The 129755-nt window shown below is 35.8% G+C and overlaps 1 protein-coding gene across 2 annotated transcripts; it reads left to right on the top strand.

Annotated features, from left to right (window-relative positions):
- The first annotated feature begins 14647 nt into the window (after positions 1–14647).
- DNTT (DNA nucleotidylexotransferase) lies at positions 14648–91546 on the top strand. 2 transcript variants are annotated; one of them, XM_066323798.1, is made up of 11 exons: positions 14648–14897; positions 18178–18352; positions 24845–24967; positions 34043–34213; positions 35524–35595; positions 38348–38471; positions 39576–39708; positions 62235–62337; positions 69090–69353; positions 70788–70871; positions 90618–91546. In XM_066323798.1, the coding sequence occupies exons 1-11, from the start codon at positions 14695–14697 to the stop codon at positions 90702–90704; spliced, it is 1539 nt and encodes a 512-aa protein (XP_066179895.1). In that variant the 5' UTR covers positions 14648–14694; the 3' UTR covers positions 90705–91546. The 2 variants fall into 2 exon arrangements, with proteins under 2 accessions (XP_066179895.1, XP_066179894.1); XM_066323797.1 differs by having other exon boundaries at positions 24842–24967.
- Positions 91547–129755: the final 38209 nt, after the last annotated feature.

Below are 129755 nucleotides of genomic sequence, written 5' to 3'. Positions count from 1 at the left end.
GATAGAGGAACTTTGGTTTTTGGATTTAACATTATTTGGAAACTTGAAAAGCAAAATCAAGTAAGCTTCTAGAATGGAGGTGACACCACCCCATTTGTTCACAGAGGAGATGAAAATAACACTGGGAACTACTTGACAAATATTATATGGAGTTTCAGTATTGAAGCTTGATTTTTTGTGAGGGGATTTTAGTAGGTTTTACCAAGTTCCCTAGTTGATTTAATCCTTGTGCACTTTGAGTGTTCTACTAAATATTCTAAACTACTTTTTTTGCATTAACTCACACAGAATATGCTGCAAAAAAATGTTAATCTGATTATTTTGTTTAGATATCTAAATTGCAAATCCATTGCAGATAAATCCATTCATTTTTATAAATGGAATAAGCAAAGATAAAAGCACTTTCTGAAAGGCTGCCTTTTAGTGAACTGTTTTTATTAGAATGACCCCAGGACCACTCAGTTAAAGGTCAGGGAGAAGAACTTGAATCAAATGAAGTGCTGTTTATTTCCAGGGAGGATCTTAATCATTAATGTGCTTTGCTTAATGTTTCAGGATCTTCTGGGCTAAGTTAGTGCTTGCTGTTCTTTGAAGTTACCAGCTGAATTCTGAAGACTTTGTAAGGGAACAGAGAACTTTACTGGACTGACACAACACAAAGGAGGTGAAATTATATTACTGTTAATGTTTTTCAGCACATTTTGAGAAGATGAGCTGGTGGTAAAAAGAAGTGAAGAGGATCAATGATAACTGTGCACTTTACTCTTTGAATAACATTTCAGATTAAAATATCAACACATTTTCCCCTCTTCAAGCATGATGAGGACATGGTAGAACAAGGAAGATGTAGCAACACAAAGTGCACTGAGGAATAGGCTATTACAGTTAGTTATAGCAGGTGAGAGACCCTGTATGTTTTCTGTCACTAATAAGGTGAAAATAGAAACCAGGAAAGATTTTCTGAATGGTGAAAGGCATTTTAGGTTGGATAGATTTTTATCTAGGGCAGCAGATCTTATGTAAGGTCTAAGTAGTATAGCTTTCTTCTAAGAGATTAGCACAATGAAGTTGCAAATCCATTTTGAAATAGACTGCTTGATTTGAAAAATGAGTAGTGAATTGGAGGTGAAAGTTATTCTCCCCAAATATACACAGAGACTAGGTGCCAGTGCCACATGCACATACTGTACAATTTTTTCCTACTCCTTCAGGAAAATATAGTGAATGCTATTTTAATTAGATTTCATTTCAGTGTTCTACATTTGGTTCTTACAGGATTAACAAATATGATTTTAAATAAGTCACTGCAGTGGCAAATCTCCTAACAAGGTTTAGATGTATTTATTTTTCGGGGTAAATTCCAATGGGAACAAAACACTAGTCAGCAAATCCTGATTTAATAAATTATCTTCCTATATATTTATTATATATATTTATTCTGAAATTCAATAATGATGATCAAAACCACTTTTCACAGCAAAAGAATGAATGGCAATCCATTGTTGCAAAAATCTTCTATCACAGTCTTATAGAAACTGTTCTGTTTCACTGGATTGTAATACTCTAGACCTGTCTTAACTTTTTTGCTATATATACAGTGCATGTAGGAGGTGGTAGCATTTAGTTAAGAGAAATACAAAGCACTATAATGTCATGTTGTAGCAGCCCATAAGGGGGAGTATTCAACTGCATTGAGTCCTTAGAGTTCAGGAGCAGAGAAAGAAGGAGCGCTAATGCAAAGCGGTTGCTCTCCTGTTGACAGTGAAAAGTAATATCCTAAAAGAAGAGTCTGGCACTTCTTTAGACTCAAAATAATCTTCACTCCATGTATGCATAAAATCAAATAGCAAATGTCTTACTGACGCAGAACCAGTATAAATAGTTTTCAAAAATGTCAGGTTAAGGTTTTTTTGGTTGCTTGGAATAGTTTCTTCATTTGTTTGACTAGATGCTTAATTTATTTAGAGTTAAATTTGGAATATTTATACATACAAAATTACTGCTTCATTTTCTTTCCCATATTCATGCATGTTCTACCTGTAATTTTACCGTAGATAATTGATGTTGGTGTTGTTTACAAAAGGACCTTTTATTGTTACTGCTGTAACTGAGATAGGAATCTAGCCCACAGTGCACGTTCATGCAGGAGACATTTGCAGCTGTCAGGGTTGGCAGCTCATTGGCTTGTTTTGAGATCTGTGGATAAAACCCAGTGCAGATTAATGACAAGATACAGGATATTTTATTTTATTTTTTTTTTGATAACTGACACTTGGTATCAAGGGGGCTTAACATGACAGTTGACTATTAGTTTATCGTGGCAGTTTTTACGTGCAAGGCAGTAGAGTAAAGCCATGCTTTGGAAAGAAAATGCTATACTTTGCCTTTTATATGGGAATCTCCATGCTTTTATTAAATGCTATTTACATAATTTAAGCAAGCCATAATTATTAAAGCTGGACAGAATTCTTAATATTGCCCTATTTGTCAGCAGTGAAAATATGATTCAGAATTTTGTGCTGTACTAGTGTGCAACAGCCTCTCACTGAAAAAGCAAAATATTGCAAAATATTACACTAACTCTAGAAAATATTTTCAAATTTATTTTTATTGTGATCAGCATATGAAAGGGAGAAAAGTGTTAAAGTTTCACTTTCCTTTTTGTCTGCCAGGGCTGATATTCCCCATGAGCATACATCACTTTGTAAATAGAAGCTGTGTTATGACATCTCAAGTCCCATGACTTTGATACACTTTCTGGTGAATAGATGTTTGCTGATTATATAACTTCAGGACTTAATGTTTGCTCAGTTTGAAATGAGCTCTTTAGCGAAGACTATTTGAAGATGATCTACAGTCATTGATTGTAAGCCTAACAGATTTTCTCTCCACTTTTGGATTGATTAAACAGTGAGTTCTGAGCTAGACATTTGGGAATAAGTGATATTGAACACAGACATTTCATGTATGCTTTTATACTTTAGTACACTAAGTTCAAGAAGTGTGTCAACATAATTGGAAATAATACCTTTGTTGCTGTCAAACCATCTCTGAAAATGGCCAAAAATAATGAAGTTTGTCTTAATGGGCCAGAGATAATAGTTTCATTTTTAAATGAAACTATTCCTTAATAAAGGATTGCTTTTTTCTTGAAATAAGTTTCTGTTTAGAAGGAACAAGGAATGTGTTCTCAGTCCAGGACGGTAGTTACCACTCCTTTCTCAGAGGAACTATTTGAATATTTGACAATCCTTCCCTTCCCCTGCAAAAATAGTGATCACAAGAAGAGGAATTTTAGCTGAGCAGTTCTTAGCATAGAATTATCCTCATGTAACTATCATCCTTTTGTGTTAAAGTAATTAATCTAAATTGTTCACTGAACAATTCTTTCTCCATTTCAGTTTACTGTTCAAATATTTCTGGATAAAATATTGCTAGATATAACACTGGAATCTGGCTTTAAAAAATGAGTAATTTCTATTTTACGGACAGTATTCTCCACTTACAAGTTGCAATTAAATTTATGAGATTAAGTTAGAAGAATTTATATTTAGAATAAATCACATGAAGAAAGAAATTAAACCTTTATGGATAGAACCAAAGTTTATGAGAGGGGTCAAAATGGTCATATGTGCAGTGTGACTGGACTCATCATGCCTCTCAAAAAGGCATGTGTCACATTCAGCCATTATGCAAAATATTATGGTATAATGAGCTCTCCTGGATGGTATAGCAATGAGCAGTTGGATAGCAGGAAAATGTTCCCCTGGTGAATGTACTCCCTTACACCCTGAATCCCTCAGGAAAAGTCACTGTCCTGAATCTTTGATATATGATTACTGTCTCCAGTATAGCCATACCAACTGAATGATAAATGTTTTCAACTTTGAGCATTTGACCTACCCAACACAGACAAAATATTTTAACATTCATAGAAGTGAAAAGTGTGTATGTGTGAATGCACCAGCATGCAAGTTAAAAGCACATTTCTTCTGCACCAGTTGTAAAGGGCACCACTCTTCCCTACATCCTCCTGAACACTTGTTTACTTATTTAGGCTTCTGAAAACCTTAGATGAGTCTCTTATTGAAACACAAGTTTTTCCTTGCCATCTATTCAAGTTTCAGTCATACTAGCTGAAGCAGAAATAATCCAGAAGCTGGCCTTAAACGAGGAATAAAAATGAAATGATTTCTACTCAGTGTAGAAATCACAGCACTCATTTTCGTCTTCTTTTTCACAAAATCTTCAAATAGATTCATAAATTCATAGATGTTAAGGTTGCAAATTATTAACAGTTGTTACAGAGCGTGACCTTTTGCATAACAAAAATTGATTAATGTGAAACCCCTCCTGTTTTATACCCTGTGACTGTGATTGAACTAAAGAATATACTTCATAAAAATATTCAGTTTTGATAAAGAGTTCCTGGTGTTTGAAAATTTCCCACCAATGCATCTGCACAGAAATTGATGAAGGTGAATGGATCACATTTGCCATGTATTTCTGGTGAGAGCTTGAATATAACAAGATAGCTGAATGTTGCATCATATGTGTCTAAATATATCTGAGTATATTTCATTAAGGCTTGTCCTAATATGTCAAACTATGACTTTTAAAAGCCAAGATCATAGTTAAAGGAATTCCTGCAAGTTATTGGAACAAGAGCATCTGTTTTAAAAAACCCAAAACCCCAGTCAACTCCCACCCCAAACACTGTTACCAAAATCTAACAAAAGCCAGAGATTCAACACGTAAGATATTAAACTGATTGCTCTGAGATTTATTTTAATTATACTCATATAGGACTCAGTGTTTATAGAACTTAGATAAACCAGCAAATGTCACCAGCTGAATAAGACAATTTTTTTCTTTTTACTTCTCGTTCAAAAATGATATTTTAAGATAAAAATAGCCCTACATTTAAAAATAAAATAAGAAATCAGGACAATAAATATTTTTAACTTGCTTTATATTGTCTGGCTTCACATCAAGTTAAACACATTTTTCAGCCTAAGCTGAATATGGGTTATTTTTTGGATATTTGATACCAGGAGTTTAATTTCTGGTTGAATGAACACTTTTAATAATTGAGAAACATTTTGGTTTCATTTTGTGGTCAATGTCCTGCCTTTTCGAATCAGACACGTATTTCTTTCAGCAATTGTTCAGCAAACAAACCAAGCTTTCTTTACCTACTCACACTCCTACTCCATGTGTTTCTCTGCATTCGATATATAGCACTTGCCCACATGAATTCATTAAATTACCCAAGAACTATATTTAATTAGATTCCTTGTATGATCACTTTACAGGATAAAAAGAAGAATAAATAGAAAAGAGGTCCAAAAGCTTGGCTGGGAGCTCTGCAGAGGGAAATTATTTCTTGTATGACCACAAAACTAAGCCAGGTGGCTTCTTCTGAATCAGGTCTGACTCCGGTCTGTTGGACACTGTCAGCCCAAACACAGCTGTTGCCTCCCCAGACCTAACACCTTATAGGGGCAGGAAGGTTTCTCTACTTGACCAGGAATTGATTGATCATAAACCCACTGGGTAATCTGGATATATAATCCCAACAATCCTGACTCTGCTACCCTAACATTGTCCATGTGCCTGAAATTGCTGGCCCTGTAGTACTTTTAGGGCATGGGATGCTATTCAATTCAGTACTTAGCACTACTAAACTTGGAGCTCTAAAGATTTATCTTGTTCATTAGTGTTCAAAAGTGATTCCTTTTAGCCAAAATCCAAGCACATTTTTCAGATCCTTGCTCACATCTGTACTCAATCCATTTTCTCGTTTCTAGGCTTAGTCTAAAAGACAGACAAATGAGCTTTGTTTCCTTTGAACCTAATGATTATCCTAACCTAATTGTTAATATGGATATCCTTTGTCACACAGCTGAAAAAGAGTGAAAAGCAGTGATCTAAATGGAAGGTGGAGGAGTTTGGACCTTCTCGTCACTTATGCAAATAAAAAGCCTATGAAAACTATGAAAATAAAGAGCGCCAAGTGCTTAAGCTTAAGTTTACTGCAAAAGGTACCTATGTGCCTATTTTGAAATGTGAGGAGGGGAATGGTATTGACTACTTTTCAGGCATATTCAGCATGAATTAGGGTGCAAAGTGATATAACTGTTCAGGTGTGGCTGGTTTGTTTGTAGTACTGAAGCAATCTTAACAAGGCTGAGTATTTTTAATGTATCCATTTAAATAGATGTCAATTAAATGTGGTTTCCTGGGAAATACAGTAACAGGACAGACCTGCAGTAATTGCTGTAAGAAAAAGATAGTCTCAAACTTGACAAGAAAAGAACCTGAGAGATCATTGTTTTTATGAATTGTTAAAATCTTTCTTGCTTGCTCTGGAGATAATTGAGGAGGCTCTACAGCCTTTCTTAAAAGTAATTAATAAAGTGATTGGCTTTACTATATATGAAATGCCTTCTCATCTGGATCTTCTAACCTCAGTTTGGTCAGGCTTTGCAAGGGCAAGGTTTTTTAAATTTTCCTGGATGGTTTACAGAATCAGGTGCAGCTGTTGGCTTCTGGCTCAGACATTTTGGAGAAAGGCTGAGTTGTGAGTTTAGATGTTAAACATAGAGTACTCTGAGTGATGAGGTAGTAACAACTTGTAACTCCATCTGTTGTGTACTATGTATTTATTTTACAAGTTTACTTTTCCATTATTTTCCTAATGATTGTATTCAATGAATGTGCTATATTACTGCAAGTACATGAAGTGGAACTGGTCTGAAGAAGTGTTGCCAATTGTTACTTCTTTCCTGCTTAGCAGTTTAAAAGAATTTTCCTTAATTTCCACCCCTCATTTTTACCCTTTTGCATTGTACTGCTGCTCGTTTACCCTGGTTTTTGTGCTGTAACCTGCTTGTGGGTAGTGCAGCTGTGGTGGTGACATGAGGTGATCCTGTTGTGGTTTGCTGTGAAGCAGAGGGAGCATGTGTGATGGCTTCCTACCACACCACAAAGGCTGCCAGGTTTGCGTTTTGTCTTCTCATGATTTTGAACAGTGAGCATATGTATTGTTAAAAGTGAAGGATACTACTTCCCCTGATATCTTCTCCCTCAAATGTGAGTTTATTTTTATTCCCTCTCAGAAACATTCTCTCTTACATCCACTCTTATTTAGGTGGTTTCTTTAGCCTTCCTTTGCCATTATTCATCAAGAAATATTTATGTTGGGTTCCTTTCCCCATGCTGTTTACAACCAGAACAGAAACAGCTCTTGAAAAGTTGATCTGAACCTTTTTTATTTTCTAGCCATCTAAGCTGAGCATAATTGCCCACAATTGTGTGCCCTCTCTGTCCCCTGTCACGTGTGTCCCCATCCTACCCTCTCTCCTTGTTTTTATCACTTGTACAATGTGTAGGAAAGGATCAGGAAGACATTTAAACCTACATAACGTGTATACAAGGGAAATAAGGAGCCAGGAAGCCACTGAGTGTGTATGAAAGGAAGGATATACTGTACATGTAATTACTTGTGACAAAGAATCTTCCAGATTTACTGAAGTATGAAAATATACAGGGATTTTTTCCCTCTGCAGGTTGTGCAATATGGTACATTTTGTACTTTATTAGATGCCTATGCAAGATAATGGAATGATCAGATTTTCTGTAGATACAAACCCATATTGTTTGCAAAATATAATTCTGTCAGTGTTAACTACATGGTTTTGTGATACTTACATAAATATACGTCCCCCCCCTTAAATTCTTTAATTAAATTTGTGTTTACAGTTTCTATATCATGTCCCATTTTGTTTACATAAAATTTTCATTACTCAGAAGAGACATCTTGGATTACTTTCCCATACATTAAAAAGCATGACTACATCTTATATCATTATTTTAGTAGTTCAGTAGTATCGAGTTTCTTCCTCCACAGACTTCTTGACATGATTTTGATATATATTCACTCACAGCTGCCAAAGCTGTAGTCTGTGTGTTTTGTTATGGCTTCCTTGCTCTTTGAAGGTTATGTACAGTAGCTGTGCATGTTATGTAGAGATATTCAGGTGTTCACTGTGATGAATCTGTAGAGCACAGACTGTTTGGTAAGGCCATAAGAGAAAAAGCACTATTTTCCTCAGTGCCTCATGTAAATAACTTGGTGTTTTGGGTTAAATATATATAGGGCGTTATCTCTAAATTCTCCTATTTTACTCGCTTTGGAAAGTGAAAGCTTGAGTGATAGGTTGGTGTGATTCTCTGGTCTTCAACTCAAGCTTGCAGAAGAGCAGCCCAGAGTATCAGGAAATGAGCTGAAGAACAAAATAAGGGCTTTTTTGGAAACATGTCTGTACTTGTCAAAATATTATTTCTTGGCTATATAATAATTTTGGGATCTACTGGTACCTGCTGTCCAAAACCACAGCACAGTCTCAAGTTTTAAGCCTTTCTCTCCTCTAACTCGTCCTGATTTCATGTCTCTGTAAAACAACATTGTTGCACAAACAAACTTAGCCCCTATTTTGTTTTCCATGTTTGTATGCATGACATTTTGAATTCTGGTGCATTGTAAACTTCATAATGATCTGCCAACAGCAAAAGAAAACTACGATATTGAATTGTGTCCTTAATAACATCACAAAGTGCAAAGTGACTAAAAATAGCATGTATTTTTAGTAAATTTTTGAGTGAATTGTAACAGCAGCATTTTCAAATATGTTTAACTGCTTTATATCCTTCCTGCTTTATAATACACAAAAATAGTTAGTTTAGCACATGAACAGAAAAGCAGAAAGATATAGGAAATCTTATGGGAAAAAAGATATTGAGGTTTTCTGGTGAAATTCTTTATTATGGTGTATTCTTAAATATTGATTTACCAGCTTCATTGATAGTTATGTAATAGCATGTTGAGACTGACTTTTACATAGAAGAAAATTAGCTTCCATTTCTTAAAACTGAATCCTCTCTGCAGCAGAAAACATAGGAAGGAGGAGTAAAGCTCATAATGTAGCTACCTCAGGTGCAATTGTACTATGTGACTTTGAAGAGTATAAAAATGTGTCAAAGTTTGTGATGGAATTTTTTAATAAGCAGGTGTGCATCATAAAATAATGGCACGAGACTTGCACCTGTCATTCAAAGAGTTGGAAAGATGACTCTAAGGGCTGCCTTTTCAAAAATGTTCTACAGACAGTGCTTTATTTTAATAAAGATCAACCAACATAATAAGTTCACTGCTAAGTAAACATGCAGTGCTACACTGGGGCACGGTTTCTAGGGCTATTGCAACTTTGAATTTACTTAGTAGTGCTGAGTTTTCTGCAAGGTGAAACAATGGAAGCAAACCTTGAGATAGCCTGGAAAAACAATTGCTCATAGCTTGGAGAAATAATTTTTTATGCAGCTGGAAATAAATTAACCTTCATTATAGTTAAAGGCAGAGCCATCAAATCCACACTGCAAAATAAAAATGGCGTAAGTATTTTGTGATACTCCAGGCAGCTGCCAAATTATTAGGTGAAGTCAGTAAGAAATGGAAAGTGTGCTTTTTGTGGAAACTGTGTCAAGAGCTGTTTTGTGTTAAAAAAAATCCTGCTGTCTGATGCTAAATTTTTCTGCTATGAATTAATTACCCAGCTAGGTTACTTCTGCTGTAATTAGTTCTGCATTGTTGGAACACTGCACCTCAATAAATTAAAGAGGTGACAATTCTGCTCCATTCCACTCTGCTTTTCAGCCTCCTTCAGTTCAGATTTCTAGGATTAAAAAAAAAGGGTTCTAACTGATTTTTCCTTCACCTGCAAATTCACAACACGTCACTTGGATGAACATCTGTTTTGTTTTCTCTCTGTAGATTACAATAAGATTTGTCTAATCCTCATCAGCAATTCCTTCAGCTTCTCTGGTGCTGGCTCTGACTTTTTCCTACAGCTTATTTTCAGTGGTGAGTGCAGAAAGAGCTCTGTCAGGCCTCACTGTGCTGTTAGGTGTCACCTGTTGATTTTGCTCAAGAGCCAAAAACAGAGATAGAATTTATCTTGGTTTGGCTTGCATAAACTCTTAAGAAGGGGGAATTTTGTATAATATTATTCATAAGTTTTTCTTCCCTTTGCAACAACATTATCTACGGTGCTTATTTTTACTTTCTCTTTTATGTTACTTGGTCAGATTATGTGCTCAGCTTGATGGTGTGGGAACTTTCCTGCGCTGCTCAAATTTGAAAGCATAGTTGGAAGATTTCTGTGAATCGTGGCAATAGCATTTTCCCAGTTTTCATTATTTTGGCTTAGTTACATCTGTCTTTATTTAATGCATCATGCTTTACTACCTGTAGAAGGCATAAATCTCACACATACTGCTGTTTGTATGTGCTGTAATATAAGTAAGTCCGGAAATGCTGCACTGCCACTGCAAGGCGCATCAATTCTACCACCTAGTAACTATTATAACAACTAATTAAAAGAAGATAAATGAACAATTTAGATGTTTTATTTGCAGTGTCCTACTAGAGGAGCAGAACAGGACATAAATATTCTTTCGAGATAAAGAATGATAAGAATTGTTACTATAACAGTGTTATAATTTTGCTATAATTTTGCAATGTTTATTTCTACTATTATATGGCTGTATAAGAAATTTCTGAAATGTCCACAGAAATGTTAGTGAGTATTTTTTGAGATAATATTTACAGCTGCCTAAATTTAGACTGTGCAATCCTGTTTGTGCAGCTCCTCAACTCTGGAAGGTTGCTTGGTATTTCTTAGTTAATGGAAATGTCTTTAATACTAGCAGTGAGATAAATGGGGCCAGCTAAATAAATGCTGCTCAAAATTCAGGCAGGTTTACTTTTGTAAACTATGATTTACCGTGGTAAACTATGTGTAACCGTCAAAGGAGCTGCCTGGCCATGTATATTGATGGGATTATGCAGATATGTCTCTGCTTGTTGCTGAAGGTTCAAAAGGCTCTCATGAGACTCAAGTATAAAGAAAACCATTGATGTACCAGCACAAAAATCAAAGAATAACCCAATAATAATCACAACAAGAGAAGCAACTACCATACACAGAGTTACTAAAGAGAACAATTGTAAACCTTGTTACTGAAGAGAGAGACTGAAGGATGAGTGAAAATAATAGTTTCCAGGGAATATAGGCATATTGATGTGAGAAGGAAACAGCTCCTGCTAGGATTTGTCACCAATTACTTTTTCTCTAAGCTGTAAGGGAGAACCCTATTGCTCTATTTAATTATTCAGAACTATAATATTGCTCTTCCCTAGTTTCTTCAGAAAGGGCTCAGAAAAAGCCCCACGTTTCTAGAATACCTGTGTATACAGTAAATTAAACAAGCTGTTAGCTCTTGGTATGATTTGAGAGATGTTGCCAAATAAACTCTTTTTATTCAGAGATTCATTGCTAATTTGGTAGCAAAAAAACCCCCAACCACAACAATAAAACAAACAAACAAACAAAAAACCAAACCAAAAAACCCCCTAGCTCTTTCGACCATATATATCAGAAGTATTGAACATTTGATGACAACAGCTACAAAATTTTGTGTCCTTTCTAAGTCTGCTTTACTTTAAATGCCAAATAGCATCATACAGCCAAGTGAGCACATTCAAACCATACCACAATTTAATAAGTTTTTTGAAATTCTTGGTCATATGGCTTCTTATGGAGTTTATCATTTTGATAGGAATAATTCAAGCACCTATACCTCAGAACTACACCCTAAAAATATTCTAGTGGTACAAAGAATTAAAATATCACAGAGCAAATTAGCCTGGAAAATACTTCTGACGCTGAGTCCTACCTTTGACTGAACACCACCTTGTCAACAAGACACAACACCAAGTGCCACATCCAGTCTTTCCTTAAACACCTCCAGGGGTGGTGACTCCACCATCTCCCTGTGCACTCATTTCCATGCCTAATCACTCCTTCTATGAAGAAATTCTTCCTAATGACCTGAATCTCCCCAGCTGCAGCTTGAGAATATAAAAAGTGACATAGGAGAATTCATTTTTAAACCAGGAAAAACACCTTCCATATGATTTTTGGGCACTGAGGGATTGGTAGAACAGCTATAAATGACAAAGGAAATGCTTAGCAGCCGAGAAAGCCAGAATTCAAACAGAAGAATAGTAATGGGAATATCTAGACAAAAACAAATGTGAGAAGCATTAAAAAAATTCCATGGATTGCGTCATTAGAAAATACTGAATTACTGAAGAAAAATTACTAAATGAAAAAGCTAAGAAAAATTAATCATTGAGAAACAGTACTGCATGAGATGCTGTTAAGCCAATGTGAAATAAGAAAGCATCCAATAATTTAAATTGTTGGTCTTTGAGAGTTGCTTTCTCTGAAGGTTAGCAGATTGTAGCTGTGTATTAAAAGCAAATTTCACAATTCTCCTCATGAAAGCTACATGAATGGACAAGTACTATTTTATAAAATATTTACAATGCAGCTCGCATGACAGCAGGGCACTGAAAGACTGACAGTAATCAAGAACGTGCAGTGAAAGCATGCATGGATACTGAAATTCAGAGGAGTTGTACTTTGCAGCACTTTTCCTCTCAAAGAACCTCCCTTTGAAGCTGATCAGTAGTCAGTGCCTCAGAGGAGTTTGGGATGCTGCTGTTGGCACCCACATCACAAGTGATGAAAAATGTTTACTTAAATGGCCATCGGTATTTGTATTGAATCCTTAATCTTTGCCTTTGATAGTGTGTGAAAGTGATCCATAGCAAGAACATAGAAGTTTGTTCAGATTTCCCTCAAGAAATGTGAAATACTCTGAACTCCATGAGACTGTAATGAGATCAAAAATTTCTGCAATCTTCTGTGGTTTCAGGCCACGAATCATATGTAGTGTCATGACTCAGATAACAATATACTTTTCCTTTGTCATGAATAAGAGACATGCCTTTTCTCTGTTGTATTTGCTTTCTCTCCAATGCATGTTCTACTTTCTGTGGTACTGTCAAAAATATTATATAATACTGTAGGAGACTAAGTAATTCAGTCATCTGGGATAAGGAAATCCTGTTAATTTTAGAAGGTACATTTAATAAAATTGCATCATTGGCAGAGAATTTTTCATATTATACACTGTTTATTAGAGAAAATCTCTTTGCATTAGGTTCAAAGCCAGAAATTGATTTCCAAAGGAGCTGACTGCCTAGCTTGCTTAGATACTTTGAAAATCCCACTAGGTCTCTGTTTGCAGCTTTTTGGCACCTCAGTACCCTTGAAAATCTGGCTTAAGAGTTATAACAGTAACACAAAGGAATAAAAACTTGTTATTCATGCCAGAAGGATTTTACTGGCACTGAGCATATTGATGTTGCACTGGGGAAAATTATATTTACATGTTTTAGAGCACTGAATTAATTATAACGTAAAATAAAACTTTGTTTAACATATGTAAAGAATCTGTTCTCCAATACATTATTCCTTGTAGGGATTGAGATAAAGGGTTTTACCAAGCCTAGGAAAGCTATGAACAGGGAAGTGACCAGCGTTCAATGGTTGATTAGCAGTCTGGAAAAAAGACATGGAACAACCAAAATAGATTACTCAGCCTTAATGCCAGATCCATTCCTATTTTTTTTTTTTTTGCTTCCTTACTGCTATTCTGTTTCTTAAGCCTCCTAAAGCCAGCTTGTCCATTTTTAAGTTCCTCTGAAAATATCTCATATAATTTCAAAATAACCTTGAAATTATTTATTTTGACAATTTTAATGTTATAAATCCAAAAGAGGAATAGATATTTTGGCTTCTGGGTTGTCCCCAGGCAAGGAAAGAAATGAATCCAGCCTAATTCATATACTGCACTATATATATATATTTTTTCATGGCCTCAGGAAGACCCCAGAACTGAAAGCTCTATATTAATTTTTGATGGTTAGTATTTTTTTATATCTGCAATAATACAGTTGAAGCAGCAAGAGCTATAGGGCTCAGAAAATGTCAGCAATACTTTTACAGTTTAAAATTAAACTCAGAGCTTTAATTGCATGAAACAGATTTTGACTCATTTTCCTGAAACTCAGTTTGTATATCCATCTGTGATAAAAAACCTGAAAATATAATTGATAGATCTGACTTAGTTTTTCCATCTTGCTTCCCCTCCTGAACATGAGAGATGAGAATTGTAACATATAACATTTCTGATGTGTTGTGAAGGATTGGTAAAATCCAAATTCTCTGCTATGTTAAAAATTAAAATCCAGGTTGGCATGGAAATAGGGATATTTACCACTGAAGTAGATTTGTGCTGGAGTACATGCAGATGCTGTAAATCTGATTCTTTGTGCTAGGAAAATGAACCTTGCTCTAATGGAAATTCAGGGAGACATTGGGAACTTAAAAGCAAAAAGGTGGAACTGAGCCTTTCAATCAGCTGAAGACCTGGTTGAAATTTTGAGATTATTTGGCTGATCAATATTATCTGCATAGTCTTTGTAGGCAATGGCTGTTTTAAGGAATTAAAGCATTTTTGCACCAGTCTGGATAATTTCTGTTGAAGAAGGCCCAGCTGGTAGAGAGTGAGTGGTGTTTCTGCTTGTCTAGCACCTGTTTTGGTTTCAGAGGGGAAACAAGAAAATGACTTCAATGGGTGGTGACATTAAATACAGCTGTTGCCTGGCAGAAAGCATGTTACCTCTATTTTACCCAAAGGAAAGCACTTTTACCTTGCATCATGGATAGGTTCAAAGCTCCAGCTGTGGTCTCCCAGAGGAAGAGACAGAAAGGGTTATATTCCCCAAAACTTTCCTGCAGTTACGAAATAAAATTCAGTAACTTTGTAATATTTATTATGCAGAGGAAGATGGGGATGACCAGGAGGATGTTTTTGATGGAACTGGGAAGAAGAAAGGGTTTCAGAGTAGAAAGCGAGCTAAGGTAGGAAAATGTTTATGTGTTTTGAAATAACATGTAGTAATGCTGTTTGAAGCATTCTAATTCAATAAATACAGTCATGCAAGGGACTGTGATTGAAGCTTTTGCTTATGTTTTTGACGGATGTACTTGGCTCTTTGCATTATAAATATGTTTCAGGAGTTCAGTGGATGTTCCTAGTATGTGGTTTATTTCTATTGCCCTCTGGACAGGGAGAAGGGAAAGCACAGAACTTAGCAAAATTTCTAATTTTTCACTTTTAAAATATGCATTTCTAATTTATCTTACATCTGTCAATTATCATGTGTCTGCATATAAATTGTGTCTTTAGCTCATCTGAAACATTGTTTATTTCCCCTTTGAAATCAGGTTAAGATTAATCTGAATTTAATGGCCAATTTCAAAAATGAACAAAAGTTAAATACGCAGGATTGGAAATTGTGATGGGTTGAGGAGGGCATTTGTCTGCATCATCTCTGGTATTATAGTATTTAAATTTTTTATTCTGATGTGAATCTCAAAGTTATGCCTTATGCTTTGGTACAATCTGGAAGAGCAGTGGAGTAAAATACCACAGATGTAGCATTTGAATGTGAAAACATACTTCAGATTTGTCTGGTTTTAGTAAACCAACTCATTCTGAAGGCAGCATTCCTCCAAACGGTGCTTTACATAAGTGCTGGTTATATCACTATGCAGCTTTCAAAAGCTGCATCATTATATAGATTCTCTGAAAAGCTGGAGGAAAGCCAAGAATTGATCATTTTTTCTAGATCTGTACAAAGAGAGTATACAACTGGGTGCTCCCTGTAAAAGTTTATTTCCACAGACTTTTTTCAATCCCATAAACTTTAAAAGTCTGAGGAAGAAAGGAGGGGGAGATAATTTGTAAAGCAAGATTCAAGCGAGTATTGAACAGAAGTAGGCAATTAGCATCTGATGCAAAACTAGTAGAATTCCTGGGGAAAAAAGAAATGCTGAGTGCTGTTCTACATCTTACATTAATAATCTGTAGAGAACTGTGTCAATGCTTTATCTGGGCTGCTTTGACACACAGGTATTTATTACTAGTATTTCAGACTTTCTGTAAGTTGTATGAGGCAGGTGTAAGGTTTAATTTCATCTTAGCTGCTACTGGATAAAACAAAACTATTTAACTATTAATTTTTACTTTTGAAAATGCCAGAGGAAATGCTAAATTTGTTATGTTCTGTGCCAAGAAAACAGCACAGCTGTACAGGTATGGGAGGAAACAGGAGCACAGCAGCTAAACTGCTGCTGTGAGCATAGTTATGGCAAAGTTCCCAGCTCTGCAGCTTGGTACAAATACATAACATATGAATATTTTATATTCATGAAGTGAAATAAACCACAGGAAGCAGAAGTTCTATGTCTCTAACTGTTTTTTTTCAAGTCAAGTATAAAGATGTGACAGTTTAATTAAAGTGGGACCTAGCAGGGTTAAATAATAATAAACCCAACAGTATTTCATGGAGGTTCACTTAATCTGTGTTTGTAGTATTTTAGAAAAAAAAAAATAAATTGGAATTTATTCTTTTTCAATGCACTCTGCTCTACAAGTTCCACTATATGGAGAGAGAAAAATTGTGCTATAGCATGACAAATTTCTGTAGCACAGTCCTTTCAGCACCTTTCTTATAGCTCCAGAATACAGTCTGTTAATTGCATTGGAGAGTTAATTGATAACAGTTTTCTTTGGAGCGATTCCAGTATTTGTCATTGTGATTTCATGACTAAATGAAATTAATGACTACTCACTTAAATAAGGATCACAGAGAGAGGCCAAGGGATTTTCTTAGCTTTCTGGAAGGTAATTTGCTTAGAAAGGTTGTGCAGCCTGCCTTTAACAGCACACATCATATTTTGAAGTCCATGCTAACCAGCAATGTCCACCAGTCCAATCTCTCTGCTTCGACAGGCTGATGGCCCAAATTCTCCAGGTGTTACAGAGGTTGCAGAGCAATCTGTCAGGTCCATTGGGAATTTACTGTATATGCAGAAGGCTGTCACCATCATGGACTAGCAGAAAGTCATAGAAACTTTCAAATGCATGTGGCTGCTATCAAGACAATTTATGTTCCAACTCTAGCTCTCCTTCTGTAAAAATAGTGTCAAATAGTGACACTGTTCTGTCTGTCTTTCCTACAAGGAGTTTAGGAACCTGTTGCCTGATAGAAATTAATGTGGAATATATTTTCTAGATACTTAAGTCTTACAAGTTGATGGAAAGGAGGAATTTTCTCCTTTGTCTCATTTTTTTGGTGACAGAATCCTTGTGGGATGTAGGAGCAGGAACACTAGGAATCATTCAAAATTTCCTATTAAGTCTGTTTTTTTCTAGACTTGCTGAGAAATATCAGCAGGCCAGATAGAAACTTACAGATCATCCTAAGTATGCACCTAATCTCTTCTTGAAATGTAACTTTATCCCTATCAATTACTTTCCTGTGGCAAGTACAGAAGTGTCTTTTTAATCTTTCAAAGGATCACCTTTTAATCAGGTGATCCTTACCAATGTTGTTCAAGTACAACAATTGAAATTTACCGCAGTAACATTTGTGCTATTGTATTTTTAGGCAATGTACACCATATAATGCACTGAATAACAATTCAAACTGTAAATTTTGTATTCACTGAACCATCAGTTTTGTTATCCTGGCTTAGCAGCAAGGAAATGGTGTTTAGACGGAACACATAGTTTGTAAGATTTAATTCATGAACATTTGGCAATGCCATATGTAATGAACGGCTTCATAAAAGTACAGAAAACTTAAGCATCCAGAAAGATATTACTAGCTGTGAAGTTTTAAATAATTATTGTTAACTGACTTTTTAATGTTGTGAAGCTTTCACTCATTCATGAGGAATATTGGGAAGAGACTGTCAGGTGTTGTCACACAACCTTTTAATTATGATACTGCTTGCATAAGCTAAATATTTTCAGATTTGCAAAGGATGTGTATTGGATTAGTGTCTATGGAAGGTAAATGATCCTTCAAGAGAGAAAATACTGCACTTTACAGGAGCTGTCAGACTATAGTCTTCACTCAAGACAGAATCAGTGACCAGAATAAATATATGGTGATATGAAAACTTAAGTGCTTCCCACATCCTAACATACAATATACACTACAATTCTCAGGAAATGGATGTAAGTAAATACAGAAATAACAGTTCTGTATCTGTGTACAGTTGGATTCAGTGGGGAAAAAAAAAAAAACCCAAAACAACAACAAACAACTTTTTGTGTACATCTTGACAGTGATTCTGTCACACATATTGTGGCTGAGAACAACTCTTACCTGGAGGTGCTGGACTGGCTGAAAGGACAGGCTGTGGGTGACAGCTCTAGGTTTGAACTACTGGACATCTCCTGGTTTACAGCCTGCATGGAAGCTGGAAGACCAATTGATGCAGAAGTGAAGTACCGTCTCATGGTAAGACAGATCCTGCAGTGTGAATACAGTGATATTCCAAATGAATGGCTGTGGTTTTATTTATTTTTTAACCTAAAATGTATATAATTGTATTGTATTATTATTTTTGAATTTTATTTTTTTTCTGTGAAATTTATATGAGAAATTCATGGGGTTTTAATAGATTAAAAACACCTTCCATGCCTTCTTTATGAGTGTCTGGTAATGTTGAGTTACTGTATTATCACGGGTTACAAACTGGTAATACAGAGTCACAGAATGGTTTGGGCTGGAAGGAACTTTAGAGACATCCAGCTTCCAGTGCCCTGCCATGGGCAGGGATACCTTCCACTAGATCAGGTTGCTAAAGTTCCATTCTGTCTGGCCTTGAACACTTCCAGGGATGGGGCAGCCGCAGCTTCTCTGGATAACCTGCTTCTGTGCCTCAACAGCCTCGCAGAAATTTCTTCTGTAAATTTAATTCAAATTTCCCCTCTGCCGGTATAATGCCATTACACCCTGTCCTATCACTGTGCCCTTGCAACAAGTCTCTCTCCAGCTCTCTTGTAGCCCCTTTAATTACTGCAAGGCTGCTGTTAGGTCTTCCTGGAGCCTTAAGAACAGCCCCAGCTCCTCTGCAATATCCATCAATGAGGCACTTGTGGTTCTGGTACTTGTGGTATTTGCTCAAATACATCACTATCATGGTAAATATCCCAGTGAGAGCAGTATATTTCAATGGGCTGCTGATAGAATACTTGGCCTCCTCAAAACAATGCAAAAATATTACAACTTTTGCTGTTGCAGGGTGATCAGGTAACAGCTTGGCCCTCGAAGGAGCTGTGAAGGGAAGAGCAATGTAGTCTGTGGACATGTGTTTACAGACTTGGCACCATCAATTAAAATTGTGCTAAGAGGGAAAAAAAGTTTTATTATATTCTGTTATCTCTCAGTGGAAGCAGTAAATCAGAGGATATTGGAAATGGCAGGCTGATTATTTGATGCATGGTGTTTGACCTTGAAGCAGTGGATGGTGATGTTTTCCTCTGATCTACATCTGACAAGTTATCTGCTAATTTCTCAGATTGGAGCATAGTGAAAAGCAGGAGTACTTGGTAACTTGGCACAGACTGTGGGTGCTGGGGGTTTGGTGGGGATGCCAGGTGTGCTGTGCCCAGCTTGTGCCACTGAGCTGTGAAATGGGCCCAGCACTGCAGCTGGATGAAGGTGCTCCCTTGCTCTGCACTGCCTGAGCCTCGAGGTGATGGTTTCATGTGCACCGGCAAAGAAATTAATCCATATGTCAAGAGAGATACAACTCTGATCTAAAGCTCTCTGAAGTAAAGTGAGGGATTCCTGCTGACTCCTGAGGGTCTGGATTAGGCTCTGTGTGAGCTGTGACCACACTGAGACCACGGCAGGATGTGCAGCATGTGTCCTCCTCTGAGGCACAGAATGCCTGAATATTTAACGGGAGCACTGCGCTGTTTGCTGCTTCTTCATTTTTGGTATTGGGATTATGAAGGATGATTCATAAATACCATCCTTTCCCAAGGAAAACTGTAGCTCCTGTTTATTTTTTTCCAGTCATATTGCATTTTCATTGCCAGAAAATATTTTCCAGTTTTTTACATACAAGAATTACTGTTTAATAACAGTTTGGGTTGGGGGGAGGGGGGAGTGAATACACCAGATGGAGCTGTCGCTCTCAGACTCAGCATGATTCCATGACAGAATGTGTGTTTGTATTTTAAATCCTTCCAAGGATATATTTTTGCAATAAATTTATAACATTTTTCAGTGAATCTGCTAGAGGGAGAATAGACCAAAGAAATTAATATAAAAAGAAAAAAGAACCAAAAGGAAGCCTTGTAACTACTGCTTTATTTTATCTTACAGGCCATAAAAATATAAATACAGGGAGTGCAAAGAAGTTCTCTAAACATGTAATGCATCAAAACTATGAACAAAATCTTGTGAACACCCCTGAGAGTTTCACATCAGCATTTAAAGTAATCAAATTACCTTTTATGTACATTCTTAATTTCAGCAGTATGAGGAGACCTATAGATTCAGATAGCTCAGAAAATATGTTTTCATAATTTTTTTCTTTCCAAAGCAAGAAACACTTTTGCCTTTCTCCAAACTCCCTCCACATTTTTTTGAGTCAATGAGAAGGCAACTGCCTTAGTTTTATATAAAACTCCTTTTGGAATACTGGTGGAGCATAAACTTCTGAAAAAGGTATCAGCACCGTCAGGAGATCATTATTATACTTTGAGACTGGCTCTGCATGAAAAATCCTTCTGTTTTTATTGAAACTTAAAGATTTCTTACTAATAAATATAGAATACAATAAGGAAGCAAGTGATAGCTATACTGTTATTTTTAAGGCTTATAGTTAAGACCAATCTTAATTATATAGTTGCTCTAAAGTAATAAACATTTTGTAAAGAAAACAAGGAGAAAACGAGAATTCTAGGAGTGGAACAAATTTAAAGATAATTTTATTGTTGCAGTGTCACCATGCTAATTCTTTTTTCTGCCTTGAGAAATGAGGAAAGATTGAAGTAAAGGTTAATTTTCTTTTTAAGTACTAGACTGAACTCATACATAATGTAATTTAATTGGAATTTCACTGAAGACAAATTTGGTTCGTTATGTCAGACTTGTAAAATGTGAAATGAAAGTGAATTAACAAACCTTGAACTCAAGCTAGATCATGAAGGTTTTGAAGTAAAAGGAATGAATTGCTGTGAGGGAATGTTTTGGGTGAAATCTTGTCCCCATGTAGTTTTGTGGTCAAATTCCCATTAATATCAATAGTAGTAAGATTTCATCTTTCAAATCCTACAGTAGCCTATTTGGAAGGTTGTTCTTCATTCAGGACATTTGTTTAACTGCATTAGTAAAAAGAAATGCCCTTCTCCATGCAAAACAAGGGGAATGAAGTCAAAGTTACAGACCATTAGCTAACATCCTAATTACAATTGTCATTAAAGTACATCTTTCTGTAGTAGTGAATGATCCAAGAGATGCTCTGATGTTAGTGATTTATAGAGAAAAGGTTGGTTGACCAGATTTAAGATGGACAGAATTATTATTGATTCATTCAGTCACAGTTGACTTTTAGGGTTAGTAGCCATCATTTAGTTTAATAAGCTTTGGAAATATGGTAGCCAAATATCTGCTTTAAAAGGGAAGCAAAGTCTTTCTGTGGCAAAGGTCAGTCCTTGTCCAGAGACAACTTTCCTACCACAAGCAGATGGGTATCCCTGACAATAGCAGGACGTGGACAGTAATAGCTACACAAGGGTCTCCCCACGTGCTGGAAAGTCCTGATGTTTCCTGGGTTATGGAAGAGAAAGAGGCAGAGGGGAGGCTTTCAGGGGGATAAAAAGAGAGGAAGAGGAGTTCTGTAAGAGTTGCTGCACACTCAGCAGCTTTAAGGACTGTGCTGTGACTGCATGTCTTCTGCCTTTTCCTCAGTCAGAACCTAGAAGTTGTTAGCTAATTAGTTGCTTGTTTGTTTGTTTGTTTGTTTTTGGTAGGTTTTTTTCCCTAGAAAGGAAAAGAGATTTATTTATTTGAACAAAGGATTTTTCTCCACATTAGGCAGAGAAAGTGCAGTCTTTTGATCCTTTGTCTTCTCATGCGTCAGGAAAGCATCTCGCACTGTTTCATTGTGAAAGAGAGAGGCTGTAAGTAATGGAAGAAATCCTTCATACTGACAGTCAGAGTTTCTCAGGAAATAAAAATGAAACTTATCAGCTGTCTGCCTTCTCTTCAGAAAATGCTGGGTATCAGAGGACTTTATTATTTAGTCAGTTCTGCCTGGGCTTTACAGAGCTCCTGGCTGGTTGTCTCCGTGCACTTCATTCACTGCTGCTTCACTTTCTACCTGTTATTTCCCTATGTCATTACACTTCTTGATGTGTTAGAAAATAATTTGACAAAGAGCAAAGTATTATCCCCCAAGATTAATTCTGCAACCAAGTCTGTAAGTCTGTCTGCTTTACAAATTGGTGCTAGTGGTAAAGGCTGTTTCTCCTGCTTATGCCATGTGCAGAAAATGTCACTGTGAAAGAGTAGCGAGTGATCCACTGCAGCCTGGATGTGGGGCAGAAACTCTTACAACTCTAGTGATTAAGTAGCCTACACATTTGGATATTTTTCAGTGGTTGCCACTGTGCAGTGCATTTCAATTTCATTTTAAGGTAGAGTTATCTAGAAAAAAAAAGAATGCTTACACTTTTCCATTTTTCTCTTATCTGTAGTTGTTTCTTCTCAGTACTAGGAATTATTTTTGATGTAATGAGTTTCCAAGATTCCTTGTTCTACACTGTAATTGCTATTGATGGAAGTTTAGGTTTGTGCTGTAATCTGTACAAACGATTTTTTTCCTCTCTGGTTTTCCCAGCAAATAGCAGTATCAATTTGGCTCAGATAGATCATTTCTGTAGTTCACATGTAAGCAACATAATATTCCCTGCAAATCAGACTGTAGTAATTATTGTTTGCCAGATGTTTTTGCTGTTAATTTCTATCCAAAATTCCTTCTGTTTTTATCATAATCCAGTCCAGTTAACTAAATGCGTAACCCTTTATGATTAAGGTAAATGCTCAAATATCTCTGCTCAGGCAGGAATAGGATGCTTATGTCCAATCTATCACACTCTTAAATGCATAGATTTTCTGCTTTAGTTTGCCCTCTTCCACAGTACCAGCTAATTCCGCATGTAGGACTCTTGCTTTTCGTGTGTCTGTGTCTTAGTGAAAGTAACAGCTTATTAGATATTCTGTTCAGTAACATTCTGTTTGTTCACAGTCTTTGCAGCTGGCACTATCATTTCAAGCAGTATATTAGCACTAATCAATCACAGTTTATATGATTTAAAATCAATTTTAAAATATAATTCATGAGTGTGTGCAGAAGTGGATGAGTTGTGTTGTTGTCCTGACTGAAACCCATTTTGGTTATTCCCGAGACTGGTCTTACACATAAAATAGCTTTCTTCCTTTCAGGGTATGCTATGAAAACCACCCTATAATTCTCTGCTCCCTCAGTTGTGCAAGCAAATACCTTTTCTCTCTGTGTGAATACTGTTATTTAACTTCTTTGTATCAAATAAAAAGGCAATTTTCCATGAAATCATAATTGGAGGTGTGGTTATAAAGATGCGCATATGCTTATCATTTGCTAGCCTTTTGTCTGTGGTTGGATACTGGGGAAAAAGGGCTCATCATTCCATTACTGGTGTGAAAATTTCTTTTATGTATCTTCATGGTACTTTTTATTGGTATTATTGAACCCTTTTCCAGTGGCTTTTGGATAATGCAATGCAATAGGTTTTTCACACATCTGCCAAAAGTTTTCAAGCAAAAGACCAAGAGCAAAAAAATACAGAGAACTGCTATGGGTGCTTCATGTTTCTGAAGTATTTCACATTTGTCACATTGAAGAAAGCAAAGGAATTGAAGGACGGGATATATAAACCAGCAGAAAACAAATGTGAGATTGCCTTTTTCTAGGTGCCTCCTAGTCAGGACATTCCCATGTTGAGGACTTGTGCTCAGGACTCTCTTTTGCCAATGGGGATACGACTCTGAATCCTGCCTTTCAAGAGAATTCTCATCTTTCAGGGGTGTATGACCTTGGTCTATTCTGTATGGAACAAAATTAGGTGAAAAGCGAATGAGCACAGAGGGAGCCTGGAGATTAGGAAATGCCCATTCAAGTCTTGGCATCTGCCTCATTTTACCTGCTTTAGTGAATGTGGAAAAGTGGTGTCTGGATTGGATCAGCACCAGTGGGAATTGGCTAAGGGAGAGACCACATCACCAACTGGTGGTTGGGTGAAAAAAGAGATGGTGATTACTCTTCTGTAGCTGTTTATAAATGTTTCCTTCACTTTAAAATGACTCCACTATTGAACATTTATCTTAATTAATTAAATCCTTTAAAATTCTATCATTTTACCTGCAAGAGGGGAGAAAACTCTAATTCAAACAAAATTTTTTCCTCCACTACTGAATTTAGATAGAGACTATGAAAAAGTGAGTTGAACCTTTCTCTTTGGTCTAATATCCCTAATTTTGTATTGAATAATCTATTGTTTTCTGTGAAAACTCTGTGTTTTAGAGCTTATCTGCTCTTTAAGCTTTGTAGTTTTTCAAACTAGTAGCTTTTTACTGCAATAGTGAGAGTAGTAGAGATACATTTAGAAAGACTTCTTTCTTTTTTTTCTTCAATGGCAGTGCCATTGTAAACTCACTGTAAGAATTTACTGCAGAAAATAAAAAAATCCTAGTAATCACCAGATAAAATGTGCTGTCAGTCCAGCCAATATGAAATCAACTGTTTTTCATAGGAGAGTGACAGAAGCATTATTATTTGCTTGCCTGCTCTTCAAAGGTTTGTATTTTGGGCTCATGAAATGTACTTTTTTATGCCTTTTTAAGCTATTTGCCATGTGTGTCACTAATTCTTCTTTTTTTTACCCTTGTTAGGAGCAATGCCAATCTCCTCCTCTGAATACACCTGAATTAGAAATGCCAGAATTTACTGCAACAAAAGTATCTCAGTATTCATGCCAGAGGAAGACAACTTTGAATAACTACAACAAGAAGTTCACGGTAATATTTATTCTATCCATAAAATAAAAACTAGTATAATTAGAATAATTACTATAATACTTGCCTCAGTATTTTTGTGGCACCCTCAGCAAATTCATGAGTAAACAGGCAGCATAATAACAATTAAAAAAGTTATAAATCTGCCGTACCCAAATTAAAATTGAGTGCAAGCTTAATTGCATCCTCTAAGTATTGCTGAAAGCTTAACACAGTGAATCTTTAAATACATTAATAGCTTGTAAACACATTAATTTTTAAAACAAATGATAGAATAACATTCCAAAAATTCTTTTAGCCCTTCATCACAGTCTCATTCAACAAGCTGGAAGTATGATAAACAAAAGTTTGGTTTAGGTGAGTCCAAGGTTCTTCATGGTTGCTGTGCTGCCTTTTGGTTTCTTCAAAGTGTGGTTCTAAACTTCACATGTTCACAACTGAGTAGACTGCATGTTAATTGACATCACAAAACCCCCTTTGAATTTGGCTCTAAATACTCAGTGACCACTATTCAAAAGGAAACATTTCTCAGAGACTTTAATGTAGTGCAGTCTAAATATATCTGGCATAGTTACATGCATATTCTTCAACTATAACATCAAATGCCTCCTCATTTTTCTAAAGCTTTATTATTCATTTTGTTATGATTTACAATTTTTATGTTTCTACTTTGTGTGTTCCTGTAAACACATTAAAATATTTCAAGAAAATACTATTTGTAAGATCCATATAAAAAGAATAGCAACAGACACCATTTATTTGTGAATATAAACCCTTTACAAGGTAAATACTAAAACCCCTGGGAGTTCAGAACTAAAGATAAACCTACAAGCAACTCAAGAATGTCTTGATCTGGGAATGCACAGTTAAAAATTAAACAACCTAAAATTTGGCTTGTAGTTATGCTTTGAAGTAATCAGCAAATACATCAAATGTATGTTACTATTTATGGTAGTCAAGTGGGTTAAACTGTTTGTTTATTTACAGAAAAATCCCTTTCTGAGCAACGTGATGGGAAAAAACGAGTTTTGACCCTGTTTTGTGCCTGAGGTTGGGCTAGAGACCTCCTGAGGTCTCTTCTAACTTTCCCAAAACTGCTTCTTTTTAAATGTCTGTATTTCCCCACCTCCTGCTAGAAAAACAAGGCTGTGATTGCAACCATTTAACCTCTTGAAAGCAGCAGTTCTTTTTCACTGTTTATAAATATCAAATGCAAGCTGCTGTAGGGGAAAATGTCAGACCAGACATAGTATGACTGAAACATTATGTAAAATACCAAATTATTGGAGAAATAGGAAATAAGTATCTTAGTTCTACACTTCCTGACAACGGTAGAATGTGGCACCTGGCTCTTCAATGAATTTTCTGTATTATAACATTTTGTGTGAGACATTCTAAAGGCAAAAAATTAAAAGGAATGTGATGGATAATGGCAAAGTAAAATGGTTGCTCCCAGAAGGCACAGAGCTGTTGATTCAATTGTCATTAGCATTTAGACCACATACACTGAGCAGTTTCTGTAAAACTTGTGTTTCACAGAGGCAGTCCCTAAATTACTTCCAGGTTTATCAATGCAGCAGTCTTAATGTCAAAGTACAGCCTGTATTTGGTAAGTGAGTTTGTCTGAACACATTGGAAGTGGGGCAGTTTGATGATGGGAGGACCAAGATTCACCTCTGTTAGCCTATATATCAAACATTTCTGAGTCTGGGTAGACACTGGGCTTTGTGGTGACAAAGGTGTCAGTTTTTCTTCTTCAACATATTTTCAGAGTAACTTCTCTGTGTTTTGTTTCTGGAGGTGGAACTGGGTAAGTTTATATTACATGAGTTTGTCTAGCATCAGCATCTCAACAGTTGTAATGGAACTCCTTAGGGCTGTTGCTCTTATTCCTCACAGCCAACGCTGGCAACGACAGCTGAAGGGTTGGGTGTTTATGGGCTGCCAGAACTGGCTCATGCCTTGGACAACTGCCAGTTAGTCTGCCTAATGTCACAGGAGCCTGATTTTTAGATTTGCTGTTGTTTTGTTGGCCTTGTATTAATCCTGTAATTCACATTCTCAAATAAAAGTATTCCAACAGATTTTTCAGTGCAAGCACTTAGCAAATGCACTGAAGCATTGGTATAATCCACTTGTGCATGCTGTGGGCAGCCAACCATTAAATGATGGATTTTCCCTGGGTCAATACCATACATCCTGAAAATTGGGTCCAAACCATCTTGAGTTATATGTTGATGGTGGCATTTTATTATAACAACCTTATTCAGTGAGTCAGGCCTGTTCCCTTTTCTTACAGGTTTTCTTTGGTAAGCTTGTTTTTTTATCAAGGCCATAACAGGGGTACAAAGATTTTATTTGCCAATGCATTCTTCAACAAACTCTTGGATTCTTCCTTTTATGGACTTTGCCCTGATATGTTGTATTCAGTTCTTTCAAATAAGCAGTAGTTGTGTTTGAGAAAGTGTTGTGGTTACATTGGAACAGTCACTAATGGGCAGCAATGTGGGTACAGCACAATTTGTATGTCCTGGTTTCTTGGGAGAGGCACTTTTGAGGACTTGATTTCTGAAGAAATTGATAATTAGTGATCCTTTTTAATCCTTAGTGCTGTTCTCTTTATATTTCATCATGAAAGACTACTTAAAAAAAATAGAGATATTCGATGAGAGCTCATAAGGAAAAAGTGGTGGTTTAATATACGAGGTGCAATTTCTATATTCAAGTGTCTCATGTTTCCTGTCTGTTTTAATAGCCAGAAAATAACTATCAGAAAGTTACAACACACCAGTTTTACACAGGGGAGAAGCTACAGAAGGGTTGACAAAGATTGCAGATGCCAAACTTTCATTATTGTGTTCAGTATGGGGCAAATCCCAGTCAAATAATTTATGAGCTGTTATATAGTAAGGCTTGTTGTGTGAAGAGCACACTAAGAATGTCAGATGCCAAGGAATCTTGGAAGTGGAAGACAGTGGAGACAGTGGAAGCATGTCTCAGTTCATGGAGTAGAAATGCAATGCTCCAGACTCGGTGTCTGTGCAGGGTTTGGGTCCCAGTGTCCTGTGTCCCACGTCCTCGGGGTGTGCAGGCTGAGAGCCCTGACACAGCCTTTGCTGGCCTAGGAATGCACCTGAACCCATCAGCCTGCTTACAGCTGAGCTGTGGCTGCTCACATGGGTAAAGCTGCAAAACAAAAGAGCAGATCCTTTGAGGAGAGTCTGTACCTTAGCAAGTCTCCATTGTATTTGTCTTAAATATTAGTGTTATTATGGAATATAATATTACAATATTGGTCTCTGGCTTATTTGGTACCATCTTCCCTCTCCCACTGAAAATATACACTTGGAGGCTGCATTGTGTCTTCTTGTGTTAAAATAAAAGGAGTCATTCTGCTGTGCCCGGGAGGGGTTGTTGGATTTGAATACTAATATCAGACTGCAATAAAATGCAGAAAGACATTATTCTGTGAGGAAAATACAATTTAATTCTTACAGAAGAAACTAATTAAGTCAGAGGCAAATGGTTCTGTGATTCTGAGGCTTATTGCTAATGCTACTGAATGTTGCTTTGCTTTGTCTGTTACTCATGGTAATGAGAATGTGGATGTTTAGCCTGGGAAAGATGCCTAGTTTCCTTTCCACTATGTCAGAGAAAAATAAAAAAGAAATACTTCTTTCTTCTGTTGTATCTACAGGAAAATGTATCAGTTATGCCAGTGGCTTAAGCAGTTATTATTATTATTTCATTTTAAAACATACCTCAGAAGATGCTCAATTTTATTTTCATAATGAACTTGGGAGCTGTGTAGTAGAAAACCAACTAACTGAATGGATACTCTTAATAATATATATGACATAACTTGCTTCAGTAAAAATTCTGCAGTCTGTACCTCTGAATTATAATGTGAATGTGTGCAAAGTGTATACATATTCAAAATTAATTGATCACTTGGTCTAAGGAGTAAATTTGTATTCAGATTTTTAAGACAAATGGGAAAGTGCTTCCTAAAATACAGAGTATAAATACATCTTTACTTTTCAGCAGTTTAAATTTGCATGATACGTCAAGGATATGTTGCTTTCTTTGACCATATTAATATACATAATACACATTTTTATTTTATATTTCTTATCACACAGTGTATCTATTATGTAGGCCATTGCTATGGGATTAACATCTAACTGCATTTTCTGCTGTGTCAGCAGATATTTTTTTACATTTGTATTATTTTCTTTTATGTAGTGTGGAATAATACAAAAATTTCTCACGAATTCCACTCTGTTTCAAAAAATGAACTTCTTATTGTTCATTGATATGAGGAGCAACTGGAACTAACATTTATTTCTAGCAATAGTGTTTATGCAGGGACCCTGAGATCATGCACATTGTGAAAGGATTCAAGCCCTGGGGTGTTCACAGTCCTAATAGAGAGTGAGTGGAAGGTGCCAAGAGAAACAGTGGCAGGGAGGTGTGAAGCAGCTTTCCAAGGTCTCACAGCAAAGTTGTGAGTGTAGACATGGCAATAAGCTAAGTGCCTTTCATGAAGCTGTAATAAATTCTTTACAAAACAGATTACATCTTAATTATTCTTGGTGTAATATTTGATTTCTGTTCTAGCAGAGTCTTAAACTGAATTTATTGAAGACTTTTTGCCAGTAGCAACGGACCTGCTCTGACACTGTTGTTGAAATGAGCAAGATACTACGAAATAGCCCATGGGACCATTAATTTGTTTTGCTTTTCTGCATGACTTGTACTCTAATAATCATGCTGAATGTTATTGGGTCAGCTGTTCAGCAAACAGAAACTGGTGGGGTCTTACTGATTAATATTTTTTTCTGAGAAACATTCTCATATATTAGTTGAGAATCTTGCACTTTTTGTTGGTTTCACAGGAGTGATTTGTAGCATTTATAGTATTTTATTCTGTATTCTTTGCGTATGTAAGGTGGTTTCTGGTAACCACCAGAATTGTGTTGTTAATGATATTTTGTCTTATTAGTTCTTAAATACCAGATATTAAATGAGATTCAGAATTCCTACTCTATATCTGTCACTTTTCTTATTTTAACACAATTCAGCAAAATCTTAGTGTTCTTTTGGATCTGACCCACTGGAATCAGGAAGTGCATTTAAATTCCAAATTTTTCCATAGTCAAAGTTTCATCAACAAATATTCCACAATTTCAGAGAGGAAGTAAAATTTTCAGTGTCTGAAGAACTGAAACCTAGCCCAGCTCTGTTCCATATTTAGTTAGAGCAGACCCTGCAGAGTACTCTGAAGATAATGAAATTCCCATGTGCTGGCAATCTCCGGAAATTTAGTTTCTTTTAAAATAGGTAATCTGAATATTGATCTGATTGATAAGGTGAAGGTGAGGTGCTTCATGTAAGACATGTAATAGTTTAGATTAAATGGTCAATAACTTTCCTTTTTCTATCACCCTAAGTAGACTTCACCAGAGATCTATTAGACTGTAGATTTTTCTTAAATAATATTAGAGTTTTATATGCTTTTCCCCTCTAGAATATTACTCAATATGAACTATACTATTTAATAGACAGCAAGTCCAGTTGCTGTTCTTTTTTTTAGAAAAAGAAATTTTTTTATCAAAAAGAATGTTAAAAGTATTTTTTGTGTTAAAAGACAGATCTGTAATTAGTTGCAGCATTTGCAGGCAATGTGTTTTTTTTTTTTTTCACTGAGAATAATGAATATTCCATACTCTTTAATTGTTCATTTTAAACAGCTTAATGAGCTTCACAGAGGCAGGAGAACACTGAAAAATGTAAACTAGAGTCATAAAAATGCTTTAATTATATTTTCTCACTGAGTATCAACAACCTCTGAGTAAAATGGTTCATGTGATTGTATTTTTCAATAGTGATGGTGACACAGCTTTTCTGAGACCTGCCCTCCTGCCAGTGGGAAGGGACTGACACCTCTCCACAGCAGGGCTGGTGCTGGTACATGCAGACACAATTATCACAATGGCTGATTATTCAGTGTAGAACCCTTACCAGATGTGCATGTGGGAGGCTGCCTTTTGGGAGTGAGAAAAAACATCCCAGGACTTTTTGAGCACAGTAATCAAGAAGATGGTGTTGCCAGTCTCTGCCATTATTAACACATGCTGCTGAGCAGCTGCTTCTGGGAACCACTTTTCTGGCTATGTTTATCAGTATAAACTATTTTAAAAAGAATGTAGCAATAATATATTTTTAGCTCTGCCCCTAGTTAATGCTTTTAGTATTAACTGGAGAAAGAAATTTCTTGCCTAACACTGCTTGCTTATTTATGCGTACAAATTATATAAAAAAAAAAGAAATCAAAAGTAATCTTAATTTTGTGAGCTGAACTTTAAATCTCAATTGAACAATTAGCATATTCTGTTCCATAGTAAGATAGAATTTTTGGAGTTGATAACGAATAAGAAGTGTTAAAACTTGGGAGAGCATCCAGAAAACCCCACAGCAGAGAAAACTTTTGACTCCTGTTTTCCCACTTGTAAAATATATTTCCCCATTTGCTTTGCAGTACTGTCTGTGCTGTGTCTTTTCTTCCATATAAAAATTGGGATGAATCCATGTTGCTCGTGACCTCAAACTGGTAGTTTCACCTTTTTCTGCATTAGTTCTCTTTCTAAATAGAAGCTGTAATGTGCCTGTCATTTACCAAAATGTCTGTAATTACATGCAACATAATCTGTCAACTAAATAAAGATCTTAAATGTGAAAAAAAGAAAAAGAAAGCAGTCCAGTTGAATAAATCCAACAATTAGCTACTGCAAAAGATTTAGAGACAGATATTAGGAAGCTGAGGCTTGTGTGTTTTTTTCTAATAGATTGGTTTTCTTGTTTTTGTTTGCTTTTTTTTTTTCTTTCCCCAAAGGAGCATTCTCTCTCCTCATTTTGATTCCTTGTACCCAAGGGCTAGTTGAATGTAAATCGTAGTTGAAACTTCCAGATCAGGCGTGTTGCAAAACAGCTGTCCTTCTCCTGAGCTCTTTCACAAAATGTTATGAAAATGGAAATTCACAGCCCTTACTAATGAGGGTAGCTGGTAAATAAATACGCAGCTAAGGGAAGGATTCTTAGAGTGAGACAGACAACAGGTGATTGATTCTTAGGGGGGCTAAGGAGTGAAGTTATAGTGGTGATATAGAATAAAGCAAATTGTAGCAAGCCCCATTTTTATACTCTTTAACATTTTAGTACAGGGAAAAAAAGGGGAAATAAAGTGGTTTTGTTCAGCTACAGTAAAGGAAATACTCAGTTCAGCTACAGTAAAGGAAATACTCAGCTAAGGAAATACTGCCAAAACAATTAAGATCTCATAATGTTTTTTTGTTAGGAGGAATGTGTTGCAAATCTTAGGGTGAGCAAAGGCAATGTTTTCTTGAAGATTTAGAGTAAAATGTTGATTTTGTTTCAATGAGACTATAATGTTTATTATATCAACAACGCACCATATCAGATGGTCTATTTTTATAGAACTGACCCAACAATGACATTTAATATGCAAATAATCTACATTCATTGTGAAAGGTATGTTTAATTTTAAGGAACTGTTCTATTTTAGTCATCTAAATGATGGTAGCTCGAGTAAAATCTTGTTTAAATGAAGCTGTATTCGTTCAATGCAGGGTGATAGATGCTGTTTTCTATTCCATAGATGTAATAAAGAGCTGTCTTCACTGGATTTGCTGTCATGTCAATTAGTGGGCTTGGGACAAATTCACCTGGAGATATTACACATGAAGCATCAGGATGTACAAGGCCTGTTGATTTTTACTGGCCTTCATCTTCCAACATAAAGCACACAAAGGAAAATCTAAAAATTTTTTAACTATAAACTGTATATTCATTACAAATGAGATGAAATTTGAGACTAAACATGACCAGTGAGGACAGGAAAAAGACAATTAATCTTTTTCCTTTCTACTTTCTACTGCAGTCATTGCTCTGGTAAGCCATTTTTTGTCTCTTGATTTTACTCACATCTATTCCAAAAACACTTCTGAGCAGGTGTTCTCCTACAGCTCTGGGAAGTGGTAATTGCAGACATATGCACACTGACAGCCTCTCCTCTGGGTTCTAGGTAAATATTTTGAACAGTGAAAGTCTCTTCTAGTAATGGTCCACTCTTAAGCATTTCTGAAGAAATCACTTAATTTTGCATTCTTGAAGTTTTTTGAGTTCTGTGCAAGATTTCACTCAGAACTTGTTTTTCCAGCTGCTAATCTAGCTAAAAAGTTTCATAAGTCCTCAGGCTATTCACAAAATTATTTTGCAGCATTGGTTCTCTCTCAAAACTGATATTATGCAGTGGCAAACAGAAACAAAATTCTTCTACACTACTGCGTGGTCTGTTCCCTGCATTTAATTTCTAAAATTTGATGCTATTAATATATATATATATTCTGGGATGAAAACGGATCTCATATGGATCATTTAGAAAAACTCAACAATACAGACATTCTTCAGCTATTTTTAGTGCAATGTTAAATAAACCAAACCATGGATAGCTAAAGAACCATAAAGAAAATGTGTTTCTATTTGCAAGGTCATACATGTGAAAAATGAGGAAAATGAGAGCTTGTTCCCTGAATCACCAAGTAGAAGCATGGCTACATGTTCAGAAAGATGAGGCTGGTTTCCAATATTGCCAGAGATTCCTATTTAGTTGTGTCTGAAAATGCAGATGTTACATGCTGATCTGATGGATTGCTTATGGTTGGGTATAATTCTAAAAATTATGGCTCTACTTGATACTGATTTATAACAGAATACAGAAGGCAAATCTCACAAAAGGTCTTCAAGCTTGGCTCTGCTACAGATCAAAAAATTTTTTACGTTTGTTTCTAAAATACCATTTTTATGATACCTGGAAAACTTCAAGTTGCTGGAAAATTAGTCTGCTTTTTTTAATGACCTCTATCTCTTCACCCTAGTGTAAAGAAGTAATTATTGAATTAGCATATAAAGTAGCCTTTCTAGGGAGCATACTGAGTATTTTAAGCTTTTACTAAACTTCAACTGTTTTTTTTTTTTCTCTACCTCCTCCTGTCACAGGATGCCTTTGAGGTAATGGCTGAAAATTATGAGTTCAAAGAGAATGAAATACTCTGCCTGGAATTTTTAAGGGCAGCTTCTTTGCTGAAATCTCTTCCATTTTCAGTAACCAGAATGAAAGATATACAAGGGTTGCCCTGCATGGGAGACCAAGTCAAAGATATCATTGAGGTAATGCACTTCTGAATTATCTGCCAATTGATTCTTTTACAGATCAACATTTACAGGTCACAGGGAGGAGCACTGGTATCTGTGGTACACAACCTCCTGCATTTCCTGTCATAACAATGTGTTATCCATGTTTATAAGGATGGAGTGATTTTTGGAAACCTTTTGTCATAACACGACATGTTCTGTCATGGAACTTCCACTCCTAGGAATGAGGGTAACAAGTGAACAAATACAAGGGAATAAATAAAGAAATATCAGCTTCTTATGTAATTTCTAAGGGCTCACTCTGATTTGGATGCAGCAGGTTAACTGTTAATAGTTTTTTTCAGGTGACTTCTGCCCTTGGCAACATCACTTTACTCACCTGAATGCTTTATTAGAAATACTATTTTTTGTGGAAGTGGTAAATATTTTAGTACTTTAATGTTAAATCTTAACTTGCCACGTTATAGCAAGTTATATATAGTTATAGCAGAGCCTTTTAACCAGGTGATGGATGAACTCTACATTCTTACTGGAACTTGGAGAATTCCCTTCATTTTTATTTAGTTCTTAGCCTTTTCAGGACTCACATCTCTGAGTCCTGCTATTCCAGCAGGCAAGTGATCAGGGGTCTCAGCTGTTTGGAGGGGTCATTGCTGAGCGTTGTGCTTTGCTCTGGCTCCTCATTTGCCCCATTCCTCCAGTTAACAGTGCAGCCCCTGAAGTTCTTTTAGTACCTTCTATTTTGCGAGGCTGGGATTGCAGTCATGATCTCAAAGGAAATAGGATGGATTGTTTGGCTTATATTGGTAGCTTTCTTTGTTAGTTTGGTTTTTAATTTTTATCAGAAACACAAAAGAATCATACACTCCAGAAAAATGCATTTGTTCTTACAGCAGTCTTATTTTTGAGAGTAGGAAACTCAACCAAATAATTAAATCTAATTTTCAGAACAAGTCATTGATAGCTTATGATAAATAACTGCTTTCTGGATGTGTCTTTATGAGTAAATAAGTACTGTGAAATATATTCCATGGTCCTAGTATCTACTTCATCCTTGAGTAAATTTATGAGTAAGTAAGTACTGTGAAATTTATTCTGTGGTTCCAGTTCCTCCTTCATTCTTCAGTAATTTTCTCTTTTTAAAAGGGTTGCAGAATTTGATCCTAAGGGAATGAAAGAATATGCTTGCTGAGGGTTCTCTTTATTGATTTATAAAGATTGATAAAGCTTGATTTTGGATTATTTCACTAAATCTTATAATTGTGGTAAGATCTTACAATTGATTTTTAAATTTATTTTTATAAGTAATATTTTTCTTTGTTTAGGAGATTATTGAAGAAGGAGAGAGTTCTAAAGTTAAAGAGGTGTTAAATGATGAGCGATACAAGGCATTTAAGGTAAATAATTTGAGTTTTCTTGCGGTTGTTTAGAATTTCCCTTCGTTTTCTAGAACTTGGACAAAGCCATCAATTTCATTATAAAGGGACAACCAATGTCAACTACAAAGAAATACAAAGGTCTTGAATAAAAAGAAAGGGAAATTGAGAAACAGTGATAAGGAATAATGTGAAATAACTTTCTGTTTTAATTAATGTGATGTATACATGCTGCTCTTAAGTAATGTAATACAACTTAGTCTTTGCTGTAAGTTTAATGTGATGTTTGGTTTATTTCTGCCTCAGCTATTCATCATTTTAACACTACTTCATTTTATTCTGGAATTAAGAAAATACCACGTGAAGAAGATGATTCAGATCTATTGTAATTCTCTTTTGAGGCAGGAGGCCTGGAGCTTTTCTTTAGGCAGATTGTAGAGTCTTAGTCACACAGCTTCATTGTTGCAAGGAATCTAAACCACATAAATACTGCAGTTCCCATTACTGACATATTTATTGAATTTTCCATTGAAAACACGTAAGATGAACAAACTTTTTTTTCAATTGTATCTGCATTTTTGATTTTTATATACTTTGTCTTCAGAAAAATTAAAAAAGAGTAAGACAAATGGGACTGTTACATTCTCCCTGGCATCACCCACTTTTCAGCAATCCTGAGGTTTTTCAATTTTCTCTGACAATACAGCTGTGGAAGGATGTTCAGAGACAGTTGTTGATGCCATCTCTCGCAACTTTCAAAAGGAGGTGTAGATTCACACGTATAGCAGGATTCAAGAAGCAGACTTGATTATTAATGCATGATTGCATTACAGCATGATTAAGGAACAGCTATTAAATCTTACACTTCACGGTTTAAGAAAATCTCTTGGAGATTAGAATAAAACCCATCAGGAGACAAATTATCTCAAATATGCATTATACCTTGTTCCACATGCAAAAGTACAACAAACTTACTTTGGTGGTTCTCTTCTTAGCTGAGCATACATCTCAACATTTTGTCTAAATTAGTTGTAACTGGTTGTTCCCACCAATTTTTTTAATGAGAGTCTAAGAAGAATTTCATATTAGTGAATTCCTAGATTTTATTGTTCAGCATAGTCCTGGTGCCTGCTGCTTCACTTATCATGGCTTAAAAAATCACTGCTGGCCCCAGAAGCGTGGTTATCAAATGACTGAGTTCAATCATAGTCAGTGTTTTAGACCTAAGGACATGAATTGGCAGGGTCAGTTTGCCTCCTTACAGAAGTGGGTGTTGCAGAGAGTGAGTTTGTGTAATTTGTTTCACCAGCTGAAAAGAAGCAGTGGCCCCCACACACAACTGAAGAAATGGGCTCCCTTTTACTTGTGCTGCACTGCTGGCAGCATCTGTATCTTCTATAAAATGCTAAATAACAATGATCTTAGTACAGAAAGAAAAGAAAAAGCCACTTTTGGTTTCCCCCCTAAAACTTTGGGTGCATAGAATCCTTTTTCTTTAGTTCTCTGTCTCAGTGTTTATTAAGCCTCCTAGAATCATTTGAACCCAGTAATAGATACTTTAGAAAATACTTCAGCACTAGCTAAAACATTAGAAGACAGCAGTCTGAGTATTTAAGAAATCATATCCTTTTAGAAGCACCCATGATTCAGACAAGGAGTAGATAGTTTCACCCATTATATGCAAAATGTAGGGCAATTCCTATTTAATATTATCCATTATTTTAATTTTTTCTCTTTTTTTTATCTTAATTATTTCCAAGGAATTAATATCTTCACAAAAAGACAAAATAAAGGTAGCAAGCTTGGAATTCAGAGGTTATAGATTCAATGGAAAAGAGCAGTTACTCATGTCTTATGCAGCTACCCATGGAATTCCATAAAAGTACAAAGAAAGCGTGGAGAGCTACAGTATTGACAAACTGAACATAAAGAATGTGCTTTTAGGCAAGCATGAAAGTTTTCCCTCTTGGTTTCATATCGGTGCTCATCTGAGATATTGATCCATCGAATAATGCTTGCAACTGTGACACTTTTGCTTTACATCCTTTTATGGGTAATATGTTAGTGAACAATGTTTCTGTGTAGCAGATGGATATGACCACACAAAAATTTCTGCTGGACTGGTAGATTTTGGGGTGTTTTAGGTTGTTTTTTTGTGTGTCAGCTTTTTGGTTTGTTTGGTGTTTGTTTTTTGGTGTGTGGGGAGTTTTGGTTTTTATTTTGTTTGTTTGTTTGTTTGAGTTTTTTGGTTGTTTCATTTTCTGTTTTTTTTTTTTTTTTTTTTTTTTTTTTTTTTTTTTTTTTTTTTTTTTTTTGAAAGCTGGTAGTGCATATAGCACAAAGCTGTTATGTCAGTCAAACTATGAAAATAATCTTGTGACATCTCTGATTCTATCATGTCAGTGAATCAAGCTACCTAATGTTGCTGTTTGCATTTCGATTTAAAAATGGAGTAAAAATAAAGATTACAACCGTTATTTCTAACCTCAGTTAAAAGTGTACATTTTAGTAAATTACTTTAAGATGCTGGGACAACTACAGTATTTTTGTTTAGATTTCAAGTTAGTGAGAACTCTCCATGTATAAAACCAGTTCTCTGTTCAATGTAGTCATGCAGAGCAGGGAAGCTGAATTTGTATGTTTATATTACACTATTTATCTTCAATGTAGGATTCATCCTGCCCATTGCCTTCCTTGTGAAACCTTGTTTTTATCTATTATTAATTCACTGCTTCTTTAGAAAACAACTCAAATGTTTTTCTGCTGACCTTAGCAATTCACTTCAGTTTTCGGGGTGGGAGTGAAGACTTCTGAGAAATGGTACAGAATGGGTTTGCGAACTGTGGAAGAGGTAAAAGCTGACAAGACCCTGAAGCTGTCAAAAATGCAGAAAGCAGGTAAGGTGAAAGTGTTATAAAAACTTGTATCCCAGTGCTCTAAGAACTGGGTAACAGAATCACAGGGGAAGGCAAAGCTCATGTATAAATCTGTTCTCTTGCTGCAGTCTTGTGAATACTGAATTATTGGGTGAAAATATTTGGACCAGCTGAGCTCCTAATTAAAAATTGTGTCATTCAAAACATAGGAATATGCATATTTTTAAATTGCATGCACAGATACCAAGTGAAATCTCTTATTCACAAAACTATTAATGGTTCATTACTGCACAGGTTGTGAAAGAATTGCAAAACTGGGGAAGTCAGAACTACTTTTCAGAGGAGATCTGTCTCCCTCAAGGCAGCCCTATTTTACTGATAAATCTAGACTTGTAATAAAGTATTTATACATTTTTTTTGTATAATCCTAGGACATCTTAGTTTTAAAGTGTTAAACATGGTCACATGAATAATGTTTCTTCCCCACAGATTTTGTATGCATGCACCGTTTCCCTAAAAAAATTAATTAATTTAAACAAAGAAATTAGTTACATTAAGGAAAACATATTCCATAATACAACCTTAAAATGATGTAACTTTATTTTTCATTAAATACATGTGATTTACATCACCAGAGAATCCCTTGGATCAGCTTTCTTATATTCATGGTACTTTGTCCCTTTTTCTTTCACATGTCATATCCAAATGTGAAGCAAGCTACCATACTGGGTTCTTTCAAAGCAGAAATAAGATAGCTGGGATATTTCACATGCTTCTGAGCTCTGGACTTGTGTAGAACACTATTATTTTGGGAAAGACTGCCTTTTGAAACACTACATCCAAAAATGCCATTGATGGGAGCTGGTAGGGAAGTCAGAGTAATTTATAAGTATCCAGGTACTAAGAAAGTGGAGCAATTATTGTGACTGCTGTATTGGCAACTTGCATTGCAAATTACAACAAAAATATATATAAATTCTAAGGACAAAGATGAGGGAAGAAAGGTGCTGTCTCTGGCCTGTGATCCTTTGTACCCACACCACCTGTGATTTGGGCCTTGAATAATGCTGTGTACATTTTAATATTTCTGTGGAATGATCAGCACTATTTCCCTTTGATTTCCAGGGTTTCTCTACTATGAGGACCTCGTTAGCTTTGTGTCCAAGGCAGAAGCAGATGCAGTAACCTTGATTGTCAAGAATACTGTGTGTACCTTTTTACCAGATGCTTTAGTTACCATAACTGGTGGTTTTAGGAGGTGAGTGAAAAAAAATGAGGTCACTTGACTGTTTTATGCAGGTGCATAAAAAAACCACGTTTGTGTCTTGGAAAAATCAAAGAAGTTTCATGGGAAAATATCAGAGTTTGTTTTCAACATTTTTTGTGGGCTGATTTTGGTTTTTTTTTTCCAAACAGGGGAGAATTTTACAATGGTCCCAGGTTCCTATGTTTTGTTGCTGTAGATGGTTGGTTTTACTGGATCTGAATTCCCAAGGCTGAACTATTGCAAGGCCATGACTGAAGGAAAGATACAATAGGCTAAAGACAGTCTTGGTCTGGTTTTTTTGGGGGGATGGTTTAATGGGATCTCAGTCGCATGAGTTTGAAATATGCTGGGGCAGAGTTTGTTGTGTTAGAAGTGTACTTGGAGTAAACAGCTACTAAAATGACTATAAAGCACTGACTAAATCAAATATATACTAGCATCTATATAGGTGGGAGGAACTCAGAATTCGTTTCCTGGGTAATTTTCGTTATGAACACTTTTGGTCTCACTCTGCAAAACCAACCCAAAGCTGTTGTTCAGAACAATTCATTCTTTCAGCACTTGAGAGCTTTCTTACAGCCACATGACACAGTATATTGAGCCTGGGGACAGTCTTCAGGAGTTCTGCTTTCCTTGCTCTATTCTCAGTCCCCCATTATGTCCTTCTTGCTCTACATGTTAATGCTATTAAACAAAACAAAACAAAACAAAAAAACCAAACAAAAAACAACAAAACAAAAAAAAAGTGAGCTCTAGCTCTTGCTGGTGAACATGTTACATTATAAAACTTTGACTATATTTTAAATATAAAACAATCTTTCAAAGACGCTTATTCTCATAGACCTGAAAATACAGATTTCTGTGACTCTCATGCACCTAAAACTGATATGAGAGCAAAGGAAAGTTAAATAGACTAAGGAGAGGCTTCGTTTTAGGTAATTTTTCATATTGCAATTCTTAAGAGGTTGTTGAAGTGTCTTGGGCATTGCATCATGAAGAATAATTAGTGTATCTTGTCTTTTTTAATATTTGTGGGAGGTTAATTTTTCCATACTGTACCAATCTTCAGGAAAGTTTTTTCTCAGTCTCTCTTATTGTTAATTCTGTCCTAACATGAACCTGAGTGTAGATCACTATCTCCTTGCTTGAATTTTATATTATCTTTTAGAAATGAGGATTTGATACTCTGTAACATTTGTAGATAAGAATTATTAATAGAAAAGCAATGAAGAGAGCAAAGAACAGTGTGACTGTATCTGTCAGGCACCACTGCCATACTTTTGTATATTACAATGCAAAAAATTCTTTCCTGTGTGCAGTGACATTTCCTACAAGGCAAAGGAATGCATAAAGTAATGACACGGGACAGGATTCTGCTCTTTCTGTTCTGTACCGGGAAAATAATTTAAAGATATCTCTTCTTTCAATCTCGGAGATAAGATGAAATAGCTGAGACAAAGAAACACTTTGAGAGATTATTTTACAGGTTCATGCAGTGATAAATAACCAAGGTTATTGTGACACCTTTGTTTCAGAAATAAGATTTCTATATGGCATATGGAATCACATTTATCTAACTGTGTTGGCACATGCCACAAAGGAAAGTCTGTGAGATTGAATGTTTGAAGAATAACTTCCCAAGCTTTGGAATATATGCAAGATTTTATGGTTTATTTAATTGATCTTTTAGTGTGGTTTCTGGCTAAACTTCTTGATAAATCATAGAACATCTGATCACAAGTTCTGATCCTGATAAAATGCTTTATTTGACATTAGATATTCCTAATGAGAGTATTCTTTTGGAGGCTGTAGATACTCTGCAATGAGATTAGAATACCTGACATAATGCCAATTATTTTCACAATCATTGTATTTGAAGTCCTATTATACAAATTACTTTCTTTCTCCTCACATCTAGGATTAAAATAGGGCTAGGCTTACTTGCTAACTGATAGAATTAATTTTGTAAAAGATTCTTGCATTGCATCATGATTAAGGTTTTAGGCAAACTCCTAAACTCCTTTACTTACACTTTATTGTTACATTTGCATTTACACTGTTCTTAGTGTAATTTCTATGCTTTTTTTTCCATTCTGAAACCCAAACTCTGGTAAGAGAAGATATAAACTGTGTCCAGGTACTCAAGTCCAAATACTGTAATTTCTGTTCACTTTTTTCTACTGCTGTTAAAAGAAGTAATTTTTTAATATGTTGGCATTTAATATTTTCCGGGGAGAAATCTGCTTTAAAGGAGCTGTGAGGCAACCTGCTTGCTGAACATTCAAGCTGAAAAGGTAGTTTGCTCACACTCAAATTTAAGCAGATTCTGGAATAATCTAACAATTATTCCAGTAACAGACTGGAGAGACTGCTTGGCTATCATTCATGAGCACAGCCTTTCTTCTGATGAGCTGTAGCCTACTTTGGACGAGAGTTTTAACCTGAAGATGTTCTAATCTGATCTGGCTGCTTTTAAAGCTCAGTAAAACAGCTTTGCTTTCCCAAACTCCCTAAGACTGGAGATGTTTGAACTTGAAGTATTGGTATGCTGCATGTAAAAATATTCTCTGGCAGGAATTAGAAGCACTGCAACAGTGAAAAAACAGGGATCATCACAAGTTTCTGCTTTTAATTTTCTGTAATCCATTAAAAATTAAGTTGGGAAAGGAGAAAATCAAATTAATGGCTAGCCAAGTCAATTTAAAAGATAATCTGTTGGAGTAATTCAGATACTTCCTTTTGTCATTAGAGCTTTGATTATTTTTCCAGTCATTTAATCTATTATTAGCCACAATGAATCATGAAGTAGAAACTGATGAATAAGGTATTTGGGACTCACAGACAAAAAGAACTTTGTAAGAATCCACGAAACTTAATAAAATTGAGTACTCAGCAGAACATATACTTTGAAAGTCACTTGTTGATTCAAAGTTTTTTACATGCCCTACACTACTTCACCCTTTCCTACAGACTTTTTACCTCATTAGAAGGATCCTGTTTAGCTATGTGCCTGTCTTACCTCTAAAACTAGTTCAAGTGGTGGGTCCAGTGTGGAGCTGGAAATGGAGGTGGCTGATTTCTGCAAAGCCAGGAATTTTATGCTCTGTATGTAGAGCCAGAAAACTCTCTGACTTAGTCTTACAGTTTCCATGATCACCCTAAACCTTCTGGATATACACATTTCTAAGAGCCTTAAGTGCTTAGTGTTTTCTGTTTCCTATCAAGTCTGATGGTGACTAGTAGTAATCAGGCCAGAGCAATACAAATAATGTTGTAAACAAGATATGAAATCTCAGATTGTATTCTTTTGGGGCTGTTAAACCAAGTCTCTTGTATTGGTGGTTTCTTTTTTTAAAACTTGATTGAGAAAATGAGACTGAAAACCAAAACTAGGGGTTTCTTTGTCAGGCAGTCAGTCTGAAATTTTAGTTATGATACATGATCAGATTTGTTACCATTTTGCATCTAGACAAAATTTTCATTTAAAACTGATGAAAGTTTTTAAAGCTACTGCATTGCTGGATGCTTTGTGCTATTAACAATATTTGTCATTACAGTGTATAAGGAATATTGAAGTGGCATTTTCAAACTACCAAGGCAAACTTGTGGTGACAAAACAGCATATTGCAAGTACACTACTAGAAGTAGGACAGGGCATTGACTTAAAAATAGAATATTTCTTTCCACATCTTCATGTTATGTTCTTTTGATATCCAAATGAATTGAATGTTAAATGAAAAACAAAATGAGCAACTACTAGAATAGGAGACAGTTTATATCTGAAGGAAGAACAGAATGACAGCTAATAATGGTAGTTGAACAATTTTTCTCCTTTTGCTTTTTTTTCCTGATTTCCCTGTAAGGTCACTCTCAATCATTTTTGCTATGTAAGGGTCAGCCATTTGGCACTTCTAAGTTTTTAAATTATATGGAAATATTTTTAGAATGCTTGCCACTGCATAAAACCAAAATGTTAATGGCTTCACTAAGTCAAATTAAATTTTAATGGCCATGGTTTAATTTTTCTTTCAGCCCATTCACATCCTTTAAGCAGCATTAAATGTGATTCAGTTGTCTTCTAATATCACAGCTGACCTGAATAGCCTTTTCAATTAGACTTTTAGATGAAGCAGATCTGATACATTCTAAATAAATAAAGATCTCTTTTTATTGGTTAAATGCTGATATTCACAGCTCATTTAATCCGTCTATAGTGATGCAATGTCAAAAGAAGAACCTATTTTTTGTACAATGCTAGTGATATTTTGCAGAGATGAGACAAAAAATTCACATCTTTGTTTTGTCATTGAATGGAAGTTAAGGACGAGGAACTCAAAAAGATCTATTTAAGACTTTAAGAAAGATGAATGACTGAGAAGTGATGAAAATTATTTGACAAGAAGTCACACATGAAAATAATTTTAGGAAATGGTGGGGAGAATAGTCTGTTAAGAATGCACATTCTCCTCAGAAATTTATTCTGACATCCTAAAAATAATCTAATACCTAAACAGTAGATGTCCAGTGTTTTTTAAATTAGCTCATACTGTACTATGGCAAAATGTTTTAATTTAATCTTTTCACGGATTTAGTGTTTATAACGCAGTATGCCTTTTTCTTACACAAGAAGTTATAGAAAATGTTAGAAATCTACCATAGTTTGTTCAAAAGCATCTTTGATGTTTACATAATTCTGTTTGATGTTTGTTCTCATTTTTGGGTGACAATGTCTCAAAACCTTCACTATTGTAAGAGAGATGACTCACTGTGATAAAGCCTGCCCTGTGTAGGAGGGCAGGCATGGGGAAAGGGGCTTCTGGGTTTTTCTGCTCAGTGTGGGATCCAACAAAAGCCATCTGGGGCATCTGAGATGTAGAAAGCTGGGCTGAGTGATCTGGATGTGGATGTATCCTTTCCAGTGGCTTTGCTTAGCAAAATGCAAGAGAATGGTGGTGTCACTAGCTGCAGTAGATTGCAGCACTGAGCTCAGTTTGCCATTTTGGTAGCTTGTGCAAGTGTCAGGTTATAACTAACAGCTAACTTGCCTTCTCCTGATGTGAAGTCCCAGCTCTGAAACAAACACCAATCTCTCCTGACGGCTGGCTCATTAGACCCACCTAAGTGGAAAGGAGCAGTGACAGCTGTCAGTACAAATTACAGTACTCCAAGCTCCAAACTGCAGTGGCTTCTGCAATGCCACTCCTTAAGATAATATACCATTAGAATTTCAAAAAAGTAAAAATAGGTTTTGCATTATTTACACAATTTTTCTGGACAAGTTTTGCCACAGTGAATGTTTTGAAAACTTATAAAAGGGGTATGGTACAATTATTCATAGTCCTACTATATCAGTGAAATGTACTTAATAATGCATATTCTACTGACCATTCTAATTTTAAAAGGTTAGCAATAAAAACTATTGTGGGTTTTATTATGCTAGGTTAGCTGAAAAGTAATTATTAATCATTTTAGAACAATTAGCATATGCAGTGGTGGTTACTATTTGTGTTATGGAAATTAAACATGTAAATTACTGAGTTCTGATATGACTTATCTTAAAAACACTCCTCTGGTGTTTTGGAAGGAAAAATGCTTTGCCCTTCCTTGAACACAATTTTTCCAATATACAAGTACATGATTTTCAGTGAGCGTAAAACATGTATTAAATAAATTCAGAAAAGGACCTTTGCACAGGACACAGGTGCTGAGACAGTCTGGATAGGTCACCATGTCATTCAAAAACAGTCACATCAAGTCTGTGACAGCCCCAGGTATTATTATAACACATAATCTGGGGCTGAGGCAGGGAGGCAGGTTGCATGATACAGAGCATGTACTAAAATTGATTTATCAGTATAATTTAATAAGCTGGAAAACCTGCTTCCTGCATTAGGGTTGAACTGTTGCTCTTTGAATGTTCTGGCAGTTTGGCAATAGATTAGTATGATATGTCATGGGGGAATAAAAGCTCTTAGGACTAAAAATGAAGCTGTACAAATAATTGGTACTTAACATTAACATGTCCAGAGATATATTCATAGACTGGAAGAGGTTAATTTTCTAACTCTTTAGAAAGAGGTACAAGCAATTCTTTATGATAAAAACTCATGCAAGATCAATGATGGAAACCGTGGCAGAACCATTCTGTAGCAGAGTCATGTTGTATGTGCTGCAATGAATTTGCAGCATGAATTTGCACAGGATAAGGCTCAAGCCTTTTACCAGACTTGTTCTTTCTCATGATACTGATACTGGGCATATTGCATAGGGAATATGATAACGGGAGAATACAAATTCATTTCCACTAAGTTTTGAATTTTCTTATATGCTTCATTATGCATAAGGAAACATAAATTCTGTGAAGATTTGCTTAATTCTTTCTGGAATTTTATCTTAATGGCCTTTCAGTGACATTTGGTTTAGTTTTTTGTTGGTTTAGTTCTAGGGGATAGGAGAACTTGTATATTGCTGTTTGGGAAAAAGTGTTGCAGGCCAGAACACATCAATGGTGTTACAGAACAGCTCTCTGCCCAGAAACTAAATCAGTGAAAGAAGTGAATTACACATTTTTGTTTAAAGTTACTTGTAACATATCTACCAAAATATTTACAGGTATTTGTTTCCTGGGAAAATTTTCACTTCTCAATGAAGAACTGTGCAGAAATGTAATTCTTTTCCTGTTAGGGGCTGTAATTCAAATGTTTTTGGTTTTTTTTAGCAAAATGAATTTTTTAGTCAGAATTTCTCTTTCTTGATTAGCCTCAGCTATAGAAATTTCATACTGATGTGGTGTCATTTCATCCAAAAACAAGAGTATATGCATCTGGAAGAGGTACTCAGAGGCACAGAAACCTCTGTGAAGCACCTCAATGCCTATGCAAGATCACTGAAATATTTTGATTGAGGTTTTAGACAACAAATTGTATTGACAACTTGTATTAAAACATTTCTGTCTTATTTATTTTCAACTGTACACCTAAATCCTTTTGCTTTTTCTCATTTTCTTGACCAGCTCTTCTAATCCTCACTGTGAATAATAGATTGAATGATTAGAGAGAGAATAAACAATCAACTATAATTATCACTCAGAATTTGTGGCCAAAGCAAATGTTTCAAGTCATTAGTGAAGGGTTTTAAAAAATGTTTGCATTTTTTGCCTTTTACATGGATATTATGGGGAGGCATCATATTTTGGAGTACTCCTCTGAAGAGTCACAATAATTCAAGAGTCTCTTATAGATATTTGACATGAATTCAGCTGATACCATGCATTGATTTCTGAAATGCTCAGCCAGTGAATTTAAATGGATCAATTTTAATACTTAGGCCAAGAAGTATGTTCAAGTATAATATTTAAAATTTACTACTTGAAAAGTATTTTCCATATATGGATGAGCACTAAAATCTTACAAGTTGTCTCACAAATAAATAGCTGCAAATTAAAATGTACTCATGATACTACATAAAACTGGTAAGTAAAAATCTTGTGAAAGTTATAGAGCATTAGGTACAAGGAGGATTATTAAGACAGTGGAATATACTCACGGAAAGATGAAGTAGCAAGATTAAAAAAAGACAGAGGAGATTTCAGATAAAGTAGTAAGATAAAAGAGTAACATAAAGCACCAGAGGTCAAATCAAAGCTATACATGGCTTTGATGAGGTGGAGGTGCCTGGTGTGATAGATAGCTCTTTTCCTTACATGTTATCTATAAAATAGTTTCATTGGGGTTCACTCTCTAAAAGGGTGTCTTAGAAAATCGAGGCCACTCGAGGTGGGAATGGAATGCAGAGAGACAGAACAATTGTCTTTGTAACACTAAGAGACAAGCAGAAGAAAGTGACATTCTTTCTAAAGGAAAATCAAATCAGCACTCTGCATAAAGGGTAATTGAAACAAAACTCTGGCAGCAGTCTTAGACTAAGTTCCCAGCAGTAAAGTCAACTGTAAGGTAGCATTAATAGGCCAAGGTTAGGGCTTGGCTATGATTAAGAGGCTTAATTAATGTGCTAAGACAGACAGCATAATGCTAATAATGCTTAGCCAGCTTTCTGTCAGGCACATTTGGTGCACCAGGAAGCAAGTGTCTATTTCTTGGTTTGTTTCAGACAATAGTACTTAAATATTTCTTACCTATGAGCTGCTGTGCCTGTGCCCAAGTGATTCAGGACAAAAATAGAAATTATTTTATACATTTTGTCTTGTGTCTTTCTTGGCTGTGTGTTGTTTTCTCTGAGAAGTTTCTGATGCCTCAGTGTTTTTGAGTATATTTCTTACTATTAGTATTCTTTACTCATAAATATCTCAGGGCATCTGTGTTGGAAATGAAATTATTCTGAAAATTTTGCATTCTCTAAGTGAAAAGTTACAATAATGTTCTGTGGTTCACCACGTACAAAAGAGGTTTTGCAGGTTCAGATGCCAGGTGGGCACGTGACTGCAGGATCAAATGCCTGTTGTTTACAATCAAGAGATCAAAAATCAGTTTTAATTATACTATGTATTGTACTTTGTCATTTTTTCCATGGTTTTATTCCTAGGTACCCGGCTTGAAAATAGGACATTTATAGCAGAGTTTACTTATTGCTGATAGACTCTTTAGCAGGAGTCAAAGCTTATTGTAGACTGGTTAGTTGCTGTAAAGGTGGCTGACAGCACAAGTTAAGAATGATTTTTTTCCTGTCAGATAATAATGAGAAAAGCTGCAAACATCAGTGACCTTGCAACTAGGGGATACATTTTGTTGATCCCTGTGAGCAAAAATAGCCACAACATTTTAATTAAGTGTGACTTGATATTGCTAGTGGTGTGGTGACATGATAACAAGGAGGTAGCTGCTGGTTAATTTTTTTGTTGTTGTTGCAATATGAGTCAGACAGGATATTTTCTACATGTGAGATAACAAGGAAAAACTAAAAAGGTTTACAGTAAATCATGTACGAAAGGCATGAATTGAAAGACATAGAAATAGTCCTTTTAGCTGCTTTCAGTTGGAAGTGGTGGAATATATTATGGATGGTTGCTGTACTGGGGGAGAGCTGGGTATAAATGTTTCAGGCAACCATGTTGAAGAATGGAAAATCAGCATTAAATAGCAGCAAAACCTGATGTGATAGACTTAGCTATAATCATCTGTTATGATATCTGCTCCTTCACCTCTAGGGGTTATCTTGGAGAGCAAAAACCCAAATCCCATTAAAGCCTTGTGGATTGCTTCTTCTCATCTACAAACATACAAACTCATGCTAGTTCATAAAGTTATAACCTTACCTGCTTTATCTTGTGCTATTGATCAAGGATGGCAGAATATTTTCCTTTTATCTTAACATATCTTACACCCAGACACAGGTCTAGTGGATAAACACAAGAAACACACCTGATTATTTGGTCCTGTCGCAGTGGTTAATGTCCAGTTGTAATTTGTTTACCATAGTGATAATATTGTCAGTGGATATGATGTCCAATGGGGACATTATGTATTGGATATAATATCCTTATTTCATTGCTATTTATGAAATGTCTCAGTGTTGTTATAGTATGCATTTGTATCACTACAATAAATGGTACTACACCCACACTTGGGCAGTGTAGGTTCTACCTTCACCATTCTTATCTTAGAAATGAAATGTGAACAACCTGTCAGTCCATTCTCACTGAAATGTTGATGGGAGGTTGGACATTGATTTCAGTTGAATCATGGCAAAATAAGGGGTCACTTTCAGCTGATTTTTTGAGAAATTGAACTGGCAAGAAATAGTGACCCAGGGAAGGCATCTTCACATTTCACCTGAATATTAAAATATGTACCTGTATTGAAGAGACCCTTGAAAGGTCTCATTACTTGAGGTCACAAAACAGTGCAGGTTGAAAAAGTCAGGATTGTTTTCAGAAAGAAGTCAGAACAAGAATACAAGAAATATGACATGACTGACATGACTTTGAAAGACACTCTGAAAATATATGACTAGAGCTTTACAATATCTGGATCAAGAAGAAGGGCACACAGAGAACTCTAGGAAGCTACATTCTCCAACAGGATATTTTCTTGCCATGGTTTGGGAATTAAGGAAGTTGGTTAGTAACAATCAGAGAAGATTTCAATCTAGAATTAAACTGACTAAGTCAAATTCATGAACTCCTTAGCTGATGGAGAATCACATCTTGAAGCAGAGAAAGGGAATTTTGTAAAGGAGGGTAACAGGATTTCACAATGGGGGGGATTTGCTCAAGCTAGAAGTTAGATTTAATGAGAGGCTTGTCCACACTTTAAAAGGCTTTTCTGGTATGCCTGTACTTGTAGAATATATTGGCAGCCTTTCTCTGTGAAGATGCAGTGTTCCTTTGATAGTAGAGTTTAAATGATTTTCTCAAATGAAATACCTATTTTGGCCCAAAGAGTGAAACTATTTCAGCTTCAGGGAGCTGCTGGCAGTGTACATTCACACTACACAGCTATATTGGCAAACAACTGACATAAACCAAGTAGACAAGTTTTTAATTTCAGTTTCTTTCTCTGCAGAAGTCTAGTGTTCTAAGTGTATCCCACAAATTAGGGGTAAAGTTCTCTTCCCTTTGACAAAATTAGTAGATTACACAATCCAAATTAGTTATTAAAAGGGAACAATCTCATTTTCTCTGCATTATGCTTCTGTAAATTCCCTACCTACCTTTCTTCCAGTAGGAGTAACTACTACTGCAAGTGCAGTTATTGAAAATCTGTGTCAGCTCAATCCTGGAAAAATTTCACAGTTCACTCTAAAAATTTGAGTGAGTGAGAAATTTTCATAAATCTAGCCAGATTGTACATGTGCTTGAAGTTTAAACTGTGTTTCTTTTTTTCAGAAGTACTTGAGTAAAATTTGGTAGAAAGGCTAGACTCAAACTCACCATACTGCAGCTGTCTGGTGGCAACTACACAAATGTTTAAATTGTATTATATCCCCTTTGATGGAATAGATTGATAAAATACCTTAAAGTAATCACAACTAAAGTAGAATTACACATATTGCCCCAAAATGCCGGAATTCAAAATTTGGCTTCTCATGTCTTTGTCACTAACCCAAATGCTTGAACAATTACCTACACTCCTTGGCCATTACACCATCAGTTCAAACAGAAGTGTTAATCCTATTTCATGTTAGAATTTCTGAGACGTCTTATTTCTGGTTGTCTTCCCCCCCCCCCCCCCCCCCCCCCCCTCCCCCACTGTGGATGCAAGCAATCTATTTTTCAGTTCAAGGAATTTTAATAGAAAAACTGTCATGTTTATATAACTTCCAGTACAGCTGAGCAGGGAGCAAATAGAAACCTTTATTTTCATGGTAGGTTGATTCTGTGGATTGTCCCATCACTGCCAAGTAAGTGAAACCCAGGCTGAACATTTAATATCATTCAGGCATTCTGAAAACGCATGTTTTCTTCCTCACATGATCATTAATATTGTCTTTAAAATTGTTTAAAGAGAACACTTTGATTTCTGGAAATGCCGAAGTAACATACATGAAGAAGAACTTTTTGAGGAAAGTTTCTGTGACAAAGGGGTATATTAAAGGAATTAGCCTTTTGAAACACACAAGAGAAATAGCTAGAGAGAATTAAAATGGATGGAGTTTGAATTCTTGTTTTCGATCTACTGGAGAAAACTTCACGACAGCAAAAATTGTTTCTATAAAGCTGATTGTTCATTTTGTTAAAGTATCAGTATAGAAAATAACTTTTACCTTCTTTAAAATAAAATACTGTATTTCAAATATAAGCTTATATATACTTATGAGATTCTGAGTGAGTAACATAGAAATATAATCCTGAACCAAGCAATTTTGTCTTGGACAAAAAAAAAAATACCTAAACTAGTATGTGGAAACCACCTTAGTTGCAAAATAATTTTTTTACTGTTTGCAAAAATTAAGGTGTGACAAGTAGTTTAATGAAAGCATTTTTTAAATATACACCTTTAATAATTAATAATGCAGACTTTTGTTTACTTATTTCAGTAAATAATTTGATCATCATACTCTCTGATAATTCACCAAATATCTAGCATCAGATAGATCTAGATGACCCCAATCTCCTAGCTGTATTCTTCAAAACTGGAGGTAGTTGAATTTCCTTGTCTCACAGTTTGCGTGATTCTGAAGTTGTCTTTAAGGATTGTAAAGAGGCCAAAAGGAACTAGGTACTTTAAGATGTCTGAGCAGGTCTAGTCTGAGATGCCTGCTCTTATAAATAATAAAAATGTATCTTCTCTCTAGTCAAGTCTGATTTTTCAGTACTTACCACATATTGGAATATGTTCTCTTTTCCTGCAGGTTTCAGAATAATTTAAATCTGTAAAACAACTAGTAACTAAGGGTGCTGTACCACTGTCTTACAGGCTGTTACTTAAGAGTGAGAATGCTTTTTTCCACAGAATGTGCTGACAGAAGGCTTCACATATGCAAAAGTATATAGACGTTTTAAGACTAAATTCATCTGTATACCTCACATTTCAGCCGAATATATGAGATCCCAAATCTGCAACAATACTTACTGGACTGTATGTCTCTTTCAAACAGTGTTGAAGTGGTTTTGTTTTGTCATCGATTGGCACTGGGCAAAATCTGTTTATGCAGGAAATTTCTATGATGTCATTTGAAATGCTTGATTGAAATTAAGTGTAATTTAAAGGATTTGCCAAGACAGCAAAAGCAAAACTTCAGCAATGTATTTCATGACTTTAAATAAAACTGTGACAGTTTGGTATGGTACATTTCATAAGCTTTAAAGCTTGAAATTACATGGACAGCTTCCAGGTACAGTTGCGCTATTTATATGAAATTGAGACAGCACTTGCAGTGATTCAAAGCGCAAGCATAGTGTTGTTTTGCTTGGTGGAATAGAGAATTTATTCCAAATAGAGGATTCAGGGAGGCTAAAGCTGTTAGCAACAAAAAGCCATCTTGTGTGCAAGCCAAAAGTGATAAATATTCAGCATCAGGGTATAATTGGTGGCAGCCATGTTCAGGCGTCAACATCGTAGAAGGAAGACAAATGTGTTCTTCCCATAGAGGAAGAACTTTTTACTTGTGTGAATGGCTGTGCACTGGGACAGATTGCCCAGAGGCTGTGGAGTCTCCTTCACAGGAGATGCTCAAGAGCCATCTGGATGCAATTCTGCGCAAAGTGCTCTGGGGTGACCCTGCTCCAGCAGGGAGGTTGGAAAGATGGACCCACTGGAGTCCCATCCAACTGGCCCATTCCATGAAAGCCAGAGGACAATAACACCATCCAGGCTATGCAACTATTACAGCCCCCAGAGAAAGACATACTTTCTAAATAACAAGTAGGTGACTAAATTCTTATATTGGTCATTATCTTATTTTTTTGTCTTAGTAGAAACCAGGGTGGTGGAAAATAGCTTTATGAACTATTTTAATAGTGTACAGTAAATTTGGTTGAAATACAATTTTGCAGCTATTTTTCATAGAAATTACTTTTCTATTTTTAACAAATCTGAAGTTAGGGTTGGAGAGTAGTTTCAGCATGTGAGTAACAGGTGGTCCTTCTCAAAATAATCCTACAGAAATAGATGAGTCACTTTGTTTTTAATATTTTTGCTTGTGATCATTTTTTTATCAGTTTTTCAAATTTTGATTTCCATTCAGATTTTCATGCTGTTCCATGACTATGGTTTTTTGTATAAGAGAATCCTTATACATTCTTATTTTAAACTAAATATGCCTTGAAATAGCCATTTGGCTAAAGGTACATTGAAGGCAATGTATAAACACACCATTCACTGTTTTCACAGGGCAGGGAAATATTTTCAGGGGTTTGCACAGTATATGTTTAACACATTAAATAATTTAAGTAATTAAATAGTTTAAATGCAAATCATCTAAGAGAGATTTCTAAGATCAGTGAATAGCTCTAAATTTATCTGCACTGGTCATTTAAGTTCCTCACTTGAGTAACTGTTTTCTGATCTTTTCCTCTTATTGCATTAAATTAAATATCTGTTAAAGCAAAACTTACCAGCATGACATGAAGAGGAGTACCTGAGTGTTTTGTACTCTGAGACATGTCTAAGTTTCTTTTGGGCAATAAAAGATACAGTTGAGCATAGCATGACATACTTTGGTCTTTGAAAGAGCATTTAATGAGAGGAGGTGAGTGCCATGCATTACTACCTTTCTTTGGGGCAATGTAGTCACTGAGGGTGAAATTACGTTTCAAGTAAATTTAAGTGCTATTGCAGAGGTTTTTCACTGCTTCTCTTCACTTCAGTGATTTCTACCCTCAGAACAAAACTTGTAGAAATAACCAGTGACATGGCCCCTTCTGCTGCAGCAGGTAATCCTCCTTTCTCCTGACTTGATACAAATAAATCTTTTTATTAATTCATTCTCTTGATAGTTTGGTCTTTCCTTAAAAGATTTCTTGAACAGAAGCTACTGACATACAATAGCAGCGATATCCTGCTGAATAAATGAGAAACCAAAAATGCTTTTTTTTGTGTATCCTATATTAAAGCTGTATTCCCCTTTGCTGTCTAGTAAGGTTTCTGATCCTAAAGGGAAAGGATTTTTCCCGGTGCTGCTTCATTGCAGAGTTGGATTAGCTTCAAAAATAAAATAAATATGTTCCACAGCCATGGAAAATGGGTTCTGCCTCCAGTGAATTAAAATTACTGATACACTGGGCAAGAAAAATAGCATTTTAATGAAGTGTCCACCCTCAAGCACATTTTCCAGGGAAGATACCTGTGAATCTTTGCCAAATACTTAGAGTTCAGCTCGGTTCATGTTGAATTACTTGTCTGAGTGAAGAAGCTGCTGTCTGCTACCTTTGGCAATTTGAACCTTTGTAGAAACCTGATTTATAATTCTCCAGGTGAACAGTTCTCAGTTTTCACTACATTTTTGTTTCAGAGACAGTGTAACCTAAATAATTCTATTCTTAAATTAGTGGAAAAAGTAATTCTGCAGACAAAGCTATGACAGCAATTTTTTTACCCACAAATTCCCTCAAAATGAATCAGGGTGGTTTTCATAACTGTATGGTATCTTTTCAGTTAAATATACCATTATTTCAGTTTTAATTTTAATTGTCTTTGCTAGTGGCAGAATTTATTTCAGTTGATTTAATTAGATTATTGCTATTTTAGACATTGTTCAGCATCCTATTAAATCATCTTACGGAGATTAACTATACACCAGAAGAGCACTGTAATGTACAATTAGGGAGGAATTAGCCCTCAAGGGGAAGGAATTCCAGAATTTGCTTTGATATAGAATAAAGACTCTCAGTCAGTTTGGATTTAGAAATCTGGAAATATTCACCTCAAAGTTTTTATCAGCTGGTGCAAACCAAGTGCAGTAGGGTGACTGAAAGGCTGGGCCTTGAACTCAGAGTCCACATATAAAATGTTAGCACAAGTATCTTCCCACGCTGGCACTTTTCATCTCCACAAGTGGTTTTTGTACCTTACCATCTATGTAGCATTAGAACGAAATGAGAATTAATTTTGACACTGACAGGGAACCACCAGTGTCAAACTGCCTTCAAAAGCAATTAGGATCTAATTCAAATAACAACCAGGAGAGCAGAAATTATCTGAAGAAGCCCAACCCATGTCTATCTTCTACAGAACACTGATCAGATCTTGGTTTATTGTTTTCCTCATTACTTCACGCATGTTACTTTATTTCTGAAAAGCAGGTTGTGACTATGTTTGCATTCACTGAATCAGGGGGTATAACAAACCACTGCCATGGAGACTTGCAGTGTCGAGATGGAGAGGAATCTTCTTGGTTATTATTTTTAATAACCATGTTCAAATTTGTCGTCTAGTACTTATTATTAGTTTTTTAATAAAGTAACCTCATAATCTCTACAGCTTTGTCTTCATATTTCCTACCCTGCCCTGCACTGAAAGGCTTTCCCGAGTTTTAATTCCAGAGTTAGATTATTCTATGACTCTTAAAACTCCAAATATAGGGAAGCATAATATGGCTTCATGTGGTAAATAGTATAGATGAGCCTTCTGTCTAATTTGATGAACTATAACGTGGCATCGTGCTTTAGGCATCCTCATTGATGGTGTTTGTCATGTTTAGGGTGGAGATCAAGCACCGGGAAAACAAATGAAGCTCGTGCTAGAGTTTGGCAGGTTTGAGAGCCCCTGGTTTATTCTGACTGAATGTTCCCTCTTCCCCTCTCCCTCAGCTGACAAAATAGTCACTGCACAATGTGAGTCAGGCTTGCCAATGCTTACATTTTGTATTCTGCTGTCTCTGCTTTCTCTGTGTCAGTGTTTTTGGATTGTTAACTTTGGTTGAGCTGCTTTTGCACTTCAGTGAACATTTATTTTCTTGCTACCTACTCTATATGTATGTGAACCACCATGGCATTGACACAGTTGAATCTAAATGTTGTTTTGGAAATGAGGAGTTGACCTGAATATTAAGGAAAACTCCTGAGCTAAAGCTGGAAGTGATTTGAAGAACAGTTTATGTGTGGTGTTCAGGGCTTAGCTGGTCATTTATGTCAGCAATGGGCTGGTACAGTATTATGCTGCTGCTTAGGCTGTTAATACTCTCTACAGTCAGAATTCGTCAGAACCTCTATTTATCAGACTATGTAATTGAGAGTTTCTGAGGAAATAACTTCAAATAAATGTTACAGCCTTTTATTGTGATTTGGAAGACACTTTCTGTCACAAACAAAACAACTTTCTAACTTCTTTTAACTATTACCTAGTTCCTGCTGGAAGTGAAACAACCATGTTGCAAACACAAAAATTTCTTCCCTTTAACAAATTCCTTCGGCATGAAATCAGTGTTTCAGAAACCCTTGCACAGACCTGACTTTACTAATTTTGTGTCAGTGTACTAATTGCATAAGTAGCAAAGGTTAATGTCCTTCAGAGTCAATAAAGCCACTTATTCTGAGTCCAGATTTCAGATCTGAAAAAAGGTTGGGGAAAAATGTACTGGAATAATAAACTTGTGATTAAATTCTGAATTCAGTAAATTCTCTTTAGGCAATATATACACGGAATTGTACTTATTGGTCTACTTTGTAGATCACTGCTTTTTTATTTTATTAAATCACTAGTAATTTATATCTAGAGATGGGACAGTATGTAACAAGGTTTTGAAAATCTGTAGTATCAGAGCCAAGAATCATTCTGTAACTATTTTGCAATTGGTAGAATTCTTCTTCTGTCAAGCAGCCAGGATTTTACTTTCTGTGTAATAGTTGTAGCACTGTCACACTCCAGTACTTCAAGCTTAAAGAGTGTTTTTTTCTCTTTATAAAGGGTTTATACAAAGAAAATATGTAGTTCTTCATAGTTTGACTGACAGTAACTCAGAATTATTTTAATATCTGGCTGTAAAAAATTGTCTATCCCCTGTTCGACATCTCAGCAAAGACTGCTTAATAAGCAAATCCACAGGCATGCAGACTACCTGGGATTTGGAATATAAATGTAAGTTCCTTTTCCTGAAAGGCACATAGGTTGTAGCAACTTAATCAGGACTGCAGTTATTAGATAGAATTCCTGTGCCACTTCTATTTAGTCAAACTCAACTGATGTCAAACAATAATTCTACCCTGTGTTACAGTGGGAGTTACATGAGACCCAGCACAGAGGATGCCTCCCCAGAGTAAAAATGTGTCTTTGATATCAGAACAGACAGAAAGAAATGTTTCCACTGTGTTTACATATGTGTGCATGTTCCATTAGAGCTGCAATTACATGTTTTACTGGGCATGCACACTAAGGCGACTAGGGCTCCTGCTCAGGAACATGCATTTTATGGTACTTATGAATTATTTGTTTGCTGTTTCTGAAGTAAGTTATTCTGCTACTTATTCAATTGTTCTCTTCCCTGCTCAAACAAAGGATCATTTTGCTATATCACAGTATTTTAATTTCTTCAGCTGTGTGTAACCTTCTGCAACATTTAAGTCCTTTTCCATTGCCACACAATCATCACTTCAGCAATTGCATTTGTTCTTCTTAGATGTTTATGCATATTAGTCATCTATATTCAAGAAAATCTTCAAATGTCCTTACATATTTTCAAATCAGTTGGGGATGTCTGTCTAGAAGCTGTCCTCCCTCCATTTCCCAAAAGAAGAATTCAGAGAAGATGATGCTTAATTTAACATAAAATGAATTCCAATATTTCTTTCAACAAATAAAGGTCTTGTCAATATTTTATACCAACCTCCAGTATCATAACTAGGATCCAGCTTGCTTTACAAATGAATTTCAGCTGGATTGCTTTTAATCTGAGCTCTCTGGAAGGAAGGGAGAGTTAAATCCTCTGATATTCTGTGCAGACTCTCCACATGCTGTCTGAGGCCCACTCCACGTTGTACTGGTCTGAGATTACTTTTACTGATTTTCCTAGCTTTGTCTATCAGAACACATACAATATAATGCTCAGAAAAGAGATAAGTAAAAAAATCTTTCCAGTTTTATGGTGAATATTGGCTACATTCCTGATGTCAATTCTTGAGGATTGATTTTTTTTCACTGTATTTCCTGATAGCAATCGCTCTCCATAACATATTATGGGGCTATGGAGGTGGTTTTTTATTCAGTGTATAGGCTGCAAATGTCATGGCTAAAATATTGATTAACACCTGAATATTGTCATACTGTTTTATTAACAATCCAGTTTCATCAAACAGATTAGCTTGGAACATTAGCAAACACCCAGTATTTGAGAGTTTATGTCTTCCTCCACAATTATTATTTTCCACAATATTGACAGGAATAAAAAGTTCAGTCACATAGAAAGAAGCCTGAAATTCCTATGCCAAATCTGTTTATGTTCACTGTTATTTGCACCCCATTACCCCATTAATTGTGCTATATTTTTTTGCAAATAAATATATTTCACAAATAAATTAGTGTATTATTTAAAGATCTATAATGTAGTTAATTATATTTTGCTGAATTCCAGGAACCCCACAAAATTTATGCTTCTTTAGGATTTATTATAGTTGATCAGATATTGGAAATAAGCACCTGTTAATTGTCAGTCTACTAGGTTCTTAAATATATATGCTTGATTTCATGCAAATGATTTATGTTTCTGATTATCTGTGACAGTGATCTCATGTGTAAAGCTCAGAATGCTTGTGTAAACACTGAAGGATTTAACACACATGGGAATTCATTCAACACATTTAATTCTATCATGCCAACAAGAATTTTCTCTGTTTAAGGAATAGATAGCATTTGCTTAGTAAAGGTAGTCATGGCTATGCTGCGACTGTCACAACACAAAAAAACCCTGAAACCAAATCAAAAATCCCAAACCAACAACAAACTCCAAAAAATTATTTGGAAATTTTCCATCTCTGTTTTTTGAGAGATACAAATACCAGCTCTCCAGCTTGTCTCCAGGTTCTGAGACTCCAGAACCAGTGGGATACCATCTCTGATGGTTTCTCAGAGCAGCTATTGAAAATCTTTTACTTCTTCTGAATATTAAGTGACATCTTTCACAAAGAGAATGTCGCAGTGCCCTTCCTAAGATGGTTTTGAGAATCAATTAAATTACACTATAAGGCAGCTGTGAAGAATCAGTATTTTAGACTCTACTCTGGAAAGCATAGTACTAACTTGGATTCCTGTTCCAAAATTCCTTGTTGCCTTTCTATTTTTATGCCAAAGTCAGGCAAATTGTTTGTTATTTAGCTGACAAGGAGAGATCTGAGGTAAACCGCTTAACTGGAGAACTGTTTTCACATAGAAGTGATGTAAGAGATTGAGAAGGATTTGCAAAAACTGTTATAATTTCACTCTGAACGAAGTTCAAATCTTTGAAATTGGGGAAGTATAGCCTGTTAATCAAATATCATGGGCATCCATTACCAAATAGCCTAAGTAACTCAAAGACAAATCTAGTATAGTGTTTAAGGTTTTAAAGTCAGAAGTAATTTTTTCACCTCCAATAGTGTAGAAGTGAAGTTTTGTGAGTAGTAGGGAAATGTCAGTCATCTTTCCTTACCTAAAATAATTTCATCAGAAATGCTATTGATGTGGCTTAGTCAATATGTACTATTACAGTATCTCAAAATATTCTGCACATGTGTAAGTATTAAATGTCTAGTCATGCAGGTGTTGCCATTGTAGATTAAGACAATATGATTATCCTTTGCCATACATTCATATCTTTAAGTTTTGGTCATAATAGCTATATTTGATGACTTAGAATCTAATAACAGCAAAAAAAGATAATTCCAACAACCTCAAAGGTAGTTAATTGACTGCTAAGAAACATTTACCACCTTTATACAAGTTTAGTCTGCCAGTAATTGAACACATTTGATAGTGCACTGTCTTTTTTTGTCTTCAGGCTTGAATAAATTATTAGAAAAAAAGGTAAGCTGCAATTTCTATTCTTTAAGGTGCTGGTTGTCTTACAGCTCCAGCACAGTAAAGATTTAATCTCTAATATATATATATTAAAAAAAAAAGCCTCTGAGAACATTTCAACAAATACAAATACTCTCTGTTTTGGGAAATAGGCAGCCAATGAAGCACCTTGGAATTCCTGTGATTTTATGGCATGACTGATACAGGATTTTTTAGATGTTAACCTAAAATATGTACACGTTGAGAAAGCATTGGGAGTCAGCTCCCAATTCCATCAGCTTTCAATTTCTTCCTTTGATTTCTTTAAAAAATAATTTTAAGCAAATATTCTTATGCCATTCTGCAACTCTAAGATAGGAATAGTAAATTCCTTTCCTTTGAAAAAATATTTTGAGACATGTTAGTAAAAACTGCTACATAAGTGCTTTGCATTATCATTGTAATTTTAGAGATAATGAATGGCATCCTACAAAATAACTCAGTGTTACATGGAATACTAAATATTTTCTAACTTTTTGAGTTTGAATTGCTGTTCAGTTTCTAAGCCTAGACTGATGCTTTGTTTGAAACGTCTTTTGAAATCATTTCCACCTGTTTAAGCAATTTTGACTTTGCTGCAGACATGGCACAATAGTTGCATTATAGTGAGTTAGACTGCTTGTCAAATGCAAACCCCAGACTTTCATCTTCTTACAACTTTGTGCTAATGCTGTTCAACTACCCATCAGTTAGATGACTTCCTGTCACACAAATGGCTGTTGACAAGTCTGCTTATCAGTTCTGTTCCTACAAATTTCCAAGTTTAAGAAACCAGGCTCAGTTTTAGGCATTATTTTAAGAGAATAAGTTATTTAATGAAATAAAAAAGGAAGATTTTTTTTGGGTCACACAGTTTTATTTTCATTGCTTGAATAGCAGTTCACAAGTTCTCTGAATACTTGACACAGTGCTGACTGAAACCCTCCTGAGATATAACAACACATACCCTTGTAAACATCAGCAAGGGCAGACTTTTCCCATAAACACATGAAAAACATTTGGAAATGTGCTATACATAAGTGTCACTATTCCAGATTTTGGGTGCTTATTCCACCAGCTCCATAAAGGAGAATTATTCTCATTGCAGAAATATCTCCTCTGCTCATTTCTCCTTAGGCTGGGCTGATTGCACTCAGTAAATGTGTATGCAGTTCCTGTTGTAGTGCTGAGACCAAAATAAAAACCTTGTATTAGTTCTGCAATACTCAGATGAATTGCACTGTGAGATAAATTTTCATGTGTTCTCAAACATTTTGTAATTCTGAAGGGAAACATTCCAGTAACATGCTTTTGCCTTTTTTCCAATGATAGCTATGTCTTAATCAGATTTAGGTTTAACACCTCTGGAAAGTAGATGAAAGGCAAGCTGAATGCTTAGACTTAAACAGAGAAAAACAAGAGGTTATGACATAATTTTTCGTTAAGAACATTGGCAATTAAATTTTGTGTGCATGAATTTAATTATGAAATCCTTAGTGCGTGTAATGAACAAGCTTTAGTCACATTAAGGATGAACTGTCCTCAAAAAAAAAAAAAATCTATCTCGATCTCTGTAAAAAGCATTGTTATATTTAAAAGAAATGCAAAATAGTAAAAGGATTTCTATCTGTTGTTAAAAGAAACAATAAAAATGTTCATAATCACAGTTTTGTACATTCAAATGTCCATCAAAAAAAAGAATATTTAAATCTGTGGTAGTTTGACTGGCAAGTTTATCTGCTGTTACTGCACTGGATTCATAATATGTAACATGGTGTTTTGATTATGCTCTTTTTTAAAATCCAAAGATGGCTGAAATATTTTCTGGGACTTAAGGGGAAGAAAGTGAGAGATTTAACATCTGCAAATGGATCTGTAGTATCCAGTTTTTTCAACAGAGGACATAGATTAAAAAGTTGTAATTATTATTTTATAAAGAACACTAAGAGAACCCATAATAGAAATAAAAGATTTTGGTTATGTTTTAAGCAAAATTGCCATGACTTTACTCTGCAAACTTTTTTTTTAATGTGGCAAAAATACTTGCTTTGAAAAGAGAGATAAATTCAACAGGAACTTAACTCTTTTAATGTCCTTGTTATTTATTCTTTCTAGGGGTAAGAATATTGGGCATGACATAGACTTTTTGATCACCAATCCAGGACCAAGAGAAGATGATGATCTTCTGCATAAAGTTATTGACTTATGGAAGAAGCAGGTATGAACTAAAGAGCACTTGACCAAAAGAGACATGTTCTAATTCCACTGAATTAAGCCTGTATACCTCTTAAAGAATGTCATACTCCTTTTCACAGCTGACTGCAATATTTTTGAGCAGGATATGGCTCTATTTGGTTATTAATCATGATGCTCTAGATGCATCCTCTACTCCAAATGCTGAAGTTGAAGGTTATAGAAGAAGTGCACACACATTCTGTAATATCTTACCCTAAGAATATGCAGCTAGCCAGAGGTAAGAAATGAAGCTAGGTAGAGTTTTGAGTATCAGAGAAAGTTGTTCTTATACTTTGAAAAAACTCTGTTTAATTTCTACTTGGGATGGGAGTAGGTTTTCCCAGGGGAAGTTGCTCCAGGGAGGTCCAGCTTTAAGCGTAGTGGATTTGGGTGACCTCATGGTGTGAGGTAAACAAATCTGAAAGCTTAGGCACCAAAGCTCTGAAATTCTGACTACGTCTCACTCCATTAATTAGCAGCTTCCATTGAAATACTGAAAAATTGACATAATTTCCCATGACGTCTGTGTTTGGAAGAATGCATACATCTTCAAAGTCTCTTCCAACCCAAACTGCTAGATGATTGTGTAATTTCAAAGAGAAATCACTCATCTAAGAGATGGATTTTTTTTGGTTTTGTTTTTGGTTTTTTTTTTTTTTTTTCTACTCAGCTCTTCAGTTTCCAGCAGCTTTAAAGTTGGAAGTGTCTCAGTTATAACAGATGCAGGTAGCTAAAATATTCCTGGGTCAGAAAAATATAGCTGGGAAAAATAAACTTTTGTCTTCTACCTTTCTAGCCAGCTGAGATACTTTTCAACATTTACTACCAACACTATTCAAAGAAACGGAGTACACTTCAACAAGTAAAAGGCCAGCACTCTGAAATGAATCATCAAGTGCCTCACTGCTGAAGTCAAGTCAGCTTTGAGTGCAGATAGGCTGCAGAGAATGCTTTTGAATTGATTCTTGAGCTGTGTACTTTAATTAACATATAATGGGTTAGCACATGAGAAATTCACACAAAAGCTTATTTGACTGAATGAAGTTATCTGTTTCAAGGTGGTCAAAATCTTTCATCTGGCTTTAATGGAAGGGCCTCAAACTTGTTTCTTTCCTGGTAAAATGCAATATTAGCTGAATTAATCTTCCAGTTGATTTTCGGTCTTTGAAGTGTTAACAGAGTATTATGAATTTTTTAGATTTTTCTCATTTCTCTGTGGAAGCTGTATGTGTTGGTGTAGATTGATAGCAGGTACTATCTAGACTGCTCAAAAGCAATGAAGCCATGACAATTAATGAGTGCTGAGGAAATACTCTATTTTTATCATTTTATTATTAATGTATATGTCCTTTCATGATTATTATATTCCCTTTACTATGAGAAAAGTTGCCTTTCTCCCTAGAAGGTGTTGTTTTCCCGTCTCATGCACACTTGAATCTCCAGGAAACCATGTATGGGTCCTTCCAAAGTCATGTTTATTGTAATAGAGCAGAAAGGAAAAGTGAGAACAGACCAAGGCTAGAACCTGCCCTGAGTGCAGCCTTTCAGACCTTCTTTTCCACTTACATAACTGAGAAAAATGGCTGTGATCTGACAAGTCTGAAAAGTACTGAAATTTTTCAGTTCACTTTGAGCTGCTTTTGTTAAAAAGAATTGAGAGGAAAGAAATTGAAAATGAATTGTTCTTACTGATTTTCTTGTTAAGGGGGCTATTAGGCAGAGTATGGGAGGTCAAGAGTGGCCAAGAGTTTGATAAAAATATTAGGATTCCTGTAGAAATCCCAGCATGAAGAACATGTCAGAGGCGCAGTGGCCATAGGAACCAAACCCAAAGAAGCTGGGTATAGTTTAAAGCTATGGAAAATTATTTCCTGTGTTCTGTTTGTCCTACAGATTTTCGTGGTTTATACTAACAGTTGCATGACGTCTCTACTGTGGCTTTTGTAATATACAGGCTTTTACTGGCACTGCTGAAAAACAAGCTGCCAGGAAAATCAAAATGCAAAAAAGAAAGAGAGGATTTATACACCTCTTGCCTTTTTATTATCTTTGATTTCTAAGGGAGAGGGGAGGACAGAAAAAAACCTCAAATAAAGCACTTTTTAACTTTTTGCAATAGTCTGCTTCACAGCTTGCCACTTTTGTGCTACTGCTTCTAAGTCCAAATTAATCGATGTACACACAGAGGTCATGATGTTGACTTCCTTTTGGCAGCTCTGAGTGAAGGATTCCACAATGTTTAACTTCTAAATTATGGACCGCAGCTTTAAATAGTTTAAAGTGCCTTTTTCTTATCTGAAAAGTTTAGTGTTACAAGATCCTTCTATCGAGAGCTGCTGAAAATTAAGTGGCTAAATCAGCACCATCATGCTCTTTGATGCAGCATCACCAGGGATAAACAGGCTGAAGAACAGAGAACAGAAAGTCTTCAAAGTAGAGTGGCAAAATGGAAAAGCTGTGATGCAGTACACAGGTTATGGTCTTAATGGTTCCAAAAAGCCTCATAAAGAAAGTAAGAAATTACTTCTGTGGGTTAGAGCTTGAAAGTCTGTGGGCAAACAGGCTGAGCCATCTGTGGCAATGTAGCTTCATTCATGTACTGTGAAAAAATGCTTTCATTTTTTGCTGAAAACCTATATAGCTATATTTAGCACTGTTCCTGTTATATACATACTTTCAACAATGGAAGAGATAGTGTTACTACAGGCACTCCTGCACCCTTCAATTTTTCCTTTTGTATTTGCGCAAGTATAATGCATTTTTCTTTTGTCTTTAGGGAAATGAGTAATGAAGACACCTCCCTGTTTAACCTATTTTAATATATTAAAATTATTTTAATATATTAAACCTATTTAATAGGTTATATTTATAATAATAGATATAATAGATTAAAATATATTTAATAGATTATATATTATTTTAATATATTAACGTATTTTAATATATTAATGGCTTGATTTAAACTCTAATATTTCCCCTTGCTGAGGTGATCATGAAGGGGAAGGCTTGATGTCCCATTAAAGAGGATGGTGAAGAGCAAGTAATATTTCTTCTTTTGCTGGAAACAGATTTTTGGAAATAGGGTTCACAGGAAAGCCACAAAGTCATTATTAAGTGACAGCTGGATTTTGCCAGCAACAAAACCTGTTTCTAAGGCAAGACACAGAAAGGATTAAGGAGCCAGAGGAAAGAACCTTTTGTTTCAGATGAAAGAGTGCATAAGGATGCAGAGCTCCTTTGTGAACAACTATTGGTTCAGCTTTCTTCGCAATTATGAACTTTTTTTGCTTCTTTCTGTCACAGACGAGGAAATTCTTACCTAAAATAGACTATTGCAAGGTGGTTAGAGACCTGAACATGAGAGATCTTGGCTTAAATTTCTTTAGAGGGAGTATAGGGCTGAATCTGATTATCTTGCTTGTGAGGTTATTGTATAAAGTAGGCAGTTCCATTTCCTGCTATGTTCTAGATGAAGATCCAGGCAGTAGTGGCATTTCTTAAGATGTCTGATCTTTCTGGTGTGTACTGTATAGCTGTATGTGTGTGAGTAGGTACATGGAAGTCCCTGTCTGCATCTTGCTCAGCAGTGCAAATGCTCATGGCACAGAGAGGTGAACACCTTCATTCATGGATTCCAGTGCTGATCTGTCCATTGCTGTCAAGGCCAGGCTGCCCCAGACATGCTCAGAAACAGATTGTTCCAAAACACATGGAACTTCAAGATGAAAAAGGGACCAGGGCAGCTGCATGATTAGGCAGCAGCTGCTGAGTTTTGCATTGCTGATCAAACTTTTGATGCCATTTTCTAATGACGTCTTGTACTAAAAGGCCTGACTTCTCCCAGGCATCAGTTTCTTTAGCTCTTCCACTTTACAGAATTCCATCTGTCTCATCCAGGCTGAGATTTTTTCAAATTAACATGCTATGTCCTATTTTTGATTAGATATAAGATGTTCACTGAAAAAAATAATCCAGTTTCACTTTATTAAACTATCTCAGGAGGAAATTTAGAGCAACAACATGTACATTTCTGAAGAACATAATGGATTACATTTTCAGATGATATAAAATGATCCTACTTTAATAGAATTAATCCAGCTAGCAACAATTATGAATAATGACAGCATGTAACACAAAATATGGAATAGGATTCCATTTAATTAAAAATGACTGAGAATGCTAGTGACCATATTTGATTGATTTTTCAGTGATTGATTTAATATTTTTCTGAAAAGTCATGCTTTTCTTCAGTTTGAACATGGATTTACTCCAATATCAATGCTGCTGATGTGCCAGTATTCAGCATATTTAAGTAAAAGTGTGCAGTCATTCTAAAAATGGAAAATTGTTGAGGGTCTTAACATAACTGTCCTAAAAAATACATTTAGTTTTGATGTAGTTGTAAATTTGAGAAATTAAAATGCCCACACTTTAAAACTTGATTTTATAAACAAGACCAACAAGCACTTTATGGTGTATGGATCAATCTGAAATGTGCAAAGAACTGCAGATTCCCTGACAGAGAGTAATGAGAAAGCTGCAGCTCTGCAGCTAGCAGTGGCCAGAACTTCACACGAAATCTTCATAGCTGACTGCTTCTTCAGGCAGTGCTTTTTTCAAATGTACCTAAGTGCCATTTCACCCTTACTTAGTGGGGTGATGGTGATGTCCACTGTCTAATTATACTAGGTTAATTGGAAACACTATCCTAATTCATATGACCCAGGCTTTGGCTCCTATTTAATGGTGATATCCTGACTTCTGACATATAATATGTAGTGTCCCAAATCTCCAAGAGCAAAAAGAAAACTGAAGCAAAAGATGACAAAGTACTGCTAAGTAGTAACAGATTTTTATAGAAAAGGGGAAGAATATTGGTGCTTAATCAAAGTGTGAAGTCATCAATAGTCAGTGATAAATGATATTATTATTATTTTTCTTAACATTAAAAACAACAAAATTAATCTTAAGGGAGAATAGTTTCATCAAAACAGAGCAGGAAAATAAGCAGTTGTGCATTAACATTCAACAGCTGTTTTGAGTCTATATTTGGAAAGAGCAAGCAAGCATCAGTGCCTCGTGACATTGGGGTAAAATTAAGAAAAAATTGCTGTTTTAAAGATAGATGTTACAGAGCACCTGCTAAATTTAAGCATTTTCAAATCAGCAGACTTGGAAACTGGTAACCCAAGAGAAGAAGCTACGTAAGGAGTTTTCTCATATCAGTTTTTAATAAATCTTCATAATCAGGGAAAATTCCAAACAAGTGAAAGAATGCCAATTCAAATAAAACAGTTATCGTTAAAAAGGCTGCCTCATTGACCCATAAAATAACCAACTGATTTCCAGTAAAATACTGGGATTGTTAATTTGGAACTATCATCGACAAAAAGCTGGAGGCTAAAAATATTATAATACATATCAGTGTCTCTTCAGGAAATCATATCTTAAGTGTTTTTGTTATGCTTTTTATTTCAGCTAGAATTATAGCTCTAAGTAATAAAAGTAATTTGATTACTGTAAAGTATTTTCTAAGGCATTTAAGATATTGTCATGTAAAGTTACCACACCTGCACTAAATAAAAGAATAATCCAAATCTGGTTTTTAATACTGAGGTATTCATCCAAAAAGTGGTTCATTGTTACCTGGGACATTAAGGGGTCTTATCTGGAGACCTTTTATCCTGGTTTTGGCCCAGATCAGAGGGAAGGGGTGTGGCCATACCCTAATATTATTCAGTACCACTTTCTACATTGCCAGGTATGGGGGAAAGAGACTTTCTCTCTTCCTGGAAGAAGGGTGTTCCTTCCAGTGGGAGAAAGTGTGGTATTTGAGATGGCCTGGTATTTTACATGTAAATAGTTTCCTTGTCTTATGCCTTTTATTATTAATATTACTGTATTACTGTTTGTTTTCTTACCTCATTGCTGTTTCCAGGAAATTGTTCTTATCTCAGCCCATGATCTTTACCTTTTGTGTTTTCAGTTGGGGTGTAGGGGGACGCAAAAGGAGTGGTTTTAGCTGGGCTACTAAATGGGAGAAAACCATTCCTAAACTACAACACCATTGTAGTTGACAACTGACAGCCATCAAATAAAACCACTTCCAGACTTTCTCAGTTCAACATCACAATTTCGAAAAGCCCCTAGCCCAGAAAAAGGAGAATGTGTCAACATTTGAGTGATTTCAAAGCAGAAAAAAAAAAGTGATCCAAGGGCCTAAGGAAATGGGCATTCTCCCTGAGCAAAAGTTATGGACAGAGATTTTCCATCTCTCTGGAGAATCCAGACCTTGTCATAAGGAAATCTCATGCAACAGATACAGTCCAAATGGAGTCTTCCACTTTGGAATCTGTCAGCAAGACTGTGCATTGGATTAATCGTTTTTTCTAGATGTCTGCCACGTGGGAATACACAGTCCTTACTCAGAAAGTTGACATTGACTACAAAAAGGTTTAGGAGAAAAGGAGGGAGAGGAGGAATTGCAAATACTATCTTTTTAGTACAGGGCAGGATCTCACTACTGCCAGACATCTACCGGTGCAGATTTTCCTCAACTATTTCTCCAGAATCTGAAGCTGTTTCATGTCTCTCCTTAGCCCAGATTTGGCCTGGCACAGTTCCTTGTTTACTGAAATTATATTTCACATAAATTTTAAAGACAACTGTCTAGAATTTCTGGAATGACAGTAAAACCAGTTCAGCAATTCAATGTGAACAATATCTTCTCTTTAGGGCTTACTCCTTTACTGTGATATCATTGAATCAACATTTGTAAAGGAACAGCTGCCAAGCAGAAGAGTTGATGCCATGGATCATTTTCAGAAGTGTTTTGCAATTTTAAAATTATATCAGCCAAGAGTAGACAACAGCATTTGCAACGCATCAAAAAAACTGGAACTGGCAGAAGTCAAAGACTGGAAGGCAATCCGTGTGGATCTGGTCATCACCCCCTTTGAGCAATATGCATATGCTCTGTTGGGCTGGACAGGCTCCAGGGTAAGAAACCACAACAGTATGTTTTCTTAGCATTGCAAACACGTTTTTGTTGTGACAGGACTATTCAGATTTCATGGATTAAACAAAAATATTCCTGATGTCCACACAATACATTTGATGTTGTCATCCACTTTGGTCGTGTGTTGGAGCTGATGAATTCATCAATAACATTTATGGATGTCTCTCGAGGAAAGTTAAGATCCATTTTCCTTGAAGCTTACTGTTTAGGTTTATGAACTGGAGAGCTAGGTTTTTGGTCAGTTGTGTTGTCTTTCTACATCATGATACTGTTAACAAGCAATTTAAATGGTTACTGAGTACTGAGAGATGATTTGGAAACCATCATATAATTTTACAGGAAATTAAACATTTGAGGAAGAGATGTTCTGAATTGGAACTTAATTTATTCTGTAGGAAATTGAAAATGATTTGACATCTTTCTTTCTGGATTAGATCAAATGTTTTGTTTAAGTGGCATTTTAATCGACTCTTTTAAATTGTAAAAAACTGGAAAAATTTTTAAATTAAATGTTAGTTTTGAATTAGAATAAAATATATTTAGATTTATGTTTTAATAAGAAATTTTGAAATGATAGCTACTTTCACAATAGACACTAGTTAGCTGGCATAATATAAAATAGTACACTATTTTCAAAACAAAAATTTCTATCTAATGCAAATTCAAAACTCAAATAATTAATCTCTCTCCCGACAGAAATATTTTTCAATCTGTTCTACATGCTTGCCTTCTGATGTTCATTTTTTAGGGACTGTTTACATGGTACAATGGAGAGTTCCTGAGCCTACTCTGAATTATCTTTTTGATGTGCTGGAAGCAGTATTGGTGCCTTGCCACTCTGTTCTGCTCAGGTTAATTGGAAGCAGGATGGCTTAGACCAGGAAAATTGTTGAAATTGATGTGTTCTCCTGCTGAGCTTATGAGTTACTTCAGTCACTTTTTTGAGATAACAAAATGTATTTATTTGGACTTTGGATTAAGTTCTGCAGCCTTTGGCATCCTTTCTTATCCTGGAAGTGTTTGGCAACTTAAAAGCCCTCCTCTCAACTGTAGATAGGTGTCTACACTAAAAACACACAGTGTGAGGCCCTTTGGATGAAGGCAATGACTTCATTTTTCTCTGCCTCACTGAGCTCCTACTCCCTGTTGAGCTAATTCACCTGCAGACTGTGGGAGCCCATCACAGGTTTACTTTCTTATACAGTGCCCAAATACTCCCAGAGTACACCAACTGAAATGATAGATGATTCCCTATCAAAATATTTCCTTTCAGATTATTGATTTCATCAGATTATATTCCTTTAATAGAGGTAATTTTTACTCCCTTAGTTTATTATTTGGTTCAGTGTTAGAAGGTGCAAAGAATAACAATTTTGGTTTGTGCATATGTTTGATATTTGCTGTATCTTTGACAGCAATTTGGACGTGATTTACGGAGGTATGCAACACATGAAAGGAAGATGATGTTGGATAACCATGCATTATATGACAAGAGAAAGGTACTGTCTATTCCCAGAAAAAACCCTAACGTGTTTTTGTTGCCAAGTGTGCATTTTACAGTTAATTTTTTATATTCAAGTATGTAAAATATTTTAGCTTGATTATCCATTTAGTGGTAAAACAGTTCCTACTTCACATGATTTAGTTTCACTGGAACAGCCTGATTGCATCTGAACAAGTAAGTCTGGAAAGCGTGCTTTTTTGCTGTTGTTGTTTTGGTTTTTTTTGCAATTATGAGGTAATCCCTGAACTGTAGCAAGAAGCATGAATTAGACATTTGTGTTTGATAGGAACTGTGCAGCCTTTGCAAAACTGAGAACAACTCATCTGTGAGTATTTGAAAAAGATACTTCACTGTCCCATTTCAGAAGGAAAGACCATTTCTGTGTCCCTGGCACTCTTTCAACTCGTATTGGCCTGACATTGCAGAGGAAGAGGGGATATTGAGTGGTACAGGCTAGTTAGAAGGCTTGAGGAAGTTTTTGCAGGGTATGACACTAAGTAGCGATTAGGGATCATCCTGCTTTTAAAGCCCTGCATTCAGAAGTCTGTCTGGAATTCTGTTTAGTCAGGCTTGGCAGCCTGGGGAGTAATTGGTATAATTTCTGGTATAAAGGCTCTTGGCTGCAGTTATACTGATCTCTGCATTTATCTGGCTTCATGTCTGTATTTGTATTAGGCCATTTAAATAATAAGCAAAAATCAATACTGAAGATGCTTATTGATGTCATTACAGGGAAAGGCAAAAGTACCATGTCAAGATTTTACATTAATCTTCCTTTTCTTTCTATTCCTAGTAGAATGGTGACTGCTTTCAGCACCCCTACTTAAATGCAGTATTGTCTCATTGCAGGAGTGATCTAAACCATCACTCCATTTCAGCTCTCTCCATATGTGCTCATCAGGTCCAGATGCTGCTATAGCATCCTCAGTTCACATGGAAACCTAGGGAAATTATTGAGCTAATTATCCATTTAGTCAGATAGCCTGTCTCCAGCAATTGTCAATACTAAATGCCTCAGAAGAAAACATAAAATCAATAGTAGATAAATATGCTATCATGTGTCTAGAGGATATTTCTTCCCAAACTCAGGGATGATGTCAGTATATTTCTGCCTGTCATTTTTATTTTGAAAGTATTCAAGATATAGATTCTTTTCCTAAACATAAAACAATAATAACATTGGTGTTATCTGCATATGTGCTCTGTTCAGCAGCTTCTTGGATGTAACAGAAAATGTCACCAGGGAAAACCAAAGAATTTGAGGAAAGCCAGTGTTATGTTTGTATGCAGCAAAATTTGCCTGCTTGGTGTATGAGTATGTATCATTATATCTGCTGCTTTTACTCAGAGCCCTGGGGCTTTAGGATGCAAAACGGACACTTTTCTTTCACAAACAATATCAGTCAGTATTATTTTTTTCTTGATTGTGTTTAGGCTTTATAACCAACATCATACCATTAAAATCTTCCTGGGGGAAAAAATGTGAGTTTCCATGTGTTTTTGACTGGATTAGCCAGGATGATTCACAGATAAATGATGAGTTTATCTTCACAGTGTCCTCTGGGAAGAAAGATGCTCTTCTCATCCCAAATTTTCAAGTAAAGACCTGAGGCAGAGAAAGATTTAAGATCTTAAACATCCACTGATTTCAAGAGTCCTGCATTTGAAGTGTCCAGCTTCAAGTTTCTCCTGTTGAGTATCTGTGAAATTTGAAAAATGCAAACAAATGTGTACACATACCCATGCTGTGGTTCCCCAAACCATCAGCTGTAACTTAATCTCCAGATCTTCTACATGTCTGAGTCTCAACTTATATTTCCTCAGTTCCTCAGTTGTACAGCCCAAAACTGAAGAAATGAACCTGAAGGGCTTAGAAGCAAAACTCAGAAAATTTCCTTATTCCTTATGATAAGGCAGGAGTTCTTGACAAAGGCAAAGAAGAAAAACCAGCAGACCAAAACCCAAACTGGATGAAATCCAAAACACCCGAACCAAATTTTTAGGGAAAATTTCAACTGTCTTGACCACAAAGTCCTTAATCTGCAATTTCCATATATCAAATGAGGCACATGCCTGGGTCTGCCATCCCTTTCAGGAAGAGATTTTACTTTCAAATGTCTATCTGTCATCACTTCCCTTGGCCCCCAATATCTAGGTCTTCCATTTATCATTTAATCCCAAACACGGCTAGTTTGCTTCCAAATTATTTTTTTTTCTTTTTCTTTTTTTTTTTTTTTTTCTTTAAACTACAGATGCACTGCAGGGTTTAAACACAAAAAATCATGTTAATATGTTGACACAGCAGAATACTGTTCTTGTTTCTGCTGCAGTCTCAGAAATAGCTAAATTACATTAGCTGACTTTTTCCACAAAGAAAGAAATTTCTAAGGCAGATAAAGAATATGAAAAATTTCAGACCAGGCAGCACTGCTTAACACAGGGTCTTTTTTCAAGTAGTGTTATTCTAACAAGAAGCAGGGAGTTGACTCTCTGGCAAGTATACTAATATTTATAATCTAATGTGTTAAATTCAAATCTATTTAAAAATTATTTTTAACTTTACAATTTTGTATGAAGTTATTCCCACAAATGACAGTTTGAACAAAAACCTTCTGAACTGCCACCCAGTGTGTAATAAGATCAGAAATGTGCAGAATACAACAATGGTGTCTCGCTGTGAAATGTGATGGCCCATAGTGGAAGAGGAGAGGTTTGCAGTAGATTGTGTGGCTGCCAAGGTTGAATCATTTTTAGGGTCATCAGAGTTATAAGCTTAAAATAAGTGATAAATACAATTCATATTTTTACAAGGGAACATACACCCAAATTGTAAAATGTTTAGGATTGGTTTGTTGGTACTTTTCACATTAAACGATGAAAAACAGTGATGGAGGACACACAACTGACACCAAGAATGATTTCAAGCACCAGCACTTTATTATTCCCCAGTAGAACCTTTTATTCCTTTTTCCTCTTATGCATAACACCTGTGTGCCCTTTTACTCTTCTGTGATTTGTCAATACAAATCAGCATTCCCCCTCCTTTTCCTTTAATGCTGTTCACCTGTCTTACCTTATCGGGGCAAGATTGCCTGCAGCACTATCTCTATTCTTTTATAATACATTCTCCCACAGAGCAGAGAATCTACTTTATTGTAATCCTAGTGCTTTTCTTTAAAGTTATTTGACTTGTTGGGAACAATAAAAACATGGGTATTTTATCTGTACTGTTTCATAAAATTGGATCAGATCGTGAATATTTGTATTTCATAAGTATATTTCTCTTTGTGAGAGACAATCTTCCTTTCTTAAAGCTTAAAGAAAAAACCCAAGGAGCAGACATCCCTTGTGCAAGCTGCTCAAGATCCCTCAACAAAACCTTAATTAAGGTTAATGAGGCACCATATGTGAAAACCAAAGCACATTTTTTCCATATTTCTCTCCTTGTCTGCTGAAGAGAGGTTATTTATGTCACTGGCTCTGTCCTGGTAGGTGAACCTTCATGCAAAACTCTAACAGTCACTAGGGTATTGACTGGGGTAGAATTTGGGAGCTGGACCAAATCCTTTTTGCTTCATTCTTTTTCTCTTATTAGTCAGTGTGTGTGTACAGCAAAACAGATAGGAAGATCAGGTAGAGTCAAACTAATTCTTGATCCTGCAGAAGACCAAGTCCTTTGCTTAAAAAACACTTGCCTGTTGTCATTTAAAATTATTCAAACCATTATTAGAAATAAATAAACCACGCTATAGCAAATATTATTTGCTTTTATTTAATTTCTATTTGGTGGAATGTAACTGTACTTGCAAGAGAATGTCATTCATTATAAAAGAAAACAATTTTCTGATTTGCTCTCTATTTCAATATATAATTCAGTATGCTTTATTGTTCTATATTAATATTTATCAGCCCTTTGGCACAGATGCTTGCACTGTGGCCCACTGCTTGAAATGTGATGCATGTCACAGAATCCCAAATTCCAGCTTTCAAAGGGTTGCAGCAGGAGAGAGTCCTGCTTACTTTAATGTATTTCCAAAGGGATTCTGTCAGGAATCAGGAGCATTAACACAGCAGTTAGGAATCAATTACATAGCTTTGCAGATGGGAACAAAAGGAAGAGAAATTTTCTCCAGGGACTTGTTGCAAAGTTACACTGTGAAATTATTCCTCAGCCTTGATTTTTTTTTTTCTAGTGTGAATCGTTTTCATATATTTGTTGGTTTAAGAAGACAGTGTGCAATTATCAAACTGATGATTTTTTCAGTTCTGTAATAAGAAGGGCATTTTGTAGATCTTCCTTTCATAGGAAAATTGTGACCAAAAAAGAGAAAATTTTCCACCAATTATCTGTCAGCCTCTTTTACATAAAAAGATGAGTCCAAATCTGTGTCTCTATAGAATTGTGTGCTAAAGGTATGGAAATCAGCACCTGTATATACCAACCTGAGGTATGTTCCTGTGATTTACACTAGCTGGAGGTCAAACTTTACCATGATCCTCACTCTTACGGATTGGAGTCCATTAATCAGTAGTGAAAGGAATAGAGAGAAGCTGTACATTCCACATGTGTTACAGTATTATTGCTGCTACGAATGGCATGAAATTTTTATGAATGGGTGAATAAAATTCTCATTGTAAAACTTTCCCTGTTCATGAGTAAACAATATAGTCTCTAAAAAAAATAGAAATAGTTTTGAAAGAAAAATTTGAAAAATTTCATTTTTGTGTGTGATGCATAAGGCAGGTCAGTTGAGCAGTAGGCTCTTCCTTAGAAAAATTAAGGTCCTTAATCTGTAAACCAGGACATCAACAGTTGTTTTGACACTCCTCTGTGTTGGATTAGGAGGCAATTGTCCCTTAACCCACAACAAAAATTTCAGTATAATGAAGACTTTTTATCAGCCAGTATTTTGTCTTCCTCTATAACTAGAAGAGAGACCAAAGGTTTAATGATGAATTTTGATTATTCAAAATTTCCTTGGTCACTTACAGGGAAAGTCAAAATGGTGGCACTTTCTGCCAAAGGAATTTCTGAATCTCAGCTTTGGAAACAGTCCATGGATCAGACTGTTCCAAACCTCCAAAGCTCAGACAGTTCTTGAGGCTGCAAGTTCTGAAGGATTTTCTTGGCTGGCTGCTCCAGGCCCATGGAGCCAGTGAACTCTGGGGACCCTGACTCTGAAATATTTAAAATTAATTATTTGAACTCAGACTCCCAGTGGCTTGTCAGGCAGGTGAATGAGAAGATGTGCAAGATGGCAGGAGCTCAGATAGGCTTTGATTTATCTCTGGTAAGATAGGTTCTATTGTATTGTGACTTTTTTCAGGACAATATTTTGATAATTACATAATTTTTATGGAACACCCAGGATAAGTGAGTAGGAAAAGTCCAATGAAGTTGAATTCATTAGTGTTTTGCTGATTAGATCTCTTCAAAAGGCAAGGTGATATTATTTTTGTGTGACTATACATGTGTTATGTAGGAATACTGTTCCCTAGAACTCTCTCTTCTCTGGGAATCCTGGGAAGTTGCATTCTAGTGATTCTCAGCCAGCCAAATCCATGTATCATCTTTCTCAGTACATTTTGCTGTGAGGGTATCCCAAACTTAATTGCAGAAAGCTTCTGAAAGATCTACTGTTCTGTGTAAAACCCAGCCCTACCTACATTGTGGATGAATATGACTATTTAAAATGCAGGATTTATTAACATTTTTCACTATTGCTTCCTAACTAAACTTCCTTATCTGAATTATTAAAAATTAACACAATTTCCAATTACTTCAGAATCCATAGGAAAATAAATATATTTTTGTTTGTTTTTGTATTTTGGTAACTATTTGGAAACTATCCTTTGGAGTTACAGTAAAGAATGAGGTTTAAAATTTCTTCACTGTATGTTACACATACAGAGTTTCAGCTCCAGTGGGGTTCCCTACTGCTCTTTCCTTTCATTCAGAGTATATTTATTTTTCTTGATGCTGTTTGCTGTTCAGCAGCTACTCAGAACCAGCCCTGCACAAAACAGAAACTAACTTCAACTGTTCCATGCTAGAAATTCTGAGTGATATATTTCTTCAGATTATTATCTTTTGGGCATGGAAGGGAGCATGGGAGAGTTGGGCTGAATGAGCAGTGGGATGAGGTGGGCTGGATGCCTTAAACGGCTGCAGGTCCTTTTCTCTATTCCTGTTTCATGTCAGGAGATTTCTAAGACAGCATGTGGAACAGTTTCATGGCTGGATTGTGGCCATGTAGAAAGTGTCTCTCTCCTCCATTTTACACACCACTCATCAATGGAAATTCTCAAACCAGGTGTGAGATCAGAGCATTAAATTTTTCTTGTAAATTCTGATTTGTAACTTCTATAAACCCGTGTATTTTCACCATATTTCAAGGAATCTCTTTCAAGTCCAATTATCATTTTATGCAGTTCATGGCAGCAAAATTAAGTGATGTAAATAATTAGCATTGCTTTTTTTTGGTGAAAGAATAGATGGAGATCTTAAGATATAATAGATTAATTGAATTATTAGCATATGAATGTTTTTGCACTGACATTGTAGGTTGGGCTTTCTTGTAAGAGAAAGATCATGAGCTCAGTGTTATTTTGAAGGGTCACTGAGGCAGAAAGCAGTTATTAATTTTATGTCCTATGTAAATTTAAGATGGGAAATAGGTCCCTTAATGTTTTCTATTAGAGAAATATTGGAAAAAATATGACACCATACAGATGACTGACTGATGATTGATGACAGTTTTGCATTTAAAAAACCTTGTATGAATTTGAATGGCATGCAATGTTATTTAGTTGTTGAATAACAAGAGAGGTGGTTTATATAACTGTTCTGAATAACAAACTCACAAGATGCTCTGAAAACTTCATAATGGGACCCAGCTTTGCAAGCCTTTAAGTGCTGTGCAGTTACACCGAAAATAGTAAGATACTGTGATCCCAGTTTTTTTAAAGAGAAAGTTTATTTTTTCTTGGGGAACCATAATAAGCATGAAAAGGGAAATTTATCCTGGGATCCCTTTCACACTGTGAAGCTCACATGCACTCAATTGTCACCATCAGTATTGCACAGTCTTTTCCCAGTTACCTGCAGAGTCAGTTCCTATCTACAGGAACCTGACTGACTCTTTGGGCAGGTCTTGTCCTGCCTGCCTTGGCATGTATCTGTAAAGCCAAATGAAGGTGTGATTACAGCTCCAGTAAATGACTATTTTATGACAGTAATGCTCTGGTGAGCTGGCTTCAGAGTGTCTGAGTTCTGCTACTGCTCATCTTTTGCCCAGGTGGCTGTTTCACAGACAACTTCTATGTTTGCAGCAAGCAGCCCATCCAGCCATGCCTGCCAACATCCTTGAGCTTCTAACCTCCCTCATAGTATTCAAATTTTTCTCTGGCTGAGTTTGCATCTGTGTTGTGACTTTTATTTTGAAGCATGGCTTACCTGACAGTGACCATGTTGGTGCAAAAAGTCATGTTCATTTGTTCCTGTGGTGGCTTGGCTCAGAGGACAGAACCTGCTCTGAAGCCAGACTGATTGCAGGTGGCTGGGTGGTTAACTGCCCTTCCAGAACTTTGCAAATATGTCTCCTAATAAAAAGCCAGCTTTGCTTTTCAAGCAGGTATTTTCTTTCACTGCCCAACACATTACTTCTCAAAAACCTGTATCACCAGAAAGAGCTCTCTATGATTTTATAACCTCATTTTATTACATAAAGTTATGTAATATTCACAGTGTTTAATTGTGTGTTCTGTAGTTACAGTCTCTAACTCAGTTTTTTGGTATTATCTGAGAAAATCTACTCCACACTACCATTCATTGAAAAAGATGCTTGCAGAAGTTTATTTGCACAGTTAGAGACATTTTTTATGATTCTGTAAAAATTGAAAGTTATAGTCTTATTTTGGCAGATGCTGCTCTAAAATTATAAAGTTATAATGGTGATATAATCAGCCTTGAGAACATTTTGATGAATTAAACATGCTGCAGCTGTGGAGTTTGCTTTAGACATCTGCAACAATGACTGGATTAAAGCTACAGCAAACATAAAGATCCAGAATTTATAATATTGATTTCCACTGTGCTCTCTACAACTACCTGAAAGGAAGCTGTAGCCATGTGGGGCTTGGCCTCTTCTCCCAGGCCAGAGTGACAGGACAAGGGGACACAGTCTCAAGCTACATCAGAGGTGTTTAGTTGGGCATCAGAAAGTATTTCTTCACAGAAAGTTGATTGGGCTTTGGCAGGAGCTACACAGGGATGTGATGGAGTCATCACCCCTGGAGGCGTTTTAAGGACAGGCTGGATGTGGCACTCAGGGCCATGGTTTGGTTGACAAGGTGGTGTTGGGTCACAGACTAGACTTGATGGTCTCAGAGGTCTTTTCCAACCTAATCAATTCCATGATTCTAAGATTGCTACAATTAAACACTGAGTCATTGTAAACAGATGCACATACTTTCATTTATGTCTCATTCTCTCTCAGGAAGGTGTAAATTGCATATGTGATTTGGGCATTTTTTTTCTTTTTGCATCTGGTCTATTTTTAAAAATTAAGAATTAAAATAATCTACTTTTCTTACCTCTTGGTAAGTTAAAAAATGATGATGGATTTTCTTAGAAATTGTGCTTCTCCTTAGTGTTCTCTTAGCATTTTAAATTTTTCTCATACAGCATATGATTGGCCATTTTTACAAAGTTTGCCTGTAATTAATACATATATTTAGCTAAACTTAATCTCTTATTGCTGTAAACTTAATTTACAACAATACCAAGCTGTAAATCTAACACAAAGATAAAAGTACCTAATTGTCATTTCCTATGCTTGGAGTGTTTTTTGAGCATTTCAGTGAAACTTGTATTACTAATTAACAGATATCTCTCAAAATGTACAAGTAGGTGCAGATCCTGAATATTTTGACTATACCTTTTTACTAATTTTAATTTCTAGGGCAGTACAGAATCAATAATTTTCAATTGTTTTAATTCAATTATTCAGCCAGTATGCTGGCATAAGTTATTGAATGGGGGTTACTGAGTCTCATATTTTCGGTCAAAAGGAAAAAGTAATTAATTTGAGAAGAAGCTAGGTAGAGAGGAAACTGGAAAAGGAAGTAGCTGAGGACCACAGAGGAAAATGGCATAGGAAGTGGGAGTCAGAAGGGGATGGTGGATGTACAAATTTGATAAGTAAATGCAGAGTGGCTGGAAAAAGCAACGAGGAATGGAAAGGGTAAATTTAATTATCAGCTCCATTGTGGAAATGAATGTAGGTTGGCTGAAGAGACAACTGAAAAGGGGCACAAAAATAAATGACAGGGAAGAGATCTAAGTGGAAGTTTGATGGACTGAAAAATAAATTAAATTCATCAGGCTAATACTCTAAGTTGGCAACAAGAAGTAGGTAAATGTCCCGTTGCCCCAAATAACCAAATAAACCAGGCAAATCTCACTTAACTCTGGATATGGTGTGAGAGGAGCCTGGAGTTACATTAGAAATCTGAGAGCAGACATCAACAACTTAGCATGGGGGAGTAGCAAAGACAGGGAGCTAGAACAGATACAGATTATAAAAGCTCAGTCTCCTAAGACTGATTGATCCCACACTGGTCTGCAACTCAAGATTGTGTCAGTGCTGTCAGCAAATATTTGTTAGCCCTGTAGCACAGTACATTTCCTGCCTAGTGAACAAAGCCTAAGTATCTTATAGGATTTGAAGTAAGCAGCAATTCTTTGAAGAAATGAAGTCTCTATGCATAAACATAGGAAAATTGAATTAAGGTCAAGATTCAATCCACCACATTCTGGGATTTCTTAAATTGCAGGTCTTTGATTTTGCAATCCCAATAAAGTTCTTCTGAAGTGGTTTGTTTATAGTAATCCCGTATGAATTACTCACAACTGAGTTTCATAAAATCCAGGATTCTGCATTTTTCTCATTTCATTCACTCTTACAAAGCTTTATAAGGTAAAATACAAAAAAAAAAAAACAAACAAAAAAACAAACAAGCAAACAAAAACCCAACCAAAAAACAAACCAAAAAACGCAACAGTATTTGACAAAGCTGCTGTAAATAGCACAGACTTAGACTCACTTAGAAATGTGAGTATAGCTGAAGTGAAAAAGGAAATAATCCCTGACAATATTTTTAAGGACTTTGTGGTAGTACAGAAGTTGTCAGAGAGCTTCAGTGACAATAAAGTTTTGATCTGCTTTTGTTTACAACACTGTGCTACTTAATATGTTAAAATTTTTGCCTGTGTTGTCAGATGGGGAGTTCCAAGTTTCATTTCACTTTGTGTTCCCCAAACTGAAAACATGTGAGTCTGGGTGGCAATGTACTATGGAATGTTTTTAATTTTTAAAATTCTAATGGGAGATTGGATGCATAAAAATGTAGTGTTTTGCAACAAAGTAACCACAGATCTGTCATTTTAAACAGACAATAGTTCCATTTTATGTACAACATGGTCTTGTTTACAAACTAAATTTTAGCAAGTTCTCTTAAGTCAACAGATAATGTTTTTTAATATTTTATTTTTCAAACTGTCAGTACTTCAGCACTGGTCTTTTTCTTTCTCCTTCATCAAAACTACTTGGAGTAACTAGATTGCTGTAGAAAACATGAAAATATTTTGTTACACTGCGTTATGATATAGTTGGATAAGTGCCTAGAATGTTCTAATATTAGCCTGATTATTCTATTTTACTTAATTAATTTACTTGTTACTGTTCAGAATTTAATATCAATAAACCTGTAATGAGAGCCAGAGATGTGTTTAAGAGAAACATTCCAGTCTGGTATTTCTGATTAAAAGCACAAGACATGTCCAGTGGTAAAATGAAATGAGAATTTATGATTACGGCTTCTTTACATGCAAAAATTATTCATGCCCAGAATTTTTAGAATAAATTCCACTGCATTATTTTGCATCAGTACCATTACACATGATTTTGCCTGAGGGTATCAAGTCAATGGGTAATGCTTGTAATACTGCTTTTTCAATCATGGTTTGTTATACTGTCATTTCAAAAAGTAATTTTTTTCTCTCTGATTTATCATCTTGTTTGTAGCTGGCTTAGGAACAGATCAGTTTTTATTTTAAGGCAGGCATGCTGATGTGAATATTACTGCAGAAAATACCAGTTAAACATTAAAATTATATATGGAGATAATATATTGTCAGAGAAGCTTCAGATTATTGCTACTGAAAACCGTTATGATACTGTCAAATGAAAAATGCACAATGTCTGCAAATGTTGTGGGATATTATTATTGAATTTGTTGACATAGTTCACATTTCTAGAACAATTAGTACTTCAGAATTTATGTTCTGTAATTATAAATTTGTTTGTGTTGTGGATAGTCTCATTCATAAGCATAGCTTAAATATTTAGTAAAATGTCTAATTACAAGCAAAGCAAAATCACCAACAGCCAGTCTTAAAAACAAAGCTCTTCAAAAAAAACCAACCAACCAACCAACCAAACAAACAAACAAAAAACAAATTAAAAGCACGGCAAAAAGCACAGAAGGAAAAACACCTGAAAGTTGCTAGTCATGTTGTTTAGGAAAGTACTTGAAGACAGATTGTCAGATGTTATAACCATCCAGGAAGTATAAACAATGTGTGTTGACTATAATGAAGTTAAATTCTGATGGGTAATTACTGCACAGTTCCTTGATTCTGTAATGTTTTTTCATCAAGCAGTGTTTCGTGTTGAGAATACTGTCTGACAGAGTACTGGTGGAATGACCTGCTGTCCCTCTCAGGCTGGAGAGCACTATGAATATCAGGACCATGAAGAGGTTTCATTTTTCCATGGTACTTTCTGGCAGTGTTCATACTGTGCAAGACAATCATCATACAATTATTTGAAAGCTCTCACATAATGACAGAATTGTATGCATTTTTATATGGAGATGGCTTTACTTAGCCTTTTTTCTTCCTTTGTTTCCTTCCCACACTCTCCATAAAGTCATTTTGCTTGCTGTGAAGGCTACTGAACACAGTGACTCTTTTTAGCACTTTGTCTACCTAATGATCTGCTGGAGATTTCAGAGAAGTAGTCACTATTTTACAGATCAGTGTTATGTTGTATTCCCGTATTTCATTGTCGATTGAAGGCACTCAACCTCCTATCAGTCAGTGCACTGCAGGAATTTATGGATCTTCCATAAACTTTCTCTACAGTTACTTTACGAAATTCTGGGTCTGTAAGTGGTGTAAAATTGCAAAGCTATTTGTTATGCTGAAGCTCAGAGCAGATTTATGTTTTCCACCCAAGATGTACAACACTCATTTTTGTAAAGTTAACAGCAACATACAGAAGGAAGAGAAATTGTTGGCTTCCTACTCAGTGCTTGCAGAGCCTGCTTTCACCCTGGTCATGGCAGGGGATGGGAGAGAGATGCTGATCCCTCTTTCCATCAGAGAGGACATGAAGCTGGTTGTGATGCTGAAGGTAAGGCTGCCTGGTGCAACAGGACAGACCTGAATGACACATGGAAATCCTGGTGCATGGGCTGCACCTGGTTATGGATAGATCAAGGAGATGCAGCTTCATCTGTTAAAATGAAATGGAATTATAGTCCTTGTGTCTTAACATTGATATAACTTAATTCTGATACTGATGTCAACAATTTTTAAGTGTTGATGGTGCCTCTGGGCTCCTCTTAGTAATTTTAGTAAAAATCTCTTTCTGTTACCATATGTATTCCTTTTTGACATACAGCATATAAAACACAGCCCACTCTCCTGCTTGAAGTGATGCTCAGTGACTCAAGTTCCACATTGATAAGGGTAGAAAATAGCATGGAGCTAGGTATTTAGGTAGGATTTTAAAGAAATGTGATTGGGAGGGGCTAGCTTTCACTCACATTTCTTCTATTATTGTATTTAATAATCAATTAAATCAATATAAACCAAGTAATGGTGCTTCTCTTTAGGTTAGTAAATTCAAATATAGACAAAGCCACATGATAATTATGTCAGAAAAATGCTTATTTTCTTTGAAATCAGTTCCTAGCAATTGTTATGAAGAGTTCTGATGCATTTTCTGATAGGCTTCCTCAGACCTTTTAGAGTTCCTATCTGCAGCGTTAAACAAATTGGGTCCGCAAAAATTCACTCCAGAAAGTGATTGCTTTCTGATAATGAAGAAGGTGGGAATATCTTTTTGCCAGTAAACAACTTCTGAACAGGGAGTAATTGAAACACTCAAAGGGTGCAGCATCCTTTTTCTCCCTTCCTCACAGTGGCTCCTTTTGCTGAGTCACTTTTTTGCCTGCACCTTCCTCTCAGAAACCCACTAACTCACATATCCATTCAGATGAGACAAAAACAGGTTAAGCTTTTTCTTGAACCTGTTACAAGTCTTAACTAAGACCCTAATAAGTTTATCTAGACTATTGCTCTATTCTAGGTGCCTTTGTTTGCTTTTTCACTGGCTGGTGGTTGAGTCAATTCATTTGGTTCTGTAAATTTTGGCTTGAGTAAAATGTTCTGAGTCATTATATTAGATATTTTAGTCGGATTTTTCATCTACCTGAAAAAAAATTAATTCAGAAATGTCTGAACTCAAATTCCACTGAAATTTTCTCTTCCCTACTTTCAGTTTTACCTCCCTGTCTTGTTCTGTGTTGGACTCGTTCTCCATATGGAAGTGCTGAACTGCAGAAGCTCATCAGCATGTTCAGGATGGTAGGAACTGTTCAGTATGGTAGGAACTGTTAGCACAGGAGGCCCATGAGGAGGTCATGTCAAGTCCACCATTCAATAACTCATCCATCCATGTTTGGGTTTAGCTTTATTCTACCCTATTTCTACATTCTCCTTTCTGTCCTTCTCTCCTGCATTTTTTTAAATCTTATTTTTAGAAAATGCTAGTAGCATCTACATATTTATGATTCCAGGATAAGCCTAATTGAATTTGATGGGGATCAAGCATATATACAACTCAAAGTGTTTATTCTGGGACTCACAGTAACTTAATTGTCAATAAATAGAATGTCCAATTAGTTGTGCCATGGAGTGAATTTGGATAATGTTTCATCAATCAGTCTGTTTAATCTGATTACCTCTCTCTGATTGACCTTTCTGGAAGCAGATGTAAGTGTGATGCTAAAGCAAACATATGCTCTGCCTGTCTGTTTTGTCTTCTCATGGGCTTTCCTGACTCAGTTGCTTTGACAGTGGTCCTTGTACTTGTCAAATCCAAGGATTCTTAGACATCTGCATTCAGCACATTCAATGGTTGGCTTTGGAACTCAAGTTTTTGTTCGAAAATTGTGCTTTCCTTGCTCGAGGATTACTTTTTTATGACCTCTGTGTTTTCAAGTTTGCTTTTTATTGTGAGTTAGTGGAGGTATTCAAGCTCGTGAGGCAGCTCAGGCTTCCCAGTGGAAAACAGCATTGAACTTGTATGGTTTCCTAAGGCTAGTTTGCTAAGGTTCACCAAAAATCCATGCAGCTCTCTGTAGTCAAATGGAAAAGCCTTTGGGATGCCTTTTATTTTGCACTGAGACTTTCCTTTTCTTCTCACTGGATTTGTGTACTGTCAGTCACAGGCATCTTTAACGCTCAAAAATAACAATGAAATGCAATTATATAGGTATAAAGCACTAGGTGGGTACCTACACATTTTTAGCTTTACAAAATTAGAACAACTGATGGAGCAACATATATTTTGCTTTCTGGTCTCTTTGTTTTTTTTCTTTCTCTTCTTACCTTTCAGGCAGGCCTCATTTCTGTTTTTAAAGAATAATTAGAGCAAGTCCCAAAACCCTCTTGCAATTCTGATCATACAATAAATGAAACTGTGAGTACTTCAAACTTCCAAATGTCGTCTTATTTCTTTTCGCCTCGGTATTTTGTGGATTAGAAGAAGTTGCTTGGGGCTATTGTTGCATATTTCATTTAATATTCATGTATCAAGAAAAAATTGTATGTACTAGAGCTACTTGTTTAAAAATATTTAACAGTTGTTGCTACAGCACTCACAGAAATACTCCCATAAAAGTGTTGGCTGTTTGCACCTATTCTAACTTGTTGGTTTTATTTCAGTATTTGGTTATTTTAACATTTTCACGGATGAGAATTGATTTAATGCTCTACCCATTTATTGTCAGAGCCTTGTACTGAACTTGATAAAATAGAACCACTGAGTATAGAAGACAGTCAATCTAAAAATTGCAGGAAATGTAGAAACAAAAATACTTCAGTGCACTGTATTGTGGATATGTGATTGTACAGACTTCCTTGATACAGTGCTCAGACTACGAACTTATTAGTTTTGGCTTGGTATGCAGGAGTTTACGTCAAAATGGTCCAAAAGTCACAAAATAATGAAATATACACCCATACTCTCAGGTATACGTTATAAAAGGCCGATTTAGTAAACACAGCTTCCTAATGGTCCTGCAGTGCTGGTGTGACCCGTGTGCCCTGGTGGTGCATCAACACCTGAGCCTGAGCACTGGCCCAGGGGCACAGAACAGATGGGGTAACACCCAGGTCAGGTAAACACACAGAACATTCCCACTGCCAATCATGTGGAAGATACAATTACTTATGTGTCTGCCTTCACAATTCTTTCTGTAAGCCCCTTCTGTTATTTTTTCAAGGATACAAATGCTGTTTGAGTAAATGGGATCAGAGAAAAAGGGAATGTGAACAATTTAATAGGTTTTTACTTTTAGTCTGATAACCCATTGAGGCATATTCTATTAGTTGTGGGTCTGACATTGTGGTGCACTGCTTCACTGAATGCAATGGCCTTTCATATCTAAAGAAGCTGTTGCAAGGAATGTAAGCAGCATCATCTTTTCATTTGTCCCAAATATCTTTAATTAAAACTCTTCAACTGACTTGACATAAGTGATTACTTGTGAAGATGTCACTAAAGTAACAAATACATGTGTAAGAAATTTAAGGTGCATTGTGGTATCTTTGACCATGGCTGATTAAGCAAGTCCTGTTGCTATCATCATTCATCTACAACTGACTTTACCCATAAATCTTTTTTTTAGAATGGACTCTGTGCAAGCACAATGACCAATTAAGTACCAAGTTTGCAAATGACAGTCTGTCCTCTTCTTTTCTGTTGTTCATTTATCATTGTCTTGCTTACGGCCACTGTGATAATTTGAGATGTAAAGCGATGAGGCTTAGACTGCTTGGTATTTATCATTCAGTGTACTAGTAGAACTACAAAGTTAGGTATGATCACATTGTCATTATATCTCTACTTTAATAATTTAAAAAAGAAAAGGAAATATTAAGGTAATTAAACTGATGCAAATATGTGTCACATTAAACAATAAGAAATTCAGTGATAGAAGACAAAAATTAAATTTAAAATCCCTAAACATCTTGTTTAAGATTTTGCCATTTTAAATCATGCAACATAAAGGACACAAAGAAAAGGTTAGAATAACTGTGTATGTTAATGACATTCCAGGTGCTTGTCTAGAAGCAAAATTGTATCAAAAGAGTATTTTGTAAATTGTTAACAAAATGCTGTTGGCAATAAGCTCCATGCCCTTCCTCCCCTCCCCAATTTATTTCATGTAATAGTATGTCAAGAGTTCAGACAGACCTCACTGTTTATGGTCCTTCAGGGTCTTTTACAAAAGGAAGGTATGTGCCTCATACAGTGTTACAATTTTCAAAAGGATAGTGAAATCTGCTAGAGTATGACTACATTCTTTCTGAATTACATCTGTAAAGTATATGAAAGTCAAGGCTCTGAAAAGAGTAGGGAAAATAGGATATGGAAGAAAATTACTTGGTCTTTAAGGGCACAATTTGGCTGTGACTTACTCAAGAACAAATATGGAAATAGTTTATAAAATAGAATTATGCTAGTAATCAATTAGAAACATTCATACTTAATTCTTGTTCTTCAGCTAATACCAGGATTATAATGATTTAAAGAAAGAAATTAATCAAATTTTCACCACATGTCTCATCTTCAGAATAGTGCATCTCACATGTACATACAAACCTGGGGTACTTCACTCTGCAGCAGATTCTGCTGGTTCAGAACCATCAAATCCCAGTTCATCAATGATAACATGTGGTACCGGCTTCTATTTTTGGGTGCTTCAAACTAATTTTCTAAGTTCATCTTGTGATGGATTACATAGTAATGAAATGGTATAGCATCAGGCTAAGACTTATTAATAGTATTACTCAAGAGTAAGAGATTATTTATTTTGGTATTGGGCAACACACAGTTATTGCCAAGCAATTTGGTAATAAACAGTAGGATATCAGTCTGCTTGGAATACAATTAAATGTGTGCCTTTCAAGAAAGTTGTGCTCTTGACTAGTGCTAATTTATATAACTAAAACTAGAGTTCTGCTTTATTAAGTGATGGTTTCATTTTGCTGGATTCACTGTATTAAAATGTGATATAAATGACCAAGTGGCAGTAGAAGTATAACATACATGAACTTTAGCCATGATAGGATATCACAAAGCTGTGCTAGCTCTGTGTCTTCACTCTCTCCTTCTCTTTCATCAAATGTATTATTGATCATTAATGCCAAAATGAATAATAAGAGGTAGCAATTCATATAAAAACATTTGGATGGCAATTGTTCTACATTAGGTGTAGTTAATGGCCATGTTTACAACCACAAATGTAATATTTACATCCATTGAAATGACAGAATTGATTAAATGGGATAAGAGATAAGTGTACCAGAAGCTCCAGAGCATTATTTTTTGTAAATTTGATTGATGTTGAAGGGGCATGTTTTGGATCTGCAGAATATTAGTAAGAAGATGAAATAAAATCATGACTAGGCAAGCAGTTCATTACTTCTCTTGAGCAAAAAGAAAAAAGCACAAAAGAATGGTAGTGAACGCAATAATTAAATTTGCACCACTAGATAAGCTCTGCATAGATTGACACAGAAGGAAAATCATAGGTTATGATTAACATTAATAACACTTACACTGCTAAAGCAGCTGGCAGATATCAGCCAGAGATTCATTTAGAAACATTGCTTGTAGCTACTGAGAATGGTATTCAGCATCAAATACTTTGTATTAGAAATTTTCCCTGTCAAGCAAATGAAATGAGTTTAGCTTGCAGGAAAACATAAAGTGACAGAACAAAAGAAATGGAATGCAATTTGGGGTCCCAGAGATATGAAGGGCTTCTATTAAAGAGTGTCTGTAACATCTGTCTACAAGTGTAAGGGCTTTTTTTCTTGTTTTACTTTTATTCTTTTTTGTTTTTGCAGTAGTGTAGGAGTACACTACTTTTTTTGCAGTAGTGTATGGATTACTCTCTTCTTCTTAGTAACAGTAAAAGAAAAAACCAAAAGAAACCAAAAAAAAAAAAAAATCCTGTCAACCCAGGAGACACTTGAGGAACAAAATATCCTCAGTATTTTTATTCAATGGGCAGTTGCTGATGTTTTCTTTCCTTTTATTCTGTTCAATTTATATTTTTTACCATTTTTTCTTCTTCTATGTATGGGGAAAAGTTCAGTATTTCTGCTGTTCAGTGTTATATGTAGGTTCCTTTTATTCCAGAATCTGACATTTGAACTTCCTAGGAAAAAAAAAGGATATTATTTTTCTATGATTTATATACAATCTTTGCTATTGCAGAGACAACTTCAATCACTCAGTTCTCAGTTGTGAATGTCTGGTGCTAGAAGTTGTTCAGCCATACCATGGGTTTACTCTGATCTAATTACAGACTTCTCTTCCTGACCCATTCCCATGGGGGTGCTGGTCAGCACAGCCCTCCTGGAGGTGCTGCTTGGCAGCCAAGGGAGCAGAGGGGCAGGCACACATGTTCCCAAACGTTGTGGTAGTCAGAGATTCTCCTTACTCAAAGGAATTTATCAGTGGGTTCTCTAGACAGCATCTCCTCTTTCACAGTAGGGAGTAAATCCAGAAACTCAACCCTGAAGTTTTCACAACACGTTGAGTTTGATTATTCAGATTTGAACTCTGATTTAGACTTCAAATCATTCAGGAACTGCTGAAATATTAACTACTCTTTCTTGCTTCCAAACTCTAAATTATGAGGTTTTTACTGTTTTAATATTCACCCACCTTGGCAACTTTTTAAATTGTTATTGTACTTTAGTGATGAAAGGAATCCATAAGGCTATGTACTTTATTATATCAACCATCATATGGGGGGCAGGCTTGTGAGTGTTCCTGTATACAAATAATCTCCTGTATTTTCAGAAGTGCAGGTATGAAAAAACAAAACTGCATTTTTCTGTAAAACATTCAGAAGCAGTGTGTGTAAAGAAAAAAAAAAACCCTTGGGTTTTAATTGATGCTTTTAATGCTTGGCTATGCACAATTAGTGTTACCATCAAATTAGTTTGAATGCACTTATAGAGAACATTACCATATTAATTTAAAAACATTTATGATTTTATGAAGGAAGTCCTGCTATTGACCCTCAAGGAAGGGAAATGTAAGTTGGATTTGAGGGTCTTGAAAAAGTAAATCAAAACAAAGTTGTAAGCTAGTCATTAAAAGTGAAAACATCAAGCAGCATTAAAATTCTTTTTTAACTTGCTTTTGCATTTCAGGGTAGGCACACTGATGAAGACAGTGCATTCTATAGGGGATACAATGGGTAGAACTGTCAAAAATTAGCTCCTTTTCAACAGCAGAAAACATCAATTGAAATTTCCTTCTAACACCCTTATCGACTTTCTTTTTAATTTTTTTTTTCACAGAGGATCTTTCTCAAAGCTGGAAGTGAGGAAGAAATCTTTGCACATCTTGGCTTGGATTATGTCGAACCATGGGAAAGGAATGCTTAAAATTCTTCACCACTGTACCTTCATCAGTTGACTACAATGGTCTTTTCTGCCTACCTTGCAGTCTGGTTTAGTTATATATACATATATAATAAGTGTTTCTATGACACCAAAAAAAGAGTTTAATTTTTTCATAGTCTTTTACAGTCTTTTCTAGTTTTTAAGTTTCTACATGGGAGTGATAAGACAGAGCTTGTTTTGGGGGAAACTTGGAACTGGTGAGATTTTTGCTTATGAGAGGAATTTAACATTAGCATGAACAATACTTGTTTTTTAAAATAGTCAGCTACAACAATGCATAAATAATTCAAAACATTTGAGCTGAGTCAAAACATTACTGAAATGTATGCTGGTGTTTAACTGAATTTCTTATGTATTTTGCTGAATCTCTGTATAAAATTGCTCTGTATATAAGGCTTAATGACCTAGGCAGTAACTACTTTGCAGTCTCAGCAACTTGAGGCTTCAGTAATATTTTCTCAGGTAGGGCACCATTCTACAAAAACTATAAACAAGTCGATCATTCAGTGAGCTTTAAAAAACTTTTCACAGGAAGGGATTCCACAGAAGAAACCTTCAACTGTGTAGAAAAATACTATAAATTTAGAATACTGATTTGGACTAAAGAGGATTCAGGTTATGTGGAGTGATGGTCCTCCATCAGGAATTTGAATCATAAACTGCATGAAAACAATAGTTTTAACTGTCAGGCTGGTAACTACTTCAAGACAAAAGACTTTAACTATCTGTGCTCAATTCAGATAGATGGAAATTTATTTATTAGTAAGTGTAAATACCTTGGAGTGGGTTTTTACTTGAGCTGTTGGGTTATCGGTTACTCTAGAGTGGTACTCCCTCCCTTTAGTCAGAAATTCAGGATGTGAGAGGTTTTCTGATAAAAACCCTATGAGATATTTTGGTTTCAGGAAATGTCCAGGTAACTCTTGTGACCATAATGACAATGAGGGATTTGTAATACATTTATCCTTTAATAAACAGGTGCATTCAGTGCTTTAGGAAATGAAGGTACTTAGTGATGATTCATCATTTTGAGAATAAAGGTGATTAAAAACACCAAGACTGGTGAAATGATTTTCTTCCTTAAAAATCTGGATTTTTTCCTCTTTTGAAGCTGACTACAACTCTTGACATGATGAGGAAAGAATGACAATGACAAGGCTGTACACAACAGCTATTACTGACAGTAAAGGCTTCCTGTATTCAAAGAGTATTTCTATTACTAAAAAAAGTATGCTTCATTTGTTACTCATTACTCTCAACTGGGGAATAGATTTTTAGAGGACTACATTGTAAACTATTTTAGAACCTCAGTAAGGGTTGTAGAAAAATGTGTTAATTGCAGGAATTTGCTTCTTGCCTGTGTCAATAAAACAACCCTATTTAAGTGCAGTTTGCTAACAGCTGAAAATACAATGGTACTTCCTAAACTGCTCTAACTATAAAGCACTGGTATTGCTTCCTGCTTTATTGTGCTGATGTATGAAGTATCTACTCTGTGTTTTGCATCAGGATGCTGACACTTAAGTAGCAGTGACATTTTTCAGTCCTAATGGAAGAAAACTAAAGCTATGGTACTTTGTCTGAATACTCATTCTATTTGGCCAACATTTATCAGAAATTACATATTCCAGTTGTGCTGTTTTTGCAAACTTCAACACACACACAAAATATCAAACATTCTGAATTCTGCATAAATAAATAACTCACAGATTGGGTGCTTGTCCATCACTTATAATTATGCCACCTGTGAGGGAAAAGATACCAACACAAGTTCTGTCAGCTCCTCCAAGACTAGAAGAAATCAGCATATCACTTTATTCTTCTATTTTCCTCAATTTTTCTGAACTTAGAATACATCTTACAGATTGCTTACTGAATCAACTATTATAAAAATTATAGACCTGATAAATAAGGAGTTGTGTCAAAGAGAACAGCTAAGGTGACCAGGATGGTTTGACCACGAAGAAGATGGCTTTCCTTGTGGACACCCGCACTGGAGAAGCTGCTGCCCCAATCACTATCATAGGTACCATGTGAAGGATCATCCCTGATAGCACCAGCCAAACCACTCAGCTGAGACTATAATTAGAAGAGATAAAAGTCTTATGGGAGAGCTGGGATGGAGCCTGTGAAAGGAAATAAAGCCTTTATCAGCTGAGCATCTCTGGAGACCCATGTGCTAGTGAAAAGTGCCCTCAGTGTGATGGAACTGCTGGAGTCAATCCTAGCAAAGCTTCTGAACTCATGAAGGACAGGTGAGGCCTCAGCCTGGAAAGGGCAAACACTTATAACAAGAGCAGACTAGCCTTTGTAACAGGAGGATGGGAAGAGAGAATCTCAGATCAGTGCACTTAATAGCTCCTAAATTGCTAGAATGATTAATAAACTGTATTTTCAATGCACCTAGAGGAAAATAAAGTCATAAGTTATTGGTAACTTGTTCATCAGAGACAAATCATGTCAAACTAATTCAGTTGTAAAGTCCCTGGAGGCTGTTTTTAAAAATGTCTGTCCCTCCTCCCCTTCTTCTACACCAAGGCAATTTGGCAACAGTGAGTACAGAAGGATCACTGGTTTAATAAGCATCTGCATACTAACTCTCTAAGAATTAATAAGTAATTCTATCTCTGGGAAAAAAAGGGAAAAGTGAAAGGAAAGCCACTGATATTGGGGTTTTTTTCGTGGTTTGAAGTAATATATGATTTGTCAAATAGTCTCTTCAGGCAAAAGCAATGACATGTATTTAGTTTGGTGGGTAATAATGTAGTTAATGTCTAAAGGACTAATGTACTAGAGGAAAAGCTAATTCTATCTATACAAAATTGCAAATCTGGTCAACCTAAATACTCATAAAACTGAAGCCATGTGGACTTTCTGCAAATAACTCAAAATCTGAGAACTGCTGCTACTTTGCCTAAATAACTCCAGAATATTAAAAAAGCCCAAACCGAAAGATCTGCAAATGTTATAATCACCAAATAAAATTATTTTCCTACAGTTTATTGGCAGAATTGTTTGGCTTCCTCAGGTGAGACCATCTTATTCCTTGGTATGAAATAATATTCTTTCACTTTTTGAACAGCTATTACTTTCTATTATACAGTTTCCTTTGGCAACTGCAGTTAAAATAACCAGGTCCTGGGCCTAACAGGTTAATTGAAGTCACATAAGCAAATGAAGACAGAGAGCTTTGGAAACCTTCCTTAAGAGGAAGGCCAAGCAGTCTTTTAGCCCTGCTGTGCAGATGCATATAGTGACTTTCACTTTAATCAGGATGCATCAAGTGTAATTTGTTTTAGCTGAAGAGGCTCCTTAGGTGTACTATTGGGCATCCTTGATAGCAGCAGCTATTATGTGGGATAGTATGGAAATGTTGTGTCACTCTGAGCTAAGGCCCTCTGTTAAAGCCAGCCAAAGGTATCACCTTGCACAATGTCAAACAATAACTGGAAAAGGCTTTTCCTCATGGATGCTGTTCAAACACATTCAGAGTACTTAACTTAGAAAGCTATTTAATGTCTCCTTCCATAAATGTGTATTATAGGCAACCCACAAAATCTAACACTATTTTTCAGTGGGTGCCTCAAAAAAATACTATTCTCAAATACTACTGGTGATGCAGAAACTCCACATGTAGAGGGGTGAGGCTGGACTACACACCCCAGGAACCCACGTGCTTCAGGAAAATCATTTGGCTGATGAGAATCAATCCTCTCTGCATGTGGTGACTGACCATGGGAAGAGAAGGATGGAGAACATGTGTTGGGTAAGTATAAATTCTCTCAGTTTTCTGTGGTTTAGTTCATAAACACTTACTGAAAACCAAGCTACTTTTTTTAATGGTTGCAGACATTTGATTCTAGTTCTTTCATGACTGTGCAACAAAAAGTAATACTAAATGGTATACTTCCTTGTATACTTCCTTTTGTGTTTCATTCTTGCCAAAATCAGCATGCTCATTCAAAGGGATTTTTGAAAATGGCAAAGCTCCCCAGACCCTTTCCCACCATTATGAGGTTTTAAGGGAACAATATTTATATGAAACCAACTCAGATGCATTTCTATTAAATAAATAAAGCCTTTCTAGCGGGAGTAGCATAATTTCATGTGTTTGTTGCTATATATACACATACTATGTCCAAATTATTCTAAGTCTGCTGTCAGTTTCAGTGTCTTTTCCCCTTAAGGAAGCTATGCATTAGGATATAATAGAAAATAGCAAGAAAGATCTCCATTTTAAAAAACCTGATGATTTCTCTGCTGGGGATGTGCAGATTATATTCCAGAAACTTGTGGGGAAAATAGGGGGAAAAAGGCAAATAATAAAAAATCATATCCCAACACTTTGAAAATAAAATAATGATCTTTGTAGTTTTCTAACCACTAAAAGAGAAATTATTTGGAATTTTTTTCACAGCTGGGTAGATATAACTTCAAAAATGGAGCTTAAGGAGGTTATGTAATTGTGTGACTAGGTAGGAGTGTTTTTGCAGTTGGAAAGTGTTGCTGATGATACAAGTCTGAAAGAGTTCCATTTTTAGTAGCCTAAGGATGGGTTGAAAGACCACTTGGGCCTGTGGCTTCTGTAAGTGTACTCTATAAATCCCACACTTCAACATGTAATGGTGGGGAAATTTTGCCTTTGCATTCCTCTGACAAGCAAAAGATCAAAACATGTTGAGAAGATAGCTGGGATCTACTGCTTCCAGTGATCCTGAAATCCTTTGGGTCTGCTTTAAACTATATTGTGATATACAAATTGGATTTCTGTATTTTAAACTAAACTAAGATATCAGAGACATAATTCTCTGCCTTTGCCCTCTTACAGTATGCTTTTGAATGCGTTAAAGACTGCTAGAACGTGTATTGAGTGTTGGCGTTGTTTGAGTGGGAAGTGGTTGTTTTGGAAACCCTGACAGACTGGTTGCAGGGCTGTAGCTGCTGCAGGGCTCTTGACAAGTGATTGATGATTTAATTTGAATCCTTCACAATACCAACACTAAAAAAGAAGCCAAATACCATAAATATCAGTGTCATTTCAGACACTATCACAATCACAGAAGGAATATGGGTGTTTTTCTCCCATTAATCTCATCCCTTACCCCCAGTTAGATTTGATTTTGTGGAGGGACAAGGTCACGTGTCTGAAGAGCTCCACTGTCAACCACAGAACAAGTGCTCTCCTCCTCCCTGTTGAAGAGGCTCACAATCCCTTTCTTTTGCTCACCTGAAGGACCCATAGGTTCCCTTTGACCACATACGACCAGGAAATTGGACACTGAACAGCTTTAAGCAAATTTCTATCAGATGTAAATAAAGGGGCCTAATGAGCTATGTATTTTTAAAATGTGCTGCAAGCCCCACTGGTACATGGGTGTATACAAGGAAAGATTTTCAGAAACACCCGAGTGAGAAAGAAACTGTAGATGGGTGGGCCACTTCACTTTGAAATTTAGCGACAGATGGTTGCTAAGACAATCTACACTAGATGAAAAATGACTATACATTAAAGCTTTCAAAAGACAAAAAAAAAAAAAAAGCCTCCAAGAAACATTTGAACTGAAGTTTAACGATCATACAAAATTACCAGCAAATCAAGAATTGCAAGCTTTTAAAAGGAAGAGCTGAGCAGAGAATAAGCATTCTTCTAATATAAGAGAGAGATGAACAGATATGAAGATTATCAGAGACGTCAGTGATGAACTTAATATTACAATTATTCCCGTCCGTAAAAAGAAACTCAGTGAGTTTCTTTTCTTAAATCCCCCTAGATGCAAATACTTCTCATGCCAAATAAGATAGGGAAAAAAATCCCACATTAAAAATCCCCGAAAAACAAACTTTTATACACAAGGTATAAAAAAATTAACCACAGACAAGAGAGAAAGAATAACAAAAATGAATAGTGATGAACTCTTATGAGTTACAAGTTTTAAGATAAGGTTATAATACTTGTAAAACAATAATGGAGGCTCGCCTGAGAGCTGAAGTACATTACATTAAAAGAATAGAGTTCAAGAAAAACAAATGATTTGTAGTATGAGAAACAGCTCTCTCAATGGTCTAGTTGTGAAAAAAACATTATTAGGGGTAATGATTTCTTGCTGTTGGGAATGGGGAACAGTATCTTCAAAAGTATCCAGCTTGCAGAATCTGTAATCTCAGCAATTCCTTTTAAAAGAAGCAAAGTGGATTGACAGTTACTGTTATTGCAACAGGACAACTGTTCATTTTCCCTTTTTAGCTCTTCAGAAAGATCACAGAAACAGCCATATGATGTTGAGTGCTAGTTGAATTTTACTGCAAATAATTCATCTAGAAGCAGACAGAGACAACAATCTCAAATTATGCTGATGTATCAATCACAGTGTGCCACAGGGTTCTCTAAGGGAACAGAATTTTAAGCCTAAAATTCTTAGCTTTTTGTATATGTGATTAATTTTCTTGCTGTTTTATGGATTTCTGGTTTGTATAAAATGGACAGGTTACATTTTAGCTTTTGATTCTCATACAAAGCTAATTAAGAAAGCATTATTAGGGGTTGCAGTGCCTCATCCAACCAGAGGTCTTTTCATTGCTATGTCTTTTCTTTGATCTGGGTGTTTTTTCATAATTTGGACAACACTTTCTTAGCCTCTAAGGGTTCAATTAAACATTTTAGGCATTTCTGTGCAAAACCAGGCAAACTGCAAGAAGGAATATTAAGTCACCCAACAGCAGCACAGTATTCATCAATGGTTGATTTACATTTATGAGGAGGTGTTTGCTCTTCCCCAGTGCAAACCAGACTTTGGGCTTCTGAATCAGGAGACCCATTTCAGCCACATTGGGCTGATTTTAAACTGATGAAAACCCTTGCCCTTAAAGAAAGCTGAGCTTGTTTATGCCAGTGAAAGAACCGCTTTATGCCTGCAACGTCTGTGTGGGATGAAACTCATGGGAGAAAAAAGTAATCCAACAATAAAATGTTTATTTGAATCAAGACAAACATGTAATCATAGTCAGAAAGTAAACAGAGAATTCACTTATGTGAAAATATATTTTGGATGCTGTAAAAACAGGATACTGTTGGGACCTGTGCATATTATCTGTTCTACTCCTTTTAGGAAGTTACTTAACAGGGCATTCCAGATACTTGTTAGTGACATTAGAGAAAATAATGGGAAAAATAATGTGAGAATAAGATCCAAAATAATTTGGTTTTTTTTTTTAAGTTTAGCAGGACCATTGTCATGCCCAAGAATATAGAAGTTATTAATATTATCGGGCAACGTGTTGTTCAACTTACAGCTATTTCACTTTATGCCTGTGACGATTTTATAAAGTAAGTTTATCTAGTTTTGTTCATAAGAATGCATTACTCAATATTAGCTCACAGCTTAAAAAATTTGGAATTCTTGCAAAAGTAAGAATTATTTAACTTTGAAGTTTAATATTCAACAACCAGAACCAGAATAAGTATGCACAGGTCAGACAATAATAAAAAACAGGTGATAAAAATTTGTTACCTTTCTAGCCCCTTTCTTTTTTATTCTTGGTTTTTTTGGGTTTTCTTTCTAAATCTTGCCTTTGAATAACAAAAATCTTATCTTTTTGTGCAACTGAGATAAGAAATTTGTTTTTTTTTTCATTGCATTATCAAACAAATTGATTTATATAGAGATGCTATGGTTATTAAAAATATCTTATCGAAACACAAAACTCAGCTTATGGAATGCATTAGCATTCATGACTGATAATGCAAATGTGAATTATATCACAGTACACTCAATATACCATCTGCTCCAGAAAGAAAAACATCTGCTGGTAAATGTAAACTGTGGAGCTTATGTGGTATGCAATATGTTCAGATACTGTATGGAATAAATAAATTGGAGTTTGACAATCTATTATGTTAGAAGCATCCAACTACTTTCTTATCTTGAAAAGAGGAAAAGCTCAGCTGCAACTATGTTTTGAGATGGTGGAGGAAATTATTGTGCCGTGTCCCATCCAGATGGCTTTTGCTGAAGCCAGTCACTGACAGGCTGCTGCAATCATCATCAACAGTTATGAGATGCTTTAAACCAGCATGAGCATAGATGAATAAACTTCTATACAGTAGAGGTTTCTGTGCTTGAATTTTCATGATGGTGATGACATTGCAATTTGTGACTTTGTTGTAATTGGCTGTATTTTCTGGTTTGTAGGATGAAAATCATGCGCATGAAAAATGTATACTCACATGTATGAATGATAAAGAAGAATTTTGCATCTTTAAAAATATAGTTATAATCTTGTGTTGGTGGTATTTTTAATTTTTAATGTGCTGCACTGATATAAAAATGGAAAACAGGCACTAGTTTTTTAGTTCTGAGTGCCATGATGGCCATTATAAGATGAAATCTAAACTTATAAAATCAAGCCCATGTAAAATCTAATGATTTTTTGCCTAATTTAGAGTATCCTGTTTTCACATTCATTTGCTCAGTTAATTTTAAGCAATTAAACAAAGCAATATTTTTTTCATCCATGACTGAGTGTGACAGCTGAGGCAGAGATAGAAGTTTGGGAGTGGCACTGGGAAGTGCATCCATATGTAATGTACTGTACTGCAGAAATTTTCTTGACAACTCTCCTTTCATTCCTTGTCAGACCATGGAAAGCTCAAAGAGGTTTTCACATATTTAACGAAGTGTTAAGTATGCAGAAATGCATGTTTAGCCATATATCTAAAAAGTCAGAAATCTTGTTCAAAATGTCAGCATTTCTGCTTCAGTTTAAACCATTTCTTTTCCTCCACATCGTGAGAAGGAAATTATCATAATCTATCATTAAAGAAGTCAAAATAACGTTTGTGCTAGTGATAGCTTGCAGGTTCTGTTTGTTTAAGCATCTTAAAATGCAGTGTTTATTTGCAAGGGAATATAAGCCCTCCTGTGGTTACCACAGCACTGATGTTTCTCCACTATGGAATAATCCAAAGTAAAGGGAACCCTTGCTCAAGAAGATTTGGGATTCTGTAATTCTTCTCTGCAAGAACGTTCCTTGTTGGTCTCTGCATTGCTTTATAACATCTCTTTGGCTTTTTACTCTGTGCTGTCCTTGCATGCCATTGTTTCTTTTCTTCAGTTTTCCAGGATGTTCTCGTTCATTTTCAGGCCACAGATAGCAATGGAAGAATGCTGAAGACAAAACACATTTTAACTCTTTTCGATCAAACTCATCAGTCTCCTGTTCTTCATGGTACTGCTAACACCTGTGGTACCCCTCACTCCATGTATCCATTATCAGAGAGTTTTTTATCCACAAGAATGGTAACTGACACAAGCGTCACAAATTTTTTAGTCATGTTAACACGTTTAGTCATCTGCAACAGAACTGAATGACCCAATGCAAAGTGAAAAACCTTTGCAAAAATGAGCACTAAAAAGGGTAGCAGCTGTTGGTGAAAGATTGCAAGAAAAACATCCTGTATATTGATATTCAAAGCACTATAAGGGATCAATGCAGGGACTGAATGGCTGCATATGGTTTCTCCAGCTGTACTACCTATGCAAGAGCGCCTTATTTTAACCCATTATATGTGACATAAGTGAGGCATGTATTTTGTCTTAGTAGACCTAGCTTTAAGTTTTGCTTCTGTCAATCTCTCTAAGGACTTGTGGTTTATTCTGTACCCTGTTTTTAGAATTTGGGATGCAGGTATTTTTTCAGGTCTCCTCTGTACAACCAGAGATGAACTCAACTGTTGAATATGAATAGTTTAAAATGTTCCAGAGAAGACACGGGCAACAATACATTTTATGACTTCCAATTTGTCAAAAAAAGTAGATTTCAAAATATGGACAGGTTCACAGCTATCTTGCTGCAAGAAATAAAAGCACAGCCCAAGATATCAATATAAAGATAATAAAAGAGCAGTCTATCATAGCAGAAATAAAGATCATTTAACCGAATGGGCCTAAGCTTTAAATATTAATAACCAGACTGGCAGCTCTCTTCTTTTCACATTTGGACTGAATGTTTGATACAGGATTGCTTATGTACTAAAGAGAAAAATAATGGCTTAACAACGTTTGCCAGTAAAAATAACCTGCTTTCATTTTTTTTTGGTTGAATTTAGATGGAAAATATTACAATGTCTGGTAGTGGAGATTGGACAAATGATCTAAGAACAATAAAAATGCCTCAGGGATAGAAGGTGTTAAAGAAAGATAAGTGGAGTATCAGCATCCATGCAGGGACATGCAAATACTACTAAAGACTTTGCCCTCTAAGTGCCAGCATAAAGATTAGAAGCAGTACTGGGCCAAGAAAGGAATGCTCTGAGAGACATCAGAGCTAAGCTTTATGTTTTGTAAGAAATTTAAAATCTCAGAACAACCTAAGATCAAAAACTGACCACGGGTGTTCAAACTACAGCCAGATGGGACTAATATAGGCAATGTAGGAAAAAGCCAATACTTTGCATCTCCTCATTAGAGTCCCATGTGCAGTGACAACTGAAAGAACACAAAGAAATGCATAAAGAATTGGAAATATTTTGAAATGTTTATATTTTCTCAGTCACATAATTCTGAAATAACTGTAGGTATACATAAAGGAAATACAAAAGGCAACTAATCGAATACTTATAAAATATAGGAGACTTTTTACTGAGTGATTGTCCTAACAGCAAATAAAAGCAAAATGGCGCTCAGCACATTTGACAAAAATTTAAAAGATATAAAAACATTATCAGCAGTAAAGTCTATAAATTATTAAGGCTACACTTCATCCTGAGAAAACAAAATAAAAGTGTAGATATATGACCTGGGTTTTTTTTAATACTACTCAATGCAGGTTGCATTCTGTAAACCTGAGACCTTCTTAGACAGGTTTTTGCACTTGGCAGGAAATGTAGAAGTGTGTGCTGAATCGTAGGTGTTGGTGCTGCTTGGAGGTGCCAAATACAACTTGATCACTAGAGTTTGTCAGAAATTTGTTTGGCAATCCTTAAAATGAAAGAGGAAAGTGTGAGAAAACAGACAAGGGAGTCAAATTCACGGAGCAACGGGGATGTGAGCAGTGAGGCAATAATAGAATTCATAAAAAGTTGTTCCTTCTGGGGGGAGAGTGGAGGTGCTGACAGTTGACAGGCCAAGATGAAGGGCTGTCTTTATGTTTGACAACAGTGGGAAATGGACATAGAAGAACTGAAGAAATAAAAGTTTTTAAAATAATGCTTTAATAAATAAAGCCTGAAGAGGGCAAGTTGCTCTAAAGCTAAAGACAAATAAAAGTGTGAAGTTAGGTTCACAAAGAGTCAAAAGAAATGGCTGTGAATCTCCAGATCTCAAATCATCAAGCAGTCAACCTGTCTATTTTGCAATGCTTCAACAGGCAGGGTAGTGTGGGAGTTCTTTTCCAGGGTAGGCTGAGATTTAGGTGTGGTGCAGATTGCAATGTCTTCTCCGATGTGATCACAAAAGTCCTCCTATTTTCTCAATCTGTTTCAAAATAAAAATGTCACATTGCAAAGTCAAAGTGGATCTAAGGGTCCTAAGAACCCTCCATTGCAAAGACAAATGCAGCAGTTATAATGGGATTGAAGGAATTGATAAACCTTATATAATTTACCTCTAGTTATGGAGGAGGAGTTTCTGTAGCTTTCATATTAGTTGCATTCTGCACTTGACAACGCTATATTATTTATTGTATGCATAGAACTTTATTCTCTAAGGTCTGTAAAGGGTTGTGGGTTTTTTTATTAAAAAGAAGTGGCAGTAGTTTCTGTTCCTTGGTATCATACCAACAGCAAACAGTAAAGTCACGAGTGCTGGCTACCTCCCTTGATTTTTATTTAAAATTCATATTGTTTTTTTCAGAAGATCATGGTGCTAATAAAGTGTTGGATATTTTAAATGTGAAAGATGACAGGTTGATTAATTTTTGTCTGTACAACTTTTAAAGCTAAGAATGTAACATAAATAACACAGTATATCATTTTCAGCTGGGGAAGAAGCAGAACAGCTGTTACCTTAGAACATCAATTCCTGTTTACTGAGATATTTTGGGGAAACTGTGCTATTACGGTGAGAGAATTACATACATATATAAACTGTGTGTTTATTATAAGCAATAGTTAAATTTAAATTATTATGAGCTATTTGGCATTCTCATTGTCACAGGAAATACCATGGCTTCTGGCTTTAAGAATGAAGTAGATTGTATTTCTAACGCAGAGAAATGTCTCAGTAAGGTAAACTATTGTTTTCAGTTGGAGTCCTCAAGTGCCTTCCAGTTGTTTTTTGTTTCTTTTCTTCCATACTTTATATACTTGAAAATTATTCCTATGCCTGCTTGGCTCCCTCAGACTCAATATGCATTAACAGGTAGGATTTATTAGTCATCTTTTTGGAGTGCATCTCCGCAAGCTGAAATATGATGAGTGGGAATAATCAGGAAGTCTGCTCCAAAAAGTCATTCCAGAGCTGGACTGCAACAGTAATGCAATGTACCCATGGGCTAAAAATGTATTAGAAGATTTCTACATGTCAACTCACTCTGTTTCCTTCTACTTAATGAATGTTATTTTTAAAAAAAACCTTTCTAAAAATCATATTATTTTTCAAGAACACCTGGTACATCTGTAATTTCAGCTTTACTGTGAAATGAGAAATACTGTGAGAAGCATGTTGGGGGTACAGCACAAAGATATCTGCTAGACTGGGATCACTAGGTGGGTTGTGTAAGAGGGATAGGAAAGGTTACCAGCTGCAAAGATCCTGCTTCATTATAACCTATGAAGCTTCTGGGCTGTTAATGAACCACTACATTGCTGATAAATGTCCATACATGAGCTTGGAACACGACTAAAGCATTAATACTCACATATTAAGTGAAAGTATTACACGTAAGTAAGGAATGAGGACTTAACAATCAGTCATCATTCCTTAGAGTACACTTAAATGAGCGATGACAATGTACCCCAAATCTTCCACTCCATGTTCACATTCCATTACCATGAACTCTGTTAGAGTAAGACCCTGGAGAGTAATGTTTTTACAGTCTCATTACCATCTAGAGTATTAGACCATGGCAAAATCATAGCTTAAAGAAAAATGTATCCTGTTACACTTGGCAGCAATGGTTATTTTAAAACTTTATCTAAGGCCTTTAAACTAAGTTTTCACCATCTGTTCTGCCTTCTAATTATACATGCAAAAAGAACATAATTCACAAGTGTATCATAAAAGTGGGTAATGTAATTGATTAAATGGTACTGCTGCATGTATCTGTGTTTGGTTATTCAATGCCTCTGTTTTGCTTTCAGCTCATAAATCACTTGGAATACATTGTAGAGTGACTTTTTCTTGGCAGACAGACAAGGATGTACTCTCTCACATTTGAGGGGAGGCAATGAACTGATGATAATGATGGATGGAAAGAGAATGCCAGAGAGGTACAAATACTGTCAAACATCAAGTATTCATGCTCCAGTTCTTTGAAGGAGTTTGACCAACGTGCTTGCTCTCCTACACTACTTAAGAAAATGGGGACTTCCTTGGCAACTGTCTTACATTAAATAAAGAGCCAGGAAGAAACTGCTTGCTTAAATGGCTCTTGATATTCTGTGTATAATTTTTCCATGATGCTTCTAGATGTGTACATTGTTATGGATGGAAACCTTAGAGCTTTGTTTTGCTTAGTCATCCAGGTGCTTACGTTACTTTCAAAAATGTTAAAATGCATTCCATTTCTATTACATGCTAAATTTAAGTTACATGCCTGGGGCCTTAGGGAGTAAAAAAATTGCCTGTATGTTAAAGCAGCTAGGAAAAAAAGAAAGAGCTACAAAAAAGAAAGAAAAATTAGTTGTAATTTGTTGCCACAAATAGGAAATTTACGAGTTCACAGATTTCAAATAATAGTAAAACCTAAATAATAGTGTACTCTACAATACTTGATTTAGTTACCACTTTAGAATTCTTAAAAGTAGCAGATTTTAATGAATCCATAGAAAACTATGGTTGGGAACTGACAACCCAGCAGAAGGTCTATTTTAATGAAAGTTTCCTTAGGCAAGTTGAAGTAGAAATTTCAAGTTCCTTCCACAAAACTCTAGCAAAACTATAGATTCCCTTCAGAGTCAACTGTCTGAAGATGGGCTTAGTACCATCTGCACTTCCATTTCATTTTCTGTGTTTCTGCACTAACTTTTCTACAGTAATCTACTTTATGTACATTTTGCTACACATGGTGTCCCCTAAGTGCATACATAAACTACATTGCACAAGAATGCATTTGCTTTGATGAAAAAAAATACTAATTATGGAATCTATTTTGGAAGATGCTTAAAATGAAGCAGAAGAAAATTTCATTCTTACATTGCTTCTAACATTTTATCCACATAGCAATATCTCTGTTTATACTGTAGATTCTGTGATTCTCACTATGTTTTAGCTGACTTCCTCTCGAAAAGCTCTTCTCTGTTGTTATCTTTGTCCCCTGACTTAAGCAAATAAGGTGAGGTTTTGTGACATTAAGAGATATCTAATCCAGTTTGTTACTTCAGCAGTTTGGCCTCAATCTTCTTCCAAGGACTCCCCAGCCATGTCTTGTCAAGTCTTCTGCTCTTTCTCTAATGTCTTCTTACCTCATTCTGACAGGTAATTTAGAAAGCTGCCATGTATCTTCCTTTCATCTGATTCAACTGGATATGAATGGATTGGAAGATGGTATGTGGTGGAGCACAGCAATCTGCAGTGTGTTTGAGTATTTTAATAAATATTTAAAAATATTTGTATTGACTTCACAAGGATTTCCTGAGTATTAGCAGTGTAATCCAGACAGAGCACTACCATGATTTTGTCAGGAAGTAATATGTGGTTATTTCCTCAAGAGATTTTTTTTACTATCAATAAATAATGCTTTTACCTTGTACTCTTATGTAAAGTAGACATTTATGCTTAACATATGTTTGCTTGGAGGTAAAATAAATGTTTGATGGAGTGTTAAAAGCAAACATGAAAACTTTGGGAAGTTTAAAACTCCAATAAATTTCTAGATGGATAATAGTGCAGTTACCTATAATCTGTGATGATGTATTGCTCAGAAAAACAGACAAAACAGGCAAGTATCAAAATTGACATCTATATAAATCAATAAACCCCACAAATGATGGATGATACTTCATTTTAGAATGTATGGACATATGCAGAATATAATTTCTTTCACAGACCTGAGCTACAACACATACAATGAGATTGGAGGCCCAAGCACAGACTGTAAATGGTAGGATTAAAGCTGTAGGACTGGAGCCAAAACCACCCTCATCAGTGGGACTTCTTATGCTTACTTACAGTGCACTGTTAACTGTTCCCTGAATTATTTATTCTGAAATCTGAATAGATATTCTTTAGTTCATTCTGTTGCTTATGAATGTATGTTCTGCAACTGGCCAGTCCTCTGCCATTGGTATACCAACACGTTTTCAAATACCCAGCTTCACAAAAGAAACTACTGTCTGAAACCAGAAAAATAACTAATTTTACCAAGTTCAGAGCAGGTTGCTATTTTGGTGTTTTGCTAAACTGAGTCAAATTGTTAAACCATTTGCATTTGTTGGTAAAATGTTCATATTCTTCTAGAAGTCAATAACAAAAGAGAAGTTTTCTGGGAGAAGAAAAGAAAGAGAAAACCTAATTATTCCAGATGCAAATATCTTCAGTCTATACAAGTATAAGCAAGATTTAATTTTATCTTCTTTTTCCAGCTTTCCAAACCACCATTCTCCTTTCACATGCTCTGTATTCTGCTGATCTACTGTGTTTCTTTCAATTTTTTAAGGAATTATTTTATGTTCGATTTTCATTCTTTTATATTGTCTTTTTTGTTAATTTGGTTTTTGAACTTTAGTGGACTGTAATTCTTTCTATGAGAATCCAAGTTTAACTTTCAAAATCACATTTTCCTCTGAAGTTTAAAACTGGGAAAAGTATAAAAAAATCCTTACTATACTTAATCTTTAAAAACTCAGGAGAATCAAGAAGGAAATATCTGAGAGTTCACTGTTTTTAAAAAGAGATTAATTCTTCTCTAAAGCAATGATTTAATATGGCAGACCTTTTGAGTTTTTCTTTAATCAGGGATCAGGCTTTTTTACTTTCCAGCAACCACAGAGATACTGACTCAGCTTGACAATGTTTATAGTAGACATTATTTAAGCTGTAATATGGTTTTGAGATATGAAGTGAGTTGCAGAAAGGATCTAAGAGGCTCTCAGATCAGCAATGAGAAATTTTACACAAGATAACTGTAAGCCATCTGCAAAGTGGAACTCTTTTGACCAGCTACCCAATTCACTTCTTCACATGCTAAAATTTAACTAGACTTTGCAGACTGATTGATTATAAAGCCAAAAGGGGCTATTTGGTTCATTCCTACTGACCTCCGGAATGGGCTGGAGATCTTTGCTGAATAAATCACTGTTCCAAGGACAGAAGTCTTTTCAGTCAGTTATCCACTGTTGCTGTTAAACTGTGATGATGACTTGCACCCAAGGTACCATTGACCCAGATTTTCATAACTACCCTGTTCAAATGTCTTCCTTATCTGAAGCCTTATACCAGCTAAAACCAGTCCCTAAATTACTCTGCTCCCACGGTTCTGGTCAGACCTGTGATGTAGCTGTGTCTGTGTGGGCTGTGCTGGCCCCATGGCAATGACACTGCTGGCTGAGCAGTGGGTGGCCAGATTGGGCCCTGGTGTTTGGCACCATGAAGAAATGGCTCTCTGTGCTCCTGGGGCCGCCCCACAGTCTGCTGCCACACATGCCTGTGTGCCATGACAGGAGCAGTCTATGCAGAATGTGTTTTTCTTCTTCCTCCACTACTCCCTGCCCTCAGAAATAAAGACTTCAGTATTGTCCTTCCTGCCCTGCAGTGCCAGGGCAAAGCTGGTGCCTTTACAGCATCCAGCAGTGTAGGTAGTGTGGGCATGGCCATGGCTGCATCCTTGGCTGGACCTGCCTGGCCATGGCTCTTCTTTGGAGACCATCTGCTGTCTACTCAGAGGCAAAACTGTGCCCCTGTGCAGAAGCCAACAGAACAGAGCTCCTGTTAAATACCTGTGTGGGGACATTGTGGTCTGGGTGGAGCCCAGGAAGGTTGCTGGCCATTGCCATTGTAACAGTATTTTGGGATTCCTGAGCGACCTTTAATTAGTCAGCAACTTACACAGTTATGTCCCCAAATAAGGATTGTAAGTCTACTTTGTAAGTGAGACTGTAAGCTGAATTTAACTGAATACCTAAGGTATACGATCGTAAATAATGGTAAATACATGATTCCATGTAATAGACTGGCTGCTGGTGGACACACTTGCCATAGATGCCAAAAGGAAGGGTGGACTAGCTGTTAGTGCAAATACCCAAAAGCTCAACTCCTCCATCTCCAAACCCATCTCCAATAAAGCCCTCTGCTGCTTTCCCAGCTGGGGAATGTTTTGAGTCACTAACCCATAACACTGCAGTCTCACATACTCAGCTAGCAGTGCAGATATTTGGAAATCAAATAATGTGCACTTCAAGTAGTATAAGAAGCACACTGAGACCTCCCTTTCTGTTTCAGCAAAATTAAAATTGAGACTGTGTTCTCTATGCCTTGATTCTGTCTTTAGAAGTAACCATGCTCATCATTAATTCTAAAGGGGCTTAATCTTTAGGCAGAAACAATCTGCAAAAACTGAATTAATTGATCTCCAAAAATGAGGACAAGGAAAAACATTCTCAGGTGAAATTAAAAGAGAGTACTTCTGGTTTTAGTTGTTTGCTTGTTTCTGTTTTGTTTAACATAAGAAGTGAGTAATAGTATAGAGTTATGTTCTTTGCATGCTTGTATATACCTGTACTTTCAGAAGTTTTAATAGTCAGACTTAAAACAGCCATGGTTAAAAGACCTGTGTCTATACTGGAACCTGATTAGCATTTATGCTCTGCAGCTGATGATGAGAAGATTCAGCTGTTGCTTAAAGTTGCATGAGGGTCATGATGACCATTTTCTTGGCTTGATAATATATGAATAACCTTAGACTAATACTAATTAACTTTGCACAGTTTCTGCTGTAAATTATTTTCTGAGCCACTTAGGATTGCTCTCTGCCAATTGCATACAAGGCAAAAGGTTAATTGTTTGTGAAAGACAAAGAAAAGGGCACCTCTGTGACTCCCAGTAGAAATTAAGAAAATAATGAAGTCTTTCCATGGGAGTTCATTTACTTCACATGTGATGTACCAACTGCTAACTTGCAAAATACTCAAATATATACTTTCAAGAGCAGAGCATACATTTATATAAAATAATAGCATGGCATGGATTTCTGCTTTGTTCAGAAGCCTGACTAGAAAAAGATGCAATAATTTAAATCTGTAATTTTTCAGAGGAATTATATCATGGATACATACAAAATGCATGTATTTCCTATGCTGATCGAGTCATTCTGGGTTGTTCAAACTACCCTACAGAGATTTGCTGGGTGCAACTGGCAAAAGGAACTGCATGTGATGCCACACAACGATGTAGAGCTTACTTACATCTGATTTTTACTGCAGACTTTATGAAAACTTTTTCATTTATTTTAAGGCATTTGTAATACATTGTCTCTTCTGTCTCTGACTTCCTTTATGAAAAAAATTATTTACAGAGGTGTTGGGTAAAGAGCCCTGAAAATAAACTAAAAATTATTTGAAAAGTTATGTCAAAAAACCTTTTGAAATTAAAGACATAATTGGGACCTTATCAAGAAATTTTATCTTTGTTCTTCACTCAAATTACTTATCTTCTGCTCGAGGAACTGTTGTTTCCTACTCCAGCATGTTACTGTTTGCAGCTATACTTCCTCCTCTGTTTGGGCATCTAGAGTTAATTGTGTAAACAGAGCTGAGGTCAGCTTTGATGAGCCTTATGTGTAGTTGATCTGAAGAAAAAGACATGTTTTTGTAATTCAGAATTGCAGATGCCTGTGGAATTTCGTTACTTGTGAGTACTTACACTATTCTATAAAAAAAAATAATGTCTGAAACGTGAAACAAAATAAAGTGAAGAAAAAATTAGTTTGGAATGTGTATGTTATAAGGAAGTAAAAAGTTAGAAAATTAGCATGAGGGAAACCTGATGGTCAAAGTAAGGTAGAAGAAAAAACCCTATGTTTTGTGGTAAAATTATGCTGATGGTTTCAATTTGCATGGCTGAAACGATTGGGCAGGTTAAAATCTGGGCTTAGAGTAGCTTTAAAGGTGCATTGTACATTTATCTTGTATAACTCATCACTACTTTGATTTCTTAGTCATCATGTGAAATGTCAGCTTTAATGAATTCAGTGGGTGTTTTCTCATTCTGTTAAAGACAGGCCAGACTTGATTCTTGTATGTTTTTATTTCTTTACTAGTGCTGGTTAACCATGAGAAGGAAACAGTTTATAATGCAAAACCCATATTGCTTTCTCTGTAATTACTATTTCCAGCTGTTGCTGGTTCTCTAAATTGGGAGCTGTTACATTTCCTTGTAGGATAGGCCAGAAGTTCTTCCTCTTACCAAGAGTGGTAGAAGCAGCAACATCCATGGCCAGCAGAACTTCATTGCCTTGAAAACTTCCTAGTAAGTGAGTAACTTTGGAGTAGATGGTGTTCTCACTGTTGTGCAGATAAAAAAATCAGTATAAAACAACATACTTTATTAAAAGAAAAGCCACACAGAACTTTCTTCCATGGCTGGAAAGGAAAAAATGAATCATTGTTAAAGTAGAGGCAGCAGAGAGAACTGTAAAGCCAATTATTTTTACTGAAAATTTGACAAGGAATCATGTCATACCAGTTGAATTGACTAAGGTATTATTTTCTGGGCAAAGTTTCATTTGAAAAACTGATTTAAAGTAATTCTGGAGAATCAAATGGAGAAAACCTTTAGAGTAGCACAGGTGTCTGATTTCCTGGCTGTAACCTATACAAGAACTAGTCTGAAAGAAGTTTCACACCTTTAGCTGTACTGTCACCTTTTTCTTCTATTTGAAGCTCGATAAATGAAAGTTTTAGTTCTAGAAGTTCTGAAGCATATTTCTGATGATATGGGAGAGCATAATCATTGCAGGAGAGGTGAATATGACCACTGAATGTTTAGAACAAATGAAAGAAACTAAGAAATATTCTCTTCTCATGGAAATGACACTTCCCAAGCCCCTGAAGTGGGGAGTTGGAGTCCCTTACAGTTGGGATCTGTGGAGTCATACTATAAAGAGGATAGTGTTTAGAGGATTGGTTTTGTTCCCATGTAAATAGAAAGGAAATTAAATTGTTATTACAGTGAATAGTTATGATTGAAGAACAATTCTATTGTAGTTCAAGTTGCATGCAGGAGACAAATCACAAAATAGGTGGTGATTTCTTTTTGCAGTTGAGACTGGCTACAGATTTTCCCACAGCCTTCTGTTGAATCATTCAGGTTACGCAAAAACAAGGAATTTGGCAAGCTGACAGTACTTGGCCTTTTTTTGGCAAATGGTTTCAGTTATACAGTTGTTTTCCTGCCTTCTGCAGACAGGTCTGGCTCACATACTACTGTTCGGAATTCGGTGTGTGAAAAATACTCAGCTTTAGAGTACAATAGAAACTATGTGATGAGTATTTTGATTTTTTGGCATGTAAGTAGACACATTTTGGCAGTGTCTGTAACTGAATTAAAGGAAGAAGGTTCACATAAACACTTGGAGGGAAAAAGACATAGAAATCTGCAAACCTGGATGTGCAGCAATTCCTACAGTGAAGATAACTTCAGCAGAAATTGTAATGATAAAAATAGATAAATTATTGCAGTATGCAACTGTTATGAATCTAAAAGATTAAACAAATGCATTAGTAAGGACACCTATTTCATTTGGCTTTTTAAAGCTTTTCTTCTTGACAAATTGATGACAATAAAGTTTTCAGCACTTTGTTTCATATTTAGCTCATGAAACTCCAACCAGATCAGAAATATGAATCTAAAAGACCTGCTTTCGTTGAGTTGTTAGGATGCTTGGAGAAGGTGATTTTTCTGCAGCTATTTAGATACTATTTTGTTCTCTTTTTACAATTATTATTTAGCCATTGTTTCTTTTTTCAAAGAAAAAATTAGATTTAGAGAAGTCTGCATAGATGTGCAGTCTTGAAGATTGTCCTTTTCTGTATTTTCACAGGTTAATTTCTATTGTAATGTTCCTTTTAAAAGAGAATTATAATGCTAATGAGCAATACATTGTAATTCTTCTACAAAAAGAATAATAACTATTTCTTATCATGACAATGTAAAAGTATTAGTCAAATAATACCATTTAAAAGAATCATAACCCTTATTTATAAATGCAGATTGAATAAAACATCAATAAAATTGTCAGGGAAAAGAACAAAGAAGACATATTAACATCCTTTATTGCATTAGATTAATCTGCTTTCAACAAAGTTTGCATTTTTGACTCAGTTTATGTTTAGACTTGGAATATTTTAGTCTGGAAATGTTATAGTTTTGTGTATTTTGCTTTTTTGCATGTGCCAGTTTAATAGGACCACTACTTTCTTTTTGTTAAGACTTTCTAACATAAAGGAAGATATTTTGTAAAAATACATTTAAAGTTGGCTTTCACAGCTTACAAAAAACAGAGGCTCTGTTTTCATCTGTTCCTCAGTTTAAGACTCTAGAAATATTTAGAAAATCTTTCTGGTTTAGGGGCTGATGGGCTGTTCTACCAAACATAATTTGAAATTTCTGTTTGTTGTAGAATACGCTTCATTTTATTCTTAGCAGAATTCATTCTTTTACCTGTGTTTTGCTTAACAAAGAGAAGGGAGGATGTTCAGGTGTTCAATTTAACTATGCAGTTTACAATTATACCATTACAATCATGAGTACAGCAGGGCCAGTGCAATGCATTGTGTTCTTACCAGGAGCACAAACCTTGGGCAAATCTGGTGGCTTGAAGGCTTACAAACAACGGTAGTTTAAAAGGTGATTTCTATTGGTGTAGCAATGATATTTGTATTCATACTTGAGAATAAATGCACAGCAGAAGAGGTCACAGCTATCAATACCACGGTGTTCTGGTCAGGCTGGAGCAATTCTGCTGAGGCCAGAAGGAGGGGAAGGGACAGGAACATTGGCTGTGTGTCATGGAAATGTAGGTAAATGTTCTACACACCTCTGAGTGCTTCCAGAGGGGCTGACCCTCTGCAAGCTCCTGGGCAAGGGGTGGCTAGGTGGTGAGAGGAAGGCATGTGGAAACAGTGACAAACTACAGCTATTTGGCTAAAAGACTTACTCCACTGGAAGCTTCCAGACATAACAAAGCTGTGATCACTTCTGGTGGGTAAAGAGATGAACTTCCCAATTAGATAACTTTGACTGAATTTAGTTCTCTAGAGAAACCCCTCATCAGCTCCCTCACCCACTCCTATGCATTTGCCTAAAAATGTTCTTCTAGTTTCAAGCAATCAAAACAGTATTTCAGGAAATGTTTCTGCAGTTGTTTATACAGAAATTCAACAAAGATTTATGGTCTAATGGATCAATTTCTTTAGTCACTTTTCTGGTATCCACTACAAATGTTATATTAGAATTAAAATTCTAATTCTATTAGAATTAGTTTGAGTATTAGAGCACTATATTTGGAAGCATTATAAAGATTGTCAGATTAAAGGAAACGAGATAGGTGAGTTTGTATAAAACGCTCATTTAAGTAATTGAGTTTGTCAACTTCTGGAAAGGTTTAAATATTTTCTTGTCAATTTTTTAGTCCAACTCTCTTTCCTGTTTGGAGATTAAGCTGTATTTTTACAGAGGCTGGATGAATTAGATAATACGTGCACTGGTACAACTTGCCTACCGTGTTATTAATAAAAGTAGTATTTTATGGGGGAAGAGAAATCCATTGTTGTTGTTTTAAACAGAATATTTGATATGGTGTACACACACTATTATTCCTTTCAAGAGCAGCTACGAGAGACTTGTTGCATCTTGGAAGTTGTATAACTGCTTTTATGCATGCTTGTTTCTGAAATGCTTGGGCAATAATGAATATAATGTATTTCACTGCAGCTTTGAATACTCAAATAATGCTTCATTTGTGAACAGAAATTTTGTTTTAAAACTAAAAGCGCACAAAATTTATACCAGCAGGTATTCTCATTCCCAATATTTGGAAGTACAGTGTGTGAAAAGTAGTTGCAAATAATCTGCTTTGCAGCTAGATGTATGGCTATAAATTAGTTTGTGGTGTAGTGAAGTCTATTCATTTTCTCAACACATGAAAAATTCTATATTCTTGGTAAGTATTTCATATTAAAAATCTGTAAATACTTCTACCATTGGCTGAAGTAGATGTACTTTAGATGTAACATTTCTAAACATCTGTTTTATTAGAGATATTTTGTTTTTTGAAATTTGCAGATATAAAATCTACATTGTTCATAGCTACTGAAGATTAAGCCCTCTACCTAGAAATGGCAAATATATGGCAGAAATCCCTTGTTCATGGATGGATGGGTCTGAGTTTACTCTTAGTATTTATAGTTTTCTTCCTGTAATACCAAGGATAGCAGAGTGTTACTGACTTTATTAGTTTCAAAGCAGTGCAGTTTGCCAGTGAACATGCTGAGGAAATCACAGCTTTGATAACAAAAGCTGGAAAGACAAATGTTGAGATTTTCAGTACTGCATTTATGGTTTGTATGTAGCTAGAGATTTTCAGACATTACAGTTTTTGTAACTGCTTCACATGTACCTCTAATATATTTTTGTTAGTGTTCAATATTCTAAGCTTAACATAAGCAGGATAATCCTAAACAGTTGTGGTAGTATCTCCACATATAAGAGCATAGCTCTTAGAATACTTCATATTCTGCCTATGATTGAATATTCTGTATATAGTATATCGTTCTGAACCACAGTATATTAACCTGCAAAATATGATTCTTGACTTTTTTTCTGTGTAATCCCATGGCTCTTCTAAAAAGTTATCACAGTAAGGTTGGCAATGTAAGTGCTATAATACTTCATAGTTCCCCATCAACCTAATATCTGCTGGGTTAAAACGTATTTGAATTCAGAACCATATTTGAGCATCCTTACTGCTGAAAGACCTCTTGCTTTCAAGAGGTTTCATTTCTAATGGCAGAAATCAGTTGTCATCTAATTTTAGGCCATGCTCAAAATAAAGCTGAATGTTAGATTTTTATTTCTGACTTGTAAAGAACAAACGACAGGTGTGAGCTTTGATCTGCAGAATGGAATTCTTCCATGTGTCTGTTTCATGATCTCTGCAATTCACAATAAATTTCTCTTATCTACACATTTTGTTTTTTTCATTTTTCTGTGTTTACAGACAGTTATGAAGAACGCAAGCAAGAACAGTTCTGACACATGCGTTAGGGCTTCTGCTACTTTGATGTGGTAGGAAACTGTTTATTTGCTGCTGGGTTGTTAATTGATTTGCCACAACCAGAGGGGCCTAACAAGTTTGGTTTCTAGAACACATCTACAGGATGTGTTCATCGTACTAAGTAGACATGGAAAATTCTAAAGGCCAGAGATGAGACTATCCGTACCCAGGAAAGAGGCTGGGATAAAAATGGCATTTTAGCCAAAACACATTTCTTTCTGGCTGACCAAAGACAGGGGAAAAAAAAGTATTTGGAACAGTTTCTAAACTGTTTGCTCCTCAGGCCAGTCTATGTCTTTGCTACTTGATCACCAGTTGCCACCACTACCACGATCTCAAGCTTGTTGTAACTGAGATAAACAGTTAGTAGTGTAAGTCTGCAATGTATATACATATGCTTCACTTCTTAACACTACCTTTAAACACATATCTATAATTTAATGAATTTTATATCTGATTTATATATATTTAGATGTAAGATACACTTATTTTTTTGTTTGTGTACTCAATGATTCCTTTCATCTGTATTATTCACTCAGAGCAGTTACTACAATGAAAGCCACTATGGATAGAGAAGTTTATGCTCGCACAGGGATTAAATTTAGTTGTTTATGTTAAATAGCCATTCCTTCCTACCTCTGAAACAAGAGCAAAATGGGAATTTGGTTTTGTTGTGATATTTTTGCTTGGTTTTTTTTCTCTCTGTAATTGCTAATATATTCACTGACAATGTCAAATATGATTTATAAACAAACCTGATCTTTCCAATCAGTGGAAATTCTTTCCAAGATATTTTCTTGCTATCTCTTATAAATTTTTTTGCATAAAAGCAAACAATTTACATAGGGCACGGAAGAAATATTTGGTTCAACCAAGCTAGGATTAAACTCTACTGGTGGCATTGTTTAACAAAAGTATTCAGGAACATGAGCAATTGGGAGATTTTATTTTCAAGCTCAAGATATATGAGGCAATCCTCTTTGTCTGAATCATTTTATGCTGGAGAGCATCTTTTCCCTGTATTAAAGTAGAAACTGCTTATCTCAGTAGTGAGAAAATATCTGTGCCTCAAATACAAATGAGTAAGTAAACTGACTTCTGAGGAATGCTTCCCTGTGTTCATAGCAAAGCTGAGTTCTTGGAGGAATGCAGTCAGCCAGACAAAGCTTATGAGGGAAAGTGTTCTAAATCCATTTTTTCCTATTCATTTGCAGTGCAGATGGTACAAGCATTTATTCTAAACAGAATGTATTGTTAGAATAGTCTAGACAAGCTATGATCAAGGGACCACAAATGGAAACAATTTGATGTTGAAAACTTTTTATCTGATTACAGGGATAACGACTTGAAAATCAACCTGGCAATTTTGTATGATTAGAAAAGTGATGTTCATGTTGATTTCTCATCATGTTTCCAAATAGAAACAGATTTCTGCCACATATCACAGACCATTTTTTTCATAGATGACTCTGTATCTCAGTTTCAACCAACAGTTTCAGATATTCCACACATGGAGCTGTTCTGTTGTTTTGACAGGCAAAGCCCCATCAAAATCTTGTGTTAGTCATTTTTCCACACCACTGAGTCTATATGAAGACCTTGGAAAAATGAAACTAGAAAATAGTATTAATTTTTTTAATGTTTTCATTTACATCAAATCTGACATTTATGCAAGATTAGATTCCTTAGAGAAAATCTTCATGTTGAACTAAACATGTATATTTATTTGAATGCCTCTCTAATTTTAAATCCTTAATTTTCAATTCATGCAAGTTAATTTAAGGTTATTGGACTGCTTCTGGTCCTAGATACATTTACTGAAAGGAAATTGGTTGAGACAGTCTGATTTATCTTTATCTCTTTACTTCCTTACAAAGCACTGTTATGACATATCATGATTCACAAAGTTTAATGTGATATGAAAAGTTTAATGTGGTATATTATAAATAAAAACTTTCCCCGTTTTTTTGCCTTTTTTATACTCTTCTCAATACATTTGATGAAAACATTATACTATAGAGTAGATGAGATGTGGGGACATCTAGTCTTGTTCTGTGAGTAAATTTTAGTCAAGGACTTGTCTCTGTAACATTTTCTCCATCTTGGTCTGAAGATGCCAGGTTGAGTACAGGATTCTGTCTTTTTCCTTTTCCATAAATTGTGTACTCAGATAAGTCTTACTGGGCTTGTCTGTGTTTTCTGTTGAAAATAAAAAAGAAAGTACAAGTGTGAATCAGCACTTGATGAAAAAGAGTTACAGAGATATGGTGACCCTAAAGTTTATTTTCTTCTATTTAAGTTTTAGCTTGGACTTCAGTCTGTGTCTCTCTGAAACTTCACCTACAGGGTAGAAATTACTGAAGTTATTTCACATGAAATGTTTGAACAGTAGAGGCAGGACATCAGCAGAATTCTTCAAAAGCTTGTTTGTGCTCTTCTAAACTGTTCACAAATTGCTCTATCAAAAGATTTTCTTGGCTTTTTTGGTTTACCAGTTAGTCATGGCATTAAAGAAAAAAGGTGATTTATTAAGAAATTTCAGAAGATTATAGCAAGACACAAGACTGAAAAGCAAAATTATGAAATCCAACCCAGATAAATGTAAAGTAATGCAAGAAAGTGAAAAGTGCTAGTATGACATTCAAAATAATGGGGGCTGAACAGGCCATTGCTACACAAGAGAGCTGGGGATTATAGATCTGTCAGGCCAATGGAGAAACAGGGAACAAAACAACATAAAAGTACTAGACTCTACATCCATTTTTTACCTTGGTAATTATGTGACTGTTCTGCTCCTACTTCAAAAGCAATCTGGTAAATGTGGAAAAGGTTCTGAGAGAGAGAGGCAGGAAGACCAAAATGATGAAATAGCTTCCACAAAAGGAAATGCTGAGAATTTAGAAAAGAGTATACATAAAAATTTGGAACCAGGAAAACTTTTACTTACTTTCCTTTACACTTCGCTTGTTCTCCATAGTATAAAGCAAATGTATTACCTACGATATTGATCAGTATTGCCACAATAACTTATCAGAACTTCCTCAGGAATACTATTTTTCTCACCATTGGATTTCATTGTTAGGTGTTCACAGCCTTCAAGTGTTTGAGGAAGGATATAATCCATTCTTGCTCTTATTTAGTTAGGACAGTGTACTTTTTGGTTTTACTTCCATTCCCTTTTCTCTTGCTTATATTTTTCCTTATTGTTTTATTTTGTTCTGTAGAAATGAAAGAAAAAAAAAAAAAAGCCTCATAGGAGAGAGCCTGAAACAAATAGAGTTGGCAACCACTCCTAAGACTGCTTAAGACATAACATTGTGGAACTGAAGGATATTGAATCAGTGTGAAAAGCCACCATAAATTAGAAAGAAAATTGGATTCAACAGAACAGCATTTACCAAATAAAGATGGAGGAAAATTCAGAGGAATACAAACAATAAATTGGCTTATTCAGGTTATTTTTTAACTCTCCATTTTTCCTGGTACTCAGTCCCCCTGCTTCTGCTTTCCTTGTGCCCATGAATTTGTTGGTCACCAGTAACAGTGCCTGTTTCAGCCACTGTCTGAACTTGTCTTTCAAATGAATCAAGAACTCATGTCCTCTGTTTCAGCTATGTTCACATTCAAAGTTTGTTACTCTCATCTTTTCCTCTCCTGATAGAAGGAAGCTGTTTGTTTGTGTGTGTTTAAATCTATGTTGTTCCAGCCTCTGGCTAAACACTGTTTGTTTTCTGCTTGAGGTAATTTTATCTACAATCTTGTCATAAAGTCATGGAAGCCAGGAGAACTCATTCAGTAATTTAGTGCAATTCAGCACAAAAACATTTCATTTTACCCACTTATTCTTATTTTAAACCTCATAATTTGAACTAATCAATTTCTGTGTTTTGAAAATGAAATTGTTCTATACCCATGGCTGAAAAAAGCATTAATTGCAGGAATAATGTTGGATCTGAATTACACATGTCATCAAGAATGAGGCTGCCATTTGAACATTTGTCTGTTAACTCTGGTCATTCAAAATGCATATGATTTCCTAAATGCTGACAAAGGATTGTAGACAATATACAGCAATGGGGAAAATTTATCACTAAAATTAAGTTGTAAAGCACTGGGCTGATTTTTAGATAGCCCTGACGGTCTTTGGGAAATTATGATCCCAGCATGAAAAGTCATTCACATTTTTTTAATATAGCTCCTTTGTCTAATCATACTTCATCAAAGATAACAAAGATGGTGACAGGTCTGGAGAAGGTGAAGGAGCTGGGGGTCTTTAACTTGGCAAAAAGGATGCTCAGGGAAGATCTTATTGCCCTCTACAACTATCTGAAAGGAGGTTGTAGCAAGGTGGGAATCAGTTTCTTTCCCAAATTAACCAAAGACAGGACAAGAGGAAACGACTTCAAGTTGTGCCAGGGGAAATTTAGACTGGATGACAGAAAAGTTTTCTTCACCAAAAGGATTGTCAGACATTTGAATAGTATGCCCAGGGAAGTCATCATCCTTGGAGGGGATTATATTTGAAATACATGCAGATGTGGCACTTAGAACAATGGTTTGTTGTTGGATATTAGACTTGGTAGTGCTGAGTTAACTGCTGTGTTCATGATTAGAGGCCTTTTCCAATCTAAATGATTCTGTGCTTCTATGATTCTGTATGTTTGGAGTTAGCAGAATTTTGGACTCTTATTACCATCTCCGTCAGAACTAATGGTATGAAGAAGCCAACACTCCTCTTTTTGATACAGAAAGGTCATTGTATCTTTTCCATCAAACTATAATAGAATGCTGATCTCCTGCCTTCTGCCAGTAAGAATGATCAGATTTAGAATGGTTCAAAAGCTTGGTTTTCTTTGTGAGAAAGAGTAAATTGGAAAGGAGGTGAGCAGTTTATTTCTTCCACAATTATAAATCTCAAGTCCGTAAAGATATGTTGTCCAGTTTGATTTCCTGTACAATGACTTTTTTTTCTAGTAGCGTTAATAAAGGTCTGTGTGGATTGATATTGACAATGGTGAGGGCTAAAGCTTAGCACAAGACCTAAGAAATAAGAACAATGGTTTGATGGTATTTTTACACTACAGCGTTGCCTAGTTAAAAATATTGCCAGCAGAATCATTTAAGGATGAAAAGAATTCACTACTCACAGTTTGAGAGACTTTGATCAAAGAAATTGAAAGCTGAGTGTAATCTCTTGATCCAGAATGGATCATCACTCAATAATAACCATGCATTTGTGGCAAATATGATCAGTTGTTTAAATTTGCTAAAAATTGTTTCTACATTCTTTAACCATTGTAAACTGAAGCAAATAATCTTAAAACCCACCTTGTTCTTGAAGTGTGTACTTAGCTTGTATTACCTGCTTATGTAGCCACTTAGAAAACATTGTTAGAATGCTTTCAGTATGAAAGTGAAAGAGAACATTTCTCTGTTTCATATGTTTGCTAATCTTTATGCAAGGATAAATGGAAACCAACTTGTAGACTGCTACTATGCCTGTCAACATTTTCTTACAATTTTGCACAGGTTTGTTATTAATTCCATTCTTTGAGTTTTGTGTATTTATTTCCTAACAATGTATTTCTTATTTTCATGGTCACCTTTCCTTGCCTGAAAGAAAGTTCCCTTTTGCATAAGAATGGGAAAGTCTATATGGGAACGACTGTCAGGCTCTTAGGCTGGGATTTTATTATTCATCCTTTATTTTGTTCCACACACTGCTTTTAAAAACTCTTTGAATGGTGACTAAGAAAAGGAACAACTTGTCAGTACTTTTAAGTTAGACATGTGGAACTCTGCCTCTTTGTTGAAAAAAACCCCAAACCAAACCCCAAAAAGATGTGTGTGTGTACAAATTGAAAATGGCTAAAAAGCATTCCCAAGTTTAAATTCACAAGATTATTTTAATAGGAAAAGAATTCAATCTCTGTTTCCTTTAATTTTGTAATGTCTTGGGAATAATTACACAGCTTTAGCCTGCCTATGTGGAATCGAGACTGAAGTGAAAACCTTGTATTCTTTTTCCATCTTCTGAAAAGTGATAATTTTACCATTGTTAGAATCAATCTGCTTTCAAAGATATAATGACATGTTTTTGTCTTATCTATCCTTAAAACATTAAATCTTTTATATGAATTGGTTGACAATTTTTGAAGGATAACCTTTTCAACATCATAAAATAAATGGAAGTGGTGAAGGATTTAGATTCAAAATGCTTTACCAGTGCACTAATAATTTGATGAGCACTGCTATCATTTTTCTAAAATGGCATTAGATTAAATCTTATTCATCCAGCAAATTCTTTTGAAGAGTCTCACCTTTAGAAGCTGATGACACAAACCAGCTTGAAAATGTGATTGTGGTATTTGAAATGCCTTGTCACTAGAGTAAATTTATTTATGATTTATGAAGAATATTTTGTGTGTTTCTTTACAAGTTTCCTTACCTTAGTATCAATATTTTAAAGCTAAACTTACAAGGACATACATAGTTACTGCTCCATAGTAAGATTGTGTTTCTGGTAACTTAGCACATTTTTCTCCAGGCATTCATGTCAGCAGCACACAACCATGATGTGAAAGGAAATTGCTTCCAACGCCTCTAAAATTGCTTGCTTGGCTTGAATTAATCTTAATCGAATTTCTGTCTGAGATGTTTAAAAGCTTACAGAATCTCATCCTTTGAGCACAGCTTTGCTAATTTGATTCTACATTCCAAAGTGACAAGAAATTTTGAGACCTGCAGGGCTGCTGTTGCTGATAATGTTTCTATGCAGGTGGCATGAACCACACTGTTCATTAATGTGACATACCTTTATAATGAATGTCCTCAAATAATAGTAGGGAAAACAATGGACTTGTATCCCTATTTAACTGTGTTGTCCCCCTGTCTAAAGTACTAAATGTGCAGTCAGGCTTGAGAAAGAAAAACTAAGAAAAATATGGCGTATTATATTTCAGATCATTAAATTGGGAAGAAATTTCTTCCCAAATTATTAAACTTAAAAATGTGATATTTTTTCTTTAATCCAAGACCCAGATTATTACTGCTGCAGAGGAAAAACAGAAGGGGCAAAGATGTAGCTAAAACTTCCTAAAGATCACTTGCTGACATCATTAGAGTCAGTCTACAGTAGACTAATTCTAGAGTTTCGAGTCCTACGGTACATAATGTGACTGCTACCTTTTCACTTATTTGCAGTTAGGAAGGATGAGTCAGATGATCATATTTCCCCTTGAAATACAATGGTAATTTCAACTTTATGGATTGCTCTGAATGCCAGAATGTGATGGATGGCTCCAAAACCAGAATACAAAAGAAATCTTTTCTTGGAATCCTTGCTTCATTGCAGGTTGCCTTTTGCTCAGTGTGGTGGGGGTTCCAGGCTGGTCTAGTCTGTTCTCTGAAGGAAATCAAGCAGCATTTTTAGAGCTGTCAGCTTGTGATGCATGTAGTAGCACTTTTGGTCTAAGTGACTGACTCAGGAACAGGAGCTGAAAGACCCTTCTGTGCAAAATTCTGAGCTGTGAACCAGCTGAGACCATGTGGTTCTTTGTCTTCTTGTGCTCCTCAAAAACCAGCCACTGCTGCCTCTGTGAAGGCAATGACAGAGACCAGAGAGCATCACCTAGGGGACACCTGGGGGACTGGCAGGACACTTCCACTCCAGTTGCCATGAGATAAGCCATGCATGTTCTTCCAGTAGCTGCATTTCATTGCACTTTTCTCTGCATGGTCTCAGCCTTCTACTTCTGTTATTCACTCTGCAGCTCCTGTAGCATGGACTGGGGAGTGAAAGGAGGGAGTTTTGCTACTCCTTTCTCCTCTGTGCAGATAATTAGGAGCTGTGATGAGTTGTGAGAACTGCTTCCAAGTTATTTTGAAATACATAAATAAGCATTTGCAACACTGAAAATTTAAATCTTATTTTCTATAATTGAAAATAGAGGAAAAATGCTTCTTTAAAACTATTACTAACTGTTTAAAGTTAAAATCCCTGTAAGCAGAAGTAAAATAAGAGATATTAAAACCCCATCTGGATTGCATACTGCTGAAAAGTTCACCCCAATTATTGGAATTCTCCTGCTTTCAATACAAGTTGATAAATTAGGATGCCCACATGCATACAAATTTAAATCCATGGCACTCAAGAATGTGAGAAAAAACAGCCTGAGTGTTTATGAACTATTATTAAGTCAGACTTTAATTTGCCAGAATTGTAGAAAATTGTTTGCACCTTGCTAAATTTTTTCACAAATATTCGCTGGGATGCTGTGCAGGGTTGATAACTCCTTTTCCAAACAAATACTGTGTTAACCCAGCAGCACTAGCTCAGTTATTTTGAGAATTGCCTTTATTGCTTGCTATGATGCAGTGGCTGGTTGGGCCATGACGAATAGGTTTGCTTCCTGCTGTTCTGAATGAGGGCTCTGAAGTTCCTTATGTTCCTTTAACAGACCCAATTTTTATTATTTTTAAAGAGGATTTTTTAACATTTTGTATTTATCTCTGAGTGCTCTGTTTAGCTGTGTCTCAACCTTTTCATAAATCTGGACTTTCTTTCAACTCTCCAAAATTCAAAAAAGAGCTGCTGCCAGTTTGTTCTATACAGTAGGTTCATCCAATGTCATGCATCTCCACCAGTGGTCTTTGTTTTTCATTTTTCCCCCTCTTCTATCAATGTTTACTATCTATTATTTCCAGAAATAAACTGTTTACCTGATGACTAATACATCTAATGGTCCAAGACTACTGCCAAGAGTTGTGCAGTACATTTCTACTGACCACTGACCTGCTGAATTTGGCTTACAAGCTTATGGTAGTAAGTGTTGTCTTGCATTGACTGTAGTATTTTATGCAGGCTAGTTGTCCACCACATTTCCCAGGGCTATAGCCAGCTCACTTATTTCCCCACTCTGTGTGCTAGTAGTAAAAGAAGCAGGCTCATAATCTCTTTTCACTTTACAGTTCTTTTCTCCTCTTATGTCATACTGGTGCTTTCACTACCTCTATCAAAAATAGTAGAGAAGAAAACATAAAAAGCGTCTGATCAGTGCTGGCTGGAATTTTTCAGATATTATAAATGGTGTTGATCTAAAGCATGCACTGATATAAATATCAAGTAGAAGCAGTCCTTCTCTCAGAAACTGCACTACTGGGAAGTTTCCAGAAATCAAATTGTCCGTCTTGGGAGACAGTATACTACAGTGTGCTCCCTGTATTAGTCAGGAGATTATCTTTAAAATTCATTCTATCATTTAGATACAAATTACACAGTTCAGAGTAAGGTGTTTGCTGTAGGAGTGCACAAAGTTGCTGAAATATTCAAAATACATTTTTCAGTCAGCAGTCTGTTTTCGTGCTTTCACCCCTTCAGCCCCTACATGGTATTTTCATATTTGATGATAGTAGTAGTGAAGTCTAAATCTGCTGTAACTTAGAATTATGCAAAAATTTGGGTTGTGACATATACTGAGGGTCACCTAGACACACCCCAGAACAAAGCAGGGCTAAATTACAAGTCAGGTTACATTGCACAGCCACTTAGCTGGTAGAATTTAGACTATCTCCAGGAGCTGGGAATTCTACTACTTTTCTTGGAAAATTACAGTGCCTAAAGACAGCTAGCTAGCTAGATGGATATTGCCTCCTGTCCTTTCACTGTGCATCTCTGATGGAAGCTTATTTCAGTCCTACCTGCACCTCTCCTTAACGTATTGGAAGGCAACACTATATTCTCCTTTAGCCTTTTCTTCTTCAGACTGTAAATCCTCAGTTCTCCAAAGCTCTCCTCACGAGCTCTTTTTGATTCCTTCTGTGCATTCACTCATACCAAGAAGAGTCAGAAAAAAGAAACGGAATCAGTCTGTATTTGCTTGATCTAGTATGAGAGTTATGCAACTCTGCTGTATTGGGCTTTTTTCTGATTCTGAGTGTATGTGAGGTAGAAAGCTCTAAAATGACTCATGACCTACCTGGGGATAAACTCTAGTCTTCTGGCTACTGACTGAAGTTCTCTGACAGTTTCCGACATGAGCTATGAGTCTAGGTTTTAATGTCAATTTTAATGCCAGGTTACTCATTTGGTGGATTTTTTTTTTCTTTAATTTGCAGCAGGGATTTATCATTAAAATCGAGCAACTAGGATGTCATTTTTACTTTTGGATATCTGGGATGAAGGGTCTCAGAACTGCAAAGAGACAAACCTCTCATCTCTACCCTGCTAGCTGTGGGGTAGCCAAAGTACTCTGTGTTTCTCTCTTTAGGAAAGAAAGGGGCATAACTTGTTGAAAAGAAAAAGACAGTAACTGTGGGACTTGCTCTTCAAACTGTAAGCAAGTTCTCTTACTGTTGCTGACTTACTCTTATTTTTCAGGGTTCTCCAGTTCTGTCCTGAGGAAGATTCTGAATGGTTTCCTATCTGTAATCCAAACGTGATTATGATTGCTGTGCATCACTGGTCTTCATAGGGTCTGAAAATTATGTAGGACTTAGGTACCATCGTATTAGACACAGTATGTTCCCTTCAGGTTTCCTTCTCACTGTTTGAATATTTTTCCACATTTTCATACATTTTGGTTGGTATTACCTGTTTGGCTTATGTAATACTTCACCTGTATCAGATCTTCATTTCAGTGATGTACATGAGCTCTTTTCTTCATGTGTTTACTTTAGTATCTCATAGTATTTTCACTATGCAATGGTTTCTGCCCCAAAGGATTCACTATTTATAGGTTTATTCTCACATGCAAGCTTCCACTTTTACCCTTGCACTCAACTAAAGCATTTGGCCAATTTAATTTCAGTTTTGAACTTTGTGTTTGTATTTGTTTAAATATGATGTTTTTTCCACTCTCTCACTATCCAGTAGTGGCTAAATGTATATAGTACAGATTGTAGAAGGAGAACAATGTTCTAAAAATGAATCTCTCTACAATTTATAAGGCATGAGTTTAGAGGAGAAAAGTGTTTTGCTGCCCTATTCCTCCCCATATGCATGTGTATGTGTGTGCACACAGACCCACAATACCTTATTACCCAGAATGTCTTTGCCGAGACTGTCCTTGAGTGAGGGGAGATGAATTGACACAGGCATGATCATAGACATCATATGCCAGTGTTAGTCAGAAAATTCTTTAAGTGTTAAAAGTTGTTTTATTTTAAAGTCTACTGCAACCTGATACTAATTTTTCATTATTAGGCATACTTCATGCTGTCTCTTTTAAAGTACCAACTTACCTGCTTAAAGCACTTTCCAGTGTTTACCTAGATTTTTTTTCATGTACCCAGCAAGTGCTCTATATTCATTGTTATTTTGTGAGAATGATGGGTAGTTTAAAATCAGAATCTACTTCATGTTAACTCAGATGACCTTGCCCTGTCTCCCTCACTTACCCTCAGACTCTTGTGTATATGCTGTATCTTGCTCATCAGAAAGTTTTCTGTTGGGCCATTGTTTCAATTCTTATTTATGTAATTTCTTGCAGTCTGTTTTCTTGAAATTTGAAAGAACATGATCATGAAAAGTCATAGATTGTCAATACTGAGGAGAGAAAATTATATTTACTTGAAATTTATACTTCTGTAATGTCAATCTTAATGGATCCCAGCTTAATAATGTCTAAAATGTATGTTCATCACTTACCAGAAGAATGTATGATGATAATAACAAGTTTAATGTAGATTTTGGTTCTTTTGGAGTGAGACAAATTGTGATATACATAACAAGAGTTTTTAGTTGGTCTTCCAGTTCACTTGCTCTAAGCAGAAACAAAACTGCTTTTGGAAAAAATAGCTCAGGGAGAATTAACTAGAAATATGAGGGGGAAACCTACTGTGCATACTGAGAGATCAGAATAAATATTTAACTTTAAAAATGTGTCATTTCTGAAAGTACCAAAAATCCTTTGTGAATGACAGTGATTATTGAGGATGGATTCTGAGACATGCTCAGATTGCCTTACTGCAGCTTCTTATGTCAGATACTTAATGCTTCTTTCCCAGGGGCAAAGATAGGCATGCCAGGAGTACCTCATCCCACCTACTTTTCAGGTGAAATGCATTTCGAGGTGCCTGTCTTACTCTGAGTGTAAAGTGAGTCAGTGGTTCACTTCCACTGGATGTCTTCCTTCTGTACAGCTCACTGCAAACGTGTCAGTGGTCCACAGCCAAGGGGAACCACACACAGAGTGTAGAACCTTAAAGCTGAGAGAATGCAATTGAGAATCTGATGTTAATGGAAAAACTGCTAGTGGAATTGGGGTAAAATCTTGGGTGCAATTTGAGGGCTCTTTTTCCTTTAGTTCCTGGTTGCAAATTTGCTGTTTTCAGATTATGAACAAAAGTACTGTTGCCATAGCAGCAAGTTTCTTCTTTTGAAGAAAACAAAGGGCAGTGTAAAATATACAAAATAAGGATAAACATTTTGGTGGAAAGAGGGTAAAAAAAGTAAAAGCCTTATAGAAATTGCATTTATAGATGAAATTACATTCTGTCTTTTATTTTCTGCCAAATGTAATTATAATAGAGGGTGTGTTTTCTACCAGAGAGGAGCAAGGACCACACAGAAAAGCCTTGGTTTCTTGTATAGGAGATGGTGTACAACACACAGCCCCATTTGTAATTCCTGAAGAAGGTTTAGCAGAGGTTAGAAGTGGAATAAGTGTTGAAACTCAACTACTTGCTATGCTATGCCGTGGCTATCTGGTGTTAGTATGGCTGTTCACCTCTGCTGTGCTTTCATTTTCATACCATCTGTCTCTTGCACTAGATGACAGATACAGAGCCTTAAGTGGCTGAGCATTTGACAAGTATTAGGGAAAGGATATGGTGAAATGGCCGATCTATTCTTTTCTTCTTTTGTTTTTCTTGTGTGATTTTGTTTGGTTTGTTGTTACTGTTTGGTTTTTCCAATGTTGGGGGCATTTATGATGTGGTGCTGGGGTTTGGAGGGGGAGGTTTTCACTGGTAAGAATGACAGGAGAAATAAGGCTGCCTAAAAAAACCTTATCAGTACCTTACCAGGCATTGCCCCAGTGTTTTTGATGTTAATTCTACTTCTCAGTCGTGTTCATGTTTTTAATTGTAAAGAAACATATTTTTTTCTAATTTCCTACCCCGTAGTTGTGAGTCATTAATGTGCAGGAACTTGGAGAAAGTGTGGATGAATGTCACAGCTAAACAGTGCTTCACAGTCTGCTTCTACTCCTCTATCACCTTAGGGTGGTTTCTTTCATAAAATGGCAATAATTTATGATTTTCTCAGACACAACAAATTCTCTATCTTGTAAAATTTATTCTGCTACTCAGCAGAAATCTGCAAGTTCTCTCTAGCTGAAGCACAGATTTAGGTACATTTGTGCAGTTCTATGAATTGTTTTCTCATAATCTTCTGGTTTAATATAGTTTATTTTTACACTACTAAATTAGCATTCATCTAGAAAACCCAATAAATTCTGTAATTAAATGTGTGTAAATATAACAACATCAAAAAAATCTTTGTGTTAGGAGGTTGTTTTTTTCCTGAAACCTCTATGAAAAGTAGGCAAATGGAAACACCAGCCTTTCCTGCAGTAATTTGCAGAGAACTGTGTGGGTAACTGTTCTACTTATGTTTTGAAACCTATCATTTTCTCTACCAGTGCCAATCAGAAATCAAAATGACTAAATTACACTTAAATTCAGTTCAACAAAGTACAAATATGAGGACTAAATAGCAGATAAGTGGTCAATAACCTAAGCTGAAAGTGGATAATATATCACGTGCCTTCCAGAGGGAACTGTAGTAATTTTTTTCAACAGCTAATAACTTCTTTTCTTGTAAACTGCAAGAAATAAGAACACCAGCTAACAAAGAGACAAAACCCAATCATTTAAAAAATCTTTGCTGAGTACTAGTATTCTAAGCTAGAAATAATTTGGTTTGAAACAACTTTAAATAAGTTATATGAGTTACCAAAATCACAATAGAAACATAATAAATAAAACCAGTATTATTAGGATACAAATAGTGTGTTTCTCATCTAGTGGAGGTATGAAATATATTCTGAAACTATTTTCATCTTCTAAAATAATGGACTGTTTATCTTCTTTGCTCTAGCATAAAATCCTGTATTATTTCTGAAAACCTAAACTCTATATAGTTCTAACAACCTTGATGTTTGTAAGATGGAGAATATAATACCTCTCTCTTGTGATTTTCCACTTTACATTGCTGCAAAGCTTGACATTATTGGTTTCCAGTTCAGAGCCAGCACCCGCAGACGGGGCTGAATCTTAGTGAGGTTATTTCCCTTCACAGGCTTCTTAAGTCAGCAATTCAGTAGACATTCAGGAGCAAAAAACACATTTAAAGGTGTAGTTAGTCAAATTACATCCAAGTGCCTAACTCTCAATAATTTGTGAATTGACAGTACAATATGTTTTCAGAATGCGCCTGTGCTCATAGAGATGTGTGTCAGTTTCTCTGACAATAACTTTATGTATTGGAAAGTCCTACATTTTCAGAGAAGTAAGAAAAATAGTCTTAAAATATCTGATTTAAATCTATCCAAGAAATAATCAATAAATGGGAAAATTATTCAAGGGGAGGGGATAAAAGGAAGC

The sequence above is a fragment of the Sylvia atricapilla genome, chromosome 8, assembly GCF_009819655.1.
Source record: "Sylvia atricapilla isolate bSylAtr1 chromosome 8, bSylAtr1.pri, whole genome shotgun sequence".
NCBI classification, from domain to species: Eukaryota; Metazoa; Chordata; class Aves; order Passeriformes; family Sylviidae; genus Sylvia; species Sylvia atricapilla.
Note: the sequence above shows the minus strand (reverse complement) of the source record. Positions and strands in the feature narration are given on the sequence as shown.

Excerpts from the sequence above, each read along its gene's own strand:
- DNTT (XM_066323797.1), top strand. The coding sequence starts at position 14,695 with ATGGATAGGTTCAAAGCTCCAGCTGTGGTCTCCCAGAGGAAGAGACAG. Across the intron at positions 38,472-39,575 it reads GTCAAAAATGCAGAAAGCAG|GGTTTCTCTACTATGAGGAC; the intron begins GTAAGGTGAAAG and ends TTTGATTTCCAG. Across the intron at positions 62,338-69,089 it reads TTGACTTATGGAAGAAGCAG|GGCTTACTCCTTTACTGTGA; the intron begins GTATGAACTAAA and ends TCTTCTCTTTAG.